At 36.7% G+C, this 132,814-nt stretch overlaps 6 protein-coding genes across 12 annotated transcripts; 4 read left to right on the top strand and 2 right to left on the bottom strand.

Annotated features, from left to right (window-relative positions):
* The first annotated feature begins 14,038 nt into the window (after positions 1-14,038).
* Positions 14,039-15,896, top strand: LOC129924376 (adenosine receptor A3-like). The gene is made up of 3 exons (XM_056018587.1): positions 14,039-14,170; positions 14,564-14,888; positions 15,679-15,896. The coding sequence occupies exons 2-3, from the start codon at positions 14,638-14,640 to the stop codon at positions 15,845-15,847; spliced, it is 420 nt and encodes a 139-aa protein (XP_055874562.1). The 5' UTR covers positions 14,039-14,170; positions 14,564-14,637; the 3' UTR covers positions 15,848-15,896.
* Positions 15,897-29,078: 13,182 nt separating this feature from the next.
* On the top strand, positions 29,079-34,140 carry LOC129924818 (uncharacterized). The gene is made up of 3 exons (XM_056022107.1): positions 29,079-29,427; positions 30,606-30,738; positions 31,440-34,140. The coding sequence occupies exons 1-3, from the start codon at positions 29,236-29,238 to the stop codon at positions 33,326-33,328; spliced, it is 2,214 nt and encodes a 737-aa protein (XP_055878082.1). The 5' UTR covers positions 29,079-29,235; the 3' UTR covers positions 33,329-34,140.
* Positions 34,141-41,985: 7,845 nt separating this feature from the next.
* Positions 41,986-45,887, top strand: LOC106059964 (uncharacterized). Its single transcript, XM_056022106.1, has 2 exons — positions 41,986-42,209; positions 42,911-45,887. Exons 1-2 carry the CDS (start codon positions 42,194-42,196, stop codon positions 44,797-44,799), a joined length of 1,905 nt encoding a protein of 634 aa, XP_055878081.1. The 5' UTR covers positions 41,986-42,193; the 3' UTR covers positions 44,800-45,887.
* Positions 45,888-56,514: 10,627 nt separating this feature from the next.
* LOC106057872 (uncharacterized) lies at positions 56,515-85,086 on the bottom strand. 5 transcript variants are annotated; one of them, XM_056018881.1, is made up of 4 exons: positions 84,976-85,086; positions 66,110-66,470; positions 61,769-61,915; positions 56,515-59,953 (listed from the first exon to the last, which is right to left on the bottom strand). In XM_056018881.1, exons 2-4 carry the CDS (start codon positions 66,294-66,296, stop codon positions 59,409-59,411), a joined length of 879 nt encoding a protein of 292 aa, XP_055874856.1. In that variant the 5' UTR covers positions 66,297-66,470; positions 84,976-85,086; the 3' UTR covers positions 56,515-59,408. The 5 variants fall into 5 exon arrangements, with proteins under 5 accessions (XP_055874856.1, XP_055874855.1, XP_055874854.1 ...); XM_056018880.1 differs by lacking the exon at positions 84,976-85,086 and adding an exon at positions 83,889-84,079; XM_056018879.1 differs by lacking the exon at positions 84,976-85,086 and adding an exon at positions 77,020-77,157.
* Positions 85,087-89,475: 4,389 nt separating this feature from the next.
* Positions 89,476-111,063, top strand: LOC106056913 (coiled-coil domain-containing protein 57-like). 3 transcript variants are annotated; one of them, XM_056018876.1, is made up of 22 exons: positions 89,476-89,582; positions 90,882-90,959; positions 91,285-91,439; positions 93,462-93,630; positions 94,243-94,364; positions 94,533-94,621; positions 96,224-96,381; positions 97,228-97,302; positions 97,983-98,183; positions 98,640-98,798; positions 99,615-99,777; positions 100,663-100,797; positions 102,248-102,410; positions 103,341-103,550; positions 103,881-103,981; positions 104,461-104,661; positions 105,619-105,678; positions 106,569-106,797; positions 107,683-107,849; positions 108,072-108,165; positions 108,271-108,525; positions 109,603-111,063. In XM_056018876.1, exons 2-22 carry the CDS (start codon positions 90,886-90,888, stop codon positions 109,785-109,787), a joined length of 3,165 nt encoding a protein of 1,054 aa, XP_055874851.1. In that variant the 5' UTR covers positions 89,476-89,582; positions 90,882-90,885; the 3' UTR covers positions 109,788-111,063. The 3 variants fall into 3 exon arrangements, with proteins under 3 accessions (XP_055874851.1, XP_055874852.1, XP_055874850.1); XM_056018877.1 differs by having other exon boundaries at positions 89,488-89,663; positions 103,350-103,550; XM_056018875.1 differs by having other exon boundaries at positions 89,488-89,663.
* A 7,705-nt stretch (positions 111,064-118,768) lies between these two features.
* Positions 118,769-129,101, bottom strand: LOC106057161 (uncharacterized). Its single transcript, XM_013214291.2, has 3 exons — positions 128,896-129,101; positions 120,996-121,126; positions 118,769-119,892 (listed from the first exon to the last, which is right to left on the bottom strand). The coding sequence occupies exons 2-3, from the start codon at positions 121,068-121,070 to the stop codon at positions 119,392-119,394; spliced, it is 576 nt and encodes a 191-aa protein (XP_013069745.2). The 5' UTR covers positions 121,071-121,126; positions 128,896-129,101; the 3' UTR covers positions 118,769-119,391.
* Positions 129,102-132,814: the final 3,713 nt, after the last annotated feature.

Raw genomic sequence — 132,814 nt, 5'->3', positions numbered from 1 at the left:
GCACAAGATTGACATTTGGATACGACTTGGGTGTAATTATCTTCTCCTTTGAAGTAGAAGTGTGTAATTTAAAAGATTGGATCAGGAAAACTATTGGCGAAGATATGGGCAGACACTAAAGAGAAATGTTGAATGAGACACGGGCTGACAAAGTTTTGCTTACGTTGGATGTAGGCAGAACATGTAGGGCTAGGGCTAGGATAGCGTGGACGGGTGAAATAATGCACACACCCTCAAGTCTTAGACATATAAATATATATATAATAATAAAATTAAAAATTATTTACAATATGTGGATTGTTTTCAAGTCCGAAAAATTAATGAGGAATAAAATATACTTCACGCTGCTACGCAGCCCCAGCTTCGACCTACATATTTTGCCACAACTATAGTCCGCCGCTGGTTGATTTGGATTGTCTTTTCGCCATCTACGTCTGTCCAGGTCTGAGCTGTGTCCCGCGGGCTGTCTCGTCTTGAACTACTTCAACCGTCCTTAACCTTCGGAAACGAAGACAATTCCTTAACATTTATTTTATATCAAAAGGATGCATGCCAGATGTTCGGTTTAAATATTAATCTAATATTAATAAAAGTAAGACTAAAATATCTAGTTTAGAACATAAGCAATGCACATCACGTGACCATTAATGGCCAACCACTGGAAATTGTTGACTTTTTTTGCTCTCTTTGCTCCAGCATCTCCAACGATGTTCTACTGGATAACGACATCAACAACAGGATTTGCCAAAGCAATGGGCACCATGTAGAGTGTGGTATAATACCTTGCTGACTATCAACACCAAAGCATTGACTGGCTTGGTCATGTTCACAGAATGCCACAAGGTCGACTGCCTCAATCTTTAGGGTGATCTAATAGAAGGCAGATGAGCCACTGGTCTTCCACTTTTAATTAAGGTATACTGATGCATGCAAATGCGACATGAAATTTTTCAAAATCGACACTAACTGTTGGGTAAAGAAGTGTCCTGTTTAACGCATGGCTTAGACACCAGAATTAGAAAGAAGGTTGAAAGTGCTACAGCCCCTGGTGATTACAGATGCCCCAATTTATGACCATAGCTGTGTATCAAGGATTGGTCTCTTTAGTCACATGAGAAATTTCAAAGAGGGATGGATCAGTCTACAATCGTAAAATACCACAGAACAAAATAATAATTGGATCAATTTGGAACCATGATTAAAATGGGTTAAGGGAAATAATTTAGTTTAGAAATATGCATTTTTTTCCCTAGTTGTCCTTCTTTGTTTGTCAATCTGAATATGTACACTATGTATACATAGGACAATTATCGAGCTTAGAAATGTTATGATATAATGTTCTGTTTTATGTAGGTCCACAAAAAATAAATATTTTTAAAATTGTTTTGTATGTCAAGTCCTCGCTAAACGACGGGATTCCATTCCTAGAAGTAGAACCCCCGTCGTCAACGGATAAGTTGATTCTGCAGCAGTCTTAGCAGTGCGCAGGCCTTGGGCGAGTGTTATAAAAAAAAACGCGAAGTTGTGAATTAGAGAAGGATGAACCTTGAAATATAGAGGTGTTACTGTAGCCCTACATTTAATGAAACATGTCCACAGTATTTGTAAAACATGTTCAGACAATGTGACACTCTCAGGGCTATACAAGTCATTGATTTGTACACTTTTTTTTAAATTAATATTTCATAAAATACATCTAAGGAATGATGGAGTAAGGAATGATTGAGCTCAAATTTGAAGGAGCTAAAGGATGATATGGTCAAGATATGGTTGAGTAAGGATTGATGGAGTTGAGGGATGATGGAGCTAAGGAATAATGGATCTAAAGGTTGAAGGAGCTAAGGGATGATGGAGTTAAGGGCTGATGGGGTTAAGGAATGATGGAGCTAAGGGATGAAGGAATTAATGGTTAAGATCGCCTCTGAGCTAGTGAGTCTGGGCATGGGTCTTAATTTTTCTTTAATTTGTCTTCATGATTGATTTTTTTACATATGTAGTAATTTCTTGTGAACTGTACATGCAATGTACACCTGACAATACGATCAATTAGTACCATACGATATAAACCTCATCTTTTTCAGTGGTCTAAGGTTTAAGAGGGTTTCCTGTGGCTAGCATAACGACCTATCACAGGTAAGTATTCAGGCTTTCTATTAACGATTGGTCTCGGTTGACCGCGGGAAAGTCGAAATTACATTGTTCGAAAATATTCGGTCAGTTGTCGAGTCTGTATGGAGTTTTGACTGTCGTTAAGCAAGGACTATCTGTAATATAATAATTTAGTAATAGACATTTTTTTCTTACGCGAATTTCGTATACCTTTGTAACTCAAATTGGAATAAAAAAAACAACAGACTTTATAATATTACATTTTTTTTTCTTCTGTGGCATTAAAATAAAACATTGCACGAACATGCCAAAGACAGACATAAATCGTGAAAAGAGAACTTGACTCTTAGAAACAAGATTTGTCTCATTAGAGCAGGGGTTCTCAACCTGTGGGTTGCGACCCCCTTGGGGGTCGATTGACAATTTGCCAGGAGTCGCCAAAGACCATTGAAAAAAATGGATTGTTATTGTCTATTCTTCAGCTAAGTGGGGGATTGTAAAAAGGGGTCGCCGAGAATAAAAGGTTGAGAACCGCTGCATTAGAGATTACGATAGGCGCAAACCATGTAGGTCTTATCATGACACGGTCTGTGTGGCCACGTGAAACACAACACCCTTTATTAATCTTATGAACTTATCACACCTCGGAGACAATCCATTTATTCTACATTAATTTAATTCTTCTTCGTTCTCATTCTACATGTCGGAGGGTTCAAATCAGTAATCCTATATCTGAGATGAACTGTGGTTTCCAAATCAGGCAGTTCCCCGTGTATGATTTTGGGGCTTAGTATGTAGCATTGAAGGACATAGCATTTTCTGGTGATGCTCCACAAAGGCAGGTTTCGTTAGTCAGGATTCTTAGCGTCAAGAACATATGTTGTCTCATTCTGTTTTGTCCGAAAAATTATGCGTTGGTCATGCCCTCACTGGTCGCATCGGCCTCTAAAAAAAGATATCTGAAGAGCTCTCACCAATACTTCAGAATTACATAGACCCTTGGTGGACAATTTTGTCTACATGTGATGTGGCGAAATATGCAGATCGCATCTGGAGTTGCCTGGCTACGTGAAATACTTATTTTTAAACCCTGTTAGACACCTTATTTATAGTTTAGTTATCTAGCGACGCACCATAGGAGACGCATATTGAACGGGACTAGTGACGTTTGGGATATGTTGGGTTAGAGACCGGAAAATGAGTTAGCGATAGAATACTCCAGGGTAACGACGTGTTTAGTGACAGAGACTTCTACTGTGGCCTTTTATTGGAATAAATATATGTGAAGTTGTTCATCAGTGTTGACTACATCTCTTCACTAGTTAAAACAGATGTTGTTTGTCTGTATGGATTGTTGTTCAACTACACGGAATACACCCGAACAATTACACCCAAACGCTTGCAGAGTAATTGGTTGAAATCCAACAGTCATCCATAGTTGACTTCAGGACAGTCTGAACAAGCAACATCACAACCCTCAGAATCAAAGACAATGGTCTGTCAAAGCCTTTTTTTTTTCCAATAATTTGAGTATGGTATAAATCGGTTACATCGCTTTAGATCTAAGCAATAATATATTTTGACCTAAGACTTTATAAACTATAAATTAGAAGGCTGACACACTCGCCAAGAGTGGGAGAACAAACTCACAATTAAACTTTGCACTCTAGCCAGAAGAAATGAAGAAACTAATAGTAAATAAAATAAATGAGAGATGGACAATCTATCATCCGAATCACAAGTAAGATGATGCCTATTATAAGCTATCCCGACAAGATAAACGTCTAATCTTTCGACTCGGGACCGGACACTCCACAAAAGAATGAGACAACATATGTACCGGAAGCTCAAAGTTGGAACCAGTTAAATCTGCCCATGTGGAGTGACACCAGAGAATGCTGACAACGTCCTCCAAAACTCCTCCCTTTTAACAAGAGGCCATTACAAGACACTGGCCCCAAAACACACCAATAGAAAGAAAACTATATGGAGAGCTCCCTGATTTGAAAACCACTGCGCAGTTCATCTCATGTATTGGTCTAGTCATCTGAACACTCCAACATAAAAATGAGAACGAAGAAAAATTGAGCATGGTATAAATCGGTTACATCGCTTTAGATCTAAGCAATAATACGATTTTGACCTAAGGCTTTATAAACTAGAAGTAATAACATTGCAATTGATCCTGAATTATTTTTTTTTAATTGTATTTCGTTTTCTAGCGTTAAGGAAAAGGGAGAAACAGTTTCTAGGTGTTGTCTGTCCAATACAGTATACTATTTCTAAAGACTACTGTTACACATGTACATATTGGTTTGGACACAAGCTGTAATCTAACACCTGTGATATTATCGATTGGACATTGTGAGAATAGTTCGCTATGCCAGTGCCGGAATTATGTGAAAGAATATTCTTAAAGGTCCTGTTTCGAATGCATAAAAATCACATTGATAATAAATAGAAAGCGCGGTGGCTGAGTGGTAAAGCACTTGGCTTCCGAACCGGAGGTCCCGGGTTCGAATCGTGGTGAACACTGGGATTTTAAAATTCGGGGTCCTAAGGGCGCTTCTGAGTTCACCTAGCATTAGTTGGGGAACAGTAATGGCGGTTGGTAGGTTGGTCGTTTTTGCTAGCCACAAGACCCTCGATAAAAGAATTCTACAGAAATAGATGACCATTACAACATCTGCCCTTTAGATCGTAAAGTCTGAAAGGGAACTTGACGTTTTCATGTGTTTATTTTTTTTAAGTTAATATCCAGAACGATTAAAAGGATATATAATTGAGGATTATCCCCCCCCCCCCACAAGGAGAATTGAAGTCCTGCGCGGCTTTAACTTTTGGCCCGATTGTTCTTGTTCAAAACCTCTTTGCTGTCATCCTCTTCCTTCCTTTATTTTAGGTTTCACGGCGTTTCTCAAACTGGGGACTTAGACTTACATAACTTCAGCGCTGTTCACCTGATTGGGCGGCAAGTTGTCTCCATAGAGATTTGTCTCTGGCAGCGACTGCAGCTTCTTCCCAGCGGGTGTCCGCCTCTCTGAGGTCCCCCATAAGTAGTGGCGCCAAGTTATACGGGGATGTCCCTGTTTGCGCTTTCCCAGGCTCCGAAACTTAAGCTCACTTAACTTGAATCTAATCTTAAGACGCCCACGCCAAGCAGAGAAGTACTCCCTAAAATTATCTGTGCTCTTACTTTAGTATCAGCCTTTGTCCCAGTTACTCTAATCGACTTAATATGACCTGTACTTTAATTTCTCTATATCAATAAGATAGCATTAAGATACATAAACTATTAACTGGAAATTAACATTGTGCAACTCTTGAATATATATAAGGTAGTGTTTACTTGAAATGACTGGGTAGAATTTTGGAAAAAAATGTCCTCACCCCCCCCCTTTTCAGAAGTTCTGTATCCCCAAACCATGCTTATTTCTTCAAGCTGGCACGTCTCTAGGACTTAATGAAAACCATTAGACGTTGTATTAGCCTACAAATGGTAATATCTTCGATTCCTATAATTAATCTTGAGTGCAATGTTTAACATGACTAAGCAAACCCAGTTTCGACCTTTACATTTTGTCACATGTAATACAGACTGTAAGACATCCAGCCTGCGCTTTTTACCTTTACCTATCCCTTAGTCTATTGTACCGTTTGGGGCACCATGCAAGACTCGCCGACCGTCTTTCTCCATTCCTGTGTCTTTTGCATTACTTAGAACCTTTTTCAATGGCAGGCTCGTCCATTCTTTCATGTTGTCATCCCATCGCTTTCATTGTCTGCCTCTTCTTCTTTTCCTGGTACTATTTCCTGAAGGAAGGTGTTTGCGAGCCCCGACGATCTTGTAATATGGCCATAGATTTTAAATTTGCGTTTTTTTACTATAGTTAGCAGGTCATCATGTGGTCCAATTGCTGCAGTTACCCTGTCTCTAATCTCTTGGTTTGTGCGCTAGGCATTTTTATGCTGGAATGTTTGTACAGATCAAAGCCACTAATTAGGTCAAATGTCGACCATAGTAGCTCAGTTGTTTGTGGCGGCTGTTGACAGCATATGGATTATGGATGCAAGGTTATTTTTTGAGTTTCCATCTCCTAGACTGGTTGCCGCCAAGGCAGTGGAGCTCAGTTTTCCCCCTCGACAGTAAAGTTAATTCCCCTGAACAGCTTCTACTTTTACACTAAGGGAATAAAATAAATACTTAATGTAGATCTAGACAAGATGAGAACTATTCATAAATACCTGACGTTAATCCAAATATGGCGCAAATCTGAGTAATTTAAATGAATATGTAACGATAATTTTTTTAAATTAATCTATGTACATAATTTGAGGCATCTCGCCTTTTAACTTGCCAATAGCATAAAGAGAACAGTTCCGCCGGACTCAATATCTGAGCCACACGTGAAGTCCAGGGGAAGGGGCAAAGGCGAGTAACTGGCGCCTTAACCAGTAAGCTTCGGGCAGGAGGGGCTCGTTAGCCAAGGCTGGCTACCCACCTAAGAGAAGGAAAACTCTGAATTCAAACCTCTGTTGCCTTGCAGCTATACCCAATCATGGGAGTCAACCCTGAGGAAAAATCAGGTGCTGGCGACCCTAAGACAGTTAGCAGCACCCAGTGCTACACCCTGACAGAACCTGCGATGCTGCTGACCCCAAACTGTATCGGCACTGCCGTTCCTTTGGATACATCAGCGGCTTTGTGAGGGGGAAACTGATGTGTGGGGGACATCGTTCCGACCACAGCTAATGCCCAGGCATTCCATGAGATGATCCATAGGAGGCCATAGAGCATAAAGAGAATTATTCATTGCACGTAGTACGACAATGGAGTCTCAATCTCAAACGAAATGTAAGCAGATCTTTAATTTAGCACAGATGAAAAACAATTAAAAGCTGTTTAAACTATTGAAAATTATCATTCTAAAAATATTTCAGTAATTAGTTTACCCTGATCTTTCAGAACATTCACATTTTAGAACTAGCAAAATGATCTTGCAAGAATATATATTCTTTCTTTTTAATGTTCTTTTTTTTTTTTCTTTTTGTATCCATTTAATCCATTAAAAGTATTTTAAAGTGTCAGCTCAGGGCACTAATTGACTAGTCACGACAGATTTTTAGCTGTCATGTCAATATATATGCTAAGAATAGGCGCTAAGTTCAAGCCAATTCAAGGTGTTATATTATCGAAAACAACATATCCTTGTCAACTTAGTGTCACTTCAAAATTATCTTCTCTTGTCTTTTTTAAATTGTGATTTCAAATTTCCAACGAGATTTCGATATTCTAACAATCATAACTTTCTATAATAATTGACTTAGTAAAATATCGATTATCGAAATGCCCTAATACATTATTGATCTCCATATTATCTTAGCTCCATGGACTCTCTCCATCTTACCCTAGCTCCATGGACTCTCTCCATCTTACCCTAGCTCCATGGACTCTCTCCATCTTACCCTAGCTCCATGGACTCTCTCCATCTTACCCTAGCTCCATGGACTCTCTCCGCTCCATCTTAAACAAGCTCCATGGACTCTCTCCATCTTACACTAGCTCCATGGACTCTCTCCATCTTACCCTAGCTCCATGGACTCTCTCCGCTCCATCTTACCCTAGCTCCATGGACTCTCTCTATCTTACCCAAGCTCCATGGACTCTCTCCGCTCCATCTTACCCTAGCTCCATGGACTCTCTCCGCTCCATCTTAAACAAGCTCCATGGACTCTCTCCATCTTACCCTAGCTCCATGGACTCTCTCCATCTTACCCTAGCTCCATGGACTCTCTCCATCTTACCCTAGCTCCATGGACTCTCTCCATCTTACCCTAGCTCCATGGACTCTCTCCGCTCCATCTTAAACAAGCTCCATGGACTCTCTCCATCTTACCCTAGCTCCATGGACTCTCTCCATCTTACCCTAGCTCCATGGACTCTCTCCATCTTACCCTAGCTCCATATACTCTCTCCATCTTACCCTAGCTCCATGGACTCTCTCCGCTCCATCTTAAACAAGCTCCATGGACTCTCTCCGCTCCATCTTACCCTAGCTCCATAGACTCTCTCAGCTCCATCTTAAACAAGCTCCATGGACTCTCTCCATCTTACCCTAGCTCCATGGACTCTCTCCATCTTACCCTAGCTCCATGGACTCTCTCCATCTTACCTTAGCTCCATGGACTCTCTCCGCTCCATCTTAAACAAGCTCCATGGACTCTCTCCATCTTACACTAGCTCCATGGACTCTCTCCATCTTACCCAAGCTCCATGGACTCTCTCCATCTTACCCTAGCTCCATGGACTCTCTCCATCTTACCCTAGCTCAATGGACTCTCTCCATCTTACCATAGCTCCATGGACTCTCTCCATCTTACCCTAGCTCCATCGACTCTCTCCATCTAACCCTAGCTCCATGGACTCTCTCCATCTTACCCTAGCTCCATGGACTCTCTCCATCTTACCTTAGCTCCATGGACTCTCTCCATCTTACCTTAGCTCCATGGACTCTCTCCATCTTACCCAAGCTCCATGGACTCTCTCCATCTTACCTTAGCTCCATGGACTCTCTCCATCTTACCCAAGCTCCATGGACTCTCTCCATCTTACCTTAGCTCCATGGACTCTCTCCATCTTACCTTAGCTCCATGGACTCTCTCCATCTTACCCAAGCTCCATGGACTCTGTCCATCTTATCCAAGCTCCATGGACTCTCTCCATCTTACCCAAGTTCCATGGACTCTCTCCATCTTACCCTAGCTCCATGGACTCTCTCCATCTTACCCTAGCTCCATGAACTCATTTCTTAAAGGTGTGCAACAATTGCTTCTCTCAAAAATGTATAAGGGCCTATTGCAGTACATGTAGAAAACTCTCCATCTTACCCTAGCTCCAAGGACTCTCTCCATCTTACCCTAGCTCCATGGACTCTCTCCATCTTACCCTAGCTCCATGGACTCATTTCTTAAAGGTGTGCATCAATTGCTTCTCTCAAAAATGTATAAAGGCCTATTGCAGTACATGTAGAAAACTAAAAAGGACTTATTTGACTTCTTATTATTGAGTGGAGCATGGGGCCGCAAAAGTTAGGGCCGGTCCTACAGTTTGCGGGGCCCTATGCAAAACGGATTGCGCGGGGCCTTTTGGGTTGTGATAATGATAATTAGTGAAAATTAAGCTTTTGTATTTGAAAATAAATTCGTCTTTGCATTTTCTTTATACTTTACTAAGTACAAAATCTCTGTCGAATTAACTTTACGAGCAATCTACAGTAGATAGTTATCCAACAAAAAATTGGCATCGCGCGGGGCCTATGAAAGTGCGGGGCCCACTGCGGCCTCATAGGTTGCAGTGGCCTAAGACCGGCCCTGGTAAAAGTATTTCACCATCGGACCCAGTCTTGAGCAATGCCCCTCTGTTCTGTCCATGTTCTTGTTCCGTTTCTCGGCTAACATCAAAGTGTAGTATAAATCAGCGAATAATCTTTTAACATATAGATCAAACCATCTTGCTAGACAACATTTGAGTGCATCGAAATGATAATAATAAGGCTTGTCTTCGGGTCCGAAGAATTAATGAGGAACACAGTAGGCCTACTTCCCGTGGCTACGCAGCCCCAGTTACGACCTTCATGTTTTGCCACATCTAGTACAAGCATAACCATTGTCCGCTGGTTGTCGATTAAGATTTTCTTTTTGCCGTCTACGTATTTCCCAAGCAGCGGATTTTCTTTGGTTTTAAACATGTTTCCTTCGGCCTTTGTAAGTGACCTACAGCTGTCTTGTTCTGAAGCCGCCTGCAACCAGGTGCGCTCTTCTATGTCTGTTAAAGCAAGTTGGCGCCTATTATGGTCTTTAAGGCAGGACGACGAAATAATAGACCACATTCTTTACGAATGCAGAGTTCTGCACGAAAGACGATTGGGACAAGGATTTGATAGAGAGATAACTGGTTCATGGCCGACACAAAGGCTGTCCTTGTACGGGGACAGGGCAACCTTAAAACTCACTGCTCGCTTCCTCTCACGTGCTCTAAGGGAGTAATTCCCAGCATGTTTTCCGCTGCCGATGGTGTTTCTGAATCGGTCTTTAAGGCTGACAAAAGAATGTTTGCACATTGGTACTACGGCTGGGATGCTTCCAATAAAGGCCGAGAGCTCTACAGGCAGCTGAGTAAACAAGACAAAAAGGATGCGTGGGTGGCAGCTTAATCGTGCGGGACAGGCCGTCCTAGTCCCAGTTCCGAGTCGGTCACTGTCCAGTTGGTGTTTCGAGAAAACTACGACACAAGGTGCCGCCACTGCATCGAGGACGAAGAATCAGTAGAACACATTCTTTATGAATGTCGAGTTCTGCATTAGAGACGATCGGGACAAGAATTTGATAGAGAGAGAACTGGTACATGTCCGACATTAGGGCTGTCCTTGTACGGGGACAAGGCGACCTTAAAACTCACTGCTCGCTTCCTCTCACGTGCTCTAAGGGAATATATCTCAGCATGGTTCATTACCAATGTGGTTTCAGCTTCGGTCTTTAAAGCGTTTCCGTGGGGCACCTCTGTTATGCGGAAATGAGTAAAACAAAATAAGGGCAAACTAGTGCACAAGCCAAGGACGTCAGATGGGCAACATATCAAAACCTTTTTAATTTTCAAACTAAAACTCCCATGTGTAGTAGGAAGATTGCTAATAAAAGATTGTCCTGAATAGAAAGTCAAAATAGATAAACTTGGTGTAAGCGAATACTTACAGTTAATAACATTAAAAAAAGGAATTTAAAAAGCTGTATGTTAAATGACAGGGAAAAGTAGATACGCTCTCTAATTTAACGTTACAAATCTAAGATCAAGTAACACATTTGATTGTTTTTCGTAAATATATATATATATATATTGTTTCGACTCTTCCGCGGGGTCGAATATAAGCCATGAACAGGAGGTAATACACTCAACAGTAATTCAGTAACACCGGGGAAAGGCCGAAACAATCAATATAGGTAGTCGACGCTGGTGTTGATCAATAAACATGTCGAATGCCAATGAAGGGAACAGTCGAAAGTCAGCTATAGCCGTAAAATGCTACTTATGGTGAAAAGCGTCTTATTTCTGTCGCCTCCTTGAGCGTTCTTACTTTTTAAAGTTATATTACGTCATCGTCACTAAGTACAAACTTTCCCCCTATTGCCGAAACAAATAACTAATTCTAATCGTGTCATAACAATATATATATATATCATAGACTTATATATACTAGATATATCTAGACTGGACATGGAGACTTTTTAACACTACAAAAAATGTCGTGAAAATGTTTTAGAAAGTTGGATCAAGTTGTTTTGTAAAGTAGTTAAAAGTAGTAAAGTCTATTTTTTCAACCCTAAACTATGTAACATAGAATTTAATTTTTAGATCTAGATCTAGTAAATGAGCATCAGAAATAAGAGTACTCTCGTCTCATAATTATTATTTTGCAATTTTTAGATACATAATCTTCTTTATCAAAAGACTGAATGCAACACTAAATTGTGATTTTTTGTGTAATTTTGATAATCCATTACTAGATCTAGATCTAAAAAATAAAATTATGTTACATAGGTTAGGGTTGAAAAAAGAACAACAACTTGACTTCTTTGAACTACTTGACAAAACAACGCCTTGATCCAACTTTCTACACAATGTTCACGAGCGATCTGTCGCGGATAAGAATTTATTTCCGGTTTCCATTCTAGTAGTATATATAGGTCTGTGATATATATATATATATATATATATATATGAATCTATTGTTTCTCAAATTGTCGCTAGTAGCACGGCGCCATGATCAAACTGTTTACAGTTGTATGCCTTCATTCATCTTGCCCCGGGGGTCTCAGCGAATTTCTGACGTTGTGAATGCTATAAATATATTCAGAAGTCTACAACTTGTAAGAAGAGCGCAGGTCAAACTGAGTTAAATTTGTAACAAATTAATTAGGGGAAAAATAATAAAAACTATAAAAAAAAATGTTTTTTTATTTTTTTTTAAAAAAGGAAGCTTTTGTAAAGGGTAATTGCATCCATTAGTTTGGATCAGACGATGTAATTAAATTTGTAATAGATCTAGACTGACAATAATAAATCTGTATGATTAGAAGTATTTTTACCTGTTGTTTTTTTTTGCGCAATGTCATGCTTTTAGCTTTCTCAATACGCTATTATTCTATTCCTTTTGTCCAGACCAGTTGTGAAAAATGTTGAAGTGGGAAGAAAGGGAGGTAACTGACTAAATGTTACCCTGGTCGTTTCTTAAATGTATTTTTTTTAAACTTTTACAATGGACCTCATTCACCCATCGTAAACAAACAACATTTAGCCACGTGGTGCTCTATATCTTCTATATCATTGACGATCTCATGTTTAATTCATGATGGTTGTCTCGTGACAGTTTTTTTTCCGTTGTTTTATCAATAAGATCACGTGACTAAATGTTGTTTGTTTACGATTGGTGAATGAGGTCCATTTGAATTTGACTTCCTGGCTCAACCTTGTAAATGTTATGTTTGTGGTCAATGTGAGAAACGTTGAAGAATGCAGTATTCGTGTGTCCACTTAACACGTAACAGACATGAGTAGTATACAAAGACTTTAGTCTATCTTCAGCAGACAAATGTAAGGTTTATTCAATAATGATAAAGTACTACAGCTTCTTAAGTCGTTACATCAAGGTATCCAATATGAAGGTGACCGGTCACTTCATCCCCGGTCACTTCATCCCCTGATCATTTCATCCCCTGGTCAGTTCATCCCCCGGTCATTTCATCCCCTGATATTTTCATCATCTGATCATTTTATCTAACAAATTGTAATTTTAAAAAGCATTAAATGAGCAATATTTGATGTATTCTTTTTTTATTTAAATGACAAAATTGTAACACTTTAGATAAGAATAAAATTAAATGCCATTAAAAACATAATTGCATCCACATAACAGTGGTGTCAGACATACAGGTCCCTTAGAATAAAACGTCACTACTAAAATACGTCCGCATCACAGCGGGTAACAGTAAACTTTCAATAGTATGTATCCAGCGCTAAGTACATAAAAATAACTCTAAGAAATACGTGTACAGTCTCTACTGACTTAAAGTTACTACTCTCGACTGAACTTAAGTTACTACTGACTACAAGTCAATTTAGTCATTCTTACTTCCTCCTTCTATCTCAGAGGTTAAACGTGTCTTTTCCCCCCCCCCTTTTTAACCTGAGTTGAATATATAACAGGCAATGTCAACCGAGACTGTGACAAACCTACTCAAGGAGACTAATTCAATTTATAGCATCACATCGGTCAAGTACAAGTTCTTTCCTTTGTTCTCTACCAAACAAAATAATTAATAACCTATAGCTAAAAAATAAAAATAACTGGTTTATTTTTGTTATTGATTCTTGTGTTGTCAGGTACAAGAAATAATTGGGCAAAATTTCAACTTGATCCGAGATTGGGTGTCGGAGAAATAACGTGTGCAAACTTTTTACCCGACAGACAGGCAGAGTGAGTGATATAAACTTTGTTAAAAAAAAAGACAACTCCCACCCCACCTCTTGTTAGCAATTCGCTTACCAGAGTTTTAGAAAACCTGAACTAGTCAACAATTATAATGCATTCAATTATACAGTGGTTCCCAAACTGTTTATTTAACGGAACACTTCGCACATTCCGAGTATTTAACGGAACACAGTGATTCGTAGAACACCTATTTGGGTACCGCGGAACACAATGCGGGATACATTGCGGTAATAGAACTAAGAAGAGGAGGTCCACTGACAAAACAACTATTTTTCCCTCGGCTGTCTCTCTTTCTCTCTCTCTGTGTCCATCCATGGTCACTCCACGATATCATATCTCGTCACGTGACGTAGCGCTTATTTTCCCGGTGATGTGAGGTTTGCTGGTAGTATCAAGTTATATTTGGACATCTAGACTAGTGAAGCAATACGAGTAGAACTCGACTGCTGAAACTTCTCATCATTATTATCAAGTCTACCAGTGACATTGTTATGAATGATGCTGTTTTAGATAAGGTAATACCAATTTAGATCTGTGTAGCAATTTAGACCTATGTAGCAATTTAGACCTGTGTAGCAATTTAGACCTGTGTAGCAATTTAGACCTGTGTAGCAATTTAGACCTATGTAGCAATTTAGACCTGTGTAGCAATTTAGACCTATGTAGCAATTTAGACATATGAAGCAATTTAGACCTGTGTAGCAATTTAGACCTGTGTAGCAATTTAGACCTGTGTAGCAATTTAGACCTGTGTAGCAATTTAGACCTGTGTAGCAATTTAGACCTGTGTAGCAATTTAGACCTGTGTAGCAATTTAGACCTGTGTAGCAATTTAGACCTGTGTAGCAATACAAGCGTTGCTCTAATAGACTTATCATAAAACGTGTTGTTTTTTTTTTCTTTAACAGAAAAAGAAGTCACGAGCCATACTATATGTAGTGATCCATTAGCGAGTCTCTTTTGTTGGGTGAAAGATAGCTTCATGGAACTTAATATTACCAGCTGGGGCTACAACAATACTAGCGTAGGAGAATTAACATTGGAAGTGTCCAAACTCTCATATGTAGCTGTGCTGTTAGGTGTGGTCATCGTCGTAGGCAACGCCATCACTCTACTGACCATCAAGCTGACCCCCAGTTTCAGGACGACAACGGACATGTATCTGGCCTCGCTGACCACAGCGGATCTTCTCATTGGCGTTGTGATAATGTTGAGTTTTGTCTTAAACGCAAGGTACAGACAGTTAATAATAAATAATGATAATAATAATAATAAAAATAATGATAATACTTAGAAAAAGGAAAACACTGAAGAGACAGTGCTTAAATCAATTTGACAAAATTTACATCAAATTTAAATTCACTTGTATAAATCGTATTAGTACTAATTACAACAATCAAAATTAAAAAAAAAATACTTTATAAAAAATGAGCCTCTGGGTATTCACAGGAATAAGCCAAGTCAAGTCAATAACTAATTTAGAAAAAGTAATATTTTGAAGATTGTAACAGTAATATAAAAAAAATTTTAGAGACTATTCTTCCTTTATGAAGGTGATTGATTTTTTTTTATTGATATAAGTTAGTTAGGTAGTTTTCAGCCCATATTCTTTCTGTCAATTTATTTCTTTATTTCTATCTGGTTCTCTCATTCTCTCTCTCTCTCTCTCTCTTTCTCTCTTTGCAGCTCTCTTACCTCCATTGTAAATTAATTAATTTGTCTAGATTTAATTATCTGTTATAAAGCTGCTTAACATGCTGTTTTCTAACATTATCATGGTTGCTATTTAACTATTAAAATAGGTTGAAACTATAAATTAGTTGAAAATTGTTTAGATTATAAACTTAATGTTAGGCCTACATAAACGGTAGTATAGTATATATCTCCACCCTCACAATCATAAAACGATTAAAACGATCTCCCTAAACTCTTTCCCTGAATCCAACCGTGCCTCCGATAGGTAAGAATTTATTCTTGAGTTCTTGAATATACTTCTACTTGAATTATATTTTCTTATTTCTAGCAACGAATTATTTGACCGGAGTGGAATGGTCTTCAAATATGTCTGCCTGTCCTTACAGTGTGTGGCAGGGACTGTTGGTATGGCCTCTGTCAGCAACCTGGCTTTAGTTTCACTGGATCGATGCATGGCTGTGTCGTATCCTTTCTTTTACAGAAGGCAAGAAATATAAATATATATGTGTGTGCAGTGGCGTAGCAAGGTACATATGGGGGCCCGGTTCAAGAATATGATGGTGGGTCATTCTTTTGTCGGTACTACCTTTTAAAAGTAATGCAGTAATTACATTCGACTCACTTTTTAGATTTGCTTACTTTGACTGAGTTTAAAACCCTACCAGGGGTTTTGAGTTTAAAACCCTCAACCAGGGGTTTTGAGTTTTAAACCCCCTACCTGGGATTTTTGCAGTTAACTCCCCCTCTTCTATAAAACAAAACAAAAAAAATGCAAACGAAAATCCCCAAGAGCACAGTTAAGGAAGATTTTGATTTTAAAACCCCCTCTAAAATTTACGATAAACCCCCCTCTTCAACACACTGGCGGATCCAGAACTTTGAAGTGGGGGGGGGCGATTTTTTTCCAAACCCTAACCCTAACGCCCTTTAAACCCTAACCCTATGCATAAAAGTGCGTACAGCATATATATATATATATTCGATATATGAGAATAAAATAAGACTGTTTCTCAATCTTCGGCAAAAAAACTGAAACAAAAACAGTCTTTCTCTTGCAAGCTTGGGCGTCTGCGAGCGCGCTGTAAGCTTCTTCAGTGGGTTCGGGGCGTAGCCCCGACGCCCAAAAGCGTTTTCTTGCATTTTTCTCTGCAGAAACGCATTCTTCTGACATCTACAGCTCATTATTTATCAGTGGGGTTCGGGGCCAAGCCCCGACGCCAAAAGCGTTTTCTTGCATTTTTCACGTCTGAAGCGCATTCTTCTGACATCTACAGCTCATTATTTATCAGTGGGGTTCGGGGCGAAGCCCCGACGCCAAAAGCGTTTTCTTGCATTTTTCACGGCTGAAACGCATTCTCCTGATATCTACAGCTCATTACTTATTAGTGGTGTTCGGGGCGAAGCCCCGACGCCAAAAGCGTTTTCTTGCATTTCTCACTGCAGAAACGCATTCTCCTGACATCTACAGCTTATTATTCATCAGTGAGGTTCGGGGCGAATCCTCGAGCTAAAAGCGTTTTCTGGCATTCTTCACTGCAATAACGCATTCTCGTGCCCTACAGCTCATTATTCATTCTATTATAAAGTACCTTTTGAATAATGAGAAAAATATTCTAATATAAATTTATAGTCCCTTAATACATTGCAAATAAAACCGATTTGTTCTTTGAAAAGATTAGATACCCCACATATTAGGTTAAGGTTTTGAGGATCTCCGCCGAAAAAAAAAATATTCGATTAATAATATTCAATAAAATTTTAGTATACACTGTGAGTTACAGTCCTAAATTTATTTAACTAGAAAAAATATGAGATAGAGTAAAGGTTGGAAAAAGTCGACTAGGAAAAGATTATCTGGCTTTTGAACTCATCTCAACCGTGACTGTTATATTGAAAAATTTCGTTTGAATTATAACTTTTCCAAAGCAAAGTCTTTCTTAAAATAGTTATGATAAATTCATGTCAAATTACACAAACTCTGTCTGGAAAGGGCAAGGGCGGTAAAATGAAAACTATTAATTCTCGCTCCTTTTTATAATTTCTGCTATTGATTGCATTTTGCATTAAAAAATAGGGGTTGGACGACTCGATATAAGAATTTACTTTATAGCATATATAAATTATATTAGTGACAGATTTTTTTTAATTTTGTAATTTCTTACTATAATACAAAAAGAAAAAGTATTGGTTTGTCCGATGGAGGAAAGGGGATTGCATGTATCGCACTTCCACCTGTTTATATTATATAGATATTCGACTAATTTTGTTCACATATTATGATTTCTCCATAAAAGTAGGACCGCCCCCCCCCCCACTCAAAGGGTTTAGATGGGAAGGGCGGTGGAGGTATTTTCTCTTCCCCTTCCAATCGGCCAACAGGTGAACGAAATTATATAAAGACCGGTTAAAATACCAATAACAAGTTTAAATCATATAGATATTTAATTGATTCTCTTAGCAAACTGTGATTTCTACAAATAAATAGGACCGCCCCCCCACTCGAAAGTTTATGGTGGGGGGGGGGGGGTGGATTGATGCCATCGCCCCCTCCCGACCCTACCAAATCGGCCAAAATACTAGAAGGGGGGGCGAAATAATCTAAAAATAGGTTGAAATATAAATAATTAGTATATATTATTAACATAAGTAATAAATTCGCATACAAATTGTGTGAATTCTATACTATAATTCGTCCGCCCCCCCCCCCCCTTCGGGGGGGGGGGGGTCGGCCGAGTGGGGGGGGCGATCGCCCCTACCGCCCCCCCCCCCCTGGATCCGCCAGTGCTTCAACATAAAAAAAAGCTAATTACGCACTCAAAATGTTATGAGCGTAGCTTAATGGGTTTTGACTCAGTTTTGAGTTTACATCCCACTTCAGCGGGGTTTGAAGGTAAAAAAAATACCTCTTTAATAATAAAAACAAAGCAAATTATACACTCAAAATGTTAAGAGTGTAGTCAAAGGGGTTTCGAGTTTAAACCCCCTTTCAGAGGGATTTGATGCTAAAAATACCTCTTCAGTATAAAAAAAAAGCAAATTACACACTAAAATTATTTGAGCGTAGCCAATCCAATCGGGGGTTTTGAGTTTAAACTCCTCTTCTACAGATGGCTTTTTTATAAAGTTTAAAACCCCTCCAGATGGTTTTGAGTTTAAGATCCCCCTAAAGAGCATTTTGAGGTGGAAAACCCCCAACAGATGATTTTGACGATAAAACTTCTCTTTTCGATATAAAATCTAAAGCAAACTACAGTCACTTAATTCCAAGAGCGTATTCAAGAGAGGTTACACATTTTTACCAGAGGCAGGGCTCCTTAATAAACTGCAGTGAATAGTCATCTGCCGAAATTGAAAAACACTAAATGTGGCTCAACAAAGATGGCTAAGACAGATTTTAAGAGTTAGTTATAGAGATCAGGTCTAAATCAAGGAAACCCTATGCCGACTGGGAGTCGACCCTTAGTAAGATTGTGAAAGTGCGACGCATGAAGTTTGCGGGACATGTTCTCCGACAAAATGAATTACGCATAAGAAGAGTTGCAATGATAACCTAGTACAACTTGACGCCACTCATTCATGAAGGTCCTCATGGCAGGTGGGAAGAGGCTTCAGACATTACCAGTGACATATTTTTATGGAAACAGCTTGACGGCAAATGCGCTGAACGGCGCGGGAGGGTCTAAGTCAGTAAAAATAGCACATTAGGTTTTTGAAATAGAACTTTTTAATAGCAGGAAAATGCACTGTAGATACCTCATTTTGTTGGCTTTCAATACCAGAAATAGTGCTTGGCGGCGGGGCTTCGCCCTCGCTGTAGGAGCTCCTAGCGCTCCCCCAGACCCCATTGCTAGTGATGACGGGGAATCTACAATTTTTTCACTAACTCATGGAAGAACCTAATCTATGGCACAATAAACGTCTTCCGAGAGAATGAAGTGTCAGAATGCAATAAAGATTATGTACACACACACACACACATAAATACAAATACATTTTATTTTTCGCTGGGGGGAGGGGGTCGGGGGGGGGAACCCCCCCCCCCCCCCCCCCCCCGAAAAAAAAAACCCTGGCTACGCCCATGCCTCTTTGTATTTCTACTCTTGTTTATCCCTTTGTCGTCTTGGGCCTTGAGCCTGTTAATAAATGATCATCATAAGGTTGGTGAATCTCTAGTGAGAAAACATTAATAATTTAACTACATTGTTTTTGCACAGTTTTTCAGCAATAGTTGCTTTTTTATGTTACTTTTTTTCTGCTCCTTTTTTTTTATTCTTTTGCAATTTTGGTTCCAATCAACACATTTCTACACTGTCCAAGATAGCCTAATAATTGTGATTTGAGAAGGACTTCGTAGCGGGACCAACTCGATATCTTATGACAGCTCCACCAAATCAATAAGAATTCGTATGAGACTGGACATGTCATCTATAGGACTTGGAACGTCCTAGATTCATCTGAATATATTCACACTGACGTCGATCTTTTTAAGAAATAAAGGCCTAGAGTTTCTTGTTTATCGTTTAGTATGTATAAGGAAGTGACGTCTACTAGACGTACTACACTCGGATGAAAGGGTATTGGCGACAATGCTTTAGATTAGTATTCGACATTACAGTGTATACAATTATTTTTTAATCATAACGCTCAAGGTCCTGTTTTTAAAGAGAAAATTATAAATCTTTAAACGATTTACTGGCATTCATAAGGCCCACTCGGTGGCTCTACCGGCCTTATAGGGTACCGGCCCACCGGGTATTTGTCCAAATGCCCATATAGCCAGTCCGCCCCTGACTATCAATAAAATGATTCCAACAGCATGCGTCTCAAATAGCCCCTAACAACTAGTCCAATTCTTAATAGCCTCTACGTGTGGCTCAGATAGTTCTTTTTTTATGGTCAGAACATGTCACCTCAAAACGTTCAGCGCCAAAATGGCTGCGAGTTCAGAAATGTTTGATACCGAGATGAGGAAGCTAACCTTCACCTTCACATATCCCATACGTCTGTTGGATCGTTGCAACAGCAAACAGGACCGTCTTTCTCTGGGAAGCGTGGTCGAGAGGCCAAGTGCGCTTGAACTTGTCTTGGCTTGGCTACCTAGAAGGGGGCTCGAGGTTCGACCCGTGTTTACTGAGCGCCTAAAGGCAGGACGGAAAACCAAACTCCTAGATACCCCCTCCCCCCCCCCCCCACTGGTCCACAAATGAGATTGGACCAAAAGCGCTCTGAGCATGCTATAAGCATGAAAGTAGCGCTATATAAAAGCCATAATAATAATTCCTCTGTGTCTTTTGCCTTTGATATAATCTATTTCAATGGTAGAAGAAATGTGGGTTGATATTATGTTTGTTTGGGGGAAAAAATTGTAATGCCTTGGATGATGTTGATGAGATTCTTTAAGTGTTTTTATGTCGGGCTTAATGTTTGTAAGTAGCAGCCACAAATCTCAACGAGGGCAAGTTTCTAGTCAGTTTCTTTTGTTTGTGATGAAGTAATACATTCAAATTAGTCGAAATTTCTTTACAATGACCCAGAATATTCCGAATATAAAATTGGAATCTGTTGATGAAATCAGATATGTGGTCTCATTGTTCAAACATTAGTTTCAGTTCCTCGTTTGTGGATATTTCGATAAGCGGTTTCTGTATTAGTATGGATTCATCTGTGATTGAGAACTGAGTTTGCCCACGCTCTAAAGGTTGTATAAAGTATACTGGAAACCGGAAATAAATTCGTATCCGCGACTGATCAATTCACAGACCTATATATATATATTTTTATGTACGTAAACTCTTTTTTCTAAGGGGAGTCGCCCCAATCAATCTTTTCTGTCTTAGAAAAGTAATGATCTTTAGTTTTCAAAGTTTAGAAATAATGCAAAATCATTTCTCGGATATTCACGCAAATATATGAGACAAAGCCATTTTCCTGTTTGTTTCCATTGAGATAATGTTTCAAAAATCCTAGATGGAAATAATTCATGTTGATTTAAATCACCGTATGTGCATTTAAATAAATTAATAACCTATATCTTTCTAGATTATGTAGGCTATCTAAAAATTGCAAAATAATAATTATGAGACGAGAGTACTCTTATTTTTTGATGTTCAATTACTAGATCTAGATCTAAAAATTAAATAATATGTTACATAGGTTAGGGTTGAAAAAAAAAACAACTTTACTTCTTTTAACTACTTTACAAATCAACGCCTTGATCCAACGTTTTAAACAATTTTCTCGACATATTTTGTAGTGTTAAAAAATCTCCATGACAAATCTAGTATAATATATAAGTCTATGGTCTTGACATCCAGACTGGAATATCCAAATAAAATATGTCTTAAAATCTTTGGTTTGCTTATTTTAAAGGTGTCCTATCCGATAGCTGGCTTTTAGCGAAGAAGTTTTTATAATTGTATATAATCTAATCTTCATCCTTCTGTAGACCCCCTGCAGTCATCTCGCGGACCCCTGGGTATCCGTTTATCACAGTTTGAAAACCAGTTCTCTAAAGTACTTATATCTTCAATGTTTTACTTGCAATTCTCTACTCTGACCCCATCCCAACCCTCCAACCTAAATACTAAAAGATATCAAACTGCTTTCAAGTTTTCGAAGTGTCATTATTCATCGTTACCACAATTTCCACAGATATAAATAGACCGCTATAAAAATAATTTGTTGAGCTCTGTTTATTTGTTCTTGATCCCAAGGAAAGAACTAGAGCTAATTGAACTAATTGATACAATGCTGTTATTGTTTACTCATTGAGACAGTAAGAGAAAAGAGCATTTCACTTTAACTAACAACTTAACTACTATTTTTGTTTAGGCGATAGCGAAAAACAATTCTATGCTCAATAACATTCCGCTTGACATCAACAGTTCAGTTAACGTACAGCTCTCCTGAGAATTTCGTGTATCAGCGAAATGAAAAGATGTTAGCAACTGCTTCTAAAGATAGCTTTAAACACACACACACACTCGTGCTCTCGGGATTAATTTACTAAACAATAGAGGACCTAATACAACAAGAAAACTTTCTAATGGTATATGATAAATGTTATGATAGGCCTATATGTGAATATATTTTCCAATGTCCTTTTTTCGTGTCAGTATCATATCCAGCTGGTGCCAGTGCCCAGACCTAGGGTGCCTCCATGAGACACTGTGCTGTGGTTTTGTTCTGAAGTATGTGTTGGTAATGCAGAGCTTATGGTATGTGCAGAATTCAAGCAGTCTTTGTCCGTTCTCATTCATCTTTCCGATTCCAAAAACCCCAAGACAGTCTGGCCAGGTAGTGTGATCTGATCCTATTCTGGCATTGAAGTCACCTAGAAGGATCATATGTTCTTTTTGAGGAATGTTTGCAATGGCTTCTTTGAGGTCTTCATAGAACTTGTCTTTGTCCTCCTGAAGCGAACATAGTGTGGGGGCATGGGCACTAATTAGAGTGACTTTTCCAGATGCTGTCATCATACTTATGCTTAGTAGCCGTTCCAAGCCACCAACTGGAGGGACTATCATGGGAAGAAGACTGTTCTTGACAGCAAAGCCCAAATCATGTATTCGAGTCTCATCCTGTGCTTTCCCTTTCCAAAAGAAAAAGTAGTTAGTCTCGCGGAGCATGCCGTTTTCGGCCAGTCGGGTTTCTTGCAGGGCTGCAATGTCAATATGTAGCCTTTTTAGCTTGTTGTTTATAACTGCCGTCTTCCTTGCGTCGTAGATCTGCCTAAGTTCATCAGTGAGACCAGGACACATTGTCCTGACATTCCAAGTGGCCAGTCGCATGATAGGGATTTTCTTTTTCAGTTTAATTTTTCTTCTTTTGTTGCTTGGTGCAAGTTTCCAGCCTACTTGTCGTTTTAAACTAAGCTATAAGCACCCATTAGAGCAGGCAGGCTGTGGCGGATCAGCACCTAACTGACTGGGGGCTGCCCAGGTTGAGGCGGGCGGTAGCTGATCAGTGAGGCGCGAAGACCTCTCCCACCGTCAGAGACAACCCGTGTTATCCATACATTACGCCAATCAAGTTGGACTTATAACCCGTAACTGTTGTCTCCCGTGTTGTTTTAGCCGCTTTGCAGCAGCACCAGAGTTTCCTCTCCGGGGCGCATTCCTGGGCCTTGGATAAAGGGGTCATGGGTGGCCCATGCGTCATGATCCCTCTCTCGACCTTGCTGATGTGATCCAAAGGAACGCATCGCATTACATTTGGCACCAACTCAGTTGCAGAAGCTGCCGGAGGGAATTTCATAGCTGATACTCCCAACGCCTAAGGGGCTTCACTCCTCATTTCTCCTCGAGGTTGTCTCCTGAAGCCTCAGTACCGCTAGGCAGCGGGGGGTTGAAGTCAGAGTACCCCTCTCCTAGATGAACTGCCATACTAGGCTGACGAGCTCCATCTGCCCGAAGCTCCCGGTTTTGTGGCGCCAGGTATCCGCCTTCACCCCTTCACCTGTTAGTAAGAGCAGTTTCGCCGGGCTTAATATCTTAAGCCACACGAGCAGGCCAGGTGCTGGACTTAGTTGTCAGAGGCTATTTGAGACGCATGCCATTAGGAGTATTTTAAAGGACAATGGGAGCTTAACCCCATTGACACCCCTGGCCATGACAACTTTTGAAACCAAGTAAATATATGTATATGGCATATGGGATATGTAAATATATGTATATGGGATATGGGATATGTAAATATATGTATATGGGATATGATATGCCAGTCTTTTGATAAAACTGGCATACGTATTTACAGAAGTTGAAAGCGCATTTCTGTTGTTTTTTTTCTCTGTATAATAACAAGTATATTAGTATATTTAAAATATTAAATGGCAATGTAACAGTCTACGATGCTACTTTGCAATCTGGGCCCTATAACCATCAGCTTATTGAGGTTTGTTGTTACCGGTCGTTGACTTGTAGCACCAAACTGCTGGTAGACAATTAACCGTTCTAGGCGTAATATTTCTTAACTAATAAAACTTCAAATAACTTGAAGAACTTCCTTGTGAACAATACTAAATTTATTTATAATATAGAAAAAAATCAATTTAATATGAGATCAAATAAATGTACTAGACTTTAGTAATAATACTTCTTAATAAAATCTAATTCAATACAATAGCACAACCTTTCAGTCTCACGTTTTGCAGTCGTCTCCCACAACTAAGATCAAGTGACGACAGCGACATCTATGTTGCATCATTCACAACTAATCGCTAACCTCTTCCCACCGTCACCATAGAAACATGCACACAAACACAATCCATAACATAGATTTTTTAAAATAAACTAAACAATATCAAGGACGCCAAATTAAACGTCACAGCTGCTAATTTTAAAAAAAAGTATTTTGAGCTATAATGTGAATTTCTCAATTTCTCAATGTGTGGGTGTTCGATGTCATATCAAATCTCCTTTAGAACCGTTCATCGTCATCTTTCCTTTATGTTCCTCATGGAACATAGGGCCTCAGTAAAAAACACGCCACTCTCCACGGTCTCTTGCTGGTGTTTTAATGACTTCCCAGCTCTTCCCTGTCCTCTCGGCTTCATCTAGTACACTGCGTCGCCATGTTCCTTTTGGTCTTCCGCTACATCATGTTCCTTTTTCTCAACCTCTTTGGCTCGGCGACCCCTTTTTACAATTCTCCACTATGCAGCGACACCCTACCGTAAAATTATTTTCATTCATAAGCTTAATAAACCCTAATCATAATGTAAATGTTTGATACATATTGCAAACGTTGTATATTTTATCATGATTAAATTGTATCACTGACTTGCATATTTACTTATCTATTTCTTATTCACCATATTCATGTTGTGTACATATGTGACGACACTTTTAAAAGGATGGTGGAACGTTACCACATTGAATAGTCTGATCTTGTTTCTGATTCACCATATTCATGTTGTGTACATATGTGACGACACTTTTAAAAGAATGGCGGAACCGTACCGTTATTATCCCCCTTACTAAAAAGCCTCCTGTGTTTGATATTATTAATAGTGATAATTTGTAAAAATGGTGAATTTTTACGAGAAAACTGCTTGCGTAATTGATTTTAACAATTAGATTTTTCGCTTTCAGAAAAGAAAAAAGTAGCCGTTGCATCAGAACTTTGAATGGTCTAAAATATTATGATGTCGATGATTTTCACTATCTTTTCTAGTTTACGAGATCTAAACGGGACGGACTGACAAACGGAAAGACATACTACTCAAAACTAATAGCGTCTTTTCTCCTTTCGGGGGCCGCTAAAAACATAACATATTTGTACCGAGTGAATTTTTAAAAAATTGCCCACGTTTCATGTTTATATACAGTTCATTGAGCTATGGTATGGTCTAATCTCTTTTTGTAGACCTTGGGGATGGGGTTTAACTGGTAGAGAGTTTCCGTGATCCGTTTAGGCGCTCAGATGACACACTCTGTTCGAGTCTGGATTTTGAGTCACCTGTGACCAGGGACGTAGCCAAGCGATTTTTGCCATAAACATAAAATCCAAACAATTAACAATATTACAAATGAGATTTATAAGTATTAGTTAAATAACTGAATACTATAGAGTCATAGACTGATTAAGAAAGGAAAATTAGATCCAATATCTCGCTCTGTCTTTTATAACTCTTTTTTTTTTTGTGTGTTTCTCAACAGAACTATTCAAAGTCTCGCTTTCACCTTTGCCTATCCATTGTCTGTTGTACCATTGGGGCACAACGCGTGATCTGCCGAACGTCTTTTTACATTCCTCTGTTGTTGTTTTTTTTTACCATGAATACAATTTCTTTCAATAACAGGCCCGCCCATTCTTTTTATGTTGTCTTCCCATCGCTTTCTCTGTCTGCCTCTTCTTCTTTTTACCGGTACTGTTCCATGCAGGAAAGTTTTAGCAATCACTGAGGACTGAGGACCTCATAACATGGTCATACAGTTTAAGTTTGCGTTTTTTACAATAGGTCAGCATGTCATCGTGGGGCTCAGTTGCAGGGGCGGACTGGCTATATGGGCAAACGGGCAAATGCCCGGTGGGCCGGTACCAAATGGGCCGGTCTGGTCGCGACCAAAGAAAAAAAATTTAATGCAGACAACTTAAAAACAAAAGTGACAGCAGCAAGACACAAAGGCCTGAATATGTTTTCTTTTTTTTGTAAATTATTATTAAAATTAATTTTGTTTGAAATTCAACAAGAATATAATTTTAAGAATTACACAATACAGTGAACATATTTAACTATTATCATTTGTAAAACGTTAGACCGTACTTTCTGCTATGCACGAGCGGCATGGCCTTCAACACTACTTTGATGTCTTCGATACTGTGTTTGGCCTGATCATTTTGCTGGTCGGCATGGGCCTTTGATGGCAATCCCATTTTTGTTTTGCTCCTTCCCTCCCCCGTTTTTTAATGGTTCCATGAAAGTTAACGAAAAAGAGGGATGGGAGAGGTTAAGTTAGAAAACATTGATATAACGCAGCAAAAGGGAGACAATTAGCTCTTTTACAAAACTTAATAGAAGTTAACAAACACATACACACAGCCGCGAAATTGCAAACCACCCAACTTATTCATAGCTCAATATGGGTATAAAGCTCTACTTCCTGCGATTTGAAAAGAAAAAGTAAGTTTCTATTTGTTTATTTTTAATAACATAGATCTAAAAATACTACACTTAAAGCTTACAAAAAAAATATTATTTAATTAAAATATAAATCTACATCTAAATCAATCCATTGTCACATTGATTAATGGCTAACTAATGCTTAGTATGAAGTCATTAATAATGGAAATTATTACAGTAATTAAAATAATTTATATAGCGCTGTCACATCCGATATTTAATGAAAGGAGATTTAGAATCATTTATATTTTAAATAATATATTCATATACAAATCGCGTTTTTGAGAATGTACTAGGACGAAGCAAGAGCTTTTCACATTTAGAAGTACCTCTCTAACCGTTCTGCTTTCTCTTACCTTTTAAAGGAATATATATATATATATATATATATATATATATATATATATATATATATATATTTATTTATTTATTTATTTATTTATATATATAGTTCGTCCATCGTAGTTCGATTATGAATACTTTGTCATCCAGGGGTCTGAGGGCTTTGCATTGGGTTTTATGTCTCCTCGTGTGGCTGGTGAGACCTATGTGAGCCCGGAATGTTAGGCCGCACACTAGGCAGGTTATTCCAGCTGGAGCTATTGTCATTGGCCTTGCTTTTCTTCTCTGGCGTTTTTCTTCTGCCAGCATTGTTCTCTTTTCCTCAGCAACCTGTGCGCCGGTTTTCACAGCGCGACGTCATGATTCTCTGTCATGTGCCTCTGTCTCCCAGGTGGCTGGGTCAATGCTGAACGCCTTCAGAGAAGCTTTGAGGGTGTCCCTGAAGCGCATTCTTTGACCACCTTGCGAGCGCTTTCCTTCGCTTAGTTGGCCATACAAGAGTCGTTTAGGGATGCGGTGGTCTTTCATTCTGCATACGTGTCCTGCCCATCGCAGCTGTGACTGCATCAGCATTGTGTGGATGCTTTGCAGACCCGCTCTTTGAAGGACTTGAGTATCTGGTATTTTGTCTTGCCATTTGACATTCAGTATTTTTCACAGACATGTAATGTGGAAGTGATTCATTTTCTTTGCATGTTAACTGTACACTATCCATGTTTCTGAGGCATAGAGCAATGTAGGGAGGATGACGGCTCGATAGACCACTAGTTTTGTATTTGTGGTGATATCCCTTTAAAGGAATGGGTTGCCTGAGTCAGCCAGGAAAACCAATGATTTAGCATATTTTAAGTCACAGATCAACATACAGGACTAGATCGGCACAGTGAAATACGTAGGACCTAATTATTATTTTTTTTTTGAAGAAACGTCTGTAATCTATAAGTAATACCAAAAAGTTTGAAACTCATTAAGGCTGCTATTGTAGTGTTTATAGTTTTGAGACTACATACATGTATAAATAGAATACATTATATAAGCCTACGAAAGCATACATCCAGTTTTCGATGCGTTATCAAACTTTATATATTTTGAATAGAATTAGGCTTACACCTATGATAAAACACATGGGCGTAGACGAGAGGGGAGGAGTTCAAACCATCACTGGCCTCAGATCTCATTGCCTGAAAGGGAAACTTTACTTACTTCCTCAGTGCAGCCAACTTAAGCAAACTACAGTCACCAAATTTCATGAGCGTAGCCAAAAGGGGTTTGTGGTTCCCCCCCCCCCTTTTTAATACAAAACTAAAGCATTTTACCATTTTCTAAAAGTCGCTGGACTCCAGTTAATAGAGGATTTAGTTTTTGATTTTTTTTAGCGGAAGAGTAGCTGGCTAATTGCACTGTAGATACCTCAGAATATGCATTTTTTAAAGCTTAAAATAACGGAAATAATGCTTGGATCCGGGGCTTAGAGCGCTCCCCCAGAATCCCTAGCTGTCCCTTGGCGATGTGTACTGCCTTTCACTTTTTATAGGAAGAGAGTATTCTAGGGTAGAAAAAAACGTTTAAAAGAATGAAAGATAAGAATGTAATGAAGATTAATTACATACACACACACACACTAATATACATATATAAATTGCTGAGGGAGCCACACCGAAAATATATGACATGCCATTTATGGGCCGGTTTATATGGTAATGCCCGGGCCGATTTTGATACCCAGTCCGCCCCTGCTCAGTTGCCACTTTTTGTATGTAATACTTAGGATCCTTCTATAGCATCTCGGTTCCATGGCTAGGATCAACTTCTCTAATTCAGCAGTTAGCGTCCAAGATTCTCAAGCATACAAGAATTCGTTGTCTCAACTTTGCCAAACATGTAACACTTTGTTATCTCTTTTACCCACCTCTTTAAGCAATGTACTGGATTGAATGTGCAGTCGAGCGTGACACTGTACAACTTAACTCTGTTGTCTCATTCAGCCATGTTGTTCGAAGCCGAACTTGGATGGCGATCGTCAGCTGTTGGACCTGTTGCCTCCTCTACGGTCTTCTGATCATTGTCCGTAATCGTTACTCAAGTAAAGTCAAGTGCCATTTTTATTTATTGGTACGTCTTCTCGTTGTCTCTGAAACTAAATGTTGTCAAACGTTAACCAAAAAAAACATCAATTCATATCGTACATTTTTTTTACCTTAAATACTCATAAATCAAATAATAATGAATTTGACTTTTTTTTTTCGCAATTGTTTGTGTTGCATTAGTTAAGACATATGAGATTTGATTCATTCACGCAAAAAGGCATGATGTAATTTATAATGGAACATGCACAGTTGCTTTTTAGTCTTAATTGTCCGTTTGGTAGAAGTAAAAAAATGTATTCAAAACTCCTTCTGCCTTGCGGCTAAGCCTAAGGAAATTTGAAAGGTGTGGAATACCAACCTAGAAAAAAAAATACGATGTGTTGAACCTTAAAGAGCTTGCAGTGATTAATACTGTCACATTCTGCAATGTAGATGATCCCAATATGTCATTCATTTAGACCCTTTATCTAGAAGGTAGAAGGTGTGGAGAGGGCTGCTGTGTGGCTGCCCACAGTGAATGCTTAGATATTCTTTTTTCATCCTTGTACTTTGAACAGTTAACTTGCCTTTACACAAGTAAAAGTCGCCCAAAATAGTCTTATCTTATTTCTTTTCTTATATAATACAGACGTTACTTTAAAAAAAAAAAGATTACTTCTTAAGCGTCATGCATCTAGTCATGCATGTTAACCAATGACTTAAATTCTGCCAGGTCACTGGTTTTCCTGGCTGGCTCAGGCAACCCATTCCATGCTCTAAATAGCACTAGGAAAGAAGGCAGGGGCGGACTGGGTGTCAAAATCGGCCCGGTCATTTCTATTTCATCCATTTCTAAGTCTACCTGTCCTCAAAAACATTATAATGAGTTTCATAAAGTATCGATATGTGTACACATGCTTACAGTGAATATAAACACGTCGCTCAGGGGGTCCTTTTATTAGAGAGTACTATAAAAACCTTTAACAATCTAATACATGTCTTAGTAACATCCATGCAGCCCTTATCTTATAAAACAGACGTGATTTAAAAAAAGAAGATGATTACTGTGGTCCTAGCGGCCCATTTTGGGTCTCGGCCCACCGGGTGTTTGCCCGAACGCCTTATAGCCAGTCCGCACCTGAAAGAAGGAGCAAATCTCAAATGTTTATAAAGCTTCAGCGGTCAAAGAAGTCCGATCTATATCCAGTGATTGTATCTCTTTAGGCGGAAGTTTGGTACATTCGTTACGTCACCCCATTCCTCATCATCGCCTTCATCGCCCTGAGCGTCATCTGCTACATCAAAATTGCTCTTGTGTTCCTTGAAAGCAAGCAGAATTTCATGCCGTCCATCGCAAGTAAGTAAACATTCTTTTTGTCCATACCTCCAATCAACTCGTAACTTCGTGGAAATGTCTGAGTGGTTGTGTGGAGAAGGAAGAACTGATGCGTAGGCAACATGTTTCAACCACAGCTAGTGCCCAGGCATTCTTCTCATTTCCAGGACGTGATCATTTCGCGACTTAAGGAAGTCATAAATAAAAATAGCTGCTCCACGATGGAAGTATAGCTTGTATAGTTATTCGAAGTAGTTGACCGTGCTTTTATGTAGCACATTTCCTAGCAATTCTTGATGTATTGCATATGCTGTCTGGAGTCATGGTGGTTAAGCGGTAGAGCGCTTGGCTTCAAAACTGGGTTTCCCAGATTCGAATCCTGGTGAAGACTGGGATTTTTTATTTCGGGGTCTTTGGGTGCCTCTGAGTCCATCCAGCTCTAATGGTTACCTAACATTAGTTGAGGAAAAGTAAAATCGGTTGGTCGTTGTGCTGGCCACATGACACACTCGTTAACCGTAGGCCATATAAACAGATTACCTTTACATCATCTGCCTCATAGATCTCAATGTCTGAAAGGAGAACTTTATATATCTAATTCTAAAAAGATAACAAATTCTACAGTAAAATATTACTTTAAGATATTGTATAAAGAATAAAAGCTTTACTTTATCAATATGAATCAGATTATGATTTATGTTAACAAAGATGTGTTTTTGCAGGTTTAAAGAAGAAACGAATCAAAAAGTCAGATATTATTCCTCAACAACCAACATACAAGGTTCTGGCTACCATTGATGTGAAGTCTTCTCTGGTACTGGCAAATCGCTCTAAGAAACACAATCACAGCAAAAGATTGAAACCGTTTAGTAAACACCTTTCAGCACTGCACCATCGCAGTGTCAAACTGAAGGCAGTACGAGCTCTTGAGAGATCTCGCAACCTGTTTAAAAGAGATCTTCAAAATGTCCATCAATGTCATCCTGCAAAGACACACCCCAGAACTAGGAGTAACGAAGATTTAAAACTAAATAGATCTCTACCTGGGCACAGTGGATTTGTTAGAAAGAGTCTGTCCACTTCTTCACTTCCTGACCTTCCATGTTTGTTATGCCTATCTCCGTCAATAGCTTTTAATAAAAGCTACCCGACGCTTTCAAACGCAAAACGCATACTAGAAGTAAACACAATAGATAAAACATACAACATCAAGCAGGAGCGTTTTCTAAACGCCAGTTCTTATTCTGTTAAAATTGAGACATCTATAGATAAAATAGAATGGCCAAATATTTCAGCAGAAAAACAAGTTTACCACACAAATGTTAAAAAGTCATTAACCGAGTCTGAAATAAGTAGGTTTCTATTAGACCCTACCGAAAAACATTCAAATGTGGAGCAGTATTTTAAGGGATGTCCAGCTGACATCAATAACTGTTACTGTCGACAAAAGCTTTTACAATCAAAATTTTCAATTCCGAATAGCCAAAAAAAGTTACAACTAGATTTTCATCTGGATAAAAATAATAAAGAATCATTTCCTGAATCAAGACAAACACACAAATACAAGTCTATGAAACATCTGTTTGTACTAAATGAGAATGATGTGAGATTGGGCAAGTGTCCCGTTCTGGAATTTCATTATAATTCTGGAATAAAGTTAGCTGCTGACAAGCGATTTCTGGGAAAGCCATTTATCTCTTTACCAAATTTATTTGAAAAGACATTTTTGATAACCAATGTTCTAAAGCGTGCACATTTAACGCAGGCTGTGCTATCTCCGAGTTATTCATCATTGCCTTTTCCTGACCTGAACTCTTCCAGTAACATGCATCACGTGCGTTCTAATTATAATATGTATTCTCTCTTGGATCCAACTCTACACAAAAAGGAATCAGACGAATGTTTTCTACCCCTCAGAAACTTGACTCTCACCAGGTCCGACACATCTTGTAACAATCTCACACATGCTTTCTCTGAGCCCATACCGTCACCTGTATCCGTAGACAAGAGAGAGGTATTAAGTGGTAGAAAATGTGCTCCATCTAACTCGTGTTTACAAAGTTCACTGGGAAACGTCCAAAAACACTCCAGGTGTAAAAGATGTAAATACGATGTCCACAAAGCCATACTGAAAGTAGCCCAAACAGAGTTAAGCACCCTTGGACATGACACAAAGTTATACAAGTCTTACTCATCACAAGGATTACGATATCTTAATAACATTGGGGTTAATGCCAAAGAAAAACAACTCCTAGGATTGAACCCTGACCTCATAAATTCCAGTCACTCCACTCTATCGATTTCAAGTCTTTACCGGGTTCGTTCCGAGCCTAATATTGCCCGCAAAGCTCTAGCCAAAGAAATGTCCAAGAATAGCCGCCATGCCATCAACATAATATTTGTGACACAGATCATCTTCATCGTGTGTATGCTGCCCACTACGGTCATCTTTATCTGCCATGGGCTAGTGGATATTCCGATCTGGCTCTACAAGCTGTCTACCACATTGGCCTCTCTCAACTCTCTAGCCAATATTTTCGTATACGCAGGATACAGTGTAAAGTACAGGGCAGCCATTTGGTCAGTCATCAGATGTCGCTTTGTGAAGTAAGCCCATTGAGAGGATGGCAGGAAAGTCTTATTGGAATTGGACAAACCAAACAGTTTATAATGGAACAATAAACCAAGCATTTATTTAAGACATTTACCGTATTAATGAAATATACATTGCGGTACTCTAGTCGTATATCTTATCTATATTTTCGTTGTTTATCTTTAAAAAAAATATTTAACAGCCTTCTTGGGAATAGCTGTAAGCACTCCATTTTCAAATTTAACAAAAATGTGCTAAGTTTAAAAACTATATTTATACCAAACGAATCTAGGAAAACAGTCAACGAAGAAAAAAGGTGAAGAGATGAGGGATGTTTATTTTATGGGATAAATTATAATTATGTTAGACGAACTCAATGCAAATAAATGATGTTGGCCATGAGTTAATTTAGCTCTGACATGCAGGGTTCACTGTCGCTTCCACTGCCTTCTACTAACATACGAGGTTCACTGTTGCCGCCTGTGTCTTAATATTTCTACAGGGTTCACTATCTCCACTAGCACGGGTTCACAGTAAGCGGTACTCTCTAGCTTCAGAATGATAATTTACATGAGCTAACTGGAATGTTTCCCACTATCAGGAACGACCCTTTCCAGTTTCCTAACAAGACTTCTTCCTGGCCAGACAACCTACATTAATTCTCACCTTCTGACCACACTGGCAATGACCATTTCTACAACTCAGGCGATTGTAGCATATCTTGAGTTCTTCTTATTCCATTTACTTAGCCGGAAACAACAGCTAAGCATTTTTGTCTCTGCCAGAGTTCTTCACATATATATACATTATTATTATTATTATTATAGCTTTGGCCCAATCTCATTTGTGGACCAGTGGGGGGGGGGAGTATTTAGGAGTTGGTTTTCCGTGGTGCCTATAGGCGCTCAGTAAACGCAACTCTGCCCGAGTCGGGTGTCGAACCTGGTAGCCATGACAAACCAAGTTCAATCGCTCTTAGCCTCTCGACCACGCTTCCCACAGTTTTTAGTTTATAACTCTAGTACATCTGATCATACCTCTAGTACCTCACGCACATCTATTAAATAAAGCTGTTTCCTGTTAGTTTGCATTGAAATAATGTTTCGAAAATTCTAGATCGAAATAATTCAAGTTCGTTGATTTTAATAATCTTATCCAGGGGGATCCAGGGGGGGGGGCGGTAGGGGCGATCGGGGGGGGCGGATGAATTTTAGTATACAATTCACACAATTTATATACGAATTTATTACTTATTTTAATAATATATACTAATTATTTATATTTAAACCTATTTTTAGATTATTTCGCCCCCCCTTCTAGTATGTTGGTCGACATGGTGGGGTCGGGAGGGGGCGATGACATCAATTCCGCCCCCCCCCATAAACTTTCGAGTGGGGGGGCGGTCCAATTTATATGTAGAAATCACAGCTTGCTAACAGAATCAAATATCTATATGATTAAAACTTGTTATTGTAATTTTAACCGATCTTTATATTATGTCGTTCCCCTTTTAGCCGATGGGGTGGGGATCAAATACCTCTACTGCCCTTCCCACCTAAAACCTTTGAGGGGGGGCGGTCCTACTTTTCGGAGAAATCATAGTTTGTGAACAAAATTAGTTGAATTAATATATAAATTTTATATTATGTCGCTCTCCTTCAGGTATTTTTGCCGATTCGTGGAGTGGGGGGGGGGGCGATTGCATGTACTGCCCTCCCCACTCTAGCCCTCTGAGTGGGGGGGGGAGCGGTCCTATTTTTATGGAGATTTCATTGTATGTGAACAAAATTAGTTGAGTATGTATATAATATAAACTACGTGAACCCATTGTATATTATATCGCACCACACTCTAATCTCAAATTTTATCATTAGTAAATAATAAATGACAAAAGATTGTACCAGCTGGGAGGGGCGATACATGCAATCACCTTTCCCCCATGGGACAAACAATACTTTTTCTTTTTGTATTATAGTTAAGAAATTACAAAATTAAAAAAAAATCTGTCACTAATATAATTTATACATGCTATAAAATTAAATTCTTATATCGAGTCGCCCCACTCCTATTCTTTAATGCCAAATGCAATCATTAGCAGAAATTATAAAAAGGAGTGAGGATTAATCATTATCACTCTATCCCCCTCCCCTTTCCAGAGAGTTTATGTAATTTCACATGAATTTATCTTAATTATTTTAAGAAAGACTTTGCTTTGGAAAAGTTTTAATTCAAACGAAATTTTTCAGTAGGCCTATAAGAGTCACGATTGAGATGAGTTCTAAACCCAAATAATTTTTTTCCTAGTCGCCTTTTCCCAACCTTTACTCAATCTGATATTTTTCTAGTTAAATAAGTTTTGGACAATAACTCACAATTTATGCTTGTATTGTATTGAATATTATTTATCGAATAATTTTTTTTCGGCGGCGATCCTCAAAGCCTTAATCTAAAGATGTGGGGTATCTTATCTTTTCAAGGAACAAATCGGTTTTACTTGCAATGTATTAAGGGCGTAATAATTTATATTAGGATATTTTTCAACATTATTCAAAAGGTCCTTTATAATTATAATAGGATGAATAATGAGCTTTAGGTCAGGAGAATGCGTTTCTTCAGTGAAGAATGCAAGAAAACGCTTTTCGTGATTGGGCTTCGACCCGAACCCCACTGATGAATAATGAGCTATAAATGTCAGGAGAGTGCATTTCTGCAGTGAAGAATGCAAAAAAAAGCTTTTGGCGTCGGGGCTTAGCCCCGAACCCCACTGATAATAATGAGCTGTAGATGTAGGTAGAATGTGTTTATGCAGTGAAGAATGCAAGAAAATGCTTTTTGCGTCGGGACTTAGCCCCGAACCCCACTGGGGAAATCTTACAGCGCTCCCCCAGACCCCAAGCTTGCAAGAGAAAGGCCTCAACATGACTTTTTAATTTTTTCGCTGAAGGTTGAGAAACACTGCTTTTTTTTATTCTCATATATATATATGCTGTACGCACGTTTATGCATAGGGTTAGGGTTTACTCGGCGTTAGGGTTAGGGTTTGGCAAAAAATCGCCCCCCCCCCACTCCAAAGTTCTGGATCCGCTAGTGCATTATATATATATATATATATATATATATATATATATATATATATATATATATATATATATATATATATATAGTCGGAACGAGACAGCTGGAGGTCACTCACGAAGGCCGTGGGATAAACATTTGAGACCAAAACAAAGTCTGCTGCCGAGGACAAACGCAGACGACGAAGAGAAAATCTAAATCGACCATCTGTGGACAATGGTTATGCTTGCCCTGGATATGGCAAAATATGTAGGTCACCGCTGGGGCTGCGCAGCCGCGGGAAAAACTGTGTGCCTCACTAATCTTCGGACTCGAAGACAAGCCTTTACTATTATTATTATTATATATATTTATTTATTTATTTATATATATAGGTCTGTGATCTGATCATTATCGAATACAAATTTATTTCCGTTTTTCAGTCTAGGTATAATATATAGGTCTGTGATTCTTCTTATCTCTTGCACAGTGCACTGGTGCGCACCAGCGTATGCGTATATAACATAGCGTTTTTGTATCTTTTTCTATTACAATATAATTATGATCCCTCTGCCTAGGTTGTTTAACATCTGACAGAGCTGACAACGAGCTTGGTCCAGCGTGCCTCAACTGCATTGCATTACTCTTGTCTTTTTAGACCACGTACCTTTTATTGTTGTTGTTCTCATAGTCTTCATGACTGAACTTTTATTTGTGTTGTATTAATGAACGTGTGTAGCTATTATTGATATGCTAGTCAAACACGAGTATAATACTTGTATAACAACTGAGTAACAGTTTCATAACACTGTCATAACACTGTCATAACACTTTTATAACATCTGAACAACACTTTTATAAAACTTGTTCAACATCTGAACAACACTTTTATAAAACTTGTTTAACATCTGAACAACACTTTTATAAAACTTGTTTAACATCTGAACAACACTTTTATAACATCTGAACAACACTTTTATAACATCTGAACAACACTTTTATAACATCTGAACAACACTTTTATAACATCTGAACAACATTTTTATAAAACTTGTTTAACATCTGAACAACACTTTTATAAAACTTGTTTAACATCTGAACAATACTTTCATAACAATTTTATAAAACTTGCATAACAATTGTATAACGTCTGAACAACACTTTCATAACACTTGTTTAACATCTGAACAGCACTTTTATAACACTGTCATAACACTTTTATAAAACTTGCATAACTCTTGTATCATATCTGTATATTGTGTATGGTATGGTCTGAACAACACTTTGTAAAAATTATAAAAATAAATCGTATTTCACATTATCTAGGTAATATAGTAAATGAATAAATTTTCCTCACATAAACAAATTACTACCGTAAATCTGTACAATACCTAGATAATCTGTAGAATAACTGATTACAGCACTTAAGCTGTAAGATATTCTCCACCAGAGACCATTATTAATAAATGAGCTGGGCATTTTACATGACGTAACTGGGTTTGTTTTCTTTTGTGTTTGTGTGTGTGTGTGTGTTTTAATTTTGTAAGCTTATAGTTTTAGTTTTAATATTGTTAATAAATACAAGTACACCCTTTTTTTTCTGATTAGAAAATTAATATAAGACATAAATGAGACTTTAGGGGATGTAAATTGAAGCCACCTGATAGAATCATTTATCATTGTCAGCGCATATGTGGTCCTGATTATGACACTCGCCTAGAACTCCGAGCACTGCTACGGCCGCCTCTGGTTGATTCTCATCTTATCTCTCATCTGTCCCTTGATTTTCATCGCAGGGGTGCTGACACTGCTGAGACATTTCGTGTTACCAAATCCCTCCACTTTTCCCGGTTAGCAGCTGTTTTTAGTTGGATATCAAGATAGAGGCCGGTCTATTCTTATACGTTATCCAGCCAGCTATAGGATTAGGCCCCACGTAATATCTGACACGTTATAAGTATAGATCTATTAAACAAGCAAGAGACTTTGAGTCATTTTTAGCGTCCCCCGAAAGGAGAATAGACGCTATTATTATTTGTGTGGCCTGTCTGTCCGTCCGTCCCGTTTAGATCTCGTAAACTAGAAAAGATATTGAAAATCTGACATTATGATATTTTAGACCCTTCAAAGTTCTGATGCAACGGCTACTTTTTTTCTTTTCTGAAAGCGAAAAATTTAATTTTTAATATCAACTATGCAAGCAGTTTTTTTCTAAAAATACACCATTTTTACACCTATTTACTATTAATAGTAATTAACACGGGAGGCTGTTTACTAATGGAGATTACTATTTACCATATTTTCAACACATTTATGCAAACGGTTTTAGATTTTTTGTAAACTAATATTTTTTTTACAATTGTATTGCTAAGTTAAATAAGTTCCGTCATATGAACTACTTAATTTGCCAAAAACAAAAAAAATGTTTACATGTTTTTTTTTAAAGTGAAAAAAATCTATTTAGTATGCATAAAAGTGAAACATAATTTAAAACAATAACTAATTTATAGTATTCCATAATGCAAATTGCAGTGCAAACTGGGCACAACGGAATACATATCTAAATGATTTTGTTTTGTTTTTTTACGCAATTTTTTTTTTGAGTCTTTGAATAAAAGATTTACCCTTTACAAAACAATGAGATCAATTAGATAATCATTAAATGACACCAGTTAGGCCAGGTCCACATCGAACTTCACCTTCACTTTCATCTATCCCTTTGTCTGCTGGACCGTTGGGGCACCACACAAGATCTACCAAACTTCTTTCTCCATTCTTCTCTGGCATTAGTCATTGATAGAATTACATTCTGATATTCTTTCTGAAAATATTGAAACCTGTCTTTTTACCTGCCTAGGTGGATCACTTTGGGGGCCGATTTTGAAGTTTGTGTTTCCAAACAAAATGTTGTTGTAACCTTGTAATCAAGCAATCCAGTGAGGAATGGTAATTAAGTATTATATATTAGCATTGTGAAGATATCTGTTTGAGCTAGACGTGACGATATATTTAGAGTTACGAGGAGGTAGTGTCGATTAGACAATGCGTTTCTAATGTTTCAATTTTGTACAGTTCTCTCTCTTTATGAACTTCATAACTGAGATCCTGTAGTGTCAATAACACAAAACTTTTATTCTGTAACTACGATTAACTTTTATAATATACACAGTGTACAATATAATGTAATTTAAAACAAATTTACTATAGTCGTTCAAAGTTTCTCTCGCGCGCTTGGAATTTCCAACCACTCCTTATATGTTATTTTTAGAGCTTACGGAAATCCCGTCAACAAATATACCGTCAAGACCTTGTGATGCAAACATTCAACCAATGAAAGAATAAATAATTTTAAATTCAAAATGGCCTTGCACACTTATTTTCATGACAGGCATGTTCATTGTTATCTCTGTCACGCCCTTACTTGTCAGGTTTTGTTTTCACTTAGACTTTGGATATAGATCTAGTTAAAATCTAAATTTCGTAAGTAGTAGATGAATGGTGAGTGTTGTGGACGGTCGTTGACTTCTAGCACCAAACTGATGGCTGACAACTAAACCGTTGTAGGGGTATTATATTTTAGCTTATAAATCTTTGGGGGGGGGGCGCTGTGGAGTCCCGGGTTCGAATCCTGGTGAAGACTTGGATTTTTACTTTCGAGATCTTTAAGGCACCTCTGAGCTCTGAGTCCATCAAGCTCTAACGCAGGGGCTCTCAACCTGTGGGTCGCGACCCCCCTGGGGGTTGATTTACCATTTGCCAGGGGCTGCCTAAGACCATCGAAAATATGGATTAGTATTGTCTACTCTTCTATTGCTGTGTGTGTGTGTGGGGGGGTCGGGACAGAGTGGAGGATTGTAAAAAGGGGTTTAAAAGGTTGAGAACCGCTGCTCTAACGGGTACATGTCATTAGTTGGGGAAAAGTAAAGGTGGTTGGTCGTTGTGCTGGCCACGTGACACCCTCGTTAACGTAGGCCACAGAAACATCATCTGCTACATAGATAGCAAGGTCTAAAAGTGAAATAGGCTTCATAAAACTTGAAATAACTTAAATAACTTCTTTGTGAACAATATTATATAAAACTTTTATTACAATATAGAAAAAATCAACTTGTGATTAATTAAATGAAATAGATGTAGCAGACTTGAGTTTGAATATAAAAATGGTATTTTTAACAAAATCTAGCTCACTTTAAAAACGTCTTTTCACTCTGGCAATCAGGAGTGGTCTTACTTATCTAAGACCGTTGAGGACAATGCCTCTTATCTTGCATCATTCACAACCAGTCGCTACCCTCTTTCCACCGTCACCATAGAAACACACACACCCCATTACAAGGAGTACAGTATTTCACGTGGCTATTCAGTCGCACCTGCGACCTTCATATTTTGCCACCTCCAGCGAAGACATAAGTAAACAGAGCCTAAAATGTGAAGTAACGATGGACATGTTTGCCAACTAAATAACACAAATTACTTAATGATAAAGGCGAAGAAGCTTATAAATTGATTATTTGAACTCATAAAATGTACATAAAGTATCGTATAGCTCGTAAAGTACATAGCTATTCAACACTTCTGATAGTTTTTCCACCAGATACACCAACAAGCTACTTTTGTTTTCCGCCACAGGTGGGAATTAACAATATTTCCGAAATCCCTTAAAAAAATCATAATAACCTTTTTAATTCAGGATTGTCGGAAATGTAGACTCAATAAAAATAAAGTAAAAATTAGAAAATCGCGAGAATTTGTAAATGCGATCGTGCACTTGACATAGAGAAAAGCAAACCTATTTCGTTGTAAGAATTAGTTTTCAGATCAATAGTTCAAAGACATAGATCAAACTGTTTTGACATATTAGCTTCATTAGCTTGTGAACGTCGGTGACACATATCCGGTGGCTTGCAGTTCAACTCAGAAATGTCCACAGCCACGCCATAAATCTTTAAACCTTTTTATGTGTGGCATGTTTTACTTCTCGTGAGACTATGTTTTCCCTTTGCAACTACTTGTGTGACTAAGGAAGCCAATCCTTGATACACAGCTTCGGTCACAGGTTGGACATATGTAATCACCAGGCGCCATTGCATGTTCACCCTTCTTTCTACTACTGTTGTGTATGGCATCTGCAATCCGAGATTCTTCCTTGAATGAAAAACTGTCATGGAATCCCCATATTGATGAAACTAACAAAAAATCAAAACAAAGCATTAGGGTTTATTAGAAGAAATTTCTATAAATCAAATAAGAACATAAAACTAAAATGTTATTTAACCTTGGTTAGGCCAATAATAGAATATGCATCCTCTGGTTGGGACCCCTCAACTCAAGAAAACATTAAGAAACTAGAACAGACACAAAAACATTATAATGAGTTTCATAAAGTATCGATATGTGTACACATGCTTACAGTGAATATAAACACGTCGCTCAGGGGGTCCTTTTATTAGAGAGTACTATAAAAACCTTTAACAATCTAATACATGTCTTAGTAACATCCATGCAGCCCTTATCTTATAAAACAGACGTGATTTAAAAAAAGAAGATGATTACTGTGGTCCTAGCGGCCCATTTTGGGTCTCGGCCCACCGGGTGTTTGCCCGAACGCCTTATAGCCAGTCCGCACCTGAAAGAAGGAGCAAATCTCAAATGTTTATAAAGCTTCAGCGGTCAAAGAAGTCCGATCTATATCCAGTGATTGTATCTCTTTAGGCGGAAGTTTGGTACATTCGTTACGTCACCCCATTCCTCATCATCGCCTTCATCGCCCTGAGCGTCATCTGCTACATCAAAATTGCTCTTGTGTTCCTTGAAAGCAAGCAGAATTTCATGCCGTCCATCGCAAGTAAGTAAACATTCTTTTTGTCCATACCTCCAATCAACTCGTAACTTCGTGGAAATGTCTGAGTGGTTGTGTGGAGAAGGAAGAACTGATGCGTAGGCAACATGTTTCAACCACAGCTAGTGCCCAGGCATTCTTCTCATTTCCAGGACGTGATCATTTCGCGACTTAAGGAAGTCATAAATAAAAATAGCTGCTCCACGATGGAAGTATAGCTTGTATAGTTATTCGAAGTAGTTGACCGTGCTTTTATGTAGCACATTTCCTAGCAATTCTTGATGTATTGCATATGCTGTCTGGAGTCATGGTGGTTAAGCGGTAGAGCGCTTGGCTTCAAAACTGGGTTTCCCAGATTCGAATCCTGGTGAAGACTGGGATTTTTTATTTCGGGGTCTTTGGGTGCCTCTGAGTCCATCCAGCTCTAATGGTTACCTAACATTAGTTGAGGAAAAGTAAAATCGGTTGGTCGTTGTGCTGGCCACATGACACACTCGTTAACCGTAGGCCATATAAACAGATTACCTTTACATCATCTGCCTCATAGATCTCAATGTCTGAAAGGAGAACTTTATATATCTAATTCTAAAAAGATAACAAATTCTACAGTAAAATATTACTTTAAGATATTGTATAAAGAATAAAAGCTTTACTTTATCAATATGAATCAGATTATGATTTATGTTAACAAAGATGTGTTTTTGCAGGTTTAAAGAAGAAACGAATCAAAAAGTCAGATATTATTCCTCAACAACCAACATACAAGGTTCTGGCTACCATTGATGTGAAGTCTTCTCTGGTACTGGCAAATCGCTCTAAGAAACACAATCACAGCAAAAGATTGAAACCGTTTAGTAAACACCTTTCAGCACTGCACCATCGCAGTGTCAAACTGAAGGCAGTACGAGCTCTTGAGAGATCTCGCAACCTGTTTAAAAGAGATCTTCAAAATGTCCATCAATGTCATCCTGCAAAGACACACCCCAGAACTAGGAGTAACGAAGATTTAAAACTAAATAGATCTCTACCTGGGCACAGTGGATTTGTTAGAAAGAGTCTGTCCACTTCTTCACTTCCTGACCTTCCATGTTTGTTATGCCTATCTCCGTCAATAGCTTTTAATAAAAGCTACCCGACGCTTTCAAACGCAAAACGCATACTAGAAGTAAACACAATAGATAAAACATACAACATCAAGCAGGAGCGTTTTCTAAACGCCAGTTCTTATTCTGTTAAAATTGAGACATCTATAGATAAAATAGAATGGCCAAATATTTCAGCAGAAAAACAAGTTTACCACACAAATGTTAAAAAGTCATTAACCGAGTCTGAAATAAGTAGGTTTCTATTAGACCCTACCGAAAAACATTCAAATGTGGAGCAGTATTTTAAGGGATGTCCAGCTGACATCAATAACTGTTACTGTCGACAAAAGCTTTTACAATCAAAATTTTCAATTCCGAATAGCCAAAAAAAGTTACAACTAGATTTTCATCTGGATAAAAATAATAAAGAATCATTTCCTGAATCAAGACAAACACACAAATACAAGTCTATGAAACATCTGTTTGTACTAAATGAGAATGATGTGAGATTGGGCAAGTGTCCCGTTCTGGAATTTCATTATAATTCTGGAATAAAGTTAGCTGCTGACAAGCGATTTCTGGGAAAGCCATTTATCTCTTTACCAAATTTATTTGAAAAGACATTTTTGATAACCAATGTTCTAAAGCGTGCACATTTAACGCAGGCTGTGCTATCTCCGAGTTATTCATCATTGCCTTTTCCTGACCTGAACTCTTCCAGTAACATGCATCACGTGCGTTCTAATTATAATATGTATTCTCTCTTGGATCCAACTCTACACAAAAAGGAATCAGACGAATGTTTTCTACCCCTCAGAAACTTGACTCTCACCAGGTCCGACACATCTTGTAACAATCTCACACATGCTTTCTCTGAGCCCATACCGTCACCTGTATCCGTAGACAAGAGAGAGGTATTAAGTGGTAGAAAATGTGCTCCATCTAACTCGTGTTTACAAAGTTCACTGGGAAACGTCCAAAAACACTCCAGGTGTAAAAGATGTAAATACGATGTCCACAAAGCCATACTGAAAGTAGCCCAAACAGAGTTAAGCACCCTTGGACATGACACAAAGTTATACAAGTCTTACTCATCACAAGGATTACGATATCTTAATAACATTGGGGTTAATGCCAAAGAAAAACAACTCCTAGGATTGAACCCTGACCTCATACATTCCAGTCACTCCACTCTATCGATTTCAAGTCTTTACCGGGTTCGTTCCGAGCCTAATATTGCCCGCAAAGCTCTAGCCAAAGAAATGTCCAAGAATAGCCGCCATGCCATCAACATAATATTTGTGACACAGATCATCTTCATCGTGTGTATGCTGCCCACTACGGTCATCTTTATCTGCCATGGGCTAGTGGATATTCCGATCTGGCTCTACAAGCTGTCTACCACATTGGCCTCTCTCAACTCTCTAGCCAATATTTTCGTATACGCAGGATACAGTGTAAAGTACAGGGCAGCCATTTGGTCAGTCATCAGATGTCGCTTTGTGAAGTAAGCCCATTGAGAGGATGGCAGGAAAGTCTTATTGGAATTGGACAAACCAAACAGTTTATAATGGAACAATAAACCAAGCATTTATTTAAGACATTTACCGTATTAATGAAATATACATTGCGGTACTCTAGTCGTATATCTTATCTATATTTTCGTTGTTTATCTTTAAAAAAAATATTTAACAGCCTTCTTGGGAATAGCTGTAAGCACTCCATTTTCAAATTTAACAAAAATGTGCTAAGTTTAAAAACTATATTTATACCAAACGAATCTAGGAAAACAGTCAACGAAGAAAAAAGGTGAAGAGATGAGGGATGTTTATTTTATGGGATAAATTATAATTATGTTAGACGAACTCAATGCAAATAAATGATGTTGGCCATGAGTTAATTTAGCTCTGACATGCAGGGTTCACTGTCGCTTCCACTGCCTTCTACTAACATACGAGGTTCACTGTTGCCGCCTGTGTCTTAATATTTCTACAGGGTTCACTATCTCCACTAGCACGGGTTCACAGTAAGCGGTACTCTCTAGCTTCAGAATGATAATTTACATGAGCTAACTGGAATGTTTCCCACTATCAGGAACGACCCTTTCCAGTTTCCTAACAAGACTTCTTCCTGGCCAGACAACCTACATTAATTCTCACCTTCTGACCACACTGGCAATGACCATTTCTACAACTCAGGCGATTGTAGCATATCTTGAGTTCTTCTTATTCCATTTACTTAGCCGGAAACAACAGCTAAGCATTTTTGTCTCTGCCAGAGTTCTTCACATATATATACATTATTATTATTATTATTATAGCTTTGGCCCAATCTCATTTGTGGACCAGTGGGGGGGGGGGAGTATTTAGGAGTTGGTTTTCCGTGGTGCCTATAGGCGCTCAGTAAACGCAACTCTGCCCGAGTCGGGTGTCGAACCTGGTAGCCATGACAAACCAAGTTCAATCGCTCTTAGCCTCTCGACCACGCTTCCCACAGTTTTTAGTTTATAACTCTAGTACATCTGATCATACCTCTAGTACCTCACGCACATCTATTAAATAAAGCTGTTTCCTGTTAGTTTGCATTGAAATAATGTTTCGAAAATTCTAGATCGAAATAATTCAAGTTCGTTGATTTTAATAATCTTATCCAGGGGGATCCAGGGGGGGGGCGGTAGGGGCGATCGGGGGGGGCGGATGAATTTTAGTATACAATTCACACAATTTATATACGAATTTATTACTTATTTTAATAATATATACTAATTATTTATATTTAAACCTATTTTTAGATTATTTCGCCCCCCCTTCTAGTATGTTGGTCGACATGGTGGGGTCGGGAGGGGGCGATGACATCAATTCCGCCCCCCCCATAAACTTTCGAGTGGGGGGGCGGTCCAATTTATATGTAGAAATCACAGCTTGCTAACAGAATCAAATATCTATATGATTAAAACTTGTTATTGTAATTTTAACCGATCTTTATATTATGTCGTTCCCCTTTTAGCCGATGGGGTGGGGATCAAATACCTCTACTGCCCTTCCCACCTAAAACCTTTGAGGGGGGGCGGTCCTACTTTTCGGAGAAATCATAGTTTGTGAACAAAATTAGTTGAATTAATATATAAATTTTATATTATGTCGCTCTCCTTCAGGTATTTTTGCCGATTCGTGGAGTGGGGGGGGGGGGCGATTGCATGTACTGCCCTCCCCACTCTAGCCCTCTGAGTGGGGGGGGGAGCGGTCCTATTTTTATGGAGATTTCATTGTATGTGAACAAAATTAGTTGAGTATGTATATAATATAAACTACGTGAACCCATTGTATATTATATCGCACCACACTCTAATCTCAAATTTTATCATTAGTAAATAATAAATGACAAAAGATTGTACCAGCTGGGAGGGGCGATACATGCAATCACCTTTCCCCCATGGGACAAACAATACTTTTTCTTTTTGTATTATAGTTAAGAAATTACAAAATTAAAAAAAAATCTGTCACTAATATAATTTATACATGCTATAAAATTAAATTCTTATATCGAGTCGCCCCACTCCTATTCTTTAATGCCAAATGCAATCATTAGCAGAAATTATAAAAAGGAGTGAGGATTAATCATTATCACTCTATCCCCCTCCCCTTTCCAGAGAGTTTATGTAATTTCACATGAATTTATCTTAATTATTTTAAGAAAGACTTTGCTTTGGAAAAGTTTTAATTCAAACGAAATTTTTCAGTAGGCCTATAAGAGTCACGATTGAGATGAGTTCTAAACCCAAATAATTTTTTTCCTAGTCGCCTTTTCCCAACCTTTACTCAATCTGATATTTTTCTAGTTAAATAAGTTTTGGACAATAACTCACAATTTATGCTTGTATTGTATTGAATATTATTTATCGAATAATTTTTTTTCGGCGGCGATCCTCAAAGCCTTAATCTAAAGATGTGGGGTATCTTATCTTTTCAAGGAACAAATCGGTTTTACTTGCAATGTATTAAGGGCGTAATAATTTATATTAGGATATTTTTCAACATTATTCAAAAGGTCCTTTATAATTATAATAGGATGAATAATGAGCTTTAGGTCAGGAGAATGCGTTTCTTCAGTGAAGAATGCAAGAAAACGCTTTTCGTGATTGGGCTTCGACCCGAACCCCACTGATGAATAATGAGCTATAAATGTCAGGAGAGTGCATTTCTGCAGTGAAGAATGCAAAAAAAAGCTTTTGGCGTCGGGGCTTAGCCCCGAACCCCACTGATAATAATGAGCTGTAGATGTAGGTAGAATGTGTTTATGCAGTGAAGAATGCAAGAAAATGCTTTTTGCGTCGGGACTTAGCCCCGAACCCCACTGGGGAAATCTTACAGCGCTCCCCCAGACCCCAAGCTTGCAAGAGAAAGGCCTCAACATGACTTTTTAATTTTTTCGCTGAAGGTTGAGAAACACTGCTTTTTTTTATTCTCATATATATATATGCTGTACGCACGTTTATGCATAGGGTTAGGGTTTACTCGGCGTTAGGGTTAGGGTTTGGCAAAAAATCGCCCCCCCCCCACTCCAAAGTTCTGGATCCGCTAGTGCATTATATATATATATATATATATATATATATATATATATATATATATATATATATATATATATATATATATATAGTCGGAACGAGACAGCTGGAGGTCACTCACGAAGGCCGTGGGATAAACATTTGAGACCAAAACAAAGTCTGCTGCCGAGGACAAACGCAGACGACGAAGAGAAAATCTAAATCGACCATCTGTGGACAATGGTTATGCTTGCCCTGGATATGGCAAAATATGTAGGTCACCGCTGGGGCTGCGCAGCCGCGGGAAAAACTGTGTGCCTCACTAATCTTCGGACTCGAAGACAAGCCTTTACTATTATTATTATTATATATATTTATTTATTTATTTATATATATAGGTCTGTGATCTGATCATTATCGAATACAAATTTATTTCCGTTTTTCAGTCTAGGTATAATATATAGGTCTGTGATTCTTCTTATCTCTTGCACAGTGCACTGGTGCGCACCAGCGTATGCGTATATAACATAGCGTTTTTGTATCTTTTTCTATTACAATATAATTATGATCCCTCTGCCTAGGTTGTTTAACATCTGACAGAGCTGACAACGAGCTTGGTCCAGCGTGCCTCAACTGCATTGCATTACTCTTGTCTTTTTAGACCACGTACCTTTTATTGTTGTTGTTCTCATAGTCTTCATGACTGAACTTTTATTTGTGTTGTATTAATGAACGTGTGTAGCTATTATTGATATGCTAGTCAAACACGAGTATAATACTTGTATAACAACTGAGTAACAGTTTCATAACACTGTCATAACACTGTCATAACACTTTTATAACATCTGAACAACACTTTTATAAAACTTGTTCAACATCTGAACAACACTTTTATAAAACTTGTTTAACATCTGAACAACACTTTTATAAAACTTGTTTAACATCTGAACAACACTTTTATAACATCTGAACAACACTTTTATAACATCTGAACAACACTTTTATAACATCTGAACAACACTTTTATAACATCTGAACAACATTTTTATAAAACTTGTTTAACATCTGAACAACACTTTTATAAAACTTGTTTAACATCTGAACAATACTTTCATAACAATTTTATAAAACTTGCATAACAATTGTATAACGTCTGAACAACACTTTCATAACACTTGTTTAACATCTGAACAGCACTTTTATAACACTGTCATAACACTTTTATAAAACTTGCATAACTCTTGTATCATATCTGTATATTGTGTATGGTATGGTCTGAACAACACTTTGTAAAAATTATAAAAATAAATCGTATTTCACATTATCTAGGTAATATAGTAAATGAATAAATTTTCCTCACATAAACAAATTACTACCGTAAATCTGTACAATACCTAGATAATCTGTAGAATAACTGATTACAGCACTTAAGCTGTAAGATATTCTCCACCAGAGACCATTATTAATAAATGAGCTGGGCATTTTACATGACGTAACTGGGTTTGTTTTCTTTTGTGTTTGTGTGTGTGTGTGTGTTTTAATTTTGTAAGCTTATAGTTTTAGTTTTAATATTGTTAATAAATACAAGTACACCCTTTTTTTTCTGATTAGAAAATTAATATAAGACATAAATGAGACTTTAGGGGATGTAAATTGAAGCCACCTGATAGAATCATTTATCATTGTCAGCGCATATGTGGTCCTGATTATGACACTCGCCTAGAACTCCGAGCACTGCTACGGCCGCCTCTGGTTGATTCTCATCTTATCTCTCATCTGTCCCTTGATTTTCATCGCAGGGGTGCTGACACTGCTGAGACATTTCGTGTTACCAAATCCCTCCACTTTTCCCGGTTAGCAGCTGTTTTTAGTTGGATATCAAGATAGAGGCCGGTCTATTCTTATACGTTATCCAGCCAGCTATAGGATTAGGCCCCACGTAATATCTGACACGTTATAAGTATAGATCTATTAAACAAGCAAGAGACTTTGAGTCATTTTTAGCGTCCCCCGAAAGGAGAATAGACGCTATTATTATTTGTGTGGCCTGTCTGTCCGTCCGTCCCGTTTAGATCTCGTAAACTAGAAAAGATATTGAAAATCTGACATTATGATATTTTAGACCCTTCAAAGTTCTGATGCAACGGCTACTTTTTTTCTTTTCTGAAAGCGAAAAATTTAATTTTTAATATCAACTATGCAAGCAGTTTTTTTCTAAAAATACACCATTTTTACACCTATTTACTATTAATAGTAATTAACACGGGAGGCTGTTTACTAATGGAGATTACTATTTACCATATTTTCAACACATTTATGCAAACGGTTTTAGATTTTTTGTAAACTAATATTTTTTTTACAATTGTATTGCTAAGTTAAATAAGTTCCGTCATATGAACTACTTAATTTGCCAAAAACAAAAAAAATGTTTACATGTTTTTTTTTAAAGTGAAAAAAATCTATTTAGTATGCATAAAAGTGAAACATAATTTAAAACAATAACTAATTTATAGTATTCCATAATGCAAATTGCAGTGCAAACTGGGCACAACGGAATACATATCTAAATGATTTTGTTTTGTTTTTTTACGCAATTTTTTTTTTGAGTCTTTGAATAAAAGATTTACCCTTTACAAAACAATGAGATCAATTAGATAATCATTAAATGACACCAGTTAGGCCAGGTCCACATCGAACTTCACCTTCACTTTCATCTATCCCTTTGTCTGCTGGACCGTTGGGGCACCACACAAGATCTACCAAACTTCTTTCTCCATTCTTCTCTGGCATTAGTCATTGATAGAATTACATTCTGATATTCTTTCTGAAAATATTGAAACCTGTCTTTTTACCTGCCTAGGTGGATCACTTTGGGGGCCGATTTTGAAGTTTGTGTTTCCAAACAAAATGTTGTTGTAACCTTGTAATCAAGCAATCCAGTGAGGAATGGTAATTAAGTATTATATATTAGCATTGTGAAGATATCTGTTTGAGCTAGACGTGACGATATATTTAGAGTTACGAGGAGGTAGTGTCGATTAGACAATGCGTTTCTAATGTTTCAATTTTGTACAGTTCTCTCTCTTTATGAACTTCATAACTGAGATCCTGTAGTGTCAATAACACAAAACTTTTATTCTGTAACTACGATTAACTTTTATAATATACACAGTGTACAATATAATGTAATTTAAAACAAATTTACTATAGTCGTTCAAAGTTTCTCTCGCGCGCTTGGAATTTCCAACCACTCCTTATATGTTATTTTTAGAGCTTACGGAAATCCCGTCAACAAATATACCGTCAAGACCTTGTGATGCAAACATTCAACCAATGAAAGAATAAATAATTTTAAATTCAAAATGGCCTTGCACACTTATTTTCATGACAGGCATGTTCATTGTTATCTCTGTCACGCCCTTACTTGTCAGGTTTTGTTTTCACTTAGACTTTGGATATAGATCTAGTTAAAATCTAAATTTCGTAAGTAGTAGATGAATGGTGAGTGTTGTGGACGGTCGTTGACTTCTAGCACCAAACTGATGGCTGACAACTAAACCGTTGTAGGGGTATTATATTTTAGCTTATAAATCTTTGGGGGGGGGGCGCTGTGGAGTCCCGGGTTCGAATCCTGGTGAAGACTTGGATTTTTACTTTCGAGATCTTTAAGGCACCTCTGAGCTCTGAGTCCATCAAGCTCTAACGCAGGGGCTCTCAACCTGTGGGTCGCGACCCCCCTGGGGGTTGATTTACCATTTGCCAGGGGCTGCCTAAGACCATCGAAAATATGGATTAGTATTGTCTACTCTTCTATTGCTGTGTGTGTGTGTGGGGGGGTCGGGACAGAGTGGAGGATTGTAAAAAGGGGTTTAAAAGGTTGAGAACCGCTGCTCTAACGGGTACATGTCATTAGTTGGGGAAAAGTAAAGGTGGTTGGTCGTTGTGCTGGCCACGTGACACCCTCGTTAACGTAGGCCACAGAAACATCATCTGCTACATAGATAGCAAGGTCTAAAAGTGAAATAGGCTTCATAAAACTTGAAATAACTTAAATAACTTCTTTGTGAACAATATTATATAAAACTTTTATTACAATATAGAAAAAATCAACTTGTGATTAATTAAATGAAATAGATGTAGCAGACTTGAGTTTGAATATAAAAATGGTATTTTTAACAAAATCTAGCTCACTTTAAAAACGTCTTTTCACTCTGGCAATCAGGAGTGGTCTTACTTATCTAAGACCGTTGAGGACAATGCCTCTTATCTTGCATCATTCACAACCAGTCGCTACCCTCTTTCCACCGTCACCATAGAAACACACACACCCCATTACAAGGAGTACAGTATTTCACGTGGCTATTCAGTCGCACCTGCGACCTTCATATTTTGCCACCTCCAGCGAAGACATAAGTAAACAGAGCCTAAAATGTGAAGTAACGATGGACATGTTTGCCAACTAAATAACACAAATTACTTAATGATAAAGGCGAAGAAGCTTATAAATTGATTATTTGAACTCATAAAATGTACATAAAGTATCGTATAGCTCGTAAAGTACATAGCTATTCAACACTTCTGATAGTTTTTCCACCAGATACACCAACAAGCTACTTTTGTTTTCCGCCACAGGTGGGAATTAACAATATTTCCGAAATCCCTTAAAAAAATCATAATAACCTTTTTAATTCAGGATTGTCGGAAATGTAGACTCAATAAAAATAAAGTAAAAATTAGAAAATCGCGAGAATTTGTAAATGCGATCGTGCACTTGACATAGAGAAAAGCAAACCTATTTCGTTGTAAGAATTAGTTTTCAGATCAATAGTTCAAAGACATAGATCAAACTGTTTTGACATATTAGCTTCATTAGCTTGTGAACGTCGGTGACACATATCCGGTGGCTTGCAGTTCAACTCAGAAATGTCCACAGCCACGCCATAAATCTTTAAACCTTTTTATGTGTGGCATGTTTTACTTCTCGTGAGACTATGTTTTCCCTTTGCAACTACTTGTGTGACTAAGGAAGCCAATCCTTGATACACAGCTTCGGTCACAGGTTGGACATATGTAATCACCAGGCGCCATTGCATGTTCACCCTTCTTTCTACTACTGTTGTGTATGGCATCTGCAATCCGAGATTCTTCCTTGAATGAAAAACTGTCATGGAATCCCCATATTGATGAAACTAACAAAAAATCAAAACAAAGCATTAGGGTTTATTAGAAGAAATTTCTATAAATCAAATAAGAACATAAAACTAAAATGTTATTTAACCTTGGTTAGGCCAATAATAGAATATGCATCCTCTGGTTGGGACCCCTCAACTCAAGAAAACATTAAGAAACTAGAACAGACACAAAATAGAGCAGTGAGATTCATAACAAACAAATATACACATTTGACTAGAGTAACACTTTTAGTTAAATCACTAAATTTAGAAAGCCTTCAGGACAGAAGACTCAAAGGTAAAGTAGCAATTATACATAAAACACTGAACCATAATCTTTAAATACAAAAACAAAATCTAATAAAATACTCAGAAAGACACAAAGATAAAGGCACATTCCTCGTCCCATATGCTAGGACAAATTTGTACAAATACTCCTTCTTTCCTAGTGCTATTAGAGCATGGAATGGGTTGCCTAAGCTAGCCAGGAAAACCAGTGACTTGGCAGAATTTAAGTCATTTGTTAATATGCATGACTGAAAGCTTGACGCGTAGGACGTAATCATCTTCTTTTTTGAAGCAACGTCTGTATTATATAAGAAGAAGGCTCGCTCTCCATATGGATCTATCCAGTGCCACTTTTCCCCAGCTGCTTATATCGATTTTGTAGAGCTTCATGTTACGTTTGCATACATCCGTATACCTTAAAAGTGGACTACCAGCTGCTCTCCTGCCTTCTGTTAGATCGCCATACAGAATGTCTTGTGGAAGTCGGCCTACTGGCATACTATGAACGTAGCCAGCCAGCCAAGGAGTCTGCTGCTGATAACACAGCGGATGCCCTTTTTATAGATATATGATTGAACCCCTTGCGGAAACAGTATTCCAACTCTTATTGAAGATTTTCATTTATGGCGGAAAACCTACAACCTGGTATATCCGGTGTACAAAGTAAAGAAAGTGTTAATAAGCTCTGTGTTTCAAAAGTTGCAAAATAATTTTGTGCAGATTTTAGCAATGTAGAATAAGACGTTTTGAAGCTCTTCTGTTTGTGAGTTTTATTTTGCTTTCAATTTAGCGTCATCTTATATATATATAATTCTCTTCGTGGCCCAACCATGCGGTACACCACGATGAAAAAGTCATGGAAAGATAACGCTTTTATTTCTGTAAGTCGGACTAGAGTTACCCCACGTAACTTTCGCAGTGAAAGAGAGCAAGGCTCAGAAGAAAAAAAAAGAGGGGGGAGGTAGCGTATGCTACCCCGCGTGTCGGCTCGTTTAGAATATTGCTGTAGCTTAACCAACAGTTAAACCAAAGAATCTCAACGAAAGGAGTATAGAACAACGCTAGTTTAACAATAAAAAAAAAACATATTTAAAAAACAAAGTGTATATTAAGTGTAATTGTATCATTTTGTAAGATACGTTGATTACATAAAAACTGTGTGCAATTAGAAATATTTTTACCAATTGTTTTTATTTAGCTTTTAGTTTGCTCAATGCGCTATTATCGTATCACTTATCTGGACCAATTGTGAAAAAGGAGGTGGGGAGAAGACGGGTTATCTTGGTGAATGTTTAAGTGTTGTTGTTTTTTTTTTGTTTTTTTTTCAATGTAGAAAAAAAAATGTTCACTCAGATCTCAAGGGAACTAATTCAACTTATACCATCGCATCTGTCAAGTACGATTTCTTTCCCTTGTTCTAGATGCCAAACAAAATAATTAATTACCAAAAGTTAATTAACTAATTGTTTTTATTTAAATTGATTTTTGTGTTGTCAGGTGAAAGAAAAAAAATGTGCGAAATTTCTATGGGTGTGGTAGAAATACCAAGCACAAACCTTTTACCATACTGTTATAAACCTGGTGGTGGCACAAATGGGGGTAGTGGTGTGTGTGTAGTCAGCCGACGCAAAGGGAAGGATCGCAGCGTCACGAGAGTTGTAGTCACCTGACCACCTAGAAACGTCGAGCGGCGTTCTGTCCGGTTCGAGAAGGCCAGTAGGGACCCTATATAAAGAGCGGAGGTGTCGCAGTCAAGACGGTTCTCGACAGAAGGTCTACGACAGGGCTCAGAACACGGTCGACTATAGCACAGTTCAACGGTGTGGTTCTGTACGGAGCATTACGACGGTTCAGTGCGGAGTACTGTCAAGTACAGTTGAGACGACTGGCGTCTTGATCTTGGTCTGCGATCGAGTCCGACACAACGAGCCTAGTGTGTGAAGTCAGTCCTGAACTGTTGAACCCAGTGCAAGCCCGGAACGAGACGGAGAGGCCAGTGCAAGAGTTTATACGGCGAAACGGTGTTATTGGAAAGATATTTGTACAGTCTTGTGTTACGTGCTGCCAATTGTACAGTATTGGCTGTTATTTATTCAACCATTAAAGTGTTACGTTACTTTGGAGCCCTGAGTTGTCAAGTTCTTTAAGTTGGTGGTGTATGGTGCAGTTTGCAGAGAGCCTGGATAGTGAGATTCGTAACAATACAGACAGACCAAGTTGTTCAAATAGATAGAAACCAGTAACAGCTAAAACTTTTATAATGACATCCTCAAGATCCTATGTTTCTCGCTTCCTCTATATCTTTGAAATCTCTCATATATAAATGTCTTATCGAGCTTAAGTCTCTAATTAACATTCTGGATACGGCTTTGACATTTTCATCTTTAAAGACACGATAAGACACGATAAGAAAGATAAGACAGGATGAGACTAATTTCGAAAGGGCAGCAGGTTATATGCGTTTTCTAGATCCGTGACTAGGTTCCACTATTTTGGTGTTTTTTTTTTTTTTGTTTTTATTTTTTTTTTATAGTTTTTTTGACCCGATAAATTTGCAAGCAGAATAAAGCTATTTAATTAAATAACTTCCGTGACGTAATAACTAGACAAGAAACTAAGTATTTGTTTCGTTTACTGGGAACTTGTTTTGAAAGAATTTGTGTCTAGGTGAAGGTCGACGATAAATAAAAAAAAAAAATGCGTGTACTTTTGTCATTTTAAAGAACTAATTATCCATTCTATGTTATAAAAAAAGTCTCAAAAGAAACAAAGCAACAAATAAAAATGAAAATTGTAAAGAGTTCATGATTCTAAAAGCGTGATGTTGTTCTTATTTGACAGATCTTGATAATTTGGACTCAACCTTAAAAACTTGTGTCAATATTTGAAAATCTTTTCTTTCTTTTCTATCAATCTTGCTTAAAATACTTGGACAAGAGACCTGTCATTGGATTAAGACAATGACGTTAATTGATTTAAAAAATTTGATTAGAGACAACGCAAGGCAGTGCCTATAAATAAAATAGTAATATTATTCCCCTGAAACCCCCCAACGAAAGAGAATAAAAAGAGGAAGACCCAGATGTACATGGCACCGTTGTTTGGATACGATGCCAAACAGCTGGGTAAGATATGGGGTCTTTTAGATGTAGAGTTTTTTTTATGTGCATTAAATCTTCACATGATTTAAACATAGACTCATGAATTGATAGAAAAGAATATAATGTTGTTCATATTTACTGCAGAATGTTTATTCCCAAAGTAATACTAAGAAATAAATCAAGTCTTGGAAACAAATTGATGAATAAAGTAACAGAGACGCCCAAAATACAATCTGCACAGATAAACTTAGCTAATAGAATTTAGCACAGACAAAGTAAATGGTACATTTCAAAGCAAATATGTATATAATAGTAGCCTACATGAAACACTAGTTGTATCTATATTTCATAACTTATAGAAGTGGTCTTTTCTTCAACAGACCCTTAGAAGCCTATACATGTGTTGAGCAATGGAATTAACAAATAACAATAATCATTCAATTTTACTTGTTATATACTGTACAATAGAAAGTATGCACCACTTCGGAGCAGAATAATTAAGATCTAAATCATTGCGAACTCCTTGGATATCAACACACCACTGTTGCATACATATTGCAATAGTGCGAACTAATTGTATATCAACACACCACTGTTGCATACATATTGCAATAATGCGAACTAATTGTATATCAACACACCACTGTTGCATACATATTGCAATAATGCGAACTAATTGTATATCAACACACCACTGTTGCATACATATTGCAATAATGCGAACTAATTGTATATCAACACACCACTGTTGCATACATATTGCAATAGTGCGAACTAATTGTATATCAACACACCACTGTTGCATACATATTGCAATAGTGCGAACTAATTGTATATCAACACACCACTGTTGCATACATATTGCAATAGTGCGAACTAATTGTATTTCAACACACCACTGTAGCATACATATTGCAATTTTTCACTTTAGACTTTCTCACCATCTCATGCACTGCAGTCAACTCACAGCTGTAATAAGGGATTATTTATGTCGCCAGTGAATGACAACTTCTTCGAATAATGCTTTGTAGCTTTGGCATTTAACAGAATACGTCGTTTTTAATGAGAATCACGAAGACTCATAAAATATCAAAAAAACAACATAAGCATCTATTTCAAAATGTAGTCTACATTATTTTTAAAATAAAATACAATCTGCTTAGAATGGCATAGGTTAATGTGTATCAAGAAAAAGTGTTTTGTATAACATTTTTGTTGATACAACCTGCTTAGAATGGCATAGGTTAATGTGTATCAAGAAAAAGTGTTTTGTATAACATTTTTGTTGATACAACCTGCTTAGAATGGCATAGGTTAATGTGTATCAAGAAAAAGTGTTTTGTTTAACATTTTTGTTGATAACGCTGCTTAAAACGGTGATAAAAACCCAATTAAGTTCATGTATAAAATAAAGAAGGCTGAAGAAAACCCAGAAACACTTAAATCTCCCCAGATTTTGTTCTCACTTGGTTTCTTCTCTATTATAAAGGATTTTTTCATTCTTTCAAGGGAGACAAAAATTGGACCGAAAAATACTTATAGAATAGTTTGCATGCACTGTATTCAAGATAAACAACCCACATGTGTTAGGTATTAAGTAGTGAAAGAAATGATTCTCAAAATCTGATATTTAATCCTTGTTATAAATCATATCAGGATCTTAGATGGATCATACGAGATTATGCATCAATGTTTCTAGCGACAACAATGTGTCCCATCTCATTTCTTCGTTTAAAAAGGGTAAAAATAGCTGGTAAAATGTTTCACATGTTTTTAGAAAATATTTATATAGATCTAAACATTCTGACAATTCTTGTAATGAAGCAACATTATAAAAGATATAAGGCCTGCATTATGTAAAATATTTTGCAAACAATTCAGATTGAAACAAACAATAGGTGTGGATCTTTATAAATAATTATAATACTAATGAAAACATCTCAAAGTTATTATATATATATATTCAAATAGAACAAAAAATGATTCTCAATATGTCTATAACTTATTCTAGATCATACTTGCCTAATGTTTTTTTAACACCCATATTTTTATATTTCTCGCTGTTAACTATTAGACATTTATGGCAGGTAATAAAAAAAATGGAACTCATGTAATTAAATAAAAACTAGAATGGCCAGAACTTTACACACAATGCAATTAAACTTATATAGTTAAATAAAAACTAGAATGGCCAGAACTTTACACACAATGCAATTAAACTTATATAGTTAAATAAAAACTAGAATGGCCAGAACTTTACACACAATGCAATTAAACTTATATAGTTAAATAAAAACTAGAATGGCCAGAACTTTACACACAATGCAATTAAACTTATATAGTTAAATAAAAACTAGAATGGCCAGAACTTTACACACAATGCAATTAAACTTATATAGTTAAATAAAAACTAGAATGGACAGAACTTTACACAAAGCACCACAAAGGGATCAGATCGTACATTCTTGACCTCAGCTGAACGATTAATCTGTCATATACAAGACTTTATCAGGCTAGATCAATAACTTATTTTTTTAGAAAATGAACACAATGTTATTTTGTGTATTAAACATGAAAACTTGTCTTAATAATTTTACAGTATCGAAACTTCAAAAGTATAGCAACTTTTTTAGACTAACACTAATATAATGTGACTGGGATACACAGTCAGACGTGTTAGTTCCAATCTAGGGTCACTTCTGCTTCTTCTTCTAGCCAGCTTTAGTGCTGCTGAGCTGTGAGCTCTTTTGCAGACTGTGCCAAGGAAAAAAAAGTGTGCTGTTTTCTTCAGTTGTTCAGCACTGCCGTACAGGGTGTTGGTTATGTTTGGCTGTAGTGGAAGTAGGGTCTGCCTAAGGTGGATCTAGGGTCACAAAAGTTCACTTATGTTTGATAATACACTGTTTTTGTTTTTGTTATCGTTTGTGTTTCAGGAGAGGTCAAATTTTTCTTCAATATTTAAACCATTTAAAAATCAAGGCAACATTTTTAAACCTTCTAAACGTATTGGTTTATCAACTTTGAGACATTGCTTCATCATACGTGGGAGGCTCCTCAATCGGTGGAGCGCTAGGCACTGTACCTCGAATCGGTCCCAAAGAGATAGGTGCTAAAGCCGAAGAAGGGTTGAGTTCTGTTCTGCGAGGAAAAGCCTCTGGCGGCTGCAAATGTTGTTGGTGTAATCTTGTTGGTTGGTGGGCGTAAGACGTAGACGGCACGCTAGAGGCAGAATTTGAAGGAAATGAGTCGGGGCTGTGTCTGGGATGCCTGTCTGCTGGGCCAAACGTTTTATCATGCTTTACAGGCGTGTGGCTGTGGTGGGTCCCACTGGATGATCCGCCCACGCTAGCGCTGTCGTTGGGCAGAGGCGTCACCATTCTATTTTGTTTCGAAAACAAGGTAAACTTGCGCAACGCTTTCTTTCTGGAGACGATGGCCAGCACAATTCCAACCGCTGCCAGCCCCACAGAGGCTGCTGACATGTTGAATGACCAGGAGATGGTGTCGGGATGAGGCACCTCAAGGCCGAAGATGAGAACACTACACAGATGAAATACAACTGTTGAGATATATAAAAGAAACAGTTTAGCATGCAATTAACTTTAACATATTTTAGATATAAATATTATGTTAACAAGCTAAATATTAAACAAAAAATACTTTAAAAATAAAAAAAGGTAATATAGGAGTAAGAATTTCACAGATTAACAACTAAATTGTTTCAATAATGTATGATTTATTTCCCTTTTTTACTAACCAAAATTAATCTATTACCACTAATTAATTATTAGGTTAATTTTTTTAATTCATGAGAATGAATAATTGTACAAAGTTTAGACCTGATCCGAGACTGGAAAGTGGGAGAAATAACGTACAGACAGACAGACAGAGTGATTTGATATCGACATTGTAAAAAAATATACAGGCCTATAAAAGATTTGTGTAAATTTGCCCTTGTGATCTGTCTTGCTATCGAAGGAGTCAGATTTATGCAAAGCCCATCTGTTTCTATGGTGACGGTTAATAGAGTGTCATGTGGCCAGCACAATGACCCATTGCCTTTACTTCTCAAACGTAGATCAGGTACCCATTAGAATTGGTAGGACTCAGTCGCTTCTTAAAAAAATCTAGAAGTTCAAAATCCCAGACTTCAACGCGATTCCAACCCAAGACCCCTCAGTTCGACAGCCAAATGCTTTACCCCTCAGCCGCAACGCTACAAGCTAGTAATGAAGTTGTACTGGCCACAAGCTAGTAATGAAATTGTACTGGCCACAAGCTAGTAATGAAGCTGTACTGGCCACAAGCTAGTAATGAAGTTGTACTGGCCACAAGCTAGTAATGAAGCTGTACTGGCCACAAGCTAGTAATGAAGTTGTACTGGCCACAAGCTAGTAATGAAGTTGTACTGGCCACAAGCTAGTAATGAAGTTGTACTGGCCACAAGCTAGTAATGAAGTTGTACTGGCCACAAGCTAGTAATGAAGTTGTACTGGCCACAAGCTAGTAATGAAGTTGTACTGGCCACAAGCTAGTAATGAAGTTGTACTGGCCACAAGCTAGTAATGAAGTTGTACTGGCCACAAGCTAGTAATGAAGTTGTACTGGCCACAAGCTAGTAATGAAGTTGTACTGGCCACAAGCTAGTAATGAAGTTGTACTGGCCACAAGCTAGTAATGAAGTTGTACTGGCCACAAGCTAGTAATGAAGTTTTACTGGTTTAGAACAAGAAATCAATTACAAGTAAATGGATTTTTGTAGGCAGTGGCAGTGGCGTAGCTAGTGTAGTGAGTTAAAAAATCGAAAGTCCTCCCTGGCCCCCATTTGAAGGTCCTAAATTTTTTCTTACATTAAATATTAAATAGTACGCCAATACCATGTAATCTTGCTATTAACGCGTAGTTAAAAAATACTAGACAGCATTGATCTAGATTCCAGATGATGTTATTGACAAATTAGCTGCACAGAAAGCACGTGAGGTGATATAAATTGAGATTTGTCACGTGTGCATTATCTCGACAATAAACAACGGTATTATTCATTAAAAGAGTCTTAATGAATTTTTTAGTTGTTGTTGTTAATTTTACATTTATATATATATACTTTACCGATTGGGATTTAGACATACATTATTTAAGTACATTATCTCATGTCATGATGTCAATGTCAAAATGCAGGGGCCCCTAGAAAGGTTAAGCCCCAAAATTACGAACTACTCCCGCTGTTTGTAGGTTTCAGCTATGGAGACTTAAATGTTTGTGGTGTTTGTCATGATGTTTGTACGCTCCTAACATGAAATCATCTATGCGACATGCTACAAATATCAAGTAGTTTTGAAATATGTTCAAACACATCAAATGTCAAAGTACTTGCCTCCAATGCTGTATCCAACATCAAAGATCCTAGACTTGGGGCCATCTCCTGGCTTGACACCCATAAAGACAAAGAAGTGGACGATAGGCGATAGGGTGTACATTGCTAGGGCAATGATTTGAAACCCCTGGGTGGCACCAAGATAGGCTTAAAATAACAAAAAAAAAAAGCGATTTTTTACATAAAAAAATATGTCAACTGAAATGATTTCTCTGTATATATATATAATATTATAATATAATATTAGAGGAGATCAGAACCGGCTCTAAGCTAATGGAGGCCCAGGGTAATTTTTTTTTCTGGAGACCAATTCTAATACTATTACTGAAAAGATTTAAGACATATTTCTAAAAGTGTCTGATATTACTTACGAAAGAATTTAATTACATGTTAATTTTAATCTTTTTTATTTTAAGTATCAATATATTTTAAAGGTGGTGCGCCCGTAATGTCTGCACTGCAGTAGATTGCGACCTCACTTCGAAAATCTCCCATGAAACCCAATGACGATGTGACCACTATTCAATAAATGTCTGTAGTAGGACTAAAAACAGTGCTGCACAACCCTACGGCACGCGGTCCATATCCGACTTAAGTCTCGAAGCTAACTGAAAGTTCCCCATTCAGACCTTCTGATCTATGGGGCTGATTATGTAAAGGTCATCTGATTCTGTGGCCCACAGTTAACGAAAGTGTCATGTGGCCAGCACATAAACCAGCCTCCAACTAATGTCAGGTATCAGAGGCGCCCTAAAATCCCGAAATTCAAAATCTTAGTCTTCATCAGGATTTGAACCCGGACCCTCGATTCGAAAGCCAAGCGCTTTACCGCTCAGCCACCGCGCCTCCCCTGTATTAACTGACCTCTCAAAAATTATGCCCATAGAGCAATAAATCACTTCTTAGTAAAAAAAAACAACAACTATTGAACAGGACCCTGAATTAGTTGCAAGAAATATACATGGTCACCTGGTTAAAAAAAAAGTTGAGAACCCGGGCGAAAAAAAACAACAACAACAGGCAAACGATTTATATTCAAGTTGTAACATGGGATGGAAAGAAAACATGAATCTATTGCTTTTTCTAATTTGTGTGAGGGTGTCAGCAGTATAAAAAAAAAATTCATTTATCATTACTTCTGGCCAGACTTGACAGTCTTGGGTGTTTGACATTTTTAAATTCAGTTCATATAGGTCAAAGCTTCCGCCTAGGCCTCACAAGGTCCTATATCACATATAAGGCTTTTTACTAGCGGTTGGTGTATAAAAAAAAACACGCAATGTTAAGATTACTTTCCAATACAGTTGTTTTTCAATTCCTTGCTAACTCATAATTTGATCCATAGTCAAATGTCAAAGGTCAAAGGCAGCTGGTAACAAGACAAGTGAAAAATAGAATCATTTATTTTAAGATAAAATCTACTCTTTGTGCTTGAGAAACACTGACAAAACCCCTTCTTTTTATCTACTCTATGTAAAAGTTTCTAGTGAGTGTCCAGGACAAGGATAACTTTATTAACCTTTGTTCCCTAATCAAATCAAAGTGTCTCTGGCAGCTAAGTTTGCTTGTCTAGAGTAAGACTAATGATCTATTTTGTCGGAATTTATAACCGTGTCAATGATTGTTCTCCTTTTTAGTTTTTAAGCCGGTTGCCATGGTAAATATTTTTGTCATTGTCGCTCATGGATATGTCAATATATATATATCCAGATAGATGCATATATATATAAATGAATAAATAGATATATATATATATATATATATATATATATATATATAGATAGATAGATAGATAGATAGATGGATGGATGGATATGGATGGATATGGATGGATATGGATAGATGGATATGGATAGATGGATATGGATAGATGGATATGGATGGATGGATAGATATGGATGGATGGATATGGATGGATATGGACGGATGGATATGGATGGATATGGATACGGGTGTATGAATATGGATATGGATGGATGGATGGATATGGATGGATGGATATGGATGGATGGATATGGATGGATGTGGATGGATATGGATGGATGGATGGATATGGATGGATGGATATGGATGGATATGGATAGATGGTTATGGATGGATGGATATGGATGGATGGATATGGATGGATGGATATGGGTGTATGAATATGGATATGGATGGATATGGATGGATATGGATGGATATGGATGGATGGATATGGATGGATATGGATGGATATGGATGGATATGGATGGATGGATATGGATGGATGGATATGGGGATGGATGGATATGGATATTGATGGATGGATATGGATATGGATATGAATGGATATAGATATGAATGGATATGGATATGGATGGATATGGATATGGATGGATATGGATATGGATGGATATGGATATGGATATGGGGATGGATGGATATGGATATGGATGGATGGATATGGATGGATATGGATATGGGGATGGATATGGATATGGATGGATGGATATGGATGGATATGGATATGGATGGATATGGATATGGGGATGGATGGATATGGATGGATGGATATGGATGGATGGATATGGGATGGATGGATATGGATATTGATGGATGGATATGGATATGGATGGATATGGATGGATATGGATATGGATGGATATGGATGGATATGGATGGATATGGATGGATATGGATGGATATGGATGGATGGATATGGATATGGATGGATATGGATGGATATGGATATGGATGGATATGGATGGATATGGATATGGATGGATATGGATATGGATGGATGGATGAATAGATAGATATATAGATATAGGTAGATACAGATAGATACATTGGGAAAAGAAATACTAACTGGTCACACTGGGAAAACTTTGATTAGATCGTTATAATTCTTCGTCCAAATGGGAAAATAAAAAGGTTTGAGAAACGCTGTGTTTAACCTAATCTTACCTGACCCAGACAAAAAATACAGTTAACATTAAAGCGTGACTATAAGAAGATGAATATTATATAGTAAATAGATCAGTCAATCTCTCATTTCATCTGTCCTTTGACTTTCATTGTAGGACTGCTGGGACAGTTCGCGTAACAAAATGTCTCTATTTACCCTGTCAGCAGCTGTCCTTAGCAGGATGTCACGAGACAGGCCAGTCCAATCTTTTACGTTACCCTGCCAGCTTTAATTTGTTTTTTTTTTAGATGACCCTTTCTTCGTGTTTCTACTACTGTACCTTGAAGAGTGACTTTTGATAATGAGTCATGTCTTACAATATGACTGAACCAGCACAGCTTTCTTCTCTCCAAAGTATTGTGGAGTTTTTTCTTTTTGCCAACCAGAGTGTTAACTTGTAAAAATGCAACCTCATTTAACTTCTTTTCCTGGTATCTGATGCCCAGCACACAAAAAAAAGGTCACTATGGCTGCAGTAAATAGTTTTTGTTGTTGTTTTGTTTGTTAAATGCGTTTCGTTTCTTGACAAATTAGTAGTTTACGTTAAACTCATTATTTTTGTCTAAAAACCTAATAATATTATATTTAGAAATCTCAACATTTTTAAAAGAAGTTTTTGGTGAAAAGTTACTGATAGCCTGACCCTTTCGACTATTTACACCAGTGTTTCCCAAACTTTGTTCCGCGAAACACTCGTTTTCAGCGAGGCCTCAATAGAAGTTCCATGAACTAGTGGAATAATTAAGTAGTAAGGCCAGCTCATGAATTAATCTCTCTAAAAAAAATAAGCAAAGAATATGCGAAGTGTTACGCTAAAGAGCGAGAGCTACCTACCTTGTTACATCAATGATTCTCAGCAGTGCCGGCCCTGGTTCTCAACCTTTTCTTTTCTTTTATTAACTCATGACCATGTATATTTGTAGCACTCAAGTCAGGGGCCTGTTCAATTTTTTTTTTTTACTATTTACCGATTTATTGCTCTGTGGGCATAGTTTTCGAGGGGTCAGTTAGTATCTGGGAGGCGCGGTGGCTGAGCGGTAAAGCGCTTGGCTTTGGAATCGAGGGTTCCGGGGTTCGAATCTTGGTCAAGACTGGTATTTTTAATTTCTGGATCTTCGTGCGCCTCTGAGTCCACCCAGCTCTAATGAGTACCTGACATTAGTTGGGGAAAAGTAAAGGCGGTTGGTCGTTGTGCTGGCCACATGACATCCTCGTTAACTGTAGGCCACATAATCAGATGACCTTTACATCATCTGCCCTATAGACCACAAGATCTTAAAGGGGAACTTTTTTTTTTACACTAAATACTCGGAATGTGCGAAATGTTCCGTTAAGGGAAAAAAATGGAAAACACTATCTAACACTATTTACATTGAGAACATAGGTAAATTGGGCGGATGTTATTTACTGACCTGGTACATCTCCGACTAGACTGCTACACTGCAACCCAGAACACGTTTCCCATAATCCAAATTTAATTCCGCTCTGGCTGGACCAGTTGTTAGTGGCAAACCCAATGAGGAAGAGAAGGCTGGCCAGCAGAATGAGGCCGACGCCGGTCCTGAAGATCCACAGCCAGGCGTCAGACCTGCAGGACATCGTCAGGGACGTCACCTCGACTCCAGGGAAGAAAGCCTCGGCCCCCCGTCAGCGCTATGTATCATCGTGACGATTTGCCGCTGGGTTGTGAAATCAATGAGGGTTCAACACACGTTGTATCTATAACACTGAATGGCAGACTTGTGATCACAAAAAGCGTGTAGATTTCGTGACCTGTGGAAAAAAAAAAGTATAATCTTTATGTGCCGTCACAGGCTTGGGAACATAATATTTAATGTGAATGTGGTCAATTATGGAGTCATATGATATTTACTTCAAACCCACACACAAACACACAAAACTATGATATTTAATACCCCCCCAACATACACGCACACATACACAATTTGCAAACAAGAAATCACAGACTATATTTAGGTTTTTAATTTAGACTGATTTATTATTAAGGAACGCAATTTGAAATCAATCAGTAACTCATTTAGCAAAAGTGTAAAGTTCCCCTTTCAGACCTTACGATCTATAGGACAGATGATGTAAAGGTCATATATCTCTGTGGCCCAAGGTTTACGAGGGTGTCGTGTGGCCAGCCTTTACTTTTCACGAACTATCGTCATGTATTTATTAGAGCTGGGTGGATGCGCCCTAAAAATACCGAAATTGATAAAATCCCAGTCTTCAACAGGATAGGAACTCGGGACCCCTCGGTTTGGAAGCCAAGCGCTTTACCACTCAGCCACTGCCCTTCCCCAGTTACTTATTTACTTACTTTTAAAGAGTTGCTTTAACTGTCAAGATTTACAATCTTTAGTGTTGACGAGTAATCTTATAGCAATAAACGTTACTACAGCCAACAAAGCCATTGATCAAGTTGTTGTTGTTGTTGTTGTTGTTGTTGCTGCTGTTGCTGTTGTTGTTGTTGTTGTTGTGGTTGTTGTTGTTGTTGTTGTTGCTGTTGTTGTTGTTGTTGTTGCTGTTGTTGTTGTTGCTGTTGCTGTTGTTGTTGTTGCTGTTGCTGTTGCTGCTGCTGTTGTTGTTGTTGTTGCTGTTGCTGTTGTTGTTGTTGTTGCTGTTGCTGTTGTTGTTGTTGTTGTTTCCTTCTACGTGAGAACTTGTTACAATATTATTTCATCAGGGTTCCAACATAGGGACCACAACAGGGATAGATCTAAAAATGTATTATTAATTTTGTTCTTTACATAATGAAAAAGCCCCAAGATTAAATCATACCAATACCTACGGATAAAGGGCTAGATCTCTATATGTGCACATCAATATATCACCATGAACCTTGGAACACTATAAGGCCTATTTAAGTTATACTTCGCCGTGACAGTTAAGACAATAAATTTACAACATTGACAACGCTTGCTGTATTAAGAAATACAACTACCGTGTTAAGTTCTTGTTTACGGTCAGTAGGCACGTGATGTTTTTTGGGTTTGTTTGTTTGTTTGTTTTTTGTCGTCTGCCCCGACACGCTTGAACGTTTTATGTTCATGTATCAAACACAGCCATAATCAAATAGAGACTCACACACAGAAGGAGTGGTGGCTGAGGAGTAAGGCGTTTGGTTTTCGAACCGGCGGACCCAGATTCGAATCTCGGGTTCTGAATTTCGGGATTTTGAGAAAGGGCTGACATTAGTTGGGGGAAAGTAAAGGAGATCGGCTGTTTTGCTGGCCACGTGAAACAAAAACAAGCAAGGTCTGAATTGAAAACTATCAAACGCACCCTTAAACAAAAGCTAGCGGCCGAGACATTCCAGCTCTGTTAGCGGTTTTCAATCGTTGATCTAGACTGTCTGCTTCTTTACAACTTCTCTTTTGTTCTTTTTGTCTAGGCTCTCTGCTTCTTTATCTCTTTTCTATAGTTCTTTTTTTGTCTAGACTCTCTGCTTCTTTATCTCTTTTCTATAGTTCTTTTTTTGTCTAGACTCTCTGCTTCTTTATCTCTTTTCTATAGTTCTTTTTTTGTCTAGACTCTCTGCTTCTTTATCTCTTTTCTATAGTTCTTTTTTTGTCTAGACTCTCTGCTTCTTTATCTCTTTTCTATAGTTCTTTTCTAAAAAAAAAGCTGCCTAAGTTCTATTTCTTGTAATCTAGAATGTCGGTCTCTTATCTTATATTATTCTCATCTAAACTTCTTTTTCTTAAGTTTTATGATCAAGACTGCCTGTCTCTTATTTTTAACCTGTCCGTGTCTAAACTGTCTATTTATGCCGGATTTAATGCAAGGCATCAGGCCTCACTTTCAAAATTAAACTCCACATTTTAAAAAAAGTAAAAAAGTTTTTAATTATAAGAAATAAAAAAAATAAAAAAAAAAATAACTTGTATTATGTGTATTCCTATTGATTAATTGGATCAGTCTTTTCATTTTCATCTGCGATGCCATTTTACAAAACAAAAAATCTGTGCGATTAAAAATATTTACCAATTGTTTTTGTTTAGCTTTTATCTTTCTGAATGATCCTATCACTAGTATGGACCAGTTGTGAAGGGGGAGGGAGGAATGGGGTATCTTTGTGAATGTTTACATAATCTTTGTTTTTTTTTTTAATGCATAAAAAAAATGTTCCCTCGGGTATCAGGAATTCTAAAGGGAACTGATTCAACATATACCACGACATCTGTCAAGCAAGATTCGTTACCCTTTTCAAGATATCAAAGAAAATAATTAATTAACATAAATTCTTATCATCTAATTAGTTTTAAAAAATTTATTGATTCTTGTGTTGCCAGGTAAAAGAAATAGTTGTACAAGATTTCAGCTTGATCCGAAATTGGATGTGTGATAAATAACATACATTTTTTTTACCATACAGACAGACAGAGGTATAAGCTTTGTAAAAGAGAAAACAAAGATTTCAATTCTCATTTCAGTCAGATTATTTTCTCTTGTCTTATGGGAAGGTAGGGGCCTTAACCCTAACCCATCTCCTCAATCACTTAAATCAAGCCCTATGAATTCTAACACATTTTCTCAATGGTCCTAGTTCAGGTCCTCTTTCCATGGATCGCACTGCACAGTTCACTTTCTTGTCTGTAGTATCATTTCGCCTAATGAGTTAATTTCATTTTATTTGATTTTTAATAATGCTTTTTAGCAATTTATTGGGGTTGTTTTTTTTTTTTTGGTTTTCTTTTTTGGGGTATTTGTGCATGGGACACCTGGAAGTCATCTGTAACAAACGAGAGAAGGCTCAGTGTTTTGCAGAACTGGCTAAAAATTTAGGAGTCACAGAGAACGGGCCAGAGAAAAACAGAAATTCTATGCCGAGCCGCACGCCAAGCGCTAGCGTGTGTAATTCGTGTCAGCACAATTAACCCTATCCGCATCACCAACAGAATTATAACTTTGTAAGTCAGCGGTTCTCAACCTTTTATGCTCGGCGACCCCTTTTTACAATTCCACACTCTGCCACGACCCCCCCCACACACACACACATACACACACACATACAGCAATAGAAGAATAGACAAAACAACCCATATTTTCGATGGTCGTAGGCGACCCCTGGCAAATCGTCGCGACCCACAGGTTGAGAACCCCTGATGTAAGTCTTCTGACAGAATAAATCGCGCACCCTATCAGTAGGTAATGGAGGCCACTAAGGTGAAAACGCGAATAGGGACGCCTGGCTCCGCACCTTCATTTAGGACCTAGCGCCGTAGACACCAGTTGGGAAGAAGTTGCAGACATTGCTAGTACCAACTTGTATGGAGACAGCTTGCCGCCCATTGTGCCAAACCTCGATCTAAGTAAGTAACAATGCTTATCCACTCACCACTTTTCTTTTTAAAATAAAAAGAGTAACTAATTTACTTAGTTTGAAACTATTATTTATATTCTTTTCTTTTTAATGTTAATATTTATTGAAAAAAAGAATTAAAATAGTCAAAGTTCATCTTCAAACGTATTTTTTTTTTATATTTAAGAACAATTTAATGAAGAAAACATAATATATGTACTTTCTTATATTACAAATCTATTTGAAATGTTTCGATACAATGTATGCATATAAAGTCACACATTTCTTTATAAAGGCGTTGATTATTTTAAAAGAATATAATTTTCGTTGTATCCACTCGTCATTATATTATTAGGCTACTATATGATGATAATAATAATAATAATAATCTTTATTATCCGTAAGGAAATTTGTCTTACAATTTGTGCATTACACCATAATTAGGCTACTATATGATCACTGTATATATATATATAATTTCAGCTTACAGTAATCATCGACGTCTATAGGAAGTACATTTTGTCCAAACATATTTTACATATTCTCTTTGAAAGCATATTGATTTTTTTAAGAGAATTGAAAGACTAGATCACAAAAAGCTTTATGCATATCAAGAATAGATCTAAAAATCCTGGCTAGGATCTAAGTTTCAGGAACAAGTTAAGAACATATTTCAAAGTCTTATATAAAGTCTGTAAGTTTGTATAACAAATTAAGAATAGATCTAAAAGACTCAGGATCTAAGTTTCTGGAACAATTTAAGAATAGATCTCAATGTTTAAGATAGTGCATGTAAGTTTGTGGAACAAATTAAGAATAGATCTTAGAGTTGCACATTTAAGATATTAAACAAAATAATCTCTTTTTTGGAAACATCTGTAACTTAAGGGATGATAGATACGTCTGTGAAGAAGATATCAAGAATAGATTAAGACATCAAGAATAGATCAAGACATCAAGAATAGATCCAAACATCAAGAATAGATCAAGACACCAAGAATAGATCAAGACATAAAGAATAGATCAAGACATCAAGAATAGATCAAGACATCAAGAATAGATCAAGACACCAAGAATAGATCAAGACATAAAGAATAGATCAAGACATCAAGAATAGATCAAGACATCAAGAATAGATCAAGACATCAAGAATAGATCAAGACATCAAGAATAGATCCAAACATCAAGAATAGATCAAGACACCAAGAATAGATCAAGACATAAAGAATAGATAAAGACATAAAGAATAGATCAAGACATCAAGAATAGATCAAGACATCAAGAATAGATCAAGACATCAAGAATAGATCAAGACATCAAGAATAGATCAAGACATCAAGAATAGATAAAGACATAAAGAATAGATAAAGACATCAAGAATAGATCAAGACATCAAGAATAGATCAAGACATAAAGAATAGATAAAGACATAAAGAATAGATAAAGACATCAAGAATAGATCAAGACATCAAGAATAGATCAAGACATCAAGAATAGATCAAGACATCAAGAATAGATCAAGACATAAAGAATAGATAAAGACATCAAGAATAGATCAAGACATCAAGAATAGATCAAGACATCAAGAATAGATCAAGACATAAAGAATAGATCAAGACATCAAGAATAGATCAAGACATCAAGAATAGATCAAGACATCAAGAATAGATAAAGACATCAAGAATAGATCAAGACATCAAGAATAGATCAAGACATCAAGAATAGATCAAGACATCAAGAATACATCAAGATATCAAGAATAGATCAAGAATAGACCAAGAAGATATCAATAATAGAGCAAGAATATATCAAGAATGGATCAAGAATATATAAATATCAAGATTATATCAAGAAAAGATTCAAGAACAGACCCAAAAGATATCAAGAATAGAATGTAAAAATAAATGAGGGACCAACAACACAAACAACTTAGTGGTATCGATTGATTGATGTACTAAGACTACTACTAAGACTAATTATTGATCCATATGAAAATTTGTTATGATTACAAGGTCAAGGACTCTTTTTCTCAAAAAACGGAGACAACAACTCGAAATACATTGACATAAATAGAACAGACACAAAACATAAAGAGTTCATTGACAGACTTCACACAGACGTCCCGTCTATTAGAGAGACCTTCACTTATCATCAATTAATTCAACTCTAAGCGAAAAACACGAAAATAGTAAGCGAATAGTATGAATTAAGATAATGTCTTTATGGTACAGCGTTTCTCAATCAAGCGGACCAATGTTACTAACACGCCAGTCTTAGGATGTCTTAGGCTGACGGCAAGCAGCAATTTTAAAAGATTGAGACCAGCTGTCTTGCAAATTGAACCCCAATTAGAAGTCTAGTTGCGAAGTGCTTTTTTTTTTATCTACTAAGGGAGAGGATTGGACATTGAAGTCCAACACGCGTTTATACCTCTTTCTGTACTAGCCATGTTTACAGTTATCTCCCGCGAGAGACAAAAATAGACAAGCCTAGTCTAAACAAATAAGTCTCACAAAATAATTGAGAATGGCAAATGTCAGGGAAAAAAAATCCTCCACTGTGGAAAGATAACTTAGCTAATGATGACATGGGAAGAAGGTGTGACAGTGTGTATCCGTATGAGCCATCATGACATCAGGTTCCAAGTTGAGTCTCTCTAGCAAAGTCTTTCCAACACGTGCAAGTCAGTCGCTAGTGAATGCAAAACAAATTAATGGTGAAAAGCGGAGGGGGAAGGCTTCTTTTGAGAAGATTTTTTTTTATTTTATTTTAATGAAATTTTTAATAAGGCAGCAGCGTCTCCACAAAGTCGACACAATTTGTACCCGACAGACAGACAGACAGACAAAATTGATATAAAGTTTGTAAAAGAAAAATGTTTTACAAACAGAACAGATTAAAGCCTTAGGGTATGAGTCATTAGACGAGGGGGGGGGGAAGAGATCGTCCTGGTACTGTGTCTGTTCGAGAGTAGATTAATCTAGAGTTTTGGAGTGATTAAATGCATGACTTGACCTAAGTACTGTCTAAACCATAACCTATAAGTACTGCCTGAATCCTAACCTGTAAGTACTGCCTAAACAAACCATAACCTATAAGTACTGCCTAAACCCTTACCTATAAGTACTGCCTAAACCCTAACCTATAAGTACTGCCTAAACCCTAACCTAAGTACTGCCTAAACCCTAACCTATAAGTACTGCCTAAACAAGCCATAACCTATACGTACTGCCTAAACCCTAACCTATAAGTACTGCCTAAACCTTAACCTATAAGTACTGCCTAAACCCTAACCTATAAGTACTGCCTAAACAAACCCTAACCTATAAGTACTGCCAAAACCCTAACCTATAAGTACTGCCTAAACCTTAACCTAAGTACTGCCTAAACCCTAACATAAGTACTGCCTAGACCTTAACCTAAGTACTGCCTAAACCTTAACCTAAGTACTGCCTAAACCTTAGCCTAACTACTGCCGCCAGCAGTGATAAAGCCGCTGTTCCTTCGCAAATAGAATGACGCATTATGCTGAATAACAACAGAACGTGAGGTCGTGAAGATCTTAGACTTGGGAGTATGAAACTAGATCACAGCAGATCAATGCAAATCGATGAGGCAATGTTAATCGCAAGTCACGAAGAAGGTCAAGAAATTCAATAGGGCCTCGTGGTGATGCAACCGAACGACACAGATTATTGCGGCTGGAACCTGCAGGACACGGTTCAATGACATTGATTGCCCGTCTGACTAAGACGGTGGACCATGTGTGTTAATGATTGAGCGTGTGTATGTGTTTCTTTACAAGTGCTTATTTAATAATACCGACATTTGCTTAGCAAATGTAGGCCCAAAATACCATGTGTGTGGTTGTGTTCGTAAAGGGTGTGTGTGTGCGTCTATGTGTACGAGTGTGCTGGCGAATGTTGAGTGCCGAACCTAATAGAAACGGAAGTAGATATTAATTATATACAAGGTAGCCAAGATAAAAGTAGTCCGCAGTCATGCTGCAATTTGTATTATACTGCCACTAATAACCGAATAAAAGCACCATGAAAGGTTTTTTTTTTTTTTTTTTTTTTTTTTTTGGGGGGGGGGGGGAGGGGGGGGGTCTATTAATAATAATATTCTGTTTTACTATTTTTATATACAAATTATAATATATTGTAATTTACTTTTTTGAAAGTATTCGTGCTCCTGTAATCACCCATGACTCTTTTATCTTGACCACCCAGTAAAAGACTATATATGACTTTTTTTAAAGAAGTATTTCCTAACAAAGCCAAAATGGTCATGTAGTTTCTTAAATAGGATCGATCTAGACCAGGATCGGCGGGGGGGGGGGGGGCACTCGGACAGGGGGAAACGATTAGGTAGCGGAATAAGAATCTCGTGGGAGTGTCTAAGGCAGAGGTTCTCTACCTTTTAAGCTCGGCGACCCCCTTTTACTATCCCCCACTCTTCCGCGATCCCCCCCCCCCACACACACAGCAATAGAAGAGTAGACAAAATACAATCCATATTTTCGATGGTCTTAGGCGACCCCTGACAAATCTTCAATCAACCCCCCCCCCCAAGGGGTCGCGACCCACAGGTTGAGAACCAGTGGTCTAAGGGGTGCGAGAGTATTTCCATTGCACTGTGCGAGGTTGTAAAAGAGCTCCACCAAAACCTTGTCAATAATTTAGGCGCCGTTCCTTAAGGTTCCGTTTCATAAATGGCATGCCCCGCACAGGTTAGCCTGGTAAAGAGAAGGAAAATGGCAGCGTCAACATAGACACGCGTAACACATAATACACTGTTCTATCAGGCCGGTCAGAGTGGTGCTCTTGTTCGCTTTTGTTGGCCTAGAGTTTCCAAATACTTTCTGTCATAATTAAACAATTAATATCATTACATGCGGATATAATAATGTTATCTCTTCTTCTGTATTTACGTAACTACATTCAAATAGATCTATCGGAACAGAGGGAGGACTGGGTGTCAAAATCTGCCCGGGCATTTCTACACAACCTGGCCTATAAATTGTCTATCATATGATGGGCATCTGATTGTAGGTCTGCCTGTCCTCAAAATCATTAGGTCAAGTTTGATAATGTATCGATAACTTAACGCATGCATACAGTGAACTCTATACCTTTATAAGAAATATAGGTCTTATGTTACTTTTTTTGATCCCTTAGGGTGTAAGTCCTAAAAGTATGAAGCCTACTAGAAGCACTGTCTAAAGACGTAAGCTATTACAAACACGACGCTCACTTTCAGGGGAGTAGCTAGGAATTTACCATCGTTTGGGGGCTCTGGGGGGGGGGCTTGACCTCATTGGGGGCTCCAGCATTTTGTATAATATTTAATTTATAATTAAAAAAAAACACTTATTTGGGGGCCCCCCTCGAGTGGGGGCCCAGGGGGATTTTCAAATTCTCTCCCCTCCTCCCACACCCTAGCTACGCCGCTGCTCACTTTTAGAGAATATTACAAAACATTGAACACTTTAGTAGGCCTACGTGTCACAGTGGCATTCATGCGTCCCTTTTGGTGGCCCTACCGGCCCATTTGGTTACTGGCCCACCGGGTATTTGCTCGAATACCCATAGAGTTAGTCCGCCCCTGCGCCTACGTATAAATATTTATGTCACTTGCAGTATCTTAAACGTCCTGGTGTAGAGCTGTCTATTTGATATACGATCACCTTTTTAATAAGTGCGGTGTTGAGTTCCTCACATTGTTCCTATTTCGATAATACATTCAAATATTTGGTCTGAACAAGCCTTCCAGGATGATGAATTTTTAATTGCGTTTCCCGATCTCCTTGATATTAATTGGAAACAATATCAGCATGTTAGAGTCCGTCAAAAAAAAACGGTATATGAGGCTGAAGGCTGGAGTAACTAAACAGAGACATGGAGCCCTAGCAGGCCTTCCTTCGAGGATTCTGTCTAGATCCCCTCTCCCTCCTCAACACAGACACGCACAGACATTAATGAATGTATTAATCAATGTATTCAGGCGAAACTCTTGCTGTTCACTGTTTCTATTAAGCAAGCAATTTATATAAAACAAGTAGTATTCACCCGTCGCTAAATAGCGGGGCCGGACTTAACCGTTGTGACCAAGAAATCATGGAAAGAGAATATCACTGTTTTTTTTCCTCTTATTCTAAAATGTTGATTCCAATTTACTTTTGTCCCGTGATTATGTTCTTACAGATTCACTCATTGTTTGTCTCTCACTTTACACAGCGTAAAATGTAGATTTAGTTTCTCTCTCTCTCTCTTTTCTTCCTTTCTCACTCTCTCTCTCTTTCTTCCTTTCTCTCTCTCTTTTTCTTCCTTCTCTCTCTCTTTTTTTATTTTCTTCATCTCTCTCGCTTTCTTCCCTTCTCTCTATTTTCTTCCTTTTCTCTCTCTTTTTTTTTATTTTCTTCATCTCTCTCTTTTCTTCCTTTCTCTCTTTTCTCTTTCTCTTTTCTTCCTTTCTTTCTTTTCTTCCCTTCTCTCTTTCTCTCTCTTTTCTTCCTTTCTTTCTTTTCTTCCTTTCTCTCTTTTCTCCCTCTCTCTCTCTCTCTCTTCTTCCTTTCTCTCTTTAAATTTCTTTTTCTTCCTTTCTCCCTCTCTCCTTTTTTTTACCTTTCTTTTTTTCTTTATCTACTCTCTCTCTCTCTCTTCTTCTTTCTGTCTCTGTCTCTCTTTTTCTTTCTTTCTCTCTCTCTTTTTCCTCATTTCTATCTTTTTCTTCCTGTCTTTTCTTCCTTTTTCTCTCTCTCTCTCTTTCTCTGTCTCTATTGTGTTCTCAATAAATTTTCTTTCAACCGTCATTCGTGTATAACTTTAGTTGTTCCTTTATTTCTTCGTTTCTTTTCTCTCTCTCTTTCATTCTTCCTACCGCTAACATACCTGATCTGATGAAACGTCCCACTATCCAGAAATTATCCGATAACAAACCTGAAGGCGAAATCTAAGAAATACACTATCTACCTCTTAGAGTTTTAAGTAAGTACTAATCTGTCCTTACCTGGTTCTCCGAACTATTTGGTCGATCTGTCAATCAACCGCGACTGCTCCGGAACCGTTGATTCTAATATTTACTAACTTCGCTTGACTAAATCGAGCACCCCCGTTCCCTCCCCCAGTTCATTACAGATCCCTCACCCCTCCCTCTCAAGTTGTATAGGTCATAATAGGTGTGTATGTTACAGATATATATATATAAATATTAAAAGTGTATTAACAAATGGGACTAGCGTGTCTGGGGGTGGGTAGGGAGAGACCCAGGGCAATAGTATTGCGTATGCTATTCTGTGTGATTTTTTTTTTTTTTGGTTGTATTTAGCCCATTCACAACTCCGTAACTACGGTGTTGGTGATAATAATATACCATTAACTGTTTCCTCCTCGTGGCACGGTTACCATAACTCTCTCTCTCACACACACACACTAAAAATCAAAGCCAACAATGGCTATTCTGAATCGATCGTCCTTTCTCTTTGTTATAGTCTTCTTTAGGAAAAGAAATATATATTAAAAAAAAAGTTAATTAACATCCATTAAAGCTTGGGCTTTGAGTAGAATAAAAAAAAAAAGTTTTTATGATCAAACTTTATCCTTTTTTGTTCTATTTTATTATCGTTGCTAATATTTATAATGATGACACATGTCTTTTATATATTTGTTTACCCACTCTAAAAAGACATTTTGAATGTGAGGGGGAGGGTGAAAATGGAAACTAATGGAAATAAGAGGTGATTCGAACTAGAAAAAAAAAGTAATTAACGCATTCCACTATAGCCCAACTCTCTCTGTCTATGTCTCTCACTGTCTCGTTTCCCCCCCCCTCTCTCTCTCTCTCTCTCTCTCTCTCTCTCTCTCTCTCTCACTCTCTTTCTCTCTTTCCCTCTCTCTCTCTCTCTCACTCTCTTTCTCTCTTTCCCTCTCTCTCTTTCTCTCTCTTTAACTCTCTCTCTAATAATGGAAACGTCTACGCTTGGAAGATTAATGATGAGTTCAATGATTCTCAGGATTACGCAAACCCACCTGTGACCTACATATTTTCCCACACTGATACAGACAAAGCCATGTCCGCTTGGGGTTTATTTCCGTTTTGTTTTGTTTTTTTATGTTTTCTGCGCCTGTCTTTTTCTCTTGCTATGTAAAGTAGACAGACAGACAGACAGACAGAAGCTATTTAACTATTCATGGGATTATAGGCCTTCATTTCGAGTAACATATTAAAGAAAAAGCGGTGCCGGTGCATAAATACAAAAAAAGAAAAGGAAAAAAAAATTCCAAACCCCATTTTATTAATATAAATTACGCTTTTCAGAACTTGCGATTAGTAGGTCAGATGATATAAAGGTCGTCCGCTTCTATGTCCTACCGTTTACGTGGGGGTCATGTGGCCAGCACAACGACCACCGGCAAAACACCTTTATTTTCCCCCAACTACCCATTAGAAATAGATGGACTCAGGGGCGTTTTATAAATCCGGAACTTCAAATCCCTGCCTTCAGGGCGATTTGAATCCGAGACCCCCCGGTTCGTAAGCAAAGTGCTTCACCACTCTGTCACCTCGCCCTTCTTAAATTTAAAAAAATGACACGGAAAATATAGCAATATTATTTTTTAAAATAAAACTTATATTGGGGAAAGAACTGCACAATTGCTTTCATATTTCTTAATACTGGCAGACTTATCTTCGTTCAATATATAAAACAAAATTAATTACCACTAATTAATTAATTAATTGGTTCATTTTTTTACACATATATTGTCTTGACCAATAAATAATTATGCAGAGTTTCAATTTGATCCAAGAATGGGAAGTGAGAGAAATAACGTGTACAAGATTTGTACCAGACAGACAGACATGCAGACAGGCAGAGTCATGTATGTTTTGTAAAAACAAAAATATTCAGAAATCAAAAGGTTTCCCTAAACAAGTGCAATATTTTGAAAACTTGAAGACACTGGCGTCTTACAGCATTAATATTAATGCAATTAGACCTAATAACATTTATAAATCTGAAATACTAATGCACTTAGACCTAATAATATTTATAAATCTGAAATATTAATGCACTAATTTGCACTTAGACCTAATAATATTTATAAATCTGAAATATTAATGCACTTAGACCTAATAACATTTATAAATCTGAAATATTAATGCACTTAGACCTAATAATATTTATAAATCTGAAAGGATGTCAAGTTCGAACAGAAAAAAAAAAGAAAACTTATAATTTAAATCTTATTTCTCTAATTATCTTATATATAACATGCATATTTTGTTAAGAATTTTTAATGTTTGAAATGTCATGGCCGCCTTTAAGGTTAAGACCCTGCTTAGTTTCACACTGGCCTAAATCTGGCCTTGTCTTAAGTTCACTTTCTCATATCGTTATTACATGTACCATTAATGTACTTAGCTAATACAGCGCATGTGACTGAGTGGCTTAGCAACAAGAGCGAGCATTAGGCAAGGCAATAGACAAGCCATAAGAATAGATGCACTGATCAATACGACTCGAAACTAAGTTCATGAGAACTTAGCCCCTTTTTTTTTTTTTCCAGTTACGTCCCCCTTTGTTTGTCCTAGCAACCACTGCCAACATCTTATGTGTTTTGGTCGTTGGCTTTGGATTCATACCAGTACCGGATTTTTTTTTATAAGTGGAGGCCTTTAGTCATTTCGAGCTTCAATAAAGTACTTAATAAATTACAAGCGTGTCATTGGTAAAGAAAGAAACAGAACACTTGTAAATGTAATAACATTTCACTTTTTTTTTTATGATTTATGAAAGGCGCAATTGGTTAAAAAATTATTTCGCAATCGAGAGGCCCGGTTGAGGGTCTTTTAAAGAGTGATGCACAAAGCATATTCATTCTGTAGTAAACATATACTCACATCCGGCCCTGATTCATACAAATCATTCATTAATTTAATATAAGTTACATATAAATGAATAGTTTTTAATTCTTTGTAGAGAAGGCTACACTGTGATAAGAAGATAGTCTTTAGATGAAGATGTAAAAAAAAGATTGTTTTAATTGGATCATGCTATGTATAATTAAATTAAACTAGTTTAATTAAATTTCTCAACTCTTTCCTTCGTAGCATAAAGTATTAATTTAGTTTGCCTAAGTGATCTTTTAATATGGCTTCCCAGACTTTCATTGTGTTCGTCTATATATTTCAAAATCTTTCCCAATCTTTCTATTTTAATTATTTAGCGTTTTTATTTAGCTTCCATTCTATCGCCACTTCATAGTTTTATATCGCTTTCTTTTCTTTTCCTCAATTAAAGTATTTTACTTTTTTTAAAACAATGTAAACAGGATCATGAAAAACCAATGTGTAGATAGAGAGGAGTTTTCTGTGATGAGCTTTTAGCGTCAAAATCCACCATTATAACGTTTTCGGCATCTGAAATAAACCTTACAATGTAGAGCTATGTCTTGTTAATTCTTCAAAGGGTCTATCCCAGGGGGTTCTCAACATGTGGATCGCGACCCCCATCGGGGGTCGACTAACAAATTGTCGGAACTATTTTAACGCAAAACTTGACACATACAAACGTTTTTTTCATTGGAATTTACCATTTTTATTGTTGTTTCAGGATAGATGTTGCAGACAGCTGAATCATAATTAATTTCAAACATTTTAATAGTGACAGCAGAAATAATGTTAACAGTGTAAGTTACTGCCAATTAATGCAAAACGTATCGTTACGCCTGGTCGTGTAGTAAAGCTCTGGACTGTCGTCTGTAAGGTCAAACATCAGCATTAGTAAGACAATTATTTCGTAAGGTAATGATGGATTTTAAGGTGCACCATCAAATATTAAAACAGCAAGCCTATAATATCAACAGTGTACAATTTTTGTAATATGTAAGCCAAAACAAATACGTTTTGAAAAAGGTTGAACAACACAACCATAAATTTGAATTTTAATACGTAAACTTTGTATAGAAATGCAAAACATATTGGAAAATATTGAATTTTGGATGAACTCTTAAAAGTAGCAGGGTAGGAATTAGTAGGACAGCATGGGCCTCGGGTAGTGCTCTGCTCAGAAATGTTGTTAAACGTAGTGCCTCAGAGCTCCTCCATTCAGTTCAAGTGACCCTTCAGATGTCTACCCGCAGCTCTTGGAAACTCTCGTAAGACATACACCACTGTTTCCTCTGCCTGACCCATTAGTTTAAGCAGGAATTGAAAAACTCCAGTATGTTATTTGTAGTATTTATAGCAAAGTCTCTTAAGTCGAATGTATAATGCCGAAAGATCTGTTATATCATTTTGATAACTAGCAACCGAACTTTGTCGACATGGATACCCAGTAGTTTAGAGGAATGGTTATGCATATAAATGTTAGAGATTTAAAGATGAGGTTTTTTTTTCTTTTGCAATCCACTTCCAACGACTACGACAGTATATGGGTGTATACGAGAAATTTAGTTCATTTTTGGGAAAAGTCTAAAATATTGAAAAATATCAGTGATGTCTGCACAGATGGTGCTCCTAGTATGGTAGTATGTTGATCTGGTAAAGAATGAGTCCCCAAAAGTTTTCGGTACTCAGTTTGTGATTCATCGTCGAATATTAATATCGAAGACAATGTTAAGTAAAATAACACAAAGCAATGAAAAGCGTCAGTGCAAGGATCAATTGCAATTTACCTCGCGTCTAAAAAAAAAAATCCAATCCTTCCAAATGAAACATCAGATTGGCAAACAAAATTAGAGGAAAATAATAGTATATGTTTCCAATCTTATCTCTATGAGGAAAATGACATTGAACCTGACAAACGAATAGAATGACAATTTTGTGAAAGAACATTTGCTAAAGCTTACGACCAAATTTCATCCAACTTTCCAAATGCACTTAACGTCCCATATCCACCTGCCAGAACTCCAACGAAAGTCAAAGTTGAAGATGTTTAGGAGACAGAAATAGTTGATTGAACTCATTAATACGGATGCAGCAAAGCGTGTCTCTATAGTTTCACAAATCTGGATCAAGCGTTTGCAGTCATGTCCCAATTTGTCTGTGTCGCTCCTCCTTCTTCTTCCATTGGGATGGAAACATTATTTGCATAACAGCATGTTAATTAAAAAGTCTAATTACTGAAACTCGTCACATGTGTATGAAATGTGAATAATGTGACTAAGAAATAGAAAGGTCAATAAATACATGACATAAAGATATTATTTCATTTTTGTGTGATTTGATGATTAGGAGAGAAATATATTTCAAGAATGTAATTCCGTATTTTTTCATGATTCAACATAAAGCTTTGGCTATGCAAATCATTTTTACATTAGGCCTACAATTCTAATTTTGTAACATTAGCGAAATCACAGTTATTTATACCTATGAACGAAAATAATTTACTGTTGGGGGTCGCGGCATAGTGAGGAATTGTAAAAAGGGTCGCCGAGTAAAAAAAGGTTGAGAACCGCTGGTCTATCCTCTCGTAGACACAAGCTACCTGCAGTCAATGTCTAAGTAACAAAATGTACCAATTATCTTTGTTTTTAATAATAGGCATACGCTGGCAATAATTTCTCACAAATAACTGGTTTACACAGTTTAGAAGCACTACTGACCAACCATTCGACAGAGGAGCTAGCTCGGACACCTATCCAGTATGGGAAATGACCGCATGTCAAAGTCGATTTTTTATTGGCGAGCTTAAAGGAGGACGAGGCGAGGTGGCTGAGTGGTTAAGCGCTTGGCTTTCGAACCTGGGGCCCTGGGTTCGAATCTCGATGAAGGCTGGGATTTTGAATTTAGAGATTTTTAGGGTGCCCCTAGGTCCACTTAGCTCTTATGGGTACCTGACTTTCGTTAGGCAAAGTAAAAGCGGTTGGTCGTTGTGCTGGACACATGAAACCCTGCTCGTTAACCGTTGGCCAAAGAAACAGATGGCCTAAATATCATCTGCACTTTAGATCTTAAGGTCTGAAAGGGGGTATAATTTTTAAAGGACAATGTAAACGAGTTGTCTCCCTTCAACAGAAGCGCTATAAGGATAAGACACCATTTTGCCCTCATTGGCATAGAGGAAGGCAGCTTGCAGCGGATGGTCTCTAATGGAGACAGCTGGAGACTTCTCACAAAGGTTGTGGGACACACACTTGAGACCCTCAAGAAGGGGTCTGGACGAAGACATAGGCGGATGACAAAAAGAAAATTTAAATAGGTATTTGGCGGACAACGGCTTCGTCTACATTAGATGCGTCAAAATATGCAGGTCGAAAATGGATTAGCGTGGTACTGTGTGATACTGCACTCATCCTTAATCTTCGGAATCGAAGACAAAGCATTATAATACTTGATGACCTAACATTTTATCCTGCTTATATATATATATATATATATATATATATATATATATATATATATATATATATATATATATATATATATAAATGGTTGTTCATACTTTAACCTAAATTCGATTCTAAAAATTGTTAACGGTTTAGGTTTTTTTCGGGATCCCATAATTACTTCACTACGTCGATTACGGTGGTTCTTAAATTTTGAAATAATTGGGTTCAATAAAGAAAAAAGTGAAAGCTTAGCAATCTTAAAGGAGTCGTGGTGGTTGAGGGGTAAAGCGCTTGGCAACCGAACATAGGAATCTCAGGTTCGAATCCCAGTGAAGACTGGGATTTTAAATTTCGGGATTTTTAAGGCCTCCCCGAGTTCACCCAGTTGTAATAGGTACCTGACAATAGTTGGGGAAAAGTAATGGCGGTTGGACGTTGTGTTGGTCACATGACATCCTCGTTAACCGTGGGCCACAGATACCGATGCCCTTTCATCATCTATTCTGCCCCCTAGATAGTTAGTTCTGGTAGGGGAACTTTACTTACCAATGTAAAAGATTCGCATGAAAGAAAAAAATTAGCGAGATCAGAGCTACACATATCTACAGCGTTTCGTGAATTTATGCATGAACACTTCGAAGAACTGATACCAAGAATTGACAAGTTCAACACAGTTATGGCGCTTGCTTCTAAATTTAACTTCTTATCTCGATTTCCAAGAAGTCCATTGGCTTTTTTTTTTTCCTCTCCGTAAACGCCTCCACAGTCCCGCCTCTTTCTCATCCTCCCCCATCGTCAAGCACCCACTTTCCATTCTTACAACTTCTTCCACTGTTCCAACCTAGATCTACTTTCAAGAACAATAAATGGAGGGAAAAAAACATATATCTAGTTTCAATATCAATTATTGGGAAAAAAAAAACCTAGGTCTAGTTTCCTTACAAGGCCAAAGTATATCAATCTTCTCATCGACCTATTTTATAAGCTTCAAATGAATACTAAATACATACGTGTATTCGACTCCTTAGGCGGTTACCAGTATGGCCTATACATAAGGCGTATTTTATTTGAGATATGGGGCCCTTTATAAATCTAGATGCTTTATGCTAAAATTTTATTACAGATTTAATTACATTACTGATCCAAACTAATTGATACAATTACACTTCGTATGAGCTAATGCATGAACTTCATAAGGCGTATTTTATTTGAGATATGGGGCCCTTTATAAATCTAGATGTTTTATGCTAAAATTTTATCACAGATTTAATTACATTACTGATCCAAACTAATTGATACAATTACACTTCGTGTGAGCTTTTTTGTTATAAAAGAAAATATTTAAAAAAATGTTTTTCTTGTTCCATGTTAGAAGAGCTACAAAAGCAGAAGGGAAAGAGACAAACAAGAAATATTGACCTAGTTTTCATTGATTTAAAATTGTCATTGATGTAATATTATCTCTTATTCATTTTATATATTTAAAAAAAAAATTTATTTGGGTAGATTTGTAGAAGCATTTTTTTTTAGAACTCGTGCACACTGATCAAATTGCAATAAATTCATATCTCAACTTGTTAAGATATTTCGTATAAATAAAACCAGGTCTGATTGAAAGAAAGAATACGTATACCTTAAAAGTTCAGCTGTACTTTAATTGAGGACTACATTTGTTGTATTGGAGGCCAACAGGAGTCTCACATCGCAAGAGCCTAAGATCAAGCTGGTATAGTTCAAAACATATAATTTTCAGTCTCCATGCTCAAGTAAATGTGTTTATAGCATTACAGTAAAATGAACTTTAAAATAGTGCATGAAGGCAGGTAATAACACGTTTGAGATCAAAGCATATACAGTCACGTTAGTTGTGTGTGTGTGTGTGGGGGGGGGGGGGGAGAGATATGAAGCATTCCAAGCTAAAGCCATGTTGCAGAATACAATTTTTTTTTTTTCGGTCAAAAGTCTTTAACCACTCCTTTCCAGTTTTTGACTTGACTAGAGTCTCTTTCAGTGACAGACATGTCCATTCTTTGATCCTGTATTTTCAGTCTGCAATATTTCCTTTCCCTGGTACTGTTCCCCGCAGGAGGGTCTTTGCTAGTCCTTTGGACCTCGTGGTATGGCGGGTCAACCAAGGGTAAAGCATTCTCGGAATATGGGGAAGGGTCCATAACAATATTCTAAATTTCTCTTAAACATATCAGCAAATTCAAGAACTGGAGACTATAGTATATAGTAGGCGATGGTTGTTATATTTATATATTTAATAAAGTAACTTACTAGGAGTGGTTCATATAGCCTACGTCAGTGTTTCCCCCAAATGTGTTTCTTGGAAATCTACCGTTGCGCGAGGCCTGGGTTTTATGTACCACGAACTACTGGAATAAATACTAGTAGGCCACAACGTGAATTAATCTCTCTAAAAAAAAAAATAAGCAAAGTGTTTAGCTAACTACTAAGAATGTGCAAAGTGTCCCGTTATGGAAAACATTTAGAGAAACCCTGGCCTATGAAATAGGAAAATGTATAATTTTGTTAGTAGGCCTCGCGTTTCTAGGAAGACAAGAGGCTTTGTCTTTATTAGAAATAATAGAATGTAGGTCACAGCTGATTCTTTGATACTGCACTCTTCCTAAGTCTTAGGACAGGATCAACTTCCTTATTATTATATTATTATTAATAATTTTTTATTATTATTTTATTTTTATTATTTTATTATTATTGTTGTAATTGTTGTTTAGTAAAAGAGCGAAACCATGTCAAGAGCACTTAAAAGTTTTACATACTCCTCTATTTCTTTGTTTATCTTTGTACTAATGGTACTTTACATAAGATAGCTCTTAAATAAAACATTAAGGGCAGGGGGGGGACACTTAAAAAGGGCATTAGCCAACCTTTGATGGTCGGTATGCTGCACCTTCGGTCAAACAACGACCTCACTGGCCTCCCTTAACCCCTAAATCTCTCACATGTGGCTCCTAGCGCCATGCCCTGGAAAACCACTTCACATAGCGCACCAAGAGGTGAAAGGCCCTCTCGACTTAGGTCACCGTCCAGAGCGGAAGAGTCCCAAGACGAACTGTAACGCCAACATGTTTAGGACGAAGGCGAACCATATATTTGGAGCAGGGCCGGATTTAAGGTTAGGGCCAAAGCCCCAGGGACTTCAAAAGAAAAGGGCCTCCACAAAAGAGATAGAATCAGAAACTTTAACGTTTAGTTTTTTTTCTGACATTTTTTTCGCATTTTTACAACTGGCAAAAAAATAATCTTGAAAAGAAGTGTACGCTTGTAGCATGCTCGGAATAAGTAAATGCACAGCTCCGGACTTACGGCAGTGCGTCTAACAAGGGCCTCACCTTCTACAAACTCAAAAAAATATACACCTTTTTTTAAAACTAAAATATGCATATGAAATATTTTAATTTTTTATAAAGGAAACTGAGGTAGCGATCCAGGAACCGAAATTATTGTAAAATATAACATGCTTTTAGATATAATTGATTATTAAGCTTTCAAAAAGTTGAATGGGGCCTTCACAAAAATGCTGCTCCCAGCTATGATTTGCAGGTACTGGGCTGCGGTCGTTGCAGGCATGATGAGGGGGCTGCGCCACAAGTATTATTCCCAGCCTCGTTACACCATTTGAAATCACCATGGTTATCCTATCTTATCTTATATAATACAGACGTTACTTCAAAAAAGAAGATGATTACGTCCTACGCGTCATGCATTTAGTCATGCATATTAACCAATGACTTAAATTCAGCCAAGTCACTGGTTGGTGCCCAAAAGGCTTACCAGATTAAGTAATAAAGTTGAAGGTAAAGGAAATTAACCATAATGTAAGGTCAAGGCGTTTATGAAAACACAACCTACAATAAAAACGAGAGTTCAAATAGCCAACAAATCTAAATTACTCAGATCTAAATATACTTCTTCAATGTGGTACAGCATGTTTGTTTTTTTTCCTGAACTCAACTGGTATCGGGTTCCAAACCTTTGGTTTATGAACTCTAAAGGTCTGTAAACTGTAATTTTTAGGGGGAAAATATGGGACGTTATAGATCCACTGATGACAAACTGGGCTAGTACAGTATTAGTAACGATTTATGCAGGCTTAGGAAGTCCCAATTTTGACCCAGATGCCCTTTGACATTGACCTTCCTCACCGACAGACGACCATTGAGTCAGACATTTTTTCTTTGCTCTCAGTGGTGATCGGATTAGGTAAATTAAGTAGTCTGACACATTTTATACCTGTTCTAATTGGAAGTTTTAAAAAAAAATACATTTTCATCCAGACAAAAAAAATAATGAAAAATAGGTGGAAATAACAAATTATCAAACTATCTTGCATGATCTTAATCAAATTCTTACCAAATACATGTTGAGTGCAGCTTCTCTAATTTCTCCATAATTGCCTTTGATCGAGACCAATCGACTTACAATTCAATAATTGGTCTACCGAAAAGGTTCAGTTAGTCTATTAGATACAGTAAACTCCGGTTAATCGAAACAGTCGGTTATTAGGACCAGAACAATGGCATGTCATCCTTGTACCATTAAAACACTGAGGTAGCATATCCTTTAATTTTTGTTTAATTTTTATTAGATAAATGTAGTTCACTATCTTCTTTCTTTCCTTGGATGTTTTGACATGACGTGTAGGCTGATGTTTTATAAGTTCCGTCTTAAGAAGATTAAAACGTCCAAGGTCAAATATTGAACGGGACGTCAGTGGATGTTGGCGGGAAGACTTTTTATCCAGGGTATGCAGCGACGAGCCTTTTATTCAATGCTTTATGGCAGAATGTAGTCTAGGGTACAAGGTCCTGACGATATTGGCTGCCTGGTCATATTGTATGTGCTCTGGACTGTCGCTATCCCCCCCCCCTTCCGAGACGACAGAGAAACAGAACACTGCTGAAATCTTTAAACCTGGAAGACAATAGAAAAAAAAATACTTTTTTTCTCGGGCCTATGCGCTAATTACCAGTGATTAATACACTATTTGGTTACATTTGTTTATAGAATCATGTTTTGTCTATGCCAATGGAGAAACTATTTACAAACTATTTACAAGACAGGCAAATAGTCTGACATACAGGCAGACAGAGTGAGTTGATATAAGCTTTGTGAATAGTGTCTATAACAGTACCGTTGCAAGTGTTAACTATTGAAAACATAAGTCTTGTTAGTTTTACAAGAGGGCCTCGAAAAAAAGAACACGCCAACATGAAATTTAGGTTCTGCGCCGCCACTGCGCAGACAAAAAGGACCATGCTGACATAAAAATAAAAGTTAAAGACTTTAAAAATTTATTTGAATACACTTAAAGCAACAATGAGGCGCGGTGGCTGAGCGGTAAAGCGCTTGGATACTGAACCGGGGTCCGGGGTTCGAATCCTGGTGAAGATTGGGATTGGATTTTGAATTTCAGGATCTCGGGCGCTTCTGAGTCCACCCAGCTCTAATGGGTACCTGACGTTAGTTGAGGAAAAGTAAAGGCGGTTGGTCGTTGTGCTGGCCACATGACACACTCGTTAACCGTAGGCCACAGAACCAGATGATCTTTACATCATCTGCTCAATAGACCGCAAGGTCTGAAAGGGGAACTTTACTTTTTAAAGCAACAAGTTTGGAAGACGATTTGTAGGCCTACTTAAAATTTTTCTCTGTATATGGAATGCTAACATCTTAGGTGAATATATAGTTTCCTTTTATTGCTTTTTTCATAACTAAAATATGACAGTTGCCAGTGTTTATTATTTAAAAGAAACGTAGGCCTATGTTTGTTTTACAAGCAGGCTTTGAAAAATACAACTCGTACACACCAAATTAAATAATTGCGCCACCACTGAGTAATATATAGGCTATCTATTAGCACAGATGGTATGTCGCAAAACAGGGGCGGACCGACTATATGGGCATTCGGGCAAATGACCGGTGAGCAGGTCTTCTATGTCAGTTAATTAAAGCAAGTTGGCGCCTAGGCTGGCTTCCGTGAGGCTTCTCTTTTACGTCGACCACCTTTCAGCTCACTAAAATATAGATGTAGACATAGACTTATATATGAATGTAGATCTAACGGTTTCATATGAATAGTCAAGTTTATACGTATTTAATCTTCGGTGCTAAAGAGTGGTTGTTAGGTTAAAAAAAAAAAAGCTAAAATGGAAGACTTGAAGAGGTCCTGCTGCTAGACACTTTTTTTAAATTAATTTTACGATATCATAGGTCTGTTAAATGCACCAGATCTTGTAAATATAATTCTTGAGATCGGAGCATTTCATATGACTCATCTATTTTACCATAGTAGTATGTATCTAGATCTATCTGTAGTCTATATACTATATTACTATATTGTATATAATTAATAATATTATTAATATATTTAATAATTTAGTTAATTATTAATATAGGTCTACTTAAATAACTTAATTTTATTTATATAAAATAGTATATTAATATATAATAATGTGCATAATGTGACTATATATAAGTTTATACATAATACATAGATCAGATAATAATCACAATGACAGAGACGTCTGAGATATAACTATCTAGATCTATCTATAGTATGACTATGAGATTCTTACTAAATCTTAGACATATGATTTTAATTTTTATTGACACTATCTGTCACTTTCATGAGTATGACATACTACTAACAGTATATATATATAGGCCTATATATTACTATTTTTGGAATTTTTAGATAGTTATTGATCTAGAAAATAGATCTATATTTAAATTATAGAACCATAATGTTTAGATCTGTCACTAGATAGTTTGTCTATAGATCTCAAGTTAACAGTTTATAGATCAAAATAAAATGTAACTAATTTCACTGAAATTTTGATTGGCCAAAATAGTTGTTTAGCACATTCTGGTTGAATATGCGCTTGGTCATAGTACCAAACAAGGAATCCTTCTCACATATCTACCAGCCTTCATCCCACTTGTTTGTGTTTTTTATCACAGTTTTTGTATGTAGTGAATAGTTTCTCATTATAAAACATTCCCAAGATGCTTGCTAAATATTATGTACCAAACATTACTCTACGTTATTGTACCAATTCTTTCTAAACTGTAATACAACATACAAAATATAATAATTTATATAAAGGTTGTTATGGGAATGGAAGATTATTTAGAGTTTCAAAGTGTTAGGGGATGTCTTGCTATACTGTATATATATACAAAAATAGTGTATGAAAATTAGACTTTAGTGGGCAGTCTTGGAACATATGCTCTGCGAAAGTCATGTGAACACTGTATATGGAGCTTTCATTTTCTTCTGTTTTGGATCTTTGAATCCTCTTTGTATTAACAGACTATAAATGCCTGATTCTGAGTCTAGTAGATACATTTTAAAGGCATTTAGGATCATTTTTAATTACACTTTAACACCACGCCTTTTATCGTCCCCTGAGACAAAGTAAAACAAACAAAACAAATGAAGTTTATACACTTTTACCTTTTTGTTTCATATCTTTGTTATTTACTAAATAAATTAAAATTATAACACAGGACAATGGATGAAAATACATCATGGAGAACATTGGCTGATCAGAAAGAAAAGGAATGGCGCCAAGTTCTTGAATCTAGGTAGGAAATATATTGTATTGCAAAGTCATCTATGTAGAGGTATGATTATTTTTTAGAATGTCTGAAAAGTATTAAATTTCGGCTTACAAGACAGTGTTTCTTTGAACCAAGCTGCTTTAACCTAAATTATATAAGAAACCAATACAAAATATATTTTTTATTAATTTTGAATTTTAAAATAATTAATTTTTGTTATTTCTTTAAAATGTTAATAATTGAGTGTATTAATTGGTTTTGCATATTCTTTTTTTTTTTAATTATTGATAATTGTCAATGTCTGCTCTACATATTCTACTAATAATGTTATTGTTTTTCTGGTATTTAGAATTGAAACACTTGAGAAGGAGTGTGAAACTAAAGACAAGGCTCTCTCGGAAACAATTTCTAAATTTAATGAGCTAAAAGAGCATTTTAAATACAATTTAAAATTACTGGAGGACAGAGACAGAGAATTAGAAAAATATGATTTATCTTTTGCAGGTAATGGCATAATATTTGATATAGTTACCTTTAGTGAAAATATTAATGTTCTCATTTGGAATTTTTTTTTCGCCTCGCTGTCTTGTAAGAGACTGAAGGGCATGAGAGTTATTAGTACCCCACTGGTTTTTAATATCTTCATGCCTCTGTCTTTATTCTTAAGTGTTCTTTTCCCTGGTACTGTTCCCCGCAGGAGGGTCTTTGCTAGTCCTTTGGACCTCGTGGAGTCGTGGTATGGCGGGTCAACCAAGGGTAAAGCAGACATGCCTACAGTCCCGCATTATGCGGAACCATCCCGCAAAAGCATCAAAAAAGCTCACATGTTCCGCCGTTCCGCATTCACGATTTTTTGTTCCGCCAAGTCTGAATTCCGACACAAAAAAAAAATCGTCGATTTTTTCATTATTTATAAATAATGCGAAATGAAAATACTGAATGTAAAATAAAATATATCTAGGTCTGTGTTTATTGTTTACATTTCATCTCCTCCCGGACCCGGTGTGTCCTAAATTTACGAAGATATGGTTGAGCTAGATCTAGACACAGATCTAGATCTACATCTACATCTAGATCTAGTACTCTAGGTCTAGATCTATTCTTAGAATCTAGTAAGTGCTAATAAGCCTAATTTTCCATTCAAATCCCTTTCTTTTCCCGACAAAGGCACTATTCTAACACTAACGTCTAAACTGGTTTCTTAGGTAATTCTATTCAAATAGGTTATTAGAGATCAAGACCTAGACCTAGATGAGATCTAAATATGTAATTAATTAACTTAGACACAGTAAGGCTAAGGCCTAGATCTAAATGTGGTATCTAGATCTAGCACTAGATTACTAGATTTAACTAGATCAGTAGATGATACTAAATCTAGATCTATCTTAGTATCTAGAGAAATACTTCAAATAGACTTAGAAGGTGATAGATCTCTAGATTTCTATGTATCATTATCATATGTAATAAATTTAGTTCTCAATAAGTCCATAGATCTAGACATAAATATTTAGATCTATAATATAATTATTATAATCTGTGTTCTTAGACTTAGAGGACTTATTAGATGTAGGTCTAGTCCTAGACTAGTGCTACTAGTAGACACTCTTAAATTATTTTAGATCTAGCACTAGAGACAACTTCTAGAGTGACTAGAGTAGAGCCCTAGAAAAGGATAGATAATCAAGTACCGGTAGATCTAGAATAATCACATAGGAGTTAGAACTATTGATTTCAAACAAAGCCAAAGGACATAATTATGAATTAAAGGTTTTCTTACTTTTAATTATATTATACTATTTACATCTAATTTATAAGAAGCAAACTAGTATTGTTATTAAAGTAATTATAATTGAAGTTTTATTTATTGCGTACAGTATGGCTGACAAACGTAAACGCGCATATGTTCCACATTGGGGCCCAAAATTCCACATTTTCAACCTGAGTGCTCCACATTCTGGGTCTTAGGGGTAGGCATGTCTGGTAGAGCATTCTCGGAATACGGGGAAAGGGTCAATAACAATATTCTATATAAGCAGTCTTACCATCGACAACATCCTAATTTTTTTTTCTTGATTTCTTTGACCTAGTAATGCTACTTTGAAAAAAAGTTGTTTAATGAGAGTTTAGATTGAACACCTAAAGCTAAGTTATTTATTTTCAAAGAACTAGAAAAAAAAAAGACAATTATTTTTGCTTCAGGCACTTCAAATTAATTGGCTGATGCATTAGAGAAGTACTTAAAATGTTGCAAAACTTTATTTATCAATACACTTAATTGGCATTGTAAATTAAAACAAATTCAATTTTTTATGTTTAATTCAAATTAATGTTATTGTTTCATTAAGATATTCAAATTAATATTATTATTTCATTAAGATATTCAAATTAATGTTCTTATTTTATTAAGATATTCAAATTAATGCTATTATTTCATTTAAGATATTCAGATTTAATGTCATTCATTAAGATTTTCGAATAAATATTATTATTTCATTAAAATGTTACTTACTGTTTAATATTTGATAGAAATCCGCAATGCACTAAATGAAAAAAATGCTGAAATCAGTGAGCTAAAAATACATCTGGACGACTTGAAAAATGTGATCAAAAGAGAGGAGAAAACTAAAGATGAGCTTCAGGCCAACTACCAGAGGCGACTTCGTGAGAAACAAGTTGAAGTTGACAACTATAAAAGGTTTTTTAATTTCTATATAAATCTTGTTTAGTCTTAACACGGAGTGAGGTGGTTAAGGTCATCAGAAAATTTTTAAAAAATACTTATTTCTAGGTCAGTGACACTTTTTATTCAAACTCATTTTGTTTGTGTGAAATGTTTAGCTTTTTATTAAAATAGTCTTGCCGAAAGAACAATCTTCTGATTCTTTATTATGATGTTTTACTTAGTTGACTTTTTACAAAGCCAAATAATGCTTATAGTTTTTCCTATCCATGATCGCTCAACATCTCAGTTGTATTAGCCACCTTGTCCTAAATCTTTCTCTCTTTTCTTTTAATAGTATTATTAGTACTGCTATGTGTACTTAGGGCATGTGTCTTCTCAACATCCCTGCAGCATCACTATTGAGCGCATGATAATTTGTCATTTTTGCTGGGATATCTAAGTATAATTAATTAATCATGGGGTATAATTAATTAATCATAATCAGTTTTCAAGATGTACATGGCAAGATCTTGGTGGGGAAAAATCAAAAGCAGCTTATAAACTTTGTAATAATTACAGAGTCAAAAGCCCTATTGATGACATTAAAGCTACAGTTTATTATCTGTAAATATTTTCTCTGGTCAGTTACAAAGACAAAGAGCTGTTAGATGAGAGAAAAGAGTACGAAGAGTTTCGAAGAAACTTACAGCGACAGCTGACCAACGTCCAGAATGAATTAGATATTCAAAAGAGGGAGCTCACAATGGGTATAAATTTGTATTTGGTATTTATTATACTTACTAATTATGGAAATAATATTTGAATAGTTATTTGCAATGTAATGACTTTGTCAATTGTCATGTATTGTAATTTAAATAGTTCATCTATTCATTTGTCTCATTCTCTTGGTTGAATTGTTCATCATTGTTTTGAAGAATTTGAAGACGAACTGAAAAAAAGAGAGCATGAGTTTAAACTGCGGCTTGATGAAGTCAGTACGAAGGCTCTTGAGTATGAACTGAAGGTAGGTTTTATAAACAACGTCATGTCAAACAAATAACACAATAAATGTGCATCGATTCAGGTGTTCACTTTTCAGGTAGTAAAAAAATTGAGAGATTAAAGAAAAAGAAAATAGATGCAATTTAGAAAAGATGCAATCAAAATAACATCTTAACTTACTTAAATCTTGTACATTGAACAGTAATGATTGAATCAAATGAATTTATGATTAATTATAATTAATATAGCATGGTGCAGAACAGGCTACTGTCCTGTTGGCTCATATTTCTTATGGCTAAGGCCAAACTTTGACTCCCCATGCCTCCGCTGCGGGGAAGAAGAGGAAACCTCATCTCATATTCTTCTTGACTGCCCCAGACTTGCTCATTTCCATCTCATCAGGTCTGGGAAACCGAAAATTCTCAACCTGTATGGTCATACTTATGCACTACGCAATACAGCAGGGTTTCAGTCCAGGGCTTTTGCCAGAGAGGATTTGAGCCTCTCAAGCCCTCACTCAAATGGAGTTTGATGATAATGGTGATTAATGAAGCTTGATTGTCACTTCCATGAGAATTATCACAATGTGTGCAGTTATTTATTCTCACCTGAAAGTGATGCAAGCTCATGATGCAATAAAACAGAGACCATGAAACAATCACTTGAGCTTAAATTAATTAAACACTATATGAACAGGTGCAGTAGTTTCTTTAATTACAATCATCAGAACTGAAAGGCTGGCTCTGCACTTGTTTACTGACTGATTCCTTTATATGCTCAACCCTCAATCGCCTTGATAAGTTGTCAAGCAGTTCAAGTTAGCCACACATCCCACCTTCCTTATAAGACTTTTGTACCTAATATAATATACTTTGCATTTATGAGTCCACTCTAGACTCTAGACATCAACGAAGCTGAAGCTAGAACTTTCCCTGAAGCTGATATAGGTAGTGACCATGACATGGTCTTGATGACTGAAATGGAAATTAAAAAAGAATCGTGTAAGCCTATGAACCAGGGCATTAAATATGACATTATCTTTTATCTCTTCTTATATTCTTATACTTGTTTTCATAACACTTTTAGCATGCAAAATCTCTAGACTGCTCTTTGTTTGTGGCCTGGCAATTCCTATTCTGTACTAGTTAGACACCTGAGTACTAAATCACTTGTAATATCACCCTCGTTAAACTTGCTTACAATCTATTGCAGTTTCTTTTGTGACATAAACTTTCGGACATAAAATAAAATTAATTATAGCTTTTATATAGTGCTACTTTCAAGCTTATAGCATGCTCAGAGCCCTTTGTTCCAATCTCATTTGTGTGGATTGGTGGGGGGAGGGGGTATCTGGGAGAAGATTTTTCCTTTTGGCGCTCAGTTAACACAACTCTGCTCTAGTCCAGTGTCAAACCTTGAGACCCTTTCATAGATAGTCAAGCCAAGTTCAAGCGTACTTAGCCTCTCGATCATGCATTCCACATAGGGTATTTTCTTTTCTTTCTCTTCTCTAGGCATAAGTCTTGCCTGTAGAGTTTTATAAATATATATGTGTTTTATTTTATTTAAAAAAAAAAAAGGAAATAACAACATTCAGACTTTGGTATCTATTCCATTGTATTAGGTGAAAGTTATAACCAAAGAGCTGGAACTGGCCAGAGAAAGTCATGATAAGACAACAGCCGTAGTGGAGGAAGTGGAAGATGCTCAGAGAAAGCTGGAAAAGTTTCTGAAACAGAAGGAGTGGGAGTTGAGTGATGTAACAGCCATTAAAGATGCAGAGTATGTATATTTCATATTTAAAACCTGACAAATTTTGTATTGATAATATTTGTTAATGATGTTAATGAACCGGTTACTATGTATTAGACTATTAGATTGCTAAGGAGAATATCTTGAGCTGGTTACTAAGTATTAAAATATTTGATTGCTAACAATATCCTAGTTTCCCACACATCCAACCTTCTAAGACATTTGAACATAATGTAATATATTTTGTATTTATAAGACATCAACAAAGCTAAAACCATAACTTTCCCTGGAGCTGACATTGGCAGTGACCCATGACATGGTCTTGATGACTGTGAAATTAAAATTAAAGAAAGAATCGCAAGCCTATAGAATGACCCAAACATTAAATATGACATTGAAAAATTTAAAGACCCAAACATTGTTGAATTATTTGAGGCCACCATGGGAAGGAAGTTTTTGGATCTCTCAACCTTATACATGAGGGCATTGACTCACAGTATTCTCAATACCTTAGTTTTTTGTGTTTTTTTTTGTTTTGTTAGCATTATTATGTCTCAGGAATAAATTTTCCACATTCACTATGGATCATACGTAGGACAAAATTATATCATTGTAAAGCACATTAGTACAATACACTACTCTTAGAAACTTTCCTTAATTTTTTCTGTTTCAAACATCTTTCTGCATCTAATAAATATCAGTAATCATCAGTGATTAACACATAATATATACCATATTGAGGTTTTTACAGAATATCCAATTACCATTTATTTTGCAAATAGGAAAAAAAACAAAAACAAATGCAATAATAATTACCTAACAAAGAAATTTACTTTTTAAGTCTGTATTTATTTTATTTTTCACTTTGCTCATTAGGATTTCTGATTTAAAAAATAAGCTCTCGTCTTGTGAGGCAGCAATGAAAAAGATGCAAGAAGATTTTCAAAGGAAGTAAGCAATGTGTGACAAAGTTTTTTGTTTTGTTTGACATGTTCCTTCAGGATTGAATATTGAATAACACTACATCCTAGCCACAGAGTTGTGCTGGCCAAGTGGTGAAGCGCTTGGTTACCAAACCAAAGAGTCCCAGGTTTGAATCCTGGTGATGACTGGTATTTTTAATTTTGGGATCTTATGGGCACCTCTGAATCTTCCCAGTTCTAATGGGTACCTGACATTAGTTGGGGAAAAGTAAAGGTGGTTGGTAATTGTGCTGGCCACACAACACTCAGTGGGCCACAGAAACAAATGACCTTTATATAATCTGCCTCATAGATTGCAAGGTCTGCAGAGGGAACTTTACATCCTTACCCGAATTGACCCAAACTCCTGCAAGATGACAGGATGCCAGCTGGCTGAGCTCAAACCCAGGATCATCGAGATGGCAGTTCAAAATGCATGCCACAAGATTAGGCAGCCAAAGAAAATCTTACTTATAATATATAACATAAAAACATCATCATTTTTTTTTGTAAATAATAAATGAATTAATAAATGTATACTTTTCAAATTACTTTAAAAATATTTTACCTCAGTGCCTTTAGAACTATATGGCTGCTAAAATCAAATTCATCTTTTGAATGTATATCTTTTTAAAATGTCACAATTTGATTTCTTGATTATCTCCAAAGATTCACTGAGATGGATAAAATGACGAGAGATAAAGAGGAATTAGTAGAAAGGGTGAAAAATGGTTATCGTGAGAAAGAGGAATCTCTTGCTGCTACAATTCAAGACTTGCAGGCCAAGCTGGAGGATTCTCGCATCAGGGAGAGACAACTCCAATGGTCCAAGGAAGATCTGATAAAGGAAAAAGAAATGCAGACTGAAAAGTAATTTATTAGAATAGAACTTGACTTCTTCTTCTTCGTTCTCCTTTTTATGCTCATTCTGTTGTGTACGGTCCTGAGTCGAAAGATTAGACGTTGATCTTGTCGGGATAGCTTATAATAGGCATCATCTTTCTTGTGATTCGGATTTTCGGATGAGAGCTTGTCCAGTTCTCATTTATTTTATTTACTATTAGTTTCTTCATTTCGTCTGTGTAGAGTGCAATGTTTAATTGTGAGTTTGTTCTCCCACTCTTGGCGAGTCTGTCAGCCTTCTCATTTCCTTCTAGTTCTTAGAACTTGACATTTTAAACCTTTCTAAGGGTAATATATTTAACCATATTGCTTTACCTATATACTTTGACAATTCAAAATCTATATTTGTATTATCATTTCATATTTGCTGAATGAATGTATACATTTATGCATATTTTTATATAAACATTTAATATTTCATAGCTTGAAAGAAGAAATAAAAAACATAAAAGAGAAATGGGATCGACATGTGGCAGAACTTTCAAGAGAGCATGTGAACAGAGACTTTGAACTTGAAACAGCACTGGAAGAGCAGAGGAGACTTAAACTTGAGCTAGACCAGAGAAAAGAAGATTTAGAAAGGTGAGAGCCATCATAGTTAGCTGTCATAGCAGTTTGCTTAACTAGCTGAGAGACACGTCAGTTAGCCAGCATAGCTGAGAGCCATCTTCTTATAAAATATAGATGTTACTTCAAAAAAGAATATGATTACGTCCTATACATGTTCAGTCAATTAGCCATCATGGCTGAGAGACATGTGAGTTAGCCAACATAGCTGAGAGCCATGTCAGTCAATTAACTAAAATTTTAAAATTGTGATGGAATATTATACCAAAGAAAGGAAAGTTTAGACACTTGAAATTCATTGCTTAATGCAATATGTCAATATACCAATACATACATTGTTAATCCTTTATGGATCGTCTTTAAATTTGGAGATTATTTAAGTATTAAGTATTAGTATCAAGTATTAGTTCCAATTTTGAAATTAAACATTTTTAGTGCTAGGTCTGTTTCACATAGAATGTTTTTAGGTTCTCTTTACTTTCTGAAGTATTTTAATCCCATCTACTTCATTCTTACATTCTGTGTTGCTAAGACTTTGGCACTGACAAGACTTCACTAGCTTGGTACATTCGGAAATGAAGTTTTTATTTTTATAGCATTCATTGTTTTGTTGTTATTTTTTGTAAATGTCTTCAAATTATGCTTGGAGATAAAATTTATAAGTGAAAATATAGCATCAATGGCTTGAATGGTATTTTTGTTTGACCTTATTGTAATACTTGTTTGATACTTTTTTTTTTTTCATTTGATTTGATCATTTTTATGTTTTTACATTTTTCAAGTCTAAACTTGTTTTCTCTGTTTTATAAATTTCCTTCTTCTGTGTGTTAGGTATAAAAATGAACTGAAAGACGCAGCTGTGAGAGAAGAGAAACTGGACAAAGCCAAGATTCAAGCTGAGTTGGACTGGCAGCGAAGGTGTGAAGACCTGGAAAGACAACAGTTTGATAAGTCTGAGGACTTGATCAAGCGACTGACCACTGCCAGAAATGATGTAAGGGCTACAGCTCCATTTTCAGAGTATTTTATATGCATGCTATTAATAATTATATCTTTGATACAGTGGTACTTTCATGCTTATAGCATGCTCAGAGCGCTATGGTCCAATCTTGTTCGTGGACCAGTGGGGGTAGGGGGTATTTGGGAGAAGGTTTTTCTGTGCTGCCTTTAGGCCCTCAGTAAGCACAACTCTGCTTGAGTCGGGTGTCGAACCTCGAGCCCCCTTCATAGGTAGCCAAGCCAAGTTCAAGCGTACTTAGCCTCTCGACCTTGCATCCCATATTACTAGATAGACCATCATTTTTTTTTTATTAGCTAAGGTCTTTTTGAAATATCAGTTTTTCTATTTTAAATGCTTCACAGTCAAGTTTGTGCCCCTCTATAATACTTTTGGTGAAATTCTTGTAAGGATTTTGGGTTAACTTAGAAGAGAAACATTCAGATTTTAAAATTTTATATTAGATTTCACATTTTGTTCTTATTTTACCTTTTCTTTTTACTATAAAACTTTGAAATTCTAAAATGTTTCAGTTATAATCACTAAAGTGGACTAAATAAAGTGATCAAATTTATATTTTGAAGATTTCTGTGAAATAATATTTGTATTAATCATTTGAATTCTAATGATAACATACTTTAATATGGGGTTGGTGAGTAGCTGTTGATCTGGAGATCAGAGTCCAATCGAGTTGGGTGGGATATAATATTGTTGTTAATTAAAACTCACGAAAGATGTCTGTACTTATTTATGAACCTACAATTGCTAGACGGCACCAGAAAAAAGGAATGCTGGTATGTATGGTATAGATTGACAGCTATGCTGTTACAATGATATATTTTGTTTTATTTCACTAAGTGGACTGATTTATTTAAATACCAGGCTGAGGCTTTGTTGAAAGAAAGGGAGAGAGAACTCCGTCATAAGGTTCTTCTAATTAAATCTCTTCATCGAGAGAGAGACCAGCTACGTACTCTTTTAAAGAAGGCTGACATTCCTTTAGACAGTTTTACAAAAGTGAGTCTAAGCTTTATTTTTTAATTTGAATAAATATTTGGTGTAAGTGTGCTGTGTCTGTTGATTTAAGGTAACAAAAATGTACTGTCAAAGTTCCCCTTTCAGGCCTTACGATCTATAGGGCAGATGATGTTAAGGTCATCTGTTTCTTTGGCAAAAGATAACAAGCAGGGTGTCAGCCAGCAAATGACCAAGTGCCTTTACTTTCCCCAAGTAAAGTCAGGTACCCATTAGAGCTGGGTGGACTCTGGGGCGTCCTAAAAATCACGAAATTCAAAATCCTTGTCTTCATTTAGGTTCAATCTCAGGAGCCCAGCTTTTAAAATTTGATTGCAGGAACTGTTGTTTCCTTTATATTCAAAATGATCACTCAACAAAAAATCCTGTGTTTGTATTTTGAAGACAGATATTTTAATATTATATGCCCTGTTTTTAAACATTTTGTAAGGTATCAGACATTTGTAAAAGAAAAATCATCTTGATGTTACCTGATTTGAAACCTGTTTGTCCTATCCCACACATCATTCTGCTAGGATTTAATCATCTTTTTTCTATAGGCACATCTGACACAAAAAAATTAAATGCAGTTTTTTCATTAGCTGATTACTAAGCTACTTACTGTAATTAATTTACAACAACACAGACAGAACCCCATAATGTAGAACAGAAGAGCAGGGTATCATTTCAATGATTTAATGACACAAATGGGACATTCTGTTTAATGTCCATCATGAGATGTCTGTGTGAAGGGTTCCATAGTAGATCTTAGCATATTCTCTACGTATCCTTAAGTCAATCCTAAATATGTCACACTCTGTGTTGTGTTCAAAGTCCATTTTATTAGGGGCATCTCCTAATTCTACCTACCTACAATGGGAACTTTGACCCCAAAATGTTCATATGTCATTTTATTTTCATTGACAAAATGACACTAAAAGCAAACCAACCTAAAAGCACCAAACCAAAATTATGTTTATATTTGGGACTCATACAGTGAATTGTGAAATATATATTTTTTTTAAAGTAAAATATAGACCTTTCAATCTATAGGGCGGAAGTAAAGGTCATCTGTTTTTGTGGCAGACTGTCAACAAGAGTATAAAAAATGTTTTGTTTTGTTGTAAAATGTAAGATGTTCCTTCAGAGTTGAAGACAGTTTACTTCCTAGTCCAAACCTCCCGCAGGACGACGGGGATGGGAGTGGGCAGGGTTTGAACCCAAGACCATCGATAAATCCAAACGACAGTCCAGCATACAAACCGCATGACCAGGCAGTGTCATGTGGCTATCTCAACGACCAACTTCTTTACTTTTCCCCCACTTCCAAAGATTCACAGTTTTCAACAGGATCCAAACTCAGGACCACCAGTCAGGAAGCCAAGTGCTTTGCCACTCATGTAGTATTGATGGACTTTTAAAATGACTTTATTTTATTTATTTCTCATGCTAGTACTCCCTTGAGTCTGTGGAGAATGATGAAGAAGATTTGGAATACATAGAGAAACTGCAGAAAGAAAACTCCAGCCTAAAAGAGCTGATATCTCACATGCGACAAGAAATGGAAGCACTGGGAGGGGAGATGCCAAAATCAAGTTCGGCTAAATATTCTAATAGTAAGTTCTTTTAACAAGTAATTTGACAATAAACATGCATATATCAAAGTAAAGCTTTTTTATAGTCTATAATGACAAAAACTCACTATTCTGAGAGGCTTATATTTAATTAGCTACAGCTGGCTTATATCTTAATCTTTTTATAATATCTTAAGTTAAAATAATCTATTTTTTATGATTTTACTTAGAAACTAGCATACCTTAATTTTTGTCATTGTAGATCCTTTTTTTAAAAATTATATTTTAGTCAAATTTCTAAAAAATTGGTGATGGAGCAATGTGGTAGAGCACTTGACTGTCTAGTGAAGATCCTGGGTTTCTTTCTATCTGCTCAAAAGAATAATAAATATGGATGGTTATTGCTAGTTTTGCCTGCCTAAAAAACTTAATATTCTTTACTATTGAATTTTTGTTAAAGTTAATATGGAATAAATTTGTAAGATATTAAAGTAATTTCATTTCTACTTTAATCTGACATGTGTAAGCTGATAATTGATTTAAAAAAAAACAGTAATAAGATATTGCTATATTGTTTTATATTTACCCTAGGGGCATAAAACAAAAATCAGTGAATATCATTTTAAAAACAAAGCTTTTCACAAAGTATTAAGGGCATTTATTTGAACATTTGTAATGATGTTTATAGTATATAAAGTACTAGCAAGTCAAATCATGACTTACTTAGGGATTGGATAACAGAGTAAAACAAAACCATTGGCAATCAATTAGTTTCAAGTGTAATCACAGAACACTTATAATAACTCAATATGGAGATAAGCTCACACAAAAGCAGCATCCTCTGTAAATCTTGAAATTGAAAGTTAATTGTGGAACTAATCATTTTTAAAAAAAAGATCTTTTTTAGTCTATGATTTACTAGGATTTGTTATTATAGCTGTTGCATTGACGACCTCTATGTTCACGCCTAAGTTTTGACAGATTCAGACACCTTCTCTAAAGAGCTTCAAGAACTGCGCAGAGAAAACAAAGAACTTAAGCAAAAGCTGAAAGATAGCAGAAAGTTGAATCTTCCATCTCTGAATGCTGCGCCAAGCCTGCAGGATCAAAGTGAAGTCATGACGTTAGTGGATGGAAATACTGCAGTAAAAAATCACATCTTGGCTCTTAATGCATCAATAGGTATTAAAAGACATAATTGTTTGAATTATTTGTTGTGGGGCTTTTTTTAATGTTATTTCTGAATTAGTTTAATGTATCTTGCTTTTTGAACCTGTGTATTTTTAAACCTTTTCTTATCATTGTATATCACTGTACTTGGTCGTGTATTATAAAAAAAAAGACCTTTTAAAGTAACACTGTGTGTTCTACTGGCAAGATATTTCATATAATGAGATAATTCAGTTTGTCTAATTTTGTTCTAAAACACGGATTATAAAACATTTAATTTTTTTTTCTATATAAATCTTTAGATGACTGATTATTATTTTTCTCTCATAAAATCTGCAACAGGAAACTTGAGGTCTGAAAAAGTTGAATTGGCAGCGAGTGTTAAAAAACAGCAAGCTCGCATTGCCTTTCTGGAGAACTCTTTGGAAAATATTTCTAGCCAGGTTTGTTGGTTATTGAGTGTCAAATTTTTTATTACATTGATAATATTTTGGCCTGAAAAAAGAACTTAAGTTTCATTATTTTGAACAGTCATATTTGAATAAAATTATCTGTTTTAAGTTTAGTCTTTATTCTTTCATGCACTATCACTAATTTTAAAGCTCATTGGGATAATTAATGTACATAGGGGAATACTGTAAAGTAACTTTAGTAATGACATATAGCTTTTTCAACGAGATAGTGTTTTGCATGGATGTTGAAAGGAAGATATTTCAGAATGAAAAGTGTTCTAAGGATTTCTTGAAACTAAAAAAAGCTGGTCTCAGAACAAAAAAACTGGTTTTATTTTGAAAAAAAATAAACTTTCTAGTTTATAATTACATCTTAAGTTACGCCCACAAATACAGTTTATGTAATGTGATTTAAATGCAATTAAAAAGGTACTCTGAAAAATTATAATTATTGTAGTAAATTTCTATAGCCAAGACAAAAGCAAATTCAGATTGACCAGTTAACTTATGAATTGAGTACGTGTCGTCGAAGATATGAAGCAGAAATAAATGGACTTAAGTCTAGAGTGGCTGACCTTGAACTCTTGTTGAGTGAGGCTCGCAGGGAAGCAGATGAGTACCACCGTGCAAGTTTGGAAAGAAATGAAGAACTTGTCGCTTTAGGAAATCAGGTAATTGAAAAATGATGTTTTTATTAATCATTAGTTTGAGAAAACTTCAGTTACATTTTTTTTCTGTAGTGGGAATCTAAGGGCACTGATACCAATGAAAGGGAAAAATATTGACTTAACTTTTCTTCTAGATGTAGCCTACCTTTCATCCTATTTTGATGCATAGTTTTTTCCACTTTGTTCTGTAACCTCTATACTCTCAGTAGTTTAAATCCATATCCTAATTTCAACCAATTAGTTGTTTGCTAAATAATACTAAGTGATTTAATGATTTCTTTTTAAAGTACTAGCATTTGTTTTGCATCATTTATCATTTCAACTCAACAAAAAATGTTTGTGCTTGTCAAAATCAAATATTCTGTTATAAGCACATGTAGAATGTTTTCTCTGTTTATACAATTCCTTCTATTAGCTTGCAAACTATTCATGAGTTCAAAAAATGAATGGAAACTGGACCTGTATTTCAAAAAATGACTCTAATGATTTTGCTAGATATTTGAAAGTTATATATATCTTTGGGGAAAAAAATAACTGCCTAATTGGCCTGACAGTGAAAACTCTGGTCTGTCCATTAGAATTTTTTGATAATTTAAAATAAAATTTGGCTTATGTCTTTTTATATTAAACACTGGCTTTAGCTGGAATTACGGCACTTGACTCCTCAAATGTTTCTTTATATTCAGTAACAGTTGAATGAATAAATAGATATACATGAACAATTGGCGTAATATCTCATGTAGAAATCATGAGCTGTTCTGTTAATAGAAGAACTTGGTTGTGCAATAATGAAGCATGACAAGAAATAAATAGAATGAGAAATTGTAAACCACCATGAACTTCTTTAATGGGGATTAGATTTTTGTTTTTTATATTTCCATTGTCCATTGTTTTTTCTTCACTTCAAACTCTCTTTCTAAGAAAGTAAAAAAGATAATGAACTCTTCTTATTGTCTGCAGCTCTCTGCCCTGAAAATGGAAATGGCTGAAGCGAATCCCTCCATTCATTTCGGAGCTCAGGTAAAAATAGACATTTGTTTTATTTTTAGATTTTAAGAACCAGTAAAACATGTCGCAAAGGTAAGTATAAAAAGTGGTCTAGCATTTTTTTTTAATGGCTAAAATAATCTGTAAAAGTCAAATTTGAAAATCTATCACTTGCTTTGTAAAAATGTATCCAGTGTGAAAATTAGACCTGCTGTTTTGTGCAGTGTAAATAAAAGTATGCTTATAAGTTTCTTAATTTCAGCAATCACTAATGTTGTAGCCAAGCTTGTAGCATTGTAGTTGTTCACAAGCTGCATACTTCTTGAATGAAAGAAAACGGAAGATTTGAAACACTTTAGTACTACTTCTGCTCTTACTTTCTCTATGAAATTTCATTTCTGCGTCTATTAATGTTCACCTTGACATATCCCTAAGACTGTTGAACATTTGGGTCACCACACATGACCTGTTGACCATCTTTCTCCATTCCTCTCTTAATGTTAAGCTCTCCTTAACACTCATCCTGAATTATTTGAATATTTGTTTTCATTTTGTCGCAGTCTAACCTGTTAGGTCAGTATCTGTTTTGTAGTTCTAAGTTCTCTGCTGTTTTTTTATTTGGCTATATTGAACTTGGTTTGTTAGGACATTTGCTTCTTTTGAATAGTTTCTGTATAGTTAAAGTAAATGCACATGACCTGAATCTCTGAATCATTTCAATTTCTTTTTGGTTTATGTGTCATAAGTTTTCTTCAATTAGACCTTTGAATAGTGGAGATGGGCCATGTATCTTATTTTAAGCATGGAATATGACAGAGTCAGCCATGTAGTGTTTGAAAACATTGACATTTGATTGTATACAACTATTCATTTACACTTAACTTTGAGAAGCTTTGTTAAAAGGTCTTTCTATTTCATTCCAGGAACTGTACATACAACAGCTGCAGTCAGAGATCAGCCAGTTACGTCGAACCACTACAGCGGCTGATGAATCTGTCAATAATTTTCTGGAGAGTAAACTGGACAAGTTCAGTGCAACTGATGTGAAGAGTAAACTAAAGTTGGCGGCTGCAAAAATTATTCAGTTAGCCAAAGAGAACATGCAGCTGACTGAATCTAACAACAGGCTGAGAACTGAACTCAAGGTAGCAAGTAAGTGATGCGACTAACCATGATTTCAATCAATACCATAAGGGATTTTCTGCTGCTTGTAGCTAAGACTAAAATTTTGTTATAGTTCACACTTTGGAATGTTTAGAAATGTTCATTGTATTCTTTGGCTACAGAAACTCACTATAATCCAAATATTGTGATTACGAGTTTCTATTTTATTTTTGACATTGTAATAAGGACCATGCAAATGTGGTGAATAAAAATTGCATTGATTAATTAAACGTTACCTTCTTTAAATGTTCTTTAAGAAATTAGATTTTTTGTAGGGGGTTTATTTTTTCAGAATGCTTTTCTTAACTTTTCATAAAGAGAGTTATGTATTATTGTTTACATTTTATTTACAAAATGTTGAAAAGAAAAATAACTAGCTTTAAATAATGGCTACTTTTATCTTGAGATATTTCTTGTTGTTTCAACTGTTTCATGTTTTAGGCTATGCTTTGTTTACAATTAGGAATTTGGTGCGTAAAGTGTTAAGATTCATTTCGTTTTGTGTATTTCGGGTTAGGTTTTGAATAGAGACAATAACGTAATAAAAAAAAACAAGACTAGGATTGGTTATAAAATAAAAAACAGTTCATATTTTATCGTCATTGGAGACAGGCTTTGTTGAGAAGTTGTTGGACTTGGTTATTTGATTAGTGACAGCGAAGACATAGTCAGATTACCTTCAGTACTGGATTAGATGTTTTGATCGTCAACACTCTTGATTGTCTCATTTCATTGTTGGCCTCTCGCATGTGTTCATTAGCTGGACTTAGTTGTTACCTCCACCTGAACATTGTCAACTCTCTGCTCAAGACACAATGAGGATGTGTTCAACACAGTCTAAATTTTCTTTTTTTCATGATTTCTTATTTATAGCATCAGAAAAAAAACCTTCTAAACCAAGCTCCAATGGTGCTCATCTATCTGTGGACCATTTAAAAAGACTTAATTATGATGCTGAATCTAAAGAGAACCAGCCAACAATGTCACAGCACGACCGTTTGGCAGAGTTGGAGAAATTACAGTACCAGCTAACCAAACAAGTAAGATAGTTAAAATAAAAAGTAACTTTTTTAATTATAATTTTTCTTTAGCTATCTAGCAATTGCCATTTTATTTTCTATTTATTTTTGGCAGTTTTGGGTGAATAAATCAAATTGAATGTATTTTGTTTATTTTTTTAAATTATTATTTTAATTTTTTTATTTATTTATTTTTTTTTATTGAAACTTTCAAACTTTAGTCCCTAAAATTTTTTTTAACAGGAACTCCAGTTTGCACAGAGATTTAGAAATGAGAAAACCGAAGATTCTAGGCATGCTTTGAATAACATTGAAATACCTGAAAAAGATATGAGTGGTATATACATATATATAATTATTTAGCAAGCTAAACTTAAAGTTAAAAAACATGATGAAAATGTTAAATTATCTAAAAATTTAACATTTTTATTTTACACATCAGATTCCGGTGATAGAGTCGAGTCTCCACTCTATGATTTTCAACCCAGAAAGGCTAAGTCAACTCCACCAAGAACAAAGTCTGGTGGACTAAGTGCTAGACAAGTGGACTCACGTATGTTTATGAGCATGTCATCAGGTGGAGGTGACTCTATACAAAAAGTATGGGAACTGCTGGAGCAGGAGTCAGTCACCAGTGGGGGATCAACCAAACTGCCATCAGCTCAAATGGTGTCAGTACTTCATCCTCGGCAGTCAGGTCAGATATCTCACTGTGGTCAGAGTTAGGGTGTTGTAAATCTATTAGTCTTTACCTTGTTTTATTAGGTTACGACTATGTGTCAGTATTTCATGACAGATGCTTTTCCAAAAGATATAAAAACTTTATAAAGAAAATTAACACCCATTAAACCAGAGTTTAATCAAATCTGGAGGAAGTTTTTGGCTACTCTCCATTAAGGCTAGAACAGAAAGATTTAAATACTTCCCTAATCCACTTTTAGTCACTCAAAAGTACATAAAAGCACAATTCATTTAATTCATTAAGCGCTGGTTGTATGTGCATGTTTTTTTTTCCTTTTCAGTAGGCTGCATTGCTTGTATTTTCATTGCTATCATATTTGTTATGGTATTTGTAATGCTGAGGTGGACAATTGTGGTCATACATAATTATCATTTGTTTGGACAAAAAAAATATTTTATCTTAGTCCCAAAAATTGAAATATTGTGATTAGAGTTTCTCAGTTATTTTTTGACATTTTGATTCAGTGTGATCTAAAAACCAATAAGACTTGCATTGCTTTGTTATGTGCCCATATGTATCTTTATAAAATTTTAAATAATCTTAATATTTGTTGTTATTTTGTGGGTTTTTTTTTTTTGGTGAAAACAATTAAACATAAAATAAGAAAAAAATACAAAATGTATTTAACTTTACTCTAAGATCATTTCATTTTCTTCATAGACAAAAAAAATTTATAGAGACTATCTCTCAAACATCTAAATGAATTTTTTTTTTTATTTATTTAATTGTCATGTCGATTTTCAAAATTTATCTATGCCAATAAGTCCTTTGAAAACAGTGTGCTTAAAAAGTGTACCAAAGGCAAAAAATATTTGGAAAAGGGACTCCGTTTATTGATCTTGTAAGTCAAACTAGCACTAATTAGTATCAGCTTTAATACCCCCTAAAATTTTACTAGTGAAATGTAGCTGGAAGACACTTAAAAAAAAAAAAAAGAATTTTCCAGTTATTGTAATTAAAAAAGTCACTGCATACTTTATCTTTTATTATTATTTTTTTAAAATTTATTACAATTTCCATTTTTGTTTTTAGGGGAGGCTAATGATAGTATCAAGTTCAACAACCCTGAGGAACTTATCTTGAAAGGGCAAAAAGCAGAACTTAAGTCAGCATTAAGACATCCGCCGTCCACAGCCAAGGTTTCTGTTAAAAGGCCTACACAGGCAAGACAGAAAGTAAGAAACTATAATGTCAAAGATGACTCTTTCGTCAGGTGATAGTTCAAGATAATACAAGTTGCACCTAATACCAACTTGTCTACCTATCATGCATAAAAAAAAAAGAATTTATAAGTGAAGATCCCAGTGGATATTGAAGTTTCGACAGACATTCCACAAGACTTAATTACAAAGTTATGTTAATGCTTTGAAGCTGTGCTGCAATGTGCATGTATCTCAGGAAAATTTGGCAAAGTATTAGAGAAAAAATGTTATCTTTTTTTTGTTTACATTTTACCAAAAATATGTTGCCTTCATGTCATTTTCTGATATCTCTGTTTGGTTAATGCAAAGGCTATTTTTTTAAGATTGAAGATTGTACCTTTCTATGTACATACAACTGCTAAATAATTCTAAACACGATTTATTTTTTGAGAGCAGAGTTAGCAACCATGCAGCATGTTGAATGGAAAGTAACATTAAAATGTCTTTAGACCTACACACATGAGGCTTATACTTAATGTATCAGTGTTGCAGTAGTATAACAATAATGAAATTAGAAATGCACCATTTATACAATAAGCTGCTCAGAAATGTTTGATAATTACTACAATGTCATTTCCTATTAATTTTGGCTTTAAAGTTTGATCTTCACTCTGAAAAGTCTGTCACAGTCAAGGTGTGGGAATGTTGCATCTTGTGCAACTGCTGCCATTGCTCTTTGTTTTTTTTTAATTTTGGCTAATCTTTTTTTTTTTCTTTGCTATGTGCCCTTAAACCCCCCTCATGAATTTATGTCGAGTGAGACTATCATGGGCTGAAATTGGACACTTATATCAATCCCCTGTAAATAAAAGCCAGGATTTGGTAGATAGCCTGTGTCAATAGCAATCAGAAATGACCTACCTAGGTTAGAATTTAGGTCTCAAATAGTTCCATTGTATTCGCAGCCTTGTGTCAATAAAGTTCATTTATTTGTATAAATTGAAATAAAAACTGTGATATAATTTATTTCAATGCACAATTGTCTCCCTTCAACAAGTTATGTTTTAGGACATTTTATCACAATATTAGTTTTTTTTTTTTTTTTTTTTTTTTTTAATTAATGATTGTTAAGTAGAGTGGATGTACTTCATATATATATATATGTATAAACTATTTTGTAATCTAAGTATTATATTGTCCAAGAGCTCTCTGTACTGCTTAATGTACTGTACTAATCCTTTATTCTGCTAAGACAGATGGGGGGATGAAGTACATAGAGATTTTTGTTCTGTAACACTCTATTAAATTATTTCTCTTTTAAAATGAAAATTTTGTATAACATACAACTTTATTTATTTTTTTTTTTAATTTTTTTTTTTTTTTTGCATTTATTCACAGTTATTGTTTTTGTGAGATATTAATAAATCTCAACATTTAAAACAGAGACACCTTTCTAAAGTTAAGAAATTATGGCTAAGGACCTTACAACAATTTATAGCATGTATCTATAACCAGTTTGTCGTTGATGGTCTTGTAGCACCAAACTGCTTGTAGACAACCAAACCTCTGTAGACGTATTATATCTTAACTTATAAAACTTGAAATAGCTTGAATAACGTCTTTTGTGAACAAAACTAAATAGAACTTTTATTACAATATAGAGAAATTCAACTTGATATAAAATGAGATAAATGTACTAGACTTCAGTAAAAATAAAATAGTATTTTTAACATCTAACTCACTACAAAACGCATCTTTTCGCCTTGGCTTTCTGCAGTCGTCTGTTCTAACTAAGACCGATGATGACAGTGCCCCTTTTCTTGCACCATTCACACTTCATAGCTAGCCTCTTCCCATAGAAACACACATGCACACTACACAACACAGTTGCATATATTTTCATTCATTATTATATTAAACTGATTTTGTTCATTTTGATCTCTGGACCCACTTGCCAAATTGATATATGAAGTCTTTATAATTGTTAAACAGCTCAAGAAATAACATTACATTCCTGTAACATAGTTGCTTAAGAATGTTTCCAGGACAAAGTCAAGTTATCTGGATTTCAATAATTTCCTTAGCACTAAGCTTGTGTCTGTTTATTTAGTCTTATAATTATTTCTGCTTTGTAAATTTTTGTAAAACGTTGTACATGTTTCGGATGTTCCTTCAGAGTTGAAGATAATTTACTTCTTAGTCCAAACCTCCCACAGGAGGACTAGGGATCGGACCGGGCAAGGTTTGAACCCAGGACTATTGATATGTCCGAACGACGACAGTCTGGCATGCAAAACGCAGGGGCATTTTGAGATTGTCTTTCTTTGTCTCTGATTGTCTTTCTTTGTCTCTGTCTTTTTTTGTCTCTGATTGTCTTTCTTTGTCTCTGATTAGTTTTTCTTTGGCTCTGATTGTCTTTCTTTGTCTCTGATTAGTTTTTCTTTGTCTCTGATTGTCTTTCTTTGTCTCTGTCTTTTTTTGTCTCTGATTGTCTTTCTTTGTCTCTGATTAGTTTTTCTTTGGCTCTGATTGTCTTTCTTTGTCTCCCATTGTCTTTCTTTGTCTCTGATTGTCTTTCTTTGTCTCCGATAGTCTTTCTTTAACTGTGGTTAGTTCATTTCTAGTAGAATTGTCTGTGTAACAGAAGGGTGTGTGGAGAAATGTAGGCGGGCTTACAGTAGTCACGTGACCTTGATCGTCAATCAGTGGTGAAAACAGTTCTATTTTAACTGCATTGTTTTGAGAGATTTAGAATTTAGAGTGTGGGTGAGAGGGGGTCCTCAAAGGTCACATGTCATTTGTTAACTTGGTACCTAAGTTACTGCTTGACGGTGTTAATTAAATGGAAATCCTGCTGGTGTTGCTGAATCGGAGATCCGTGGAGAATCCTGAGCTTGCCTTTGCTTTGATGTATTTTCTTCACTATCTTATAACAAGAACAATTGTACCCTTAGTTCTGCCATAAATGTGAAATGTCATGTCGATTTCGTCCCTTGGAAAACATTTGCAACACTAAAATAAAATCTCTTATTTTAGGTTCTATAGACTCTAACTTGTACATGCACATGGAATAGAATTATTTGTTGTTAATGCTTTCCTTACGACAGTGACATAAAAACTTGACTTTCCACATTACAATAAAACTAGATTTTGATGAGGTGGCGCAGTGTCTGAGTGATAAAGCATGGGGTCCTAGGTTCAAATCTTGATGAAGACTTAGATTTTTTGAATTTCGGGATTTTTAGAACGCCCCTGAGTCCACCCATCTGTAATGGGCACCTGGCTTTAGTTGCGGAAAGTAAAGGCGGTTGGTTGTTGTGCTGGCTACATGACACCCTGTTCGTTAACCATTGGCCATAGAACAAATGGCCGCCTGGTCGTGCGGTTTGCGCACTGGACTGTCGTTTGGATTTATCGATGGTCCCGGGTTCAAACCCTGCCCGCTCCCATCCCCCGTCGTCCTGCGTGATGTTTGGACTTGGAAGTAAACTATCTTCAACTCTGAAGGAACATCCGAAACATGTAAAACATTTTACAAACAAACATTAATATCATCTCCCCCATAGATCGCAAGTCTAAAATGGGAACTACACTTTTACTTTTAGATTTTGATGAATGCTGTAAAGTGTGAGAAAGTCTTGCGAAAAACAAAAAGTTCTGCCTCTTTTCTACTGTGCAGACGTGCCACTCGGAAGAAGAATAGATGACGCCATTACTGGAAGGAAGTTGGGTAATGTCTCCACTTTCTTTGAAACTCTGAAGGAAAGACAACTCTCACTTAACCAGCTCGACACAGACTTAACATTATTTCCCTTCACTCAACCTTGACACGGAAACGTGATATAAGAGAGCCTAGTATTGGAGTGTCTACAGTAAAATAAATAAGTGTGTGAATTATTCGTTTCAAATGTATTGGAGATTTTCATACATCGCGGAAAAACCTATAAATAGCTATCTGTTTGGTGTATCCGGTGTACAAACTAATTGTAGTCTGGATATCTCATTGAAAGGTATATGATCATTGTTTGTGCACCTTTTAGCACTGTAAAAACACATTTTCAAAACGCTTATGCACAGACTTAAGTCTATATATATAATTATTAATATTATTATTAATGATATAATTATATCATAGACTTAGATCTATATATAGATATACTACTCTAGACTGGACATGGAGATTTTTTAGCACTACAAAAAATGTGAAAGTTTTGTAGAAAGTTGGATCAAGGCGTTGTTTTGTAAAGTAGTTAAAAGAAGTAAAGGCTTTTTTTTTTTTATCCTAACCTATGACCCCTATGTAAGATATACATTAAGATGTAGATCTAGATCTAGTAGGCCTAATTGAACATCAAAAATAAGAGTAGGCCTACTCTCGTCTCATAATTATAATTTCGCAATTTTTAGATACATTATCTAGAAAGATCTAGGTAATCAATCTATTTAAATGTATATAACGTGATTTAAATCAACATGAATTATTTCGATCTAGGATTTTTGAAACATAATCTCAATGGAAACTAAAAGGAAATGGTTTGTTTCATATCTGTCTGTGGCATTTTACTTCTCGAGAGACGATCATTTCCCTTTGCAACTTCTTGTGTGACTAAAGAGGCCAATCTTTGATACACAGCTGCTATCGCAGGTTGGGCATATATAATCACCAGGCGCCGTTGCATTTTCACCCTTCTTTCTGCTTCTGTTGTGTATGACATCTGCAATCTGTGACCCTTCATTTATGCTCTCTCTCCATGTGGATCTGTCCAGTGCCACCTCTTCCCAGTTGGCAGTGTCGATTTTGAAGAGCTTCATGTCGCGTTTGCATACATCCGTATAACGTAAAAGTGGGCGACCAGCGGCTCTCCTGCCTTCTGTTAGATCGCCATACAGGATGTCCTGTGGAAGTCGACCTACTGGCATTCTACGAAAGTGGCCAAGCCAGCCAAGGCGTCTGCTGCTGATAACAGAGCGGATGTCCTGGCACCCTGCTCTTTGTTTCATATATTTGCGTCAATATTCGAGAAATGATTTTGCATTATTTCTAAACTTTGAAAACTAAAGATCATTACTTTTCTAAGGCAGAAAAGATTTTACGTGCATAAAAATCTATATATATATATATATATATATTCAGTCGCGGATAAGAATTTATTTCCGGTTTCCAGTCTAGATATAATATATATAAGTCTATGGTTTAAAAGTTTAAACATTCTATGACGATTGGTCTCGCTTGAATACTGTAATTGTAGCGTACGAATATAATGTATTCCAAAGTGTGAATTATACGATTTTTTTTAGAATAGACTGATAGAAATTTGCAAAGGGGCACTAACGGGTCGATGGGGGTGTATGGGCAATGGCTGGAGTGTTATGTTGTTATTTTCTGAAATCATACATTATAATGAGTAGGCCTACATAATTAGCTTACAATAATAATTGTTAACGCTTCTTTTATAGCAATCAGCTATAGGACATAATAAACATTATTGCATATAGTGTATAATCTGGTAAGTCGATGTTAATTACAGTGAATCCATGGTATCACTCTATCTGACTCTATCACATAGTCTAAAGTAGAAATCAGCTGACCTGACGTCTGTCAGATCATCCCTTTTCTTATCTCCCAATGGTTGTCATCTTCGTTTCCTATTTTAAATCGATTCTCTTCATTTTTTGGGTAATTGTCATACTTGAAATGTAGCATCGATTCTATATTTTGACATCTTTATGTTCCGACGGTAGTATCGATTCGCCTCTTGTAACGGGAGAACACTTCGCACTACTTGTGTGAATAATTTAAAACCAAAAACCTGGCTAATCTCCCCTGAGATAACTCTCGCCTGCTATTGAAATTGTATTTCGTTTGTTTCGAAAATATATTGTCTCCCTTTAACGTCTTTGACTGACACACGTTTTTGATTGCGTTTCTTAATTTTGTGTTTAAAACTAAGGAAATAGTGTAATCTTCGAGATATATATTTGGCGCTGACTTAGACTCAATATAGTCGATATATAAAATGTTATTTAACCTTGGTTAGGCCAATATTAGAATGTGCATCCTCTGTTTGGGACCCCTCAAGAAAACATTAAGAAACTAGAACAGACACAAAATAGAGCAGTGAGATTCATAACAAACGAATATACACATTTGACTAGAGTAACACCTTTAGTAAAATCACTAAATTTAGAAAGCCTTCAGGACAAGACTTTAAAGTAGCAATAATACATAAAACACTGATCAATAATCTTCAAATACAAAAACAAAATTTAATAAAATACTCAGAAAGACACAAAGATAAAGGCACATTCCTCATCCCATATGCTAGGACAAATTTGTACAAAAACTTCTTCTTCCCTAGCGCTATTAGTGCATGGAATGGGTTGCCTGAACTAGCCAGGAAAACCAGTGACTTGGCGGAGTTTAGGTCATTGGTTAATATGCATGACTAAATGCATGACGCGTAGGACGTAATCATGTTCTTTTTTGAAGTAACGTCTGTATCAGATAAGATAAGATAAGATATGGAAGGCCCGTCCATTCTTTTATGTTGCCTTCCCATCGCTTTCTCCGTTTGCCTCTTCTTCTTCTTTTTCCTGGTACTGTTCCCTGAAGGAGGGTCTTGGCGCGCCCTGAGGACCTTGTGTTATGACCATAGAGTTTTACTTTGCCCATTATCTTATCATATATATATATTACAGACTTTACTTCAAAAAGAAAATAATTACTCCCTACGCATTTCACGTGTCAATCTAGTCATGCATGTTAATCTATGACTTAAGCTCTGCTAAGCTGTGGTTTTTCTTGGCTGATTCAGGCATTCCATTCTCTAATGGCGCTAGGGAAGACGAAGCACTTGTACGAATTTGCTGTAGCGTACAGATTTAGAAATGTGTCTCTATCCTTGTGTCTTTCTGATTATTTCACCGGGCTTTGTTTTTCTCTTTGTAAGTTATGGTTAAGTGTTTTATATATTAAAATGTTTTACATGTTTCAGATGTTCCTTCAGAGAACTTCCTAGTCCAAACCTCCCGCATGACGACGGAGGATGGGCAGGGTTCAACATCGATAATTCCAAACGACAGTCCAGCGCGCAAACCGCACGACCAGGCAGCCGTTATAGCTACTTTACTTTTTATTCTTCTGTCCTGAAGTGTCTGTTCAGTTCTAATGTTTCGCACGCGGAGATTTAGTAAAGTAAGGTTCCCCTTTCAGACCTTGTGGTCTATAGGGGAGTCGATGTAAAGGTCATCTATTTCTGTGGCCTACTGTTAACGTGGATGTCAGGTAGCCAGCACAACGACTAACCTTTTTCCCCAACTAATGTCAGGTACCCATTAGAGCTGGATGAACTAGGTGGCCGACGATCCCAAAATTAAAAATCCTGCCACTAGGCCTACTCTCCATGCATAATTTAAACCTGACATGATGTGCGTTCTTTTAATGATGAAATTATGCTTATTAAGCTTTTTTTTAAGGGGAAGTCAGAATTTCAAATTGTTGTGTGTCGAATCAAAAGACTTTTTTTCCATGTATCGTCTATGTCCCACTTCTTCCTAAAAACAAAACACAAAAAAAAAAAAACTCAGCTTAGTGTAGCTTTAGACTTATGTAATCGTATCTGGTGGGAAGCGTGGTCGAGAGGCCAAGTGTGCTTGAACTAAGCTTGGCTTGGCTACCTAGAAGGGGGCTCGAGGTTCGACACCCGACTCGGGCAGAGTTGTGTTTACTGAGCGCCTAAAGGCAGCATGGAAAACCGACTCCTAGATACTCCCTCCCCCCCACTGGTCCACAAATGAGATTGGACCAAAAGCGCTCTGAGCATGCTATAAGCATGAAAGTAGCGCTCATAGGCATATATAAATATAGACTGGCCGAAGGAAGTAACTTCATGTAACTTGAAAACATGTATATCTATTGGTGTCGGATTTCCGAATTCTGAAAAATTGAAAAATTGCATGATCTTCAGACATAAATAAAGTACACAGAAATGCAAGTCACAAATTTTCGTTTCATAAAACTCTATTATCGGCCAGTCTATATTTATTTGTCTATGGTAGCGCTATATAAAAGCTATAATAATAATAATCTAGTTGAAAATTGTGTTAACCTAACCCTACTAGTAATGTTCAATTGTGCTTGAGACAAGCACAAACACTTACGTAACATACCGGCTCCATAGACTTCTCTGAATTCTCAGCAGGCCTAGACCACAGACAGAGACGATCCGGATTTATCTTAAGGTAACACATAGCTTTGGGCCCCCTAGGAAATATTTAGCACTTACTTTAGGAATAGAGATACACAAACTACAAGGCCGATTTACAAAACACATACACAGATTCAACTCTATCAATAAACGAGTATTACATCACATTTCAATACATAGGCCTAAATCATCTTCTCATTTTGAAGTAACGTCTGTATTATATAAGATCAGAGATATATTTAGACATACAAGGGCCCCGAAATGGTCCCATATCCCAAATAGCTAAGGTCCTTTTTTTTCAAGTCTAAATACGGCTCAGTTCACACAAGCATTTATTCAGCATATCTCACTCTAACTCACCTGCTCCCTGAACTTGTCTGTATTCTTTGCATGCTCAATGTGAGGTCACGTAATGTACTATCCCCCTTCCCATTTTTTTCTTTTTTTTCCCCTCTAAACAGCACCTGATAATGATTGTTGACATTGTTGAATATTTCTTTTCTATTTGGTTGTCTGCCATTGGCTGTTTTAACTCTTCGTGTGTCGTCTGCTAGGGTCGATATTAAAATAAAAAGCGTGTGAATTATTTTAAAAAATAAAAAGGATTTTAAAATTCACGGACAACGTGTTTTCCATTAAAGCAATACAGCAAATGGAAGTATCTTCATGAACTAGTTTGTTTTAACCAGTGGCGTAGCGAGGTAGGGGTGACTTCCAGATGAAAGAATACGATGATGGGCACCTCATTAGAAACTTGAAGGTTTAGTGTGACAAAATGGTGGATGTACATAAATAATAAGCAAAATTAAAAAAAAATACTTAAAAAAAAAATAAACAACAAAGCTTTTATTACGTGTATCAATAAGTTTGGACTAGTCTGGTTATTAAATTTGTGATAAGCCTCAAACGACAATCTATAAGGGGGATTAATTCAGCTTATGCCACCACTTCAGTCAAGTGCTATTTCTTTATCTTGTTTGAGATACCAAACAAAGTAATTTATTACCAATAGTTAATTTACTAATTGTTTTTTTTTTTTAATTGATGCTTGTGTTGTCAGGTAAAGAATTAATTAATTGTGCAAAATTTCAGCTTGATTGGAGATTGGGTGTCGGAGAAATAACGTGTACGAACTTTTGGACAGACAGACAGACAGACTGAGTGCGTTTATACAAGATTTGTAAAAAAAAAAAAAATAATTTACAAAGGCATTTTATAGACAGTTCGTGTTTACTCTTCTGTGTGGTACTTACAGTGTCATAACGATATGTTGACTCTTTCTCTCCTAACCAACGATGCAAACGTTGATTCCATCAGAATGTGGTAAATAATTACGGGGAGAAAGAGTTAATGATGTGTGAGCGCAGCTGATAAGAATTAATTATTTTTGGTATAATCTTGACGATATTGTTTTTACCTTTACATGAAGACATTTCAAGTAAACAATTTACAGCTCCAGAGAGAAATTAAGTTTACTTCGTCATAGGTTTAAGGTTTAGGTTGCCCTTACTGTCATAACAGAGCGTTGAACCAATGTCCAGATTGTACTGGCAAGTGCGGTAACCCAGATTGTAATTCATAGAGCAGACGTGAGCCATGCCGCAGTAATCCGTTGGTTTGCAGGGCGGATCCGGCATACAGATTCCACTTGGCATATCTCCCGTGTGTTGCGCGTTCGTCTCTTCCGGTTTAGATCGACGAACGATTTTTATTGCTGACCTGGCGCCTAATCGCTGATCGTCATATCCTTGATTGCTTCCCTTGTAAAGCGGGAGGTAATTCTCTTTAGTTCTCTCTGTGAATTTCGGCGCCGAAGTTCCTGAGTCTTCCGTAACGCCGTCTTTGGTTGTCGGCGTGTCCTGACCAACGCAACGTCCGTCGGGGCATCCGAAGCGACAGTGGATCTTGGGATAGCAGATGCGTTGAAAGGCACAGTATTCATGGACACAACAGCCTTCGTCACATGTTCTGTACTGGATGGAGAAATTAGAGAAACGAAGGAATGTACAAACTATCCATTAACGACATTCCCTTTTATATCTAGAGCTAGATGTATTGGGGATTGTCAGGATGAGTCCTTTATTTAATTTGATTTGATTTATAAGATCCAGTCTAAATATTTTAAAGCAATCAATAATTATTAAGATAGAAAAAGAATAACAAGCGATCTGAAAAATGTGGGGTGATATAATGAACCTAAAGAAGAGGAAAAAAAAAAAGAAATAGAGGAAAATTTTGATTTGAAAGATGACTGGTGTCAACTAAATTTCTCAAAGTCTAGCAATGAATCCTCGAATTTACTCCGCTTTATCATTTATAATTATTAACCCATTTCTTTTTGCAATATGTTTTCAGTTGATATTATTGTGTGCTACTAATGGAAGTATTTACAAAACTGATTCTTGGGAGCTAAAAAAAAAACACAAATATGATCAAACAGTTTTTAAAATACATAAAAACTTTCTATATTCTGTACACAAGGTACACTAGTTTTATTCATGCAATATATAAATAAATATCCCCCCGTGGTCTCTTATGTCTATTTGTTTAGGTAGGGCCTATCAATTTAAGATCATCTGTTTATTAATATTCTTTATAGACATATTGGTCTGAAAGATAACAATATTGAGAAGATGTAAAATTATTGTAAGTATATATTTAGATAATAATAAAATTATAATTGCAAAATTGTATTAATTTTAATAAGTTAAAAAAGTAATAATTTAACGAGCCAATCAAGCGAACGCATTTATTGGCCTGCCAACACATACAGTGTTTCCCAAACTTTTTCCTTAACGTAGTACTCTGCCCTTATCTAAGTATTTAGCGGAACACTTTGCTTATTTTTTTTAGAGAGATTTACCACTTGGTAGTCTACTACTTAATTATTCCTGCAGTAAGACGATACACATGTTCAGGCTTTGCGAAACACTAAGGTTCCGCAGTACACAGTTTGGGAAACACTGCAACAGTATAAACGCAACGCTCCATTAAAAAAAAATGACGTCTAGGGAAAAAAAAAAGATATTTTTAAATACAATATTGCCGGTGGAAGTTTTATAAAAATGTTACTTACCCTTATAGCTTGAGAACCTCTGCAATAGAGCACAACCAAGAGAAGAAAACTCGAGCGAATAAAAACTGTGTGCATGATTTACGAAGCTCCTGACAGCTCGCCACTCGCCGGAAGCTCTGTCTTCATTCAGTCTAACAGACACGAGAAATGAATAGGCCTTGAGTAAGATTTGGTGATTGGGGGAAAAAGATGAACTAAGGGATGTCATAAGGATCGATGATTGGTTACTTCCCTTTCTCCCCTTCCTAAACTTGATATTTTCATATTGCATACGGGAAATCGTTTGCTCCGTTATAAATGTCCCGGATATTTATTTCATTCACTTATCAAAGAGCCAGCTACATCTTCTTTTTCGTTTCTATTTTCTTTATTCTCCGCACCTATTTTTAGATGATACATACATCTTAAACATAAATAAACAGCAGCACCAGGGACCAAGTTTTTAAATGAGAGATTGTAGTGTTTTAAATGCGGCGAAAATAAGGGACTGAGCCGACCAAGGCGAGAACCGAATCAGAAACCCCCATTAGTAACGAACCATGCTGGGAATTACTCCTTTAGAGCACGTGAGAGGAAGCGAGCAGTGAGGTTTAAGGTCGCCTTGTCCTCGTACAAGGACAGCCTCTGTGTCGGACATGTACCAGTTTTCTCTCTATCAAATCCTTGTCCCGATCGTCTTTCGTGCAGAACTCTGCATTCGTAAAGAATGTGTTCTATTGTCTCGTCGTCCTCCATGCAGTGGCGACACCGTGTGTCGTAATTTTCCCTCCACCGTCCGAAGTAAGCACCAATTGGTTCAACATGCTCGAGCGTGAACCAGTGATCCTGGAAACGACAACACCGCCTAGCAATAACGCACTAAGCGAACTTAACCTCTCGACCATCGGAATGACCAAGACATTCTTTTGGTCCAGAGTCGTTTCGCCGATATGCAAGTTACCACCCCAGTGGTCAATGGTCACATGCCTTAGCTAGCCCCTCCCCCACCTCGCCACATCCGTTCACCAACAACTTCAATAGAGCCGACACAGACAGCCGTTAGGCATGTATTAGACAAACGATGGCTCTATTTAATTGTGTTGTGGACAACATAAATACATTACATATAGAAGCTTCAGTGGTTATGAGTAATTAAGCTGTGAACGTAAGTATAGAAGTGAAGCTGGGTCCCTGGTGCTGCTGTTTATTTATGTTTAATATGTATGTATCATCATTTGTTTCAGCAACTAGCTTCACTTCTATATTCACACTATTTTTAAAGAATCAGTTTTCTTTACATCTTCCGTTCGATTTGTATATTTCGGACATTCCTTCCGAAATGAAAATTATTACTTACGACTAGTCGACCCGCGACGTAGCATACGCCGCTATTTAGTGACGGGTGAAAAACTTCCTGAAAGACACAGTTGTCCAAATGGGTTGGGTTTGGGCAAACGACTGTGAGTGAATGAAAAGAAGGAACTCTGGAGAGAGCAACATACAATTGTCCATGACTGAAAACAGGTTTTGGAAGATACAGGCAAATCTTTTTGAACGTTTGGCCTTGTGCTTTATTAATTGTCTTGGCAAAGGCTAATCTAACAGGGAATTGTCTGCGCGTAAAGGTAAAAGGCAAATTTGAATCTGATGGAGTCAGGCATATCCCGGGAGTAAGGACAGTTTGAGAGGTAGCAACTGGGATAGTTTTACACTCCGTTTCTTGTTCTCCCCGCCCCCCCCCCCCCCTGCGTTTTTTTTTTATCTGAGCCGCGCTCTCTGTCGCTGCGAAAGTTACTTGGAGTAAATCTAGTCTGACTGGCAGAAATAAAAGTTATCTTTACATGACATTTTAGAGAGAGGGTTAGAGAGTCGACGTAGTTGGGCGACGTAGAGAATTATATGTATAGATACGCCCTAGCACGAAGGCACGGTGGCTTCCGAACCTGAGCTCCTAAGTTTGAATCTTGGTGAAGACTGAGGTTTTTAATGTCGGGATCTTGTAAGGCTCCTCTGAGTCCACCCAGCAGTAATGGATACCTGACATTTAATTGGGGAAAAGTAAAGGTGGTTGGTCGTTGTGCTGGCCACATATCACCCATGTAAACCATGGGTCACAGAAACAGATGACGTTTACATCATCTGCCCTATAAGACCACAAGGTCTGAAAGGGGAACTTTGTTTTACTTAATCTTTACATCATATACCCTATTAATCGCAAGATCTGAAAGGGGAACTTTGTTTTACTTAATCTTTACATCATATACCCTATTAATCGCAAGATCTGAAAGGGGAACTTTGTTTTACTTAATCTTTACATCATATACCCTATTAATCGCAAGATCTGAAAGGGGAACTTTGTTTTACTTAATCTTTACATCATATACCCTATTAATCGCAAGATCTGAAAGGGGAACTTTGTTTTACTTAATCTTTACAAAATATACCCTATTAATCGCAAGATCTGAAAGGGGAACTTTGTTTTACTTAATCTTTACAAAATATACCCTATTAATCGCAAGATCTGAAAGGGGAACTTTGTTTTACTTAATCTTTACATCATATACCCTATTAATCGCAAGATCTGAAAGGGGAACTTTGTTTTACTTAATCTTTACATCATATACCCTATTAATCGCAAGATCTGAAAGGGGAACTTTGTTTTACTTAATCTTTACATCATATACCCTATTAATCGCAAGATCTGAAAGGGGAACTTTGTTTTACTTAATCTTTACATCATATACCCTATTAATCGCAAGATCTGAAAGGGGAACTTTGTTTTACTTAATCTTTACATCATATACCCTATTAATCGCAAGATCTGAAAGGGGAACCTTAAACTACTTTACTTCGCCCTAGCACAAACCACCTGCAGAATGGCAAGGCCAGAAAGTGGGCAGGATTCAAACGATACCATGACGACAGCTCAAACTGCCAACTCCACACACCAAAAAAACCCCCAAAAAACAGCAACAACAACAACAAAAATTCGTACACAAATTCCACTAAACCTTCTGAAAAGAAGTAAACTAGAAAAAAGGATAATTTCATTCTATGGCTCCCTACAGTCTCAAGGCGACTATGGATCAAAGGACCTCATTCACCAATAGTAAACAGACAACATTTAGTCACGTGATAACATTGATAAAACAACGAGGAAAAAAAAACTGTCACGTGATAGCCATTATGTATTTAAAATTAGATCGTAATTTGTATAGAAGAGATAGAGAATCACGTGGCTAAATGTTGTTTGTTTACGATTGGTGAATGAGGTCCATTTATATAAATGAGGTGAACGTCTGCTGAAGGTTTCCATCCACACAGTACTCCTCCCTTTCCACACAGCCGATGTGTATCGATACATGATCAGCGGCTTCGCAGGTTATGCCAGGGTGTAGCACTGTGATCTGTAAGTTGTCTAAGGGTCCCCGGCTTCTTAAGGTTGACTCCCGAAGCTTTTCTTACGTTAGATATAGTCGCAAAGCAGCAGAGGCTTACCTTCTCCTAGGTGGGTAGCCAGCCAAGGCAGCAGAGGCTTACCTTCTCCTAGGTGGGTAGCCAGCCAAGGCAGCAGAGGTTTAACTTCTCCTAGGTGGGTAGCCAGCCAAGGCAGCAGAGGCTTACCTTCTCCTAGGTGGGTAGCCAGCCAAGGCAGCAGAGGCTTACCTTCTCCTAGGTGGGTAGCCAGCCAAGGCAGCAGAGGTTTACCTCTCCTAGGTGGGTAGCCAGCCAAGGCAGCAGAGGTTTACCTCTCCTAAGTGGGTAGCCAGCCAAGGCAGCAGAGGTTTACCTCTCCTAAGTGGGTAGCCAGCCAAGACTGCAGAGGTTTACCTCTCCTAGGTGGGTAGCCAGCCAAGGCAGCAGAGCTTTACCTCTCCTAAGTGGGTAGCCAGCCAAGGCAGCAGAGCTTTACCTCTCCTAAGTGGGTAGCCAGCCAAGACTGCAGAGGTTTACCTCTCCTAGGTGGGTAGCCAGCCAAGACTGCAGAGGTTTACCTCTCCTAGGTGGGTAGCCAGCCAAGACTGCAGAGGTTTACCTCTCCTAGGTGGGTAGCCAGCCAAGACTGCAGAGGTTTACCTCTCCTAGGTGGGTAGCCAGCCAAGACTGCAGAGGTTTACCTCTCCTAGGTGGGTAGCCAGCCAAGACTGCAGAGGTTTACCTCTCCTAAGTGGGTAGCCAGCCAAGGCAGCAGAGGCTTACCTTCTCCTAAGTGGGTAGCCAGCCAAGACTGCAGAGGTTTACCTCTCCTAGGTGGGTAGCCAGCCAAGACTGCAGAGGTTTACCTCTCCTAGGTGGGTAGCCAGCCAAGACTGCAGAGGTTTACCTCTCCTAAGTGGGTAGCCAGCCAAGGCAGCAGAGGCTTACCTTCTCCTAAGTGGGTAGCCAGCCAAGGCAGCAGAGGTTTACCTTCTCCTAAGTGGGTAGCCAGCCAAGGCAGCAGAGGTTTACCTTTTCCTAAGTGGGTAGCCAGCCAAGGCAGCAGAGGTTTACCTCTCCTAGGTGAGTAGCCAGCCATGGCTGAAAAGTTCCTCTTGCCAGTTGCTCGCCTTGGCGCCTTTTTTGTTAGTGATAACATCTCAGTTTAGTTTAGATGCAAGCCGTTGGAAGCATTTCGTAGATTTTTTTAGTGCCATATCATATGCCACCTTCGGCTATAACAACCTTGACTTATTCCTAGTACATAGTGTAACTAGAATGAATTAATTTTCTTTTAATGGGGGGAGGGGGCGAAGCCAGGGGAGCTCATCAGTGTGGGAATAACGAGCAAGAAAGGAGTCTAATAGGGTCATTAGCTCCATACATTATCCTGATCTCTCGGTTATTGCCCCTTTTCATTACCATAACCCTCCGCCTGCCCTCATTTACTGAACTCAATACCTCTGTCCAGGACAGGCTCCTCTTTTATTTCCAATAATCTAACTCAAACTTACATTATAAAATTTCAGTATTCATATTTTATTATTCCCTTTTCTAACTTGAATAACATTATTGAATATGTACAAATTTAAAGTAGTATATATATTATAGGTTTGTATGTTTTTGTAAAATGTTTTGTAAAATGTTTTACATGTTTCGGATGTTCCTTCAGAGTTGAAGATAATTACTTCCTAGTCCAAACTTCCCGCAGGACGACGGGGGATGGGAGCGGGCAGGGTTTGAACCCGGGACCATCGATAAATCTGAACGACAGTCCAGCGTGCAAACCGCACGACCAGGCATTTTTGTTTGCAGAATAAATACAAATGACTGTTGTCATAAAGGGATTCGTTTTCCTAGAGCAGTGTTTCCCAAACTGGGGTACGCGTACCCCCAGGGGTACGGGAAGACTTTGGAGGGGGTACGCGTTGCACCTCATTAACTGATTTTTAAAAATAACCATTTATTATGTTCTGTTAATAAATTAAAGTTTCGTGGGAGAGGGGGGCGAGGGGTGCTCAGCATTACATAAAAGGGGTACACATAGGTCAAAAGTTTGGGAGCCACTGTCCTAGAGTATTTATCCCCAGCCTTTATGTTGTGTATTCTACTTGATTAGCAGACGGCCGTGGCTACAAATAAGGACAGCATCACAACAATGGGTCTTCAGGGGAAAAAAACTAAATTAAAGTATGATTACGTTTTTATAAAATTGATGACTATTATGGTAGACTAAGAATTCTGAGCCAGCCATAGAGGTTGGAAGTTTTAATACAAGAAGGTTAATAAATATCTATCTATCTATCTATCTATCTATCTATCTATCTATCTATCTATCTATCTATCTATCTATCTATTTATGACTATTATGGTAGCCTAAGAATTCTGAGCCATCCATAGAAGTTGGAAGTTTTAATAGATTATACAAGAAGGTTAATAACTATCTATCTATCTATCTATCTATCTATCTATCTATCTATCTATCTATCTATCTATCTATCTATCTATCTATCTATCTATCTATCTATCTATCTATCTAACTATCTATCTATCTATCTATCTATCTATTGATGACTATTATGGTAGCCTAAGAATTCTGAGCCATCCATAGAGGTTGGAAGTTTTAATAGATTATACAAGAAGGTTAATAACTATCTATCTATCTATCTATCTATCTATCTATCTATCTATCTATCTATCTATCTATCTATCTATCTATCTATCTATCTATCTATCTATCTATCTATACATCCATCTATCTATCTATCTATCTATCCATCTATCTATCTATATAAATATATATATATATCAGTGGCGTCACTAGCGGAGTGTGGGGGGCGGCGGTCGCATCGGATGACACCCATTAGGAGGGCGACACCTGAATGGAAAAAGAAAATGAATATGGGGAGACACCCAAAGTTGATAGCCGGGGTGGGTTGACACCCTGAGCTAACCGCAGTGGATAGCACCGACCATATATAAATATGTTTAGAGAACAGATTTTAGTACAATTACTTTAATTCATTCTGTCAGTCTGGTTCAAATCTAATACACGTTATTTCTCCCACCTCTCATTCTTAAATCAAGTTAAAACTTTACAAACGTATTTAATAATAAAAAAAAATATAACAAACTAGTTAATTTATTAGTGGTAATTAAATTACTCTGTTTTATATAGGAAACGAAATAAATCTCGCAGTATTGAGAGATATGGCATTAAATGTGCAGTTTTTTCCCTTTTTAAAACTTTTTAAAAATCTTTTTTTTTTTCAGTTACCTAGTTCTAAGTATTGTTGTTGAGAAATGTTTGACCCCAATTTGTACAGTTTTAAATTAAGAACGAAAAGAAAAACATTGTGTTAACATTCATTCATTGGTTACTTTCAGTCGAAAGACGACTATGTCTCATTTTATAAAGGCCAACTGTTGAACTATTGCCATATAGCCCATACAGATGTCACGCAGTTGGTACCATAGGAACGGTAATAACCGATACAAAATGGGATCAGCAGAAGCGTTGCAGGGTCTGCAGGGTCAAGCTTAAACTGCTACAAGCAGTTTAAGGGTCATAGGCTCTTCAAGGTTGGCTCTGAAAACCTGTGTTTAGCAGGTTTGGATTCAGAGTTTATTAAAAGAAATTTCTATAAATCAAATAAGAACATAAAATTAAGATGTTTTTTTAACCTTGGTTAGGCCAATAATGGAATATGAATCCTCTGTTTGGGACCCCTCAACTCAAGAAAACATTAAGAAACTGGAACAGACACAAAATAGAGCAGTGAGATTCATAACAAACGAATATTCACATTTGACTAGAGTAACACCTTTAGTAAAATCACTAAATTTAGAAAGCCTTGAGGCTAGAAGACTTAAAAGTAAAGTAGCAATGATACATAAAACACTGAGCCATAATCTTCAAATACAAAAACAAAATCTAATAAAATACTCAGAAAGACACAGAGATAAAGGCACATTCCTCGTCCCATATGCTAGGACAAATTTGTACAAATGCTCCTTCTTCCCTAGTGCTATTAGAGCATGGAATGGGTTGCCTGAGCTAGCCAGGAAAACTAGTGACTTGTCATTAGTCATTGGTTAACATGCATAACTAGATGCATGACGCGTAAGACATAATCATCTTTTTTTTTTGACGTAACGTCTGTATAATATAAGATAAGTAATGAAGTTTTCCTGATCCAAGTTAGGTAGCCAATTAAGGTTGACGAGGCCCCTTCTGCCCGAAGCTTTCTAATTTAAGCGCAAGTTGCCTCAAATGTGTCAGCAAGTTCTGTTGTTACTGTTTACCCCGTTGATAGTACAACAGGGTATATTGTTGTTTTAGTCAACTTTTTATATTTTTGTTAATAAATAAAGATAAAATACATTTTTTATTTATTCGTATAGACAAAAGGTATATGATACTTATCTTTCTGTTTTTAAACTAATATAAATTTTAAAAATATCTTTTTGTTCTACATAGAATATTAATCAAAGGGCAACTCACGGTTTAGTTACATGTTCCAAGAATATCCCTTGACGACTTGCACAATGATTCGTCTCTTATCGTCTGTTTGGTCAGTTTTCAATTATACAAGTAATCGCCTGGACAAAGCCTCAGAGCACGATTCAAGATTTCATTTTTTTTTCCTAGATTTTTTTTCCCACGGTTCCAGCATACATCAGCTGTAGCAAGCAGTGAGGGAGGGGCATACGAGGTGGTTAATATATCAGTGCTCTCCCACTCTAGACTCCGTGAGCCCCAACGCTGGCACGTGCGGTTGTGAGTTTGCTATTTTAACGACATTCGAGTTGGCTATTTTAACGACATTCGTATTTTCGTAACAATTGTGAGGCTTTGAAGCAATAATAGGCCTACATTGTTGGGCGTGTCAGTAATAATACTTTGTGAAACGGGTCGGTAACAATACTTTGTAACGAGATTCAGTTGTCAGAAACATAGAAACTAATTATTGTAAAAATAATAGACACCTAATGGTGTTTCGGTGAAAAAAACATACAATGTTTATTTATAGAAGACAGAGCAAAAATAATATTTATTATTATTATTATTATAGTAAAGAGTAATGATAATCACTTCTATAAGATAAAATGTAAGTAAAGTTTCACCTTTCAGACATTGCGATACGGACAGATATATGTAATCTGTGTCTGTGGCCAAGGCTAACGAGGGTGTCATGTGGCCAGCACAACAACCAACCGCCTTTACTTTTTATCATTTCGTGTACCCATTAGGGCTGGGTGGACTCAGAGGCGCCATAAGGATCCCGAAATGAAAAATCAGTGCGATTAAAATCCACCGGTCAAAATAGGCCTATCCCAGTATAAGAGGTAGGAGGCGCGGTGGCTGAGCCGTAAAGCGCTTGACTTCCGAACTGGGGTCCTGGGTACGAATCCTGGTGAAGACTGGGATTTTTAATTTCGAGATCTTCGGGCGCCTCTGAGTCCACCCAGCTCTAATGGGTACCTGACATTAGTTGGGGAAAAGTAAAGGCGGTTGGTCGTTGTACAGGCTTCTGTTTTTTGAGAACTATACCTAGTCCTTTGTATTTTGAACCTAATCTAGTCTTCTGTATTTGTGAACCATACCTAGTTTTCTGTATTTTTACCGGTCTTCTTCTTCTGTATTTGTGCAGGATTAATATACTCTGTCTTCAATTTGTAAATTTCTTCTATGGTCACCCTTTTGTCATTCTTTTTCATTTATATGCTATACATGGACTTAAGTATTCGTGTTTTATACTCAGGCTGTATTGACATTTCATTATCTTGAAATAATTAGGTTTAATGAAAGCTTCCTTTTAACATTCACAAGTGTATATGACGTTATTACTTGTGTGTGTGTCTGTGCGTAAGTGTGTGTGTGTGTGTGAGTGAGTGTGTGTGAGTGAGTGTGTGTGTGAGTGAGTGTGTGTGACAGCCATACCACTGGTCGATATTGTGATTATCTTCACGTAGCTTGTGGTCGCAGGAACTTGACGTTATAAATTCCCTGGCTGTGAAACAATCGCCATATTTGTTTGACAGTTCACTTCAGGAAGCAAGGTGAAGGTTGACCATAATTCCAACCTTTTTGTTTTTGTTTTTTTGTTTTTTCATCTCAGTAATTCATTGTAGAGTTCGATTTTTCAACATGCGTGGGTTTTTAACTTTCTAAACCCAAACGGAAATGCGGAACTTACAAAATGTATGTATTAAATGTATACACCAGTGTGTATCACTTTAGTATTCAAAGTTTTGAGGTGTTTTAAAGAGATTTTATGCATTGATGTAACGACTATTATCTTATCTTATATAATACAGACGTTACTTCAAAAAAGAAGATGATTACGTCATACGCGTCATGCATTTAGTCATGCTTATTAACCAATGACTTAAATTCTGCCAAGTCACTGGTTTTCCTGGATAACTCAGGCAATCCATTCCATGCTCTAATAGCACTAGGGAAGAAGGAGCATTTGTACAAATTTGTCCTAGCATATGGGACGAGGACTAGAGCTAGAGTTTGAGAATAATCCCATCATGTGTGGCCTATAATGCCCAATCTGGTATGGCATCCGCTGAGGATTCCAGATCCCGTGGGGCCTCTGTCAGTGGAAGCGGCGGTTGAGAGCTGAGACATTCAGACCAGGCAATCATTACGCAGTATAGGACGGAACACTGTCCAGTTGGGGCATACCTTGCACTGTCCCTTCAAAACTACGACTCCCGATGCCGTCGCTGTGGAGAGCGTCGAAACAGTTTCGCATATTTTGTACGAGTGTCCCAAACACCGAGAGCTAACGGGGAACGTGTCTGGGCAGTCACTCGACTTGTATGGGAGCTACGAGGCCCAGTTTCTTGCCAGGGCACTATGGGAGGACTATTCCTTCCTGATATGTTCCCACTCGCTCATCTCAGGTGAGTGGAAGCAGACGACGTTTAGCGAACCCAGCCGAAACCATTCGTTATGGCATCAACCTTGACCTGCGACGTCACAACAACGTTTCCAATTAATATCAGCGAGATTGGAGTAAAGTAATTTTTTTTTCAGAGGGGGGATGTTAGGGGAGAGAGAGTGGGGGGGGGGGCTTATGCCTCTTTTTTTATTATTCCGGCCTCATACCGTTTTGATTGTTAGACACCTACCGCAGATATTAATTCTCTCCGATTAATATCGGTTGAGGTTGAAGCCATTTTTATTTTGGATTGGAGGTGGGGGTCTCATGCCTTTTAGTATATAGTACACCCACCAATGAAATTAATTTCTTTCGTTTAATAGCGACTAAATTGAAATCATGTTTTATTTAAAGATTATTGAATTTGAAAAGACATGGATTGATCTAACAAAGATTGTAATTTTACTGTATATTTATACTATTTTTTCATGAAAATTCCATTGGTATATACCGTAATATTATGGAAAAAAACAACAAACAAAAACATAATTTTACCTTATAGTGCACTTTGACATTTTCTTAGACATTATTATTATGTGGAAAAAAAACGAACTAATATTCAATCTTTCCTTTATTCTCGCTCTCTATGTGGACCTATCCAGTGACACTTTATCGAAACTGTTAGGGTTACTTTATGTCTCGTTTTTTAGCGCCCCCGATAGGGTGAAAGACGCTATTAGTTTTGTGTGGAATGTCTGTCCGTCCGTCCCGTTTAGATGTCGAAAACTAGAAAATCCGACATCATAATATTTTAGACCATTGAAAGTTCTGATGCAACGGCTATATTTTTGTTTTCTAAAAGCTAAAAATCTAATTTTTTTTTAAATCACTTATCCAAGCAGTTTTTTCTTTAAAAATACACCACTTTTATAACTATTCACTATTAACAAACACTGGAGACTCTTTATTAGGAAACAATACTTTGTACAACATTTATGCAAACGATTGTAGAATTTTTGTAAAAAAATATTTTTTTTTTACATTTTTATTGTTAAGTTATGTAAGTTTTGTTATACTAATTAGGCCTACTAAATTTACACACAAAAAATGTTTATTATTTTTTTAAAGAGAAAAATATATTTAGTGTGCATATAATTTAGACATAATTAAAACAAAAATTAATAAGAAGCTTTTTTCATATTATCGCGTAAACTGTAGTACTACATGAATACCATAGTACACTTAACTAAAGGAAACAATTTTTTTTTTTTACGGAAATGTTTTTTTTTCTTGATAAATAAGAGATTGACCCTTTACAAAACAATTAGATCAATTAGATCTTCATTATAAGACATCAGTTAGGCCAGGTTCACATCTAACTTCACATTCACTTTCGACTATCCCTTGGTCTGCTGGGGCACCACACAAGATATGTTAACCTTTTTTTTCTCCATTCTTCTCTGTCATTTGTCTTTGATAGAATCTCATTCTGATAATATTGAAACCTGCCTTTTTCACCTGCCTGGG

This window comes from Biomphalaria glabrata, chromosome 2 (assembly GCF_947242115.1).
Source record: "Biomphalaria glabrata chromosome 2, xgBioGlab47.1, whole genome shotgun sequence".
Taxonomy (NCBI): Eukaryota; Metazoa; Mollusca; class Gastropoda; family Planorbidae; genus Biomphalaria; species Biomphalaria glabrata.
Note: the sequence above shows the minus strand (reverse complement) of the source record. Positions and strands in the feature narration are given on the sequence as shown.

Coding starts and splice junctions, on each gene's coding strand:
- LOC129924376 (XM_056018587.1), top strand. CDS start 14,638: ATGGAACTTAATATTACCAGCTGGGGCTACAACAATACTAGCGTAGGA. Junction 14,889..15,678: donor AGTTTTGTCTTAAACGCAAG/GTACAGACAGTT, acceptor TCTTATTTCTAG/CAACGAATTATTTGACCGGA.
- LOC129924818 (XM_056022107.1), top strand. CDS start 29,236: ATGTACTGGATTGAATGTGCAGTCGAGCGTGACACTGTACAACTTAAC. Junction 29,428..30,605: donor AGTGCCATTTTTATTTATTG/GTACGTCTTCTC, acceptor GTATCTCTTTAG/GCGGAAGTTTGGTACATTCG. Junction 30,739..31,439: donor TTTCATGCCGTCCATCGCAA/GTAAGTAAACAT, acceptor GTGTTTTTGCAG/GTTTAAAGAAGAAACGAATC.
- LOC106057872 (XM_056018881.1), bottom strand. CDS start 66,296: ATGTCCTGCAGGTCTGACGCCTGGCTGTGGATCTTCAGGACCGGCGTC. Junction 61,916..66,109: donor TCTAGTCGGAGATGTACCAG/GTCAGTAAATAA, acceptor TGTTATTTTAAG/CCTATCTTGGTGCCACCCAG. Junction 59,954..61,768: donor TGTTGGATACAGCATTGGAG/GCAAGTACTTTG, acceptor ATATCTCAACAG/TTGTATTTCATCTGTGTAGT.
- LOC106056913 (XM_056018876.1), top strand. CDS start 90,886: ATGGATGAAAATACATCATGGAGAACATTGGCTGATCAGAAAGAAAAG. Junction 94,365..94,532: donor AAAGAGGGAGCTCACAATGG/GTATAAATTTGT, acceptor ATTGTTTTGAAG/AATTTGAAGACGAACTGAAA. Junction 106,798..107,682: donor AACTGAACTCAAGGTAGCAA/GTAAGTGATGCG, acceptor TCTTATTTATAG/CATCAGAAAAAAAACCTTCT.
- LOC106057161 (XM_013214291.2), bottom strand. CDS start 121,070: ATGCACACAGTTTTTATTCGCTCGAGTTTTCTTCTCTTGGTTGTGCTC. Junction 119,893..120,995: donor GAGGTTCTCAAGCTATAAGG/GTAAGTAACATT, acceptor TTCTCCATCCAG/TACAGAACATGTGACGAAGG.